Here is a 144,179-nt window from a genome sequence, read left to right on the forward strand (position 1 = left end):
TAGCGTACCGATTTGCCTTGTTCGAGATAAGTGTCTTGCCTAACTTTGTTGAAAATATTTTTTCCTAATAAAATAATATTGCTTGCCACATGCGGGGGTGATGCATATCTGAGGTGACGAGCGTATATGCATGTGCCAGGGCTAATTAAGCCTAGAGGTAGATTATATGATTCTTTGTTCCTTGTTGGAATATGTGACTTTCTTGCTTCATGTTTTACTTGATTTTATATTAATATCTATACAAATTTCAATGCTAGAAACCATGATTTAGCTCATTATAACTTGTAAAAATTTGATGGACCTTTTGTGAGACTATTGATGTGCTAAATCGGTCATTGCTATACTTAATCACAAATACATCGCTACGACCGTTATTCTTGAGATATTTGGATTCCATACTAGAGTTGAATATCGCTTTTGAGAGTTGTTGAGATACTTGAACAATAAGATTCTTGAGAATTATTGAATTGTTATTGGCTTGAAAGTTGTGATTGATGTTCATTTGGAATATTCGCTTAATCACTCTCCTTGATGTTATTTATGCTTCCTACCTTGCTTGTTATTGATATACATATGCTTGGTGAGGAAGAGTGTAAAACACGAAGGGTGATGCTGTACCATTGCAAATACATTATTATGTGAGAAAGAGTGTAAAATAGGAAGGGTGATGTCGTGCCATTTCATATACATTATCGAGTGAGGAGGAGAGTAAAGCACAAAGGGTGATGCCATGCCAATGCATTTATATTATCATGTGAGGATGAGAGTTAAAGCACGAAAAGTGATGCCGTGCCATTTTTTTAACATTATCATGTGTTCATGGAACGAAGGATGTTTCCGTGCAGGCGAGGACAAGAGACATGTATTATATTATGATATATTTTCCTTGTGTATACATATATGCCTTTATTTTGAGTTGTTACTATTGTACCTATATTTGCTATGTAACTTGTCATTGTTGTTCTGTCTTTGTCCTCTATCTGAATTGTTGTTGTATTATCCATCCCTCTTATCTGTTTAGCTTATAAATATCATGCTTTCCTTTTTGTTTTTATAGCTACATCTATGTCATTTTTCATTTGTTGCACTTTTGTATAAACCTTCTACCATGTTAATTATCCATGCCTTCTAATTATTTAGATTATAAAGATCATGTATTCCTTCATGTTTTCTATATCTACAGTTATGCCATTTCTCATTTGTTGCACTTTCGTATAAGCCTTCTAGCATGTTAGTTAGTGAAATTTATGTTCTCATAGCTTCCTACCTAGTCTGTTACCGTTGTCCATATACACTGCCTTGTTCGTGTTTGCTACCTGTGCACTTCCCATTTTGTCGTTACCGTTATTAGCACACCTAGTTGGTATTGTTAAACATATGCTTGGTGAGGAAGAGATAAATGCACGAATGGTGTTGTCGTGCCATTTGATTTGATATCTTGAGTACATTTCTCACACTATGAATGTTCTGGATTTTCTACCGTAGTTTAATGGTCATCACTTTAAGGAAAGGATTGGTTGTGATATTGAGAAATATTGGCCTCAATTTTTTCTAGTAATCATTTACTAATTCGCATATTTGTTCTTGTACTCCTCGTCACTACATCACCGAGGTTAGTCAAGAAACTTACTGGGTAGACGTGCAGATCTTGGAGCTGATGATGGGAGCTGACACTGAAGATGTACCTGCCTTCTAGATTTAGCTACCACTTGTCCCTGGATAGTTTTAGAGTTGAATGCTGTTTATGTACATTTCAAACAGAAGTTGTATTTATTTCATATCAATTTTTGCAAAAATCCATTCCTAGTAGCTCATGACTTATACTACCAGTCATTGGGATATTATTTGGATTTCACTTATATCATTTTTTGATCACTTTTATTTTATTGGAACATTGTCGACTGTTATTGGGCTTACGTAGAGGGTTGGGGTTAGGTACCATCCCGAATAGTTGAATTTTGGATCGTGACTAGTTGGTATCAGAGCACTAGGTTCATAGGTTCTACGAGTTATGAGCAAGTGTCTAGTAATGTCTTGCGAATCAGTATGATGATGTCCATACCTATCTTCGAGAGGCTACAAGGTATCTAGGAAACTTCCCTTCTTTCTTTCCTCATCGTGTGACTTTATTTTAGTTTGGCGCCTATATGTTTGATTTCTTCTTATTCACTCATATGCGATGTTGCGCACTCGGTATCAGCTATGCGCCGATGGTATATGATGATGCATATGGATTACGAAGGGCTATGGATACTTGATTATCATCACAATGTGATGTCTAGTCTTAGGAGCAGAAGCAATGATAGATCTTTCAATCGTTCATTTGTGGTACGAAGCAGATTCTTGTATCTGGTTGGTAAGCACAGACTTGGGATGGTGGCCTAGTTGTTGTGATTATTGTGGGTTCATGGTAAGGTGTTGATTTGAGTACAATCGGGGGTTCCGGGGGTTATCTCCTACGTGATGAGTTTGGATCGTGTGTTTTGTATGAGGTTTCCATTCGGTGAAATGCATATTATATCATTTCATAGCATTTGGGGAAGTTTTCTTGACTATTGCAAGGATGGGTATGCGCTTGATAGAGTCTTCGATGTGTTTTATGAGCAGTATTACATGAGTTTTTGAAGTATTTAGTTGATTAGCCGTGCGGGATCGGGGCAACTACGTGTAACGACCGACCGGTCATTTTGAGCATTTGCATTCTGTTCAGTTGTTTGAAGTCTTGAGTAGCTCCATACGACGTATTATGACTTTTATGAATCGTCGGTTATGATTTTTAGGTGATTCATGATTGATTTGGAAGAATAATCCTCAACTAGGAAGCTTTAAGTTGGAAGCGTTGATCAAGTTTGACTTTTGCATCTAACCTCGGATCGGAGTTTTGATGGTTCTGTTAGGTCCGGATGGTGTTTTGGACTTGGGCGTATGCCCAGATTTACATTTGGAAGTTTCTGGAAGGTTTCGGTACAATTTAGCAAAAGTTAACAATTTGAAGGCTTGTAATATTCATAAGTTTGATCGGGAGTTGACCTTGATGATATCTGGTTCGGATTATGGTTCAGGGAATTTTAATAGCTTCTTTATGTCATTTGGGACTTGTGTGCAAAATTATAGGTCATTCCGGGTTGATTTGATATAGTTCGGCACGAGGTTTGGAAGCTGAAAGTTCTTAATGTTTGATTTGAGGTGCGATTCATGGTTTTGATATTGTTATGTGCTATTTGATACCTCGAGTAGGTCCGTGTTATGTTTTGGGACTTGTTGGTATGTTCGGACGGGGTTCTGAAGGGCTCTAGCGTGTTTCAGATTGATATCAGACCATTTTCTTCATGATGTCATTGCTGGTTTCTGATGCCTCAGTTTCTCTTCGCGATCGCGAAGATGCAAAAGCGATCGCGTAAGGTAAAATCTGGAGCTGGGCACTTTCTTCATCGCATTCGCAGCATGAAGACCGCATTCACGAAGTTGTGGGAACTTGAGCATCGCGTTCGCGGATGAGGGATTGCGGTCACGTAGTGTTGAGACTGGGTAGCTGTGAGCTTGAGAATTCTTCAATGCTTTGATGTGGAATAGGTTGCGTTCGCAGAGCTTTGATGTCTATGGCCATCGCGTTCGCGTGGCCAATATTGCGAAGGCGTAGTGCATTTTGGTGTCAGTGGCTTTTGTTCTTCGCGATTGCGAAGGTAGTTTTGCGATCGCGATGGGTATTGCTTTCTAGTGATAAAAAGTACTCTATTTTCGAAGGTTTTAGATATTTTATCTTATTTTGAGCTATGAAGCTCGAATTTGGGCGATTTTTACCACATGAAATGGGGTAAGTATTTTCTACTCGGTTTTGATTATATTCCGTGATTCCATCTTCGATTTTGCTATTTGATTGATGACTTTAAAAGAGAAATTAGGGGGTTTTGTATAAATTTCCCTAATGTGAATATTTGAGTTTTGAACATCAATTCGGAGTTAGATCTGAGTGAAATTAGTATAGTTGGACTTTTAATTGGATAGGTTGTTAAATTTTGTAAATTTAGTCGGGTTTCGAGGTGCGGACCGGGTTTGACATTTTGGTTGACTTTGAGTAAATGCGTAAAGATTCGACCTTTATCATTTGAGATTATTTCCTTAGGCATTATTTGATATTTTTGAGTTGCTTTTGGCTACTTTCGAGCCGTTCATAGGTTGATACGCGCGGGATGGCATTTCTAGACTATTGCTTGGTTTGTTCGGTATTGGATTTGGCTTGTTCAAGGTAAGTATCACTTCTAAATTTGGATTTGAGGGTATTTATCCATGGGAAACTGTGTTATAAGAGATGTATTGGGATGACCCACATTCTAGGTGACAGGCACGGGTGCGTGCACCGAAGTATTCATGATACGAGTAGTTCTTTGGCTATTGTATGCCTTGTGTTTCTATCATGCTCATTTGGTATCATGTTTTCTCCATTTATGCGACTACATGGGATATTATTCATGCTAGAAATGATGCCTAGGCTACCTGTTCAATTGTTTGAGACATGATAGGGCTATTTTCTCCATGTCGAGCTATTTGCCTTAGTCGTACTCATACTGTATAGTCATGATAGTTACATTTGCGTGTTATATCTCTGTCTTTGTGCACTATGCTATCTCACATGTTATTGGTGTCCTCATACGTAACACAAGTTTGGACGGTATTTAAGGCATAATGCAATATTCCGTGTTATATAATTGTATTATGTTTCTGTGAGATGTTTGCATAGTGAGACTTGAGCGGATTGATGACTGATGTGGGACATAGGGTAGTATTTATATTGATGTTTGGATCTGGTTGCACACCACAACGGTTATATTGATATTGAGGTGACGCATATGCCAGGCCCCACATTGGGCTAAGTTGTACTGATTAGAGGTTTCGCATGCACTAGACTCCACTATTGGGCTAAGTGATTATGATGAGCGCTTGGGTAGGATCCGCCCCTCCGGAGTCTGACATGCCAGCAGTGGGTGCAGGCACAATATTTCATATACGTGGTTTGATGATGGACTGTTATGCCACGCACTCATACAATGCTAACTATGATTATTTTGATGGACCTACGGTTATGAAACGGGCTCTGAGCGAGGCACCTGAAGTGTGCCAGGATTGTGTGTACTTAATGAGTTCATTGTGAAACCGAGTTTTTGACATGTTTATTTGACATATAGGCATAGAGATGAACCTTCCTCATGCTAGATTGTGACGTGACATTTGATTACTTGACATGCATACTTGGCATGTAGTCATAGAGATGCACTATTCTTATGCTAGACGGTAATGTGTTTTTATGATTTGACATGTAGGCATGGAAATGTGGTTTCTCATGCTAGACAGTACATGATGATTGATGACTTGACATGTTTATTCACATGTAGGCATAGAGATGTACTTTTCTTCTGCTAATTGTTAACGAAAATTCTTATCCGATGTTGTGAATTGGGAATACAATTCTGTTGATAAACTCATTTTTAGTTGTTTCTCAGTGGTGAGATTTGGAATTTAATGTTTTACTTGAAAATCATGCCTACTTTCCCGTAACTGTGATCAAGCTGAGCATATATCTCCTAAGTCATATACCTTTACTGGCTTCACTACATTATTATGAACTGTTATTGGCTATTGATGTTGGTCACTGACCTTCTTTCGAGCTCATCACTACTTTCAACCTAAGGTTAGGTTTGTTGCTTATTGAGTACATGGGGTCGGTTTTACTCATTCTACACTTCTGCACCTTGCGTGCCGATATTTGGAGCTGATATTGCTGTGAATGACAGGAGCTGTCATTGAAGATGTACCGCATTCCAGATTCTTTCTACCACTAGTTCTTGGTAGTTCTAGATTTGAGATTCTATTCATGTACATTTCAAACAGATGTTGTATTATTTCTCATTTCAGTTTGTAAATCTAAATTTGACTTATACTACCAGTCCTTGGGGAATTGTATAAAGATTCAATTATTTCACTTTTTACTCTTATCACTATCATTAAATTATGTTTTATTATTATTTGGCTTACCTAGTGGTTTGGTTTAGGTGCCATCGCGATGGGTTGGATTTTGGGTCGTGACATTATGAGGATATGGTACTATGGATTACCGACGATATGTTCTATGACTTCGAACCAAGTGGGGGAGTCTTGTATCGATGATTGGATTGCAGGTTCATGTCTCATATCCATTTTGAGACTAAAGAACACTTATGTATTAGCTATGGCTTTAAAAGGATGACTCCGGGATGTTTCGATCTGGATACTCACTGTGGATGTGTCACGACCACAATTTTCCTCCGTAGGATGTCGTGATGGCACCATGTGTCATATCAATTTTAAGACTAGGTAAGCCTAACATTCATGCAGGAATAAGTGAAATAATAATTAAAGTCTCACAACTCAGCAACTATATAATTAAACTCTGCAACTCAGCATATACAACTCCCAAAACCCGGTGAATACAAGTCATAAGCTCTAAGTAGTAGTACTGAATAATACTATACATTAATGTCTATAAAACAACAACAACAACAACAACAATAACCCAGTATAATTTCACTAGTGGGATCTGGGGAGGGTAGTGTGTACGTAGACCTTACCCCTACCCTAGGGGTAGAGAGGCTGTTTCCGATAGACCCTCGGCTCCCCCTCCCTCCAAGAACTTCCCACCTTGCTCTTGGGGTGACTCGAACTCACAATCTCTTGGTTGGAAGTGGAGGGTTCTCACCACTAGAACAACCCACTCTTGTCTATAAAAGGATAGGGAAAATAGAATAGTCTAGGTAGAGGGGGACTCCGAGGCCTACGGACGCCGGCAGGTATATCTTGAAGTGTCTGCAGTTGAGCTCTCACTAATACCTGGGCTGGTAGGAGGTACCTGGATCTGCACAAAAAAATGTGCAGAAGCGTAGCATGAGTACACCACAACGGTACCCAGTAAGTGCCAAGTCTAACCTCGATAGAGTACTGACGAGGTCAGGTCAGGTCTCTACTAGAAATAAATAAAAGATTGAACAAATAATGGCAGTGTAGTAATAATAGCAATAAAATTGAAACAACAAATAACACATCAAGGTTAGCTACACAGAACTAAAGCAAATAATGCAACATAGTGAAAACAGGGAATGATATGCTAAGGAAACAAAAACAACCAAAGACAAGTGAAGCAAAAGAGAAATACCAATAAGAGTCACTACCGAGGTACTGCCTCGTAGCCTCTAATCACAAGAATAATTCAAAATCTTTCCTTATATCACACCGGGATCCTTTCATTTAGTTTTTAAAATCATTTTCCTGAAATAGCATCTCGCGTTTTAACCCACCTTATCACACCGCATTTATAGTAGTTCCCCTACTACCCACGCATATCAAGCCCACCTTATCTTACTACAGGTGTTTTAACCCCAAAACCTTATACCACCGTATGCGTATCAATTTCACAATGTATCACAAATCGCACCTCAAGTGATCAATAACACAACTTGCCAAACGAATTAACAATAACAATGTTTTCATAATAAAGAGCCTATGGCTCAACCATAATGTACACAAGAGTCTCAACAATAACAACCGAAAGTGAGTAACTCAACATAATAGTATTTCACAACTTAACACTTTGCCTCAATGTGAATCACAGTCTTTATACCTCAATACCAGTTTCATCAACAAGATATTCAAAGAATAACAACTCAAGTAAATAATTCAACGATCAAATAATGAATATGGGAAAAAGTAAATAAGAACTTTAACTAAACATGTAGTGCAATTAACAAGTAAGAGATAAGACACTTACCTCAAAACACGCTAACTCAATCCACTAGTAGGCCTTTTCCTCAATTATCCAATATGAACGACTCGAATCTAGCCAAAACAAATTCATACCATAAATATAAGCTATAGGAAATTATTTTGAATCATAAAGTTACGATCTTTGCAAAGAAATAAAAAGTCAACTCAACAAGTCAACCCAGGCCCGCATCTTGAAACCCGACCAAAATTAAAAAATCCAAATACCCATTCGACCACGAGTCCAACCATACCAAAATTACTCAAATCCGATCACAACTCAGCCTTCAAATTCTCAAATTAAAGCCTATGAAGTTTCTAATATTTTCCCCCAATTTCTCAACCCAAAACACTAATTAAATGATGAAAACAATGATATATTCATGTAATTTAACCAAATCCGAGTTAGAATCACTTACCCCAATCACTTCCTTGAAAATCCCTCCAAGAATCGCCTCAATCCGAGCTCCCAAAGTCAAATTATGAAAAATAACTCTAACCTCGTTTTTGATATTTTATATTCTGCCCAGACGTCCTCCTTCGCGAACGTGGAAAATGCCTCGCGTTCGCGAATCACGAAACTCAGCTTCCTATGAATTCTTTTATGCGAACGCAGAATCAACCTCGCGAATGCGATGCTTCGTAGAGCTTTGCCTACGTGAACATGTCCCCCTGACTGCTAACGTGAAGGCTTAGGGCCCGGTGTCCAAGCCTGCCTCTACCTTTTACGCAAACGCGAGCTCCCTATTGCGATCGCGGTGCAAATTGTCCCCGGACCTTCGTGAACATGTTTCTCTCTTCATGAACGTGAAGAACAAATCCTCACTTGCCCAGAATACTCTTCGCGAATGCGTACAAGGAAACCATCACCAGCAAATATCAGCAGTCTTCAAGTTCCGAAATACGCCGAATATGGTTCGAATCACACCCGAGGCCCCCGGGACCTCAACCAAACATACCAACAAGTCCTAAAATATCATACAAACTCTCTCAAAGCGTCAAATCACATCAAACAACACTAGAACCACGAATCACGCATCGATTAAAGCCTAATAAACTTCTGAATTTCAAAACTAATGCCGATTCATACCAAAACAGCTGCGATTGATTTCAATTTTTTCACACAAGTCATAAATGACATGATGGGCCTATTCTATCTTCCGAAATCGAAATCCGACCCCTATATCAATAAAGTCAACTCCTGGTCAAACTCTCCAACCTTCCAAACCTTCAATTTTCTAACTTTCGCTAATCCATGCCGAAATGACCTACGAACCTCCAAATCAATATTCAGACAGGATCCTAAGTCTAAAATCACCATACAGAGCTATTGGAACCGACAAAACTCCAATCCGGAGTTGTCTATATAAAAGTCAAACTACGGTCAACTCTATCAACTTAAGACTCCAACTTAGGGATTATGTATCCCATTTCACATGGAAACTCACCCGAAATCAAACCCAAACACCCCTGACAAGTCACATAACCATAATACAACATAGAGGAGGTAGTAAATAGGGGATCAGGGCTAAAATACTTAAAACGACCGGCTAGGTCGTTATAGGATGTCATGTGAAAGGAAAAGTAATTGCTTGGTTATTTCTTTGGTATTCATGTGCTGATAAAGCATGAGTTATTTGGTGTGTATTGGCCGTGTATGGGGGATTGAATCAAGGTGAATGGTTTTCAAAAAGGTCCTGATGGGCTCAAGATTCATATGTGGTATTTAAAGATTTTTAGCTTTGTATATGGCTAGGGTTTGGGATCGGTAGTGAATGGTGACCGGTTCTGCGGTATTTATACATCAATAATGATTCTACATGGTAGTATTAGATAAATGAAAGAAACTACTATGGATTTACAGAAGGTTCTTTTAGAGCGAGCATATCGGATTGAGTTACTTTTGGGTTGACAGTGTGCATGACTCAGTTGAGTTAGAGGAGATCAGTTTTGATGACTTGATTATGTGTTAACGAGTTCCGATGAATTCACCATGGTTATGGAAATGGCCTGAAGTTGATATTTTCTACAAGTATAAAAGGTAAATTGCGTGTGGTGATGTCCTTCTGGATTGAGTTATATGAAAGGTTCTCGGTTGATGAGGTGTTCAACTTGCTTGTGATTTAGAGTTGATTATGAGGTTTTCGTATTTTCGCAAATTAGCATGATGATTGCGGAGCTCCGTGTGGTGTTGGAAGTTGTAAGTACTAGGTTGGAGTTTAGTTTCGAAGGGAAGGTCATGAGTTTTAGATGTCATGGACGATTTAAGATGTTTAAGAGAATGCTGACACTATTTGGTATCGCTTTGGAAGGGTATGCATTTTAGAAGGTGCCTTGTGTTTTAACCTGCAGATGCTTGACTAATGTTATAGTGATCGCTTGGTTTTGATCTGTTGAGGTTCAGGTTTTGCTATGTGGCACAGAAGATGTAGGTGGGTATTTTCTGTAAGATGATGGTGTAAGAGTGATGTATCAGTAATTTGAGTAGTGAAGTTAGTATTAGATATGGCGATTTCAGTATTCATGAGATTTTGAGGCTAGATGTTCTCGTGGGCATATTGTTCCTTGATTGCGTACTGTAAATATATGTTAAAAAAATTAGATAACTAATAGTATGTGTTATGGGTAGGTTCATATGGGCTTTTAAGAGGTTATTTACCTATTTGGGGATGATCGTAATTGGTTTTGGGGCTATTTGTAAGCCTAATGAGAATGTGTATTCTATATCAGATCGGGTTTGCTTATGTGTTTCTCTCTTATGCTATGACGGGTTGTGAGGTTAAATTATTATTTGCACGTATGTTGGGATTTCGTTTAGGCCTTACGACGATATGGGCAAGATGGCCCTCGCGATGTTGATTTGCTTTTTGCGCCATAGTTGTGATTGCCTTTTCCGTATTGTATTATGCCTACTCACCTCCCCACAGTTATACTTAGGCACTCTATCGTGTTTGATATTGACGCACATATGCTTAGTGAGCACGAGCATTATGTCTCGATGGGTATCCCTACGTGGATTGAGATGTCTGGGATCGGATTACGCGCCACAATAGAGTTATATGGGATACCCTTCCTTGTGTTTATTTTGTGTATTTTGTTTTCCCTCTGTGGGATGAGATAACGAAATTATGCCTCTGTTGTTATATCAGTGGTACTTGTTGGATAGTCCTCGTACCTTGTTTTGTTTTTTCATTTTTGGATATATCTGAGTAATTTCTTGTTTGGTGTATAGACCGCGTTGTGTGAGGTTCCATGAGACTTTTGGTGTGACTTGTCAGTTGGGCTGTTTGTATAAGGTGAGACGATGTTTTTGAACTTGGGATTTGCACTGTCATATTGGGGTAAGGAATATTTGGAAGAATAATATTATATTTCTACTCAAAATTTATCAATGGCCTTGTCGAACGAGAGAACTTCATGACTTATTGATTGGGTGAGTGGTTATGAGTTTCTACATGTTTCTTTCATCATTGACAGAGTACAAAGTTTGGAACAAGGTTTTATTTGATATGAGATTTGTTACCGATACCCGGTTTGGTAATGAGCAATTATTGTGGCCAGAGATATTGCTATGGGCATATGAGCGATGTGCAACATTGTGTGGTTATATCTTATGAATATATTTATGATTTGTTGTATCTGGTTGAAATCACTACAGTGTGTGCATGCGAGAATCAGATCTTAGAAGGAGTCCTCGATGTTGAAATTTGGTTCTAAGGCTTATCGGTTAAGGTTAAAGGAAGAATCTTCAGTCGAGATTATGTCGATGGGATTTTATGGATTGAGGTGATGTGGGATCACCCATTAGTATGTGTATGGTGGGTTTATAAAGTAAATTGATGGCTTTGAAACAACTCTTGGCACGTTCGAGGACGAACAATATTTAAGTGGGGGGGGGGGAGGGGGGATATAATGACCTGATCAATTGTTTTGAGCTCTAGTTTTCTGTTCGGTGGTTTGAGACTTTGAGTAGCTTTATATGATGTATTATGACTTGCATATGGTCAGTTTTAGTTTTCCAGTGGTTCGGGATTGATTTGGAAGAATGAATTTCGGTTTGGAAGCTTTAAGTTAGAAGAGTTAACCAATGTTTGACTTTTGGGTAAATGGACTCGGAATCGAGTTTTTATGGTTCTGATAGGTTCGTATGATGAATTATGACTTGTGCGTATGTTCAGATTCAGTTTTGGAGGTTCGTAGAAGGATTCGACACTATTTGTCGAAAGTTGGCAATTTGAAAAACTTAAGAGTTCATAAGTTTGACCAAGAGTTGACTTTGATGTTATTGGACTTCAATTGGTGTTCCAAGACTTTGGATAGGTCTATATAGTTGAATTGAACTTGTGTGCAAAATCTCGAAGTAATCCGAAGTGATTAAGTGTGATTCAGACACTTTCTTGAAAGAACAAAAATTTAATAACTTAAGAGAAATTATATTCTGTTTGATCCTTGATGCTTTGTTGTGTTATTTTTAAGGCTTTATATAAGTTTGGATAATGTATTTGTATTTGTTTGTATGATTGGATCGGGTTCCGAGAGGCTCGGGTGTGTTTTGCATCATTGGTTGAGAAACCAGTTAAAGATTTGGAGTTTGACCATGGTCAATATCAGGTCAAGATGATTTCGTTTTGGTGTTTTGAGTGCGCGAACAGGTTCGTAGCTTGTTTTATTATTGAAATGTATATATGATTTGTGTCGAGGAGGTTCCGAATGTGTTTTGGGTGTTAAAATGAAGATTCTTTTGTTGCTGATTTTCTAGTGTAAACTAATTACGAAAATATCATTTTTGTCCCTTAAATTTTCAGACTTCCTTTAAAACTTCAAAATATCATATCTCTCTCATTTTAAGGTCAAATTGGGTGATTTAAGAGGCTATCTTGGATGTAATCTCGCAAGGATTATGTCGAATGTATCAAATATGAGTTTGGGGATCATCTAGGATCTAATTCGAGCTATAATAATTGTTGTGTTTATTTTTACTCGTTCTGAAATTTAGTTACTTTTTCTCACAAGGTTTTGGAGCTCGCATTTGGGCGATTTTGGAGGGCATTTTCACAATTTGGATTGGGTAAGTATTTTTACTCAGATTTGATTATATTACGTGATTCCATCTTCAGTTTAGACGTTTGATTTGATGAATCTAAAAGAGAATTTGTGGATTTTTGTCTAAACTTTCCTAAAGTGAATAATTGGGTTTTGAACATTGATTCGGAGTGGAATTTGAGTAAAATTAGTATAGTTAGACTCGTAATTAAATGGGTTGTCAAAATTTGTGAGTTTTATCCGGTTTCGAGGTGCGGCCTCGGGTTGACATTTTGGTTGACTTTGAGTATTTGATTAAAGAATTGAACCTTTATCGTTTGAGTTTGCTTCTTATGGCATTATTTGATGATTTGTAGTTGCTTTTGGCTCATTTTGAGCCGCTCGGAGGTCTATTTTTGCGGTATGGTTCTTTTAGCGTACTGATTTGGCTTGTTCGAGGTAAGTGTCTTATCTAACTTTGTTGGAGAAATTTTTCTTAATAAAATAATATTGTTTGCCACATGAGGGGATGAACCATATGTGAGGTGACGAGCATATATGAAAATACCAGGGCAAACTATGGTTAGGGGTAGATTATACGATTCTTTGTACCTTGTTGGAATATGTGACTTTTTGGCTTCATGTTTTACTTTACTTTTATATTAATACGAATACGAATTTCAATGCTAGAAACCATGATTTAGCTAATTATAACTTGATTAAAAATTTGACAGATTTTTTGTAAAACTATTAATGTGCTAAATTCGGTCATTGCTATACTTAATCACAAATACATCGCTACGAATGTTATTCTTGAGATATTTGGATTCTATACTTAACTTGAAGATCATTTTTGAGATTTGTTGAGATACTTGAACAATAAGGTTCTTGAGGTTTATTGAATTGTTATTGGCTTGAAAGCTGTGATTGATGTTCATTGGAATATTCGCTTAATCACTCTCCTTGATGTTATTTATGCTTCCTACCTTGTTTGTTATTCATACACATATGCTTGGTGAGGAAGAGTGTAAGGTAAGAAGGGTGATGCCATGCCATTGCAAATACATTATCATGTGAGAAAAGTATAAAGCACGAAGGGTGATGTCATGCCATTTCATATATATCATCGTATGCGAAGGAGAGTAAAGCATGACGGGTGATGATGTGCCATTGTATTTATATTATTATGTAAGGAAGAGAGTAAAAGTACGAAGGGTGATACCGTGCTATTGTTTTTATATTATCATGTGTTCATGGCACGAAGGGTGTTTCCATGCAGGCTAGAGACATGCATTATATTGTGATATCTTTTCCTTGTGTTAAATTTATGCCTTTATCTTGAGCTGTTGCTATTACACCTATGTTTTCTATGTGACTTGTCGTTGTTCTATAATTGTCCTCTATATAAATTGTTGTTGTATTACCCATGCCTTCTATCTGTTTAGCTTATAAATATCATGCTTTCCTTCTTGTTTATTATATATACATCTATGTCATTTCTCATTTTTGCACTTTTGTATAAACCTTCTACCATATTAGTTATCTATGCGTTATAATTGTTTAGATTATAAAGATCATGTTTGCTCTATCTATATCTATGCCATTTCTCATTAGTTGTACTTTCATATAAGCCTTATACCATGTTAGTTAGTGAAATTTATGTTCTCCTATATTAATTGCTATCATTACTTCTATGACTCCCACCTAGTCTGTTACCGTTGTCCATATACACTGCCTTGTTCGTTATTGCTACATCTGTACCTCCCACTTCTTCGTTACCGTTATTGACATTTCTTTAACCTGGTTAGTACTATTATATGTATACTTGGCGAGGAAGAGATAAATGCACGAAGGGTGTTTCCATGCTATTTTATTTCACATATTGAGTACATTTCTCACACTATGAAAGTTATGGAATTCTACCGTAGTTTGATGGTCATCGCTTTAAGGAAAGAACTAGTTATGATATTGAGAAATATTAACCGTAATTTCTTCTAGTAATCATTTACTGCGCATATTTATTCTTGTATTCCTCTCCGTTATGTTCTAGTATTGTTTCTACTGCAATTCTATTGTACATGTTAAATTAGTGAGTATCTTTTAACTAAAAAGCCTCGTCACTACTTCACCAAGGTTAGTCAAGATACTTACGGGGTACATGTGGTCGGTTGTACTCATACTATACATCTGCCCTTGCATGCAGGTTTTGGAGCTAATATGCGGTAGTGTCACGCCCAAAACTCAACATGTCATGATGACACCTATCATAGTACTAGGCAAGCCGACAACCACAAATAACTATGTATTTTTAAATTGAAAACGAGATGAAGCAGGTTTAACATTATCAACTCTCATAACTAGTCGATAAGAAATACTACGACTCACATACAACATTCCCAAAATTCGGGTGTCACTGAGTACATGAGCATCTAAATGACAATACAGTCTAACTACTAAGACAACTGTGTAGAAAGATAGAACAATAATAATTAACTGAAAATAAGGAGAGTCGAGGTCTGCGGATGTCAAGGCAGTTACCTCAATAGTCTCCAAATAGATGAAGCTCAAAATCTAGCAACCGTCATGCCCGAAGGTACCTGGTATCTGCACACGAAGTGCAGAGTATAGTATGAGTACAACCGATGCAATTTACTCAATAAGTAACATGACTAAACTTGGGTTGAAAGTAGTGACGAGCTTAGAAAGGTACAGTCCAAATCCAGATAACCACAACACAAATATGACAGGAAAATGACAATAATAATTAAGAGAAAGCCTTATAATAAGTTTGTAGGCAGTTTAGAAATGTCGACATGCTTTCAAGTATTTAACAGTTGAAGCTCAACGCAGATAAAATATGCCAAGTATGAATGATATGAGGAATGTTATGTCTCTATATCTACTTCTCAAATGTGCATGTCACATGTACTGCATCAAAATGATAACCTCACATACTTACACTCTTAGAGTACTCAATTTGTCTGCCTCCACTCTCACTCATCACACTCAATCACTTAGTACTGCACGGTACGTGCGCTCATTGCTGGTATGTCAGACTCCAGATTGGCGGATCTGGTGTCTGAGCTGGTCCTACCGGCTCAACCACATTTGGGATCTGCTCCTGCGCTGGAGCAACTTGTGGCTCCACGGGTGCTGCTCTAGCTGCTGTACGAGCTGCACCTTGGCCTCTACCGTAGCCCCGACCTCTCGTGGACCTATTTGGTGGTACTGGTGGCCGTCCGCCCAATCCGGTGGAACGTGTCCTCACCATCTGTGAGAGAATAAAATAACAAAAGTTTAGTTTTCAGAATCAACAAATCCGCACGACAAGAATACACGAAGGTGAAGTTTTCCTAATGATTTGGTAGCCTCGCGAAGATAAGTACAGACATCTCCGTACCGATCCGTAAGACTCTACTAAACTTGCTCATGACTCATGAGACCTATGTAACCTAGGCTCTAATACCAACTTATCACAACCCAAAACTTAACATGTCGTGATGGTGCCTATCATAGTACTACGGGAGCCGACAACCTCAAATAACTACACATTTTTAAATTGAAAACGAGATCAAACATGTTTAGCAGTAATAACTCTCATGAATAGTCGATAAAAAATACTATGACTCATATATAACGTTCAAAAAATCTGGATGTCACTGAGTATATGAGCATCTAAATGATGATACAATCTAACTACTAAAACAATTGTCTAGAAAGATAGAACAATTCTAATAAACTGAAAAGAAGGAGTGCGGAGGTCTGCGAATGCCAAGGCAACTACCTCAATAGTCTCCAAATAGATGAAGCTCCAAATCTAGCAACTGTCATGCCCGAAGGTACCTAGATCTGCACATAAAGTGCAGAGTATAGTATGAGTACAACCGACCCAATGTACTTAATAAATAACATGACTAACCTTGAGCTGAAAGCAATGACGAGCTCAAAAAGGTACAGTCCAAATTCAGATAACAACAACGCAGATATGATAGGAAAATGACAATAATAACTTAGAGAAAGCCTTATAATCAATTTGTAGACAGTTTAGAAATATAGACATGCTTTCAAGTGTTTAACAGTTGAAGATCAACATAGATAAAATATGCCAAGTATGACTTATATGAGGAATGTTACGTCTTTATAGCTACATGTCAAATGTGCATGTCACATGTAATGCATCACAATGATAATCTCATGTACTCACACTCTCAGAATATTCAATCTGACTATATCCACTCTCACTCATCACACTCAATCACTCTGCACTGCACGGTACCTGCTCTCACTGCTTGTATGTCAGATTTCAGAGGGGTGGATCCTGCCTAAGCGCTAATATAAAGCCAATATGGCTTGTTGCGGCATGCAGCCCGATCCTATTATAATAGATAAAGCCTATAAGGCCTGCTACGGCGTGCAACTTGATCCACAATAATAATATATATAAAGCCAAGAAGGCATGATATGTCGTGTAGCCAGATCCACAATCTCATTCACAACACGATTCTCGGTCCCCAACTCAGTCATCATATCTCCAGCCTCTCACGCTCACAAATCTCATGCCAATCAACCCAAACAATGATACATGATGCAATAATAAATAACAACAGAGACTGAGATATGATATGCAAATGATGGATGTGACTAAGTACATAATGGCAATTTTAACAAATAACTCAACAGTAGAAATAACCTTCATAGGTCTCAATAGAATAAACATATAGCCTAAACATGATTTCTAACATGGATTGCAACTCAATTACTCTAACATGTAGGGAGTTCATGAATAGCAACAAGGTTTGATAACTACACAGTACCACAGAAACAACCGAGTCACAATTACCACGGTACACGCCCGTCACCTAGCAAGTGTGTCACCTCAACACTAACCACATAACACATATTTCAGGGATTCATCACTCAAAACCAAGTTTAGACATTTTACTTACCTCAAATCACGTAAATCCCGACTCCAACAAGCCCTCTCCTCGCGAATTGGTCTCCAAACGACTCGAATCTAGCCACAAATAACTTAATACAATCAACACAAGCTATAGGAATCAATTACATATGATAAAGCTAGATTCTTTAACAAAAGTAAAAAATTTAACCCCAGGCCCATGTCTCGGAATCCGACAAAATTAACAAAATTCGAACACCCATTTAACAACGAGTCCAACCATACTAAAACTACTCAATTTCGATCTCAGCTCGACCTTCAAATCATCAAATTATAGTTTATGAAGTTTTTACAATGTTTCTCATTTTTTCCAACCCAAAACACTAATTAAATGGTAAGAACAATGATAGCTTTATGTATATCAACCAAATCCAAGTTAGAATCACTTACCCCAATCAATACCTTGAAAATCCCTTCAAGAATCGCTTCAAACCGAGCTCCCAAAGTCCAAATGTGAAATAATATTCTAACCCTCTGTTACATCCCGCACTTTAATAGGATGAATCGTAGTAATCCATATGAGCTTGAAGGGATTAAGACCATTCATGATATTATAAAGGATTTGTGACTATGTTATTGTAAGACCAAGTTTAACAACCTTGATACCGTTATATACATTAGATATGGTATTTTGAGTGGAACATTTTGCAAAAAAAGTTTGAAAAATATGATTTTATATAGTTATTAATATTACTACTTTCGAACATGCTTTAAATTATACACATAATATGAGAAAGTTTATGGAATTTTCTTTATTGTAAAGATAGAAATTATTTTTTCATAATAAAAGAAGGTTATCTTTTTACCATTTTAAGAATTAAGCGTGCGAAAATTTGTACTCTTTATATGAGATTAGGAAAACAAGAAGTTGAGAAAATATATATATTTTTACATGGATGTTTTAATATAATAATAGTGTATGCATTGATTTTATATGGTACTATGATTTATTAATATTTTAATATTTTAATAGTAGTACTTTAAGATGAGGACAAGACTATTTTCAAGGTTATAAGTATTTATGATATGTCAAACAAATGATAAGTAAGTGTTATAAAGGTTAGAAGATAAACCAATGGAAGAAATTGAGTATCGCCGAAGTTTGACAATTTGGGATAAAATACGGTCCAAGCTATAATACCCGATATTTATAAACTAGTGTCATACAAGGTATCACATGACCATAATAGTAAGGTGTATAAAGTAATTTAAAAGTGAGTAGTATTTTAAGTAATTTGAGATAATTCGTAATTATATGGATAATTGGATAATTATTAATTTTTAGTGGGAAATTAATATGTAATTGAAAATTGGTGGATAAATATTGGGGGGAAACACCACCCCCACGTGGCAGCAAGTGGAAAATGGATCAAGACCTACATGGTGACTCTTTGGTTAAGTAGATAGGTGGCACATTTGGAGGATTCTTGTGGCTAAGTCATACATAAGTGGGGCCCACACCCACTAATATAAAAGGCCTCTCTAATTCACAAAAATAGAGATGATTACAAACTACAAAGGATGGATGAAGCCACAAAATTCATACAAGACTACATAATACTATAGCAACGTGAGATTTGCGATTCTAAGGAAGTAAGGTACAATCTTCTCAAGAATATCATACGTATTATTTTCTACTTTGATCCACCGTTACGTGTTTTTCGCAAACATGTGTGTTAGAGGGATTGTCAAGAGAATCGGCCCAGGTATGTTAAGGCTAATTCTTTATTCTTTTGGTATGATCCAAGTAACGATACGTAAACGTAATGCTATTCCATAAGTGGTTCTACTCTTAGCATTTAAGGATGTCTATGTTATTCATTCCTGTAAAAGTTATATTCAAGTATGTCTAAGTACGTTCCTAAGTCTCTATTGAGGTATATGATAAAAATGTTAATGTTTATAATATAGTGATACATGCATCTTCATGCATTTACCACCGAGCTACGGCCGGTTGGGCAGTTACACATTTACCACCGAGCTACGGCCGGTCGGGCAGTCATGTATTTACCACCGAGCTACGACTGGATAGGCAGTTACACATTTACCACCGAGCTACGGCCGGTCGGGCAGTCATGCATTTACCACCGAGCTACGACCGGTTGGGCAATTACACATTTACCACCGAGCTACGGCCGGTCGGGCAGTCATGCATTTACCACCGCGCTACTGCCAGTCGGGCAGTTACCACTGATCTCTTGGGCAGTCATGCATCATATATGGATAATAGTCTCAAAGAGAAGCATTATATATATAATTATAGTATTTATGCATATACATAGATTCAGGTTGATTCTTATATTTCTTTAATTAATGTTGACTTATGGATATGTTTCAGTTCTGCCTTACATACTCAGTACATTATTCGTACTGACGTCGTTTTTTTGGGGACGCTACATTCATGCCTGTAGGTATAGATAATCAGTTTGACAAGCCCTCATAGTAAACAAGGTTAGCATTCAGCGAAGGATCGGTAAGACTCCACCTCATTCGGAGAGAAACCGAGTCTATAAGTCATCGTGTCAGAGTTTTGCTACAGACTTATGGATAGGCCGGTACCCTGTTCCATTTGATGTCAAATACTCTTAAAGGATTTGTAGACTGAGGTTCATTTTGTACAGTATGTCAGAGGCCTTGACAGCCCATATGTATTCATGTTTTAAGAATGATGGTTCATTGATGCAGTGTTTGTTCACTTATAGTTATACATTACGAGTTATGGCCATGTTGGCCCATGATAGGTACAGGAAAAAAAGTTACAGAGTGGTTCGCTCGGGCCAGTACGGTACCGGGTGCCAGCCACGCCTCCCCAGGTTTGGGGCATGGCACCCTCGTTTTGAAATTATATATTCTGCCCACTTGTTCGTCTTCACGATCGCGAAGGAAAAAAATGATTGCCCTCAAAATTACACTTTGCGAACGCCAACACACCATCATGAACACACTAACTTATTCCCCCAAAGATACGCGATCGCATAGAGAAACGTACCTGACCTGCCAGACCATCTCTCCCTTCATCACGAACGCGACACCTATCACGCGTTCGCGTAGCACTGACTCCCCAAGCATCGCGATCGTGGACCTATTCTCACGAAAGCGTAGAACAATTTCCCTAGTAACCCAAACAACCCTTTGCGATGGCGGACCTCCACTCGCGATAGCATATAATGAAACCAACAACAGACATAACATCAATCCATCTAGTCCAAAAATGAGCCGAACATGATCAGAATCACACCCGAGGCCCCCGGGACCCCATACAAACATACCAACATATCCTAAAACATCATATGAACTTAGTTCAAGCTTTAAATCACATCATATAACATCAAAAACACGAATCGCTCCCCAATTTAAGCCTATTGAAACTAAGGAATTTCCAACTTTTACAATTGATGCCGAAACCTATCAACCCAACTCCGATTGACCTCAAATTTTGCACACAAGTCATAAATGATACAACAGACCTATTCCAACTTTCGGAACCAAAATCTGAGCCTGGTAACCACAAAGTTAACTCTCGGTCAAACTTCTCAACTCTCCAAACTTCAACTTTTCCAACTTTCGCCAATTCAAGCCAAGATCACCTACGGACTTCCAAATCAATATCCAGACATACTCCTAAGTATAAAATCACCATACGGAGCTATCTGAACCATAAAAACTCCATTTCGGAGTCATTTACATATAAGCCAACATCTGATCAACTCTTTTAATTTAGGCTTCCAACCTTGGACTAAGTGTCCCAATTTATTTTGAAACATCCTCAAAACCAAACCAACCATCCCGGCAAGTCACATAATAACAAACAAACACAGAATAAGCAATAAATAGGGGAAAAAGGCTATAATACTCAAAATGATCGGCTGGGTCGTTAAATTCTCCCCCTCTTAAACAAACGTTCATCCTCGAACGGGTCTAGAATCATACCTGGAGTCTCAAATAGGTGTGGATATCTTCTCTGTATCTCCTACTCGGTCTCCTAAGTAGCCTCCTTGACTGGCTGACCTCTCCAATGCTCCTTCACTGAAGCTATATTCTTTAATCTTAACTTTCGAACTTGCCGATCCAAAATGGCCACCGACTACACATCATAAGTCAAATCACCATCTAACTGAACCGTGCTGAAGTCTAAAACATGAGACGGATCGCCAAAATATTTTCGGAGCATGAAAACATGAAACACTGGATGAACACTCGATAAACTAGGCGGCAATACAAACTTGTAAGCCACCTCTCCAATAATCTCAAGCACCTCAAAAGGGCCAATATACCGAGGGCTCAACTTGCCTTTCTTCCCGAATCTCATAACACCCTTCATGGCAAAACTCTGAGCAATACCTTCTCTCCCACCATGTAAGAAACATCACGAACCTTCCGATCAGTGTAACTCTTCTGTCTAGACTGTGCCGTACGAAGCCGATCCTGAATTAACTTAACCTTTTCCAAAGAATCCTGAACCAAGTTAGTACCCAATATCCTAGCCTCACCCGGCTCAAACTAACTGACTGGAGATCAACACCGCCTCCCATACAAGGCCTAATACGGAGCCATCTGAATACTCGATTGGTAGCTATTATTTTAGACGAACTCTGCAAGCTACAGAAAATGATCCCAAGAACCTCCGAAATCTATGACACAAGCACGTAGCATATCCTCTAATATCTGAATGGTGCGCTCGGACTGTCCGTCCATCTGATGGTAGAATATTGTACTCAACTCAACCCGTGTGCCTAACTATCGCTGCACTGCTCTCCAAAATTGCAAAATGTGAAATGCGTGCCCCGATCTGAAATGATGGACACCGGCACACAATGAAGGAGAACAATCTCGTAGATATAGATCTCAGTCAACCGCTCAGGAGAATATGTAGTTCCAACTGGAATGAAATTTGTGGACTTAATCAACCGGTCCACAATCTCCCAAATAGCATCAAACTTCTTCAAAGTCCATAGGAGCCTAATTACGAAGTCCATGGTGATACGTTCCCATATCCACTTCGTAATCTCAAGCCTCTGAAGTAAACCGCCTGGCCTCTAATGCTCGTACATCACCTGCTGACAATTCAAGCACCGAGCTACAAACTCTACTATGTATTTCTTCATCCTCCTCCACTAATAGTGCTACCTCAAGTCCTAATATATTTTTGCGGCACCCGGATGAAAGGAATACCGTGAACTGTGGGCCTCCTCAAGAATCAACTCATGTAGACCATCCACATTGGGAACACAAATACGAACCTACATCTGCAACACCCCATCATCCCCAATAGAAACTTACTTGGCATCACCATGTTGAACTATGTCCTTAAGGACAAGCAAATGAGGGTCATCATACTGACGCTCTCTGATGCGATCATATAAAGAGGAACGAGAAACCACACAAGCTAGAACTGGACTAGGCTCCAAACCATCTAACCTCATGAACTGATTGGCCAAGGCCTGAACATCTGATGCAAGGGGTCTCTCACTAACAAGAATAAATGCAAGGCTACCCATACTCACTGCCTTCCTACTCAAGGCATCGGCCACCATAATGCCTTCCCGGGATGATACAAAATGGTAATATCATAGTCCTTTAGCAACTCCAACCATCTCCGCTGCCTCAAATTTAGATCCTATTGCTTGAACAAGTGTTGAAGACTCTAATGATCCGTAAATACCTTACAAGACACACCATATAGATAATCCCTCCAAATCTTCATGGCATGGATGATGGCTACCAATTCCAAATCATGGATAGAGTAGTTCTTCTCATAAGGCTTCAACTGGTTTAAAGCATAAACAATCACTCTACCCTCCTGCATTAAGACATACCGAATGCCAATCCGAGAAGAATCACAATACACTATATAGGAACCCAATGCTGAAGGCAAAGACGCACCCTTATGGGTCAACCTGGTCAAAGGTGCTACAATGGACGAGAAACCCTCCACAAAGCGATGATAGCATCCGGTCAAGCCGAGAAAACTCCGAATCTCAGTAGCTGAAGACGGTCTGGTCCATCTCTGAACTGCCTCAATTTTCTTCAGATCCACCTTGATCCCATCACTAGACACCACGTGCCCCATGAACGCTATCGAACTGAGCCAAAACTCACACTTGAAGAATTTAGCATAAAGCTTCTCCTCCCTCAACCTCTGAAGTACGATCCTCATATGTTGTGCATGATCCTCTTGGCTTCGTGAGTACACTAAGATATCATCAATAAATACTATGACAAACAAATCAAGATATGGCTAGAACACACTGTTCATTAGATGCATGAATGTTGTTGGGGCATTGGTTAGCCTGAATAACATCACAAGAAATTCATAGTGATCATAGCGGGTCTTGAATGTCGTCTTCAGAATATTAGAGTCCCGAATCTTAAGCTGATAATACCGAGACCTCAAATCAATCTTAGTGAACACTCTAACTCCCTGAAGCTGGTCAAATAAATCATCAATGCGCGGCAAATAAAACTTGTTCTTAATAGTAACTTTGTTCAACTGCCTATAGTCAATGCACATCCGCATAGTACTATCCTTCCTCTTCACAAAAAGAACTGGTGCACCCTAAGGCGACACATTAGGCCTAATGAACCCCTTTTTAAGAAGCTCCTCAACCTTCTCTTTCAATTCCTTCAACTCTGCTGGTGCCATATGATACAGAGGAAAAGAAATAGGCAGAGTGCCCAACACCAAGTCAATGCAAAAATCAATATCCCTGTCGGGTGGCATGCCCGACAGGTCTGTAGAAAACATATCCGGAAAGTCTCGCTCTATCGGAACAGAATCAATAGTAGGAGTATCACCACTAACTTCCCTCAAAAAGGTAAAATATGACAAACACCCCTTCCCAACCATCCATTGGGCCTTTGGATATGAGATCACCCTACTGGGAACATAGTCTAGAGGACCTCTCCAATCGATCCTAGGTAACCCCGACATCCTAGGTAATACGGAACAACATGACATGGGGACAACCAATCCATACCCAAAATCACGTCAAAATCAACCATACTAAGCAATAATAGGTCAAATCTCGTCTCCAATCCCCCCAATGGTCACCACACACAACCGATACACACGGTCCACAATAATAGAATCGTCTGCCAGCGTAGATACATAAACAAGTGAAACTAAGGACTCGTGGGAGATATCCAAATAATGAGCAAAATATGATGATACATATGAATAAGTGGACATGGGAAGGGGTAGAGTGTCGCAAATGGGTTCAGCCGAACCCAATAGCTTTTATTTGAACCATTATTTGTTTTTTTATAAATCCATTAAATATACATAAATTCATACTTTAGAACCTAGTAACTTAAAATGATTAGAATCTCGAACCCATAAGTATGAAATCCTGGCTCTGCCTCTATAAGTGGAACCAGGGTCAAATAATATAGAAGCATCCATGTGGCATACTGAGACAATACATGTGATCATTGCATATGAAGTAACGACCTTTGGCCTGGCAAGGAAAGCACAACATCGAGCTTGACCGCCACCTGATCGGCCTCCCCCTCTAGGGTAACCTCTAGCTGCTTGAACCCCACCTCGAACTGGCTGGGCGGGTGATGAAGTAACTAGTGCAGAAGTCATAAGAGGCCCCTTCTTATGAACTAGACGTCCCATGAAATGGGGGCAATAATTCCTCACATGTCCAAACTCCCCACACTCGTAGCAACTACGATCAGTCATTGGTGGTGGAGACTGAATCGTACCCCGAGAACCCGAATAACTTCTAGAAGAACCTTGTACAGATGAACCCTGAACTGATGGAGCACGAGATGAACTCTGCGCTGGGAGGGCACTGAGAGATGACTGACCCGGACGATTACTATATGAACCATGGCTAGTTAATGCACCACAATGAACCAGACGAGTCATCTGAGTGGTTATTTAAGGACAACCCCTGCTATGGTGGGACTGCCCTCCAGAAGAAACACCGCTGAAACCACCCGAACCATGAGGCCTCTTAGATTCCCTTTCCTAACGCTCCTGACTACGGACCTGCTCTAGCCACCTAGCAATATTAACCACGTCGTCGAACCTAGCACCTGATGCAATCTCCCGAGTCATGACAAAATGCAGTCCATAGTTAAGGTCATCAATGAACCTCCTAATCCTCTCCCTCTCTCTCGGGACCAACCAGATCATGTGACGAGCCAACTCTGAAAATCTCATCTCATACTAGGTGACAGACATACCTTCCGGGTGTAGCTACTCAAACTACCTATGCAACTCCTCCTTGCGGGTCTGTGCAACAAACTTCTCCAAGAAGAGAACAGAGAACTCATACCACGTAAGTGGTGCAGCACCGGATGACCTGCTCAACTCATATGCCTCCCACCATCTGAAGGTTGCCCTCGATAGGTGAAAAGTAGTAAATAAGACTCCACTAGTCTCCAGAACACCTATCGTGTGAAGAATCCGCTGGCACCTGTCCAAGAAGTCCTGAGCATCTTCTGACTCAGCCCTACTAAATGATGGAGGTTGAACCTCCCAAACCTGTCTAGCCTCTTTTGCTCCTCGTCTCTTATAGGGGGACCCACCTGGGCCTGAGCAGCGGCAACCAAATAGGCTGCTAGTACTCCCCGTGTCTGAAGTCCCTGAACCACCCGATCTAGAGTACGGGCGACGGGAGTCTGAGCACCTCCCCCCTGCCTGAAACGTGGCTGGTGCGACCTAAACTAAAACCGCTTGAGCAAGGCTAGTGCATACGGTCAATATCTGGGCTAAAGCCTCCTGAACACCTGGAATCACAATGGGCACATCTGGTGCTTGAGCTGGTTCGAATGACTCAACCATATCTGGGATATGCTCCTGAGCTATAGCAAATGGTGGCTTCACGGGTGCTGCTCTAGTTGCTGTACGAGCTGTACCTTAGCCCCGACCTCTCGTGGCCCTAGCTGGTGGTACTGGTGGTCGTCCGCCCGATATGGTGGCACGTGTCCTCACCATCTGTGAGAGAATATAATAACAAAAGTTTAGTTTTTGGAATCAACAAATCTACACGACAAGAATACAAGAAGGTGAAGTTTTCCTAATGATTCAGTAGCCTCTTGAAGAAAAGTACAAACATCTCCGTACCGATCCGCAAGACTCTACTGAACTTGCTAATGACTCGCGAGACCTATGTAACCCAGGATCTGATACCAACTTGTCACAACCCAAAACATAACATGTCGTGATGACGCCTATCACAATACTACAGGAGCCGACAACCACAAATAACTACACATTTTTAAATTGAAAACGAGATGAAACAGGTTTAACAGTAACAAATCTCATAAATAGTCGATAAACAATACTGCATCTCACATACAACATTCTCAAAATCTGGATGTCACTGAGTACATGAGCATCTAAACGACAATATAGTCTAACTACTAAAACAACTGTCTAGAAATATAGAACAATCCTAATAAACGGAAAAGAAGGATAGTCGAGGTCTGCGGACGCCAAGGCAGCTACCTCAATAGTCTCCAAATAGATGAAGCTCCAAATCAAGCACCCTTCATGCCCAGAGGTACCTAGATCTACACACAAAGTGCATAGTCTAGTATGAGTACAATCGACCTAATGTACTCAATAGGTAACAGGACTAACCTTGAGATGAAAGAAGTGATGAGCTCAGAAAGGTACAGTCCAAATTCAGATAACAACAACGCAGATATGATAGGAATATGACAATAATAACTTAGAGAAAGCCTTATAATCAATTTGTAGACAGTTTAAAAATGTAGACATGCTTTCAAGTGTTTAACAGTTGAAGATCAACATAGATAAAAATATGCTAAGTATGACTTATATGATGAATGTTACGTCTCTATATCTACATGTCAGATGTGCATGTCACATGTAATGCATCACAATGATAATCTCATATACTCACACTCTCAGAATACTCAATCTGACTGTATCCACTCTCACTCATCACACTCAATCACTCAGCATTGCACGGTACGTGCACTCTCTGCTGGTATGTCAGAGTTCGGAGGGGCGGATCCTTCCCAAGCGCTAATATAAAGCCAATATAGCCTATTGCGGCGTGCAGCCTGATCCCATAATAATAGATATAGCCGATAGGGCCTGCTGCGGCGTGCAGCCCGATCCATAATAATAATAATATATATAAAGCCAAGAAGGCATATTGCGGCGTGCCACCCGATACACAATCTCACTCACAACACGGCTCTCGGGCCCCAACTCAGTCATCAATCTCTCCAGTCTCTCGGGATCACAAATCTCATGCCAATCATCCCAAACAATGATACATGATGAAATAATAAATAATAACAGAGACTGAGATATGATATGCAAATGATGGATGTGACTGAGTACATAATTGCAATTTAAACAAATAATTCAACAGTAGAAATAAACTCTGTAGATCTCAATAGAATAAGCGTATAACCTAAACATGATTTCTAACATGGATTGCAGCTCAATTTCTCTAACACGTAGGGAGTTCATGAATAGCAACAAGGTTTGATAACTACACAGTACCACATAAACAACCGAGTTACAATTACCATGGTGCATGCCCACACGTCCGTCACCTAGCATGTGCGTCACCTCAACACCAACCACATAAAATGTATTTCAGGGATTCATACCCTAAGAACCAAGTTTAGAAGTGTTACTTACCTCAAACCGCGCAAATCCCTACTCCAACAAGCCCTTGCCTCAAGAATCGAATCGGCTTCCGAATGACTCGAATCTAGCCACTAACAACTTAATACAATCAACACAAGCTATATGAATCAATTTCATATGATAAAGGTAGGTTCTTTAACAAAAGTCAAAAAGTTAATCCAAAAGGTCAACCTCGGGCCCACATCACAGAATCCGATAAAACTAACTAAATTCGGACACCCATTCAACAACGAGTCCAACCATACTAAAATTACTCAATTCCTATCTCAACTCGACCTTCAAATCCTCAAATTATAGTTTATGCAGTTTCTCTAATTTTCTCCAATTTTTCCAACCCAAAACACTAATTAAATGGTAAATATAATGATAGATTCATGTACATTAACCAAATTTGAGTTTGAATCACTTACCCCAATCAATACCTTAAAAATATCTTCAAGAATCGCCTTAATCCAAGCTCCCAACGTCCAAATGAGAAATAATACTCTAACCCTCATTTTGAAATTATATATTCTGCCCAGTTCTTCCTCTTCACGATCAGGGAAAGTCCTTTACGATCGCGACGAACAAAAATCACTGCCCTCCAAATTACACTTCGTGAATGCCAACATACCATTGCAAACACGCTGACTTATTCTCCCAAAGGTACGCGATCGCGGACACACTCATGTGATCGCATAGGGCAACGCGCCTGACCTCCCAGGCCTATTCTTCCTTCATCGCAAAGGTGGCACCTATCACGCGTTCGCGTAGCACTGACACCCCAAACTTCGCGATCGCGGACCTATTCTCGCGAACGCATAGAAAACTTTCCCCAGTCACCCAAACAACCCTTCGCGATCGCGGACCTCCACTCACGATTGCATATAAGGAAACCAACAAGAGATATAACAACAACCCAACAAGTCCAAAAATGAGCCGAACATAATCCGAATCACACCCGAGGCCCTCGGGACCCTATCCTAACATACTAACATATCCTAAAACATTATACGAACTTAGTTTTGATGCTGTTTTATGTGTTCTGAGGCTTCGAGTAGATCCGAATTATGTTTATGAACTTGTTGGTGTATTTGGACGGGGTCTCGAGTGGCTTGCGTGTGTTTTGGTCCACCCGGAGTTAAGTCCAAATTTCAAAAATTGCTGGTCAATGCTTCCATTTTCATGAACACGGAGGGTGTCACGCGTTCTTGATGAAGGATTTTGGGTAGGGGTGTTTTTGTTCTTTGCATTCGCGATCATGGGGTCACGTTCGTGAAGGTTTATGACCTGTTGCCTTTGCGTTCACGATGAGAGGTTTGCGTTTGCATAAATGGGGCTGGGTCTAGGGGTCAACGGGTTGTTGCTCTTTGCATTCGCGAAGGGCAGGTTCCATTCGCGAAGCTTTGGATGGGATAGCCTTCGCGATCACGAGGATCTGGGACTTGATAGATTTAGCCTTCGTGAGGGCCTTTTCGCGATCATGAAGAAGGACCACTGGGCAGAAACATGTTATAAAATTGGGACTTAGGCTCATTTTCTGTCATTTCACATTGGTTTGGCCGATTTTAGAGCTTCTTGGAGAGGGATTTTCACCTAGCAATTGAAGGTACGTGATTTCTACCTAATATGAGTTTAATACATAGATTATGGGTAGATTTTAACATGACAATTATGGAAATTATGGGATTTTGTTGAAAACCTAGGGTTTGGTAAAAATGAGATTAGACCACGAAATTGGTTATGGAATTGAGTAGAAATTATATATTTGATTTCATAAGGTCATGGGTAACATTATTCTACAAAAAGTTTTGGAATCCAGGCATATGGGCCCGGGGTGACTTTAGGAACTTTCCGATTTGGGTTGGGTAATTGCTCTAATGGATGAATTATGAACTTTTGAGCATATATTCATTAGTTGGTATGACTTTTGACTAGTTTCGGGTTGCTCGGCGTTATTTTGAGTCTATTAGTGTGGTTTGAGGACCAGGAAGAGGACTTGAAAATAAGGTAAGTCTCTTGCCTAACTTTGTAAGAGGGAATTATTCATGTAGGTGTTTAAATTACGGGTGCTACGTACGCACGAAATGACGAGAGTCCGTATGTAGCTAAAATTATGTTTATGTCCGGGTAGACTTAGGACTTTATCATGCAATATTGGTATTATTTGACCCCAAGTTGCTAATTGAAATTTGATTAGGGATTATGTTAGGCCGAGCTTTGGTACTTCGAGTTTTGGCTGAATATTCAATTGTTGATAGAAAATTATGCTTCTTTATGTGCCTATCTTGGTGTTGTATTTGTATGACCAATAGTTCGAAGAGTTTCTCTATTCTTGTGGATCAGACTGAACGCGTCGGCAATATATATTTTGATGCATCCATGGATCGGTCCGTACGACCTCAGTAGTGTGTGTAAACGATTATTATAGATCGGGCCCTATGACATCAGCATAACTCGTGCGTAATATCGTTTGTAGTCCGAATATACCTGATATTTCCTTCATGACTTGAGAATTGATATTTACTTGATGGTTCTTATTTATTGAAATAGCATGTGATATTTTGGGATTTTAAATTGATATTTTGTTAAAGAATCACGATATTTATTATTTCTTATCCCATTATTATTGTTGTATTTCACACCCATTTATAATTCTTGCACTTTACTTATTGATCACTAGTAAGTATTGATGTCGATCTCCTGTCACTACTTCTTTGAGGTTAGACTAGATACTTACTGGGTACACGTTGATTAGAGATGGAGCATTTGACTTTCTATGACTTTATTTTGACTCTTGGGCTTATCTTTTGACTCATATTATGTACTTCCTATGTGGTTGGATTTTATGATTATTGTGCTTAGTTGCTTTAACCTTATATTCGGGTTTGAGTTTTCCTGAGTAAGCCATGTGCATTGTGTGAGGTAAGATATTTAGTTGTACTCTATATCGTCCCTTGCTAGTCTAGAACTTGCCCCGTGTATGAGTTAAAGCGAAATAAGAAAGCTTTGTGAGTCAAAAAATGATATAGTCGTTTCTTTGATTAACCTCTAAGCTACTGGCCTACTAGTGATAAAATCATCCTTTGTTAGCCCATTTGAGCCGTAAACCTTTTATTTGGTACCTACGTTACAAGCGGAATCCCCTTTGTTCTTAATTAAATCTTGTTGAACCTTTACCTCTGAAAGCACTTAAGTCACTAGATGAGAAGGGAAAGAGATAAGTTAGCTTTTGTGTAACGACCCGACCGGTCGTTTTGTGTAATTGCTCCCCATTTTCCCTTTTGATACTTTAAACATGTGTGTTTATGATTTTATGACTTATGAGGTTGATTAGTTTTGTTCCGGGAAGATTTTGGGTTGATTTGGACCCTTTGATTCTTGACTTGGAAGCCTAAGTTATTTGTGTTGACCAATGGTTGACTTTTGTGAAAACGATCCGGGAATGATTTTTTTGATGGCTCCGATAGCTTCGTATTGTGATTTTGGACTTGGGCTTATGTCCAGAATCAAATTTAGAAGTAGGTTGATTTGTATTGTTTTGCGAAAATTTGGCAATTTCAAGTTGAATCATTTTACCGTAGATTGACTTTTAGCTCTCGAGTTCAGAATTTGATATTGCGACTTGGAATAGGCCCGTTAAGCTATTTAGAACTTGTCTGCAAAATTTGGTATCATTTGGAGTTGAATTGATTAGGACGCTTAGTTCTTGAAATATACTTTGAAATTCATATGTTTTAGTTCTTGAAATATACTTTGAAATTCATGTGTTTTAGTGTTCGATTCGTAGTGCAAGATGATATTTTTGTATTTTGCTCATGTGAGTGAGTTTGTATGATGTTTTTAGACTTGTGTTGATGTTTGGTTTAGATCCCCGAGGACTCAGATGAGTTTTGGACATGATTTGGAATGGTTTGAACTGAAAATGAAATTGTTGGTGTGCTGGTGCTCAGTTGTCGCAATTGCGAGCACCAGCCTCGCAACTGCGAAGGTGACAAGGGGTTTTCAAATGTCGCAAATGCGAGTTCCGTCAGCAAGCTTGAGTGATGGTTCGCAATTGCGATCATTTGGTCGCATTTGCGATAGTGGCCAGCTTCGTAATTGCGAAGCCTTTTTCGCAATTGCGACATTTCTTGAGGTTGTCAAGGTTTGAAAATGCGACACCTAATTCGCAATTGCGAGGGTTCGCAAATGCTAACCCTATGTCGCAAATGCGATATCTGCATCTGGTCATAAAGGTTGGAAAGTCAGGATTTCACCTCATTTCTCACGTTTAAGAACCTTAGACACGGTATGAGACGATTTGGAGAAGAGATTTTCACCTACAAATATTTGGTAAGTGATTATAATCGATTGCCAACTATATTTCATGATTATATCTTGGATTTAACATAAAAAATATGTGAATCAAAGTGAAAATTTGTGAAACTTTGTCATGTTTTTGAAAAATGAGAAATCGAGTTTTCAGAGTAGACTCGGATTTTGAAACTAATCACATATATGGACTCGTGGGGTTATGAGTAGTCGAAATCTATCCTTGGACCTGGGTTTTGACCGGGCGGGACTTGGGTTGTCTTTTGTTGAATTTTTTGGGAAATGTGTAAAGATCATAACTTTATCTATTGTAATTGTTTTTCCTTACATTGTTTGACGATATTAAGTCAATTTTGGTTAGATTTGAGCTACGAAGAGGTGAATTTTAAGGGGAAAGGCTATATCCGAGGGTTGAGTTGGCCTAGTTGAGGTAAGTATCTTGCCTAACTTTGTGTGGGGGAACTACCTCTTAGAAATTTGTTTGTTTGTGCTAATTATGTTATGTGAAAGCATTGTACGCAAGGTGATGAGTGGCTACACGGGTTATATTTGGTAATCAACTGGTTTAGTCTATTTAGACTCTTCTCATGCTTGTAATTGAATTGTCTTAACATGTCACATCTTCATTGTAATCCACCCTTTAATTTGCAAATCTACCTGTACATGCCTTATTGACATTATTAATACTTGTTCATTTCTTACTTGCTAATTTGCTCTTATATGCTTAGTTGAAGTTATTTCCTTCCTTGTATTTTGTTACATCTTTAAATTATTGAATTACTTGTAATTGAAGTTGTTATTTTGTGAAATATCTTATTGTTGAGTTATTGATATTGAAATTGAGAAAGCCATTATCACATTGAGACAAATTTGTTAATCGTTGAGATATCTTTCTTATTGAGTTATTCACTTTTATTTTGTTGTTGTTGAGATTCTTGTACACATTGTGGTTGAGCCATGGACTATTTGTTGTGAAAATATTTTTATTGATGATTCTTTTGTCAAGTTGTAGCATATGGGCACTTGTGGTGTGAGTTATGATTATGTTGTGATATTGATACGCATGCGGTGATTTAAGGCTTGGGATTGACACACATGCAGTGAGATAAGGTGGGATTGATACGCGTGTTGCTAGTAGGGGAACTACTTGAAGCCACGTGGTGTGATAAGGTGGGCTAAAATGCGGGTAGCTATTTCGGAAAAAAATGATTTTTAAAACTAATTGTAAGGCTCCCGCGGTGATATAAGAAAATATATTGATTGAAATTGAGAAATGTGAACACGAGGCGGTACCTTGGTTGTGATTCTTGTTTTATACGAGGCGGTACCTCAGTGGTGATTCTTGTCTTATACGAGGATGTACCTCGGTTGTGATTCTTGTTGTGCATCTCATGTTGGAAAAGATTTATTGGCGGAACACTTCTTGTTGTTTTAATTCTCCTCGTCATATCAGTGTTTTTGCCGTATCTGACTAATGAGGTTCTCTTTAATTGCTTCCTTTATGTTATCTCTATGCTTACAATTCTGTCATTAGCATATGTTATTAACTTGTTTTGTTTCACTTATTTCTCCACTTTCCATTACTTCTCGTTATTATATTCTGTTCTGTTTATTATGTCCTAGTAGGTGTCTTGACCTGGCCTTGTCACTATTCTACCAAGGTTAGGCTTGATACTTACTGGGTACCATTGTGGTGTACTCATACTACGCTTTTGCACATCGTTTTGTGCAGATCCAGGTACGTCTGCTCATGCTTGACATTAGTTTTTGGTTGTAGTTGTTATCTGGAGACTTCAAGGTATACCTGCTCGGCGTCTGCAGGACTCGGAGTCACCTTCCCTTATCTTTCATTTTGTTGTATTTCTTATTCAGACAATGTTGTAGTAGATATTCCAGAACATTCTGTAGAGCTTATGACTCAGTTCCATCGGTTTTGGGAAAGTTGTTGTTGAGATCTTATTTTGGGAGTTTATTTGAGTTATCAGTCTTGCTTTAGTATTTCTTTTGATTATTTATGTTAAGTTATTATTAAATGTTAGGCTTACCTAGTCTTAGAGACTAGGTTCCATCACGACATCCTACGGTGGGAAATTGGGATCGTGACAAGCTGATATCAGAGTTCTAGGTTCATAGGTGTTACGAGCCATAAGTAGGTTTAGTAGATTCTTGCAGATCGGTATAGAGACGTATGCACTTATCTTCAAGAGGCTACATAACTGTTAGGAAAACTCCACTTCTTTGACTCCTTATCGTGTGAATTAGTTGACTTTGAAAACTAAATCGTTGACTTTATATTCTCTCACAGATAGTGAGGACACGCACTATTGGATCAGATGATCAGACACCCACACCCCCTGCTAGAGCCGTGAGAGGCCAGGGCCGGGGTAGAGGCCAGGGCCAGGGCCGAGGAAGAGGCCGAGGTGGGGCACATAGTGCAACAAGAGTACCTGCCCGAGCAAGTGCTCTTACTGCGACAAAGGAGCCATCAGTAGCTCTAGTTGGGGGCAGGCACCCGAGCCGCCTGTTACCAACCCTGCACTTCAGGAGACCCTCACACAGTTCTTGAGCATATTTGGTACTCTAGCTCAGGAGGGGTTGATTCCACTTGCACCAGCCACATCTCAGATTGTGGGAGGAGCTCTGTTACATCTCGCGTTTTCGTATGTTAAAGTTTGGCCTTCAGTTAATCGACGTAGACTCGGGGATGAGATTATCTTGAGATTAACATATTTATGCTATTTATGCCAAGCGATAAGTAAGTGCCATGAAGGGTAAAGGATACACGAATTAAAGAAAATGAGTTTCGTTGAAGGTTGTCGATTTGGAGTAAAATATGGTCCGAGGTATAATACCCAATATTTATGGACTAGTACCATACAAGGTTCCATATGACCATAATAGTATGATGTATAAAGTATATTAAAAATGAGTAGTATTTTAAGTAATTTGAAATAATTCTTAATTATGCAAGTAATTGGTTAATTACCGGGTAACAGGACATTGCCTAATTAATTAATAAGTTGGATAAAGATTTAAAATTTTCACCCCCACCCCCACCCCCACGTGGCAGCAAGCCACATATTAGACAAATGACTCTTGGTCATTTATGATCAGGTGGCAACCTAATGCATTAATTTCAAGACACCTTTCATTCTAGGATATTAATTTCAACCTATTATATTCATTTCTAGGATTATGAATACAAAGACTTCATGTCAGAATGTTAGCAACACTTCATATTTGGAATACAACACTTCAATCAGATTCTAAACACCACATTAGCAACGTGATTCTTCAACCAATTCCTACACAAAAAAAAATTCCAACGAGTATTATTAGAACTTTAGCAACGTAAATTTTTGCGGTTCTTAAGGAGTACGGTGCAACATTTTCCAAGAATATCATACGAATTTTTCCCTAATTCAGGTATGTTAAGGCTATCCCTTCTTTCTTTTTGGCATGATCCAAATTATACAAAAAAAATGAGCAAACGCACAGTTTTCATAAGCGATTCTATTCATAAAAATACTAGGGATCTCTGTGTTCTTGATTCCCCATGTGACATATTATTATATTTTCTGTTCATGGGTCTCAGAATAATACACAGTTAATAAAGTTTATCCGAAAGAAATATTGAGATTATTAATATATTTTCATGCATTTCATTCATTTATACATATACATTGACCCATGACCAGATAGCGTTATATACGCGTATTTATATGTACATATATGTATATGGGATATGGAAAAAGGTTACGACGTTATATACGAACCACCACCTGATCAGTTGGTATATATTGATAATTTTGCCCACAGTGGCCAAGATGATATGATGGGATGCCCTCACAGGCTTAATGATATTATGTACACCTATACATATGCATGACACGACATTTATACGCACATGCATGACATTATAAATATTTCAGGATTTACAAAGTGATTTAGACTTACAGTCGGAATTCTTTATTCCATGTTTCATCTATGGTTGTTATGTACTGATTTTTATGCCTTACATACTCAGTACATTATTCGTACTGATGCCCTATTCCCGGGGCCTGCGTTTCATGCCCGCAGGTGCAGGTAGGCAAGTCGACGGTCCCCCTTCTTAGGATTCCCGATCAGCGAGAGTTGACGTACTCCACTTGATCCGTAGCTGCTTTTGATTTTTGTATGATATGCTTGTATACATAAATGGGTCTGACGTGCCCAGTACCGTCCTTTTACAGTTGTATTTTCTATTAGAGGTCTGTAGACAGTTATGTATAGTTGGATAGTATGTGGCCTTGTCGGCTTCCAGTTTTTGGTATATATAATTGTCTATAGCAGCCTTGGCGGATCGCCCCACTGTATTTCATATACTATCTATATATGTCTTTTGGGCAGGTTTCCCTCACATACACTATTCATGTTTATATCTTAGACATATTCTTAAGGGTGTTCGACAGGTAGGACTCAGGCATCCGTCGCGGCCCATCGGTTTGGGTCATGACAAAAGTGGTATCAGAGCAGTTCTGTCCTAGGGTTGTCTAGAGACCGTGTCTAGTAGAGTGTTGTTTATGGGTGCGTTGTGCACCACACTTATAAACGGGAGGCTACAGGACATATAGGATGTTATCCTCTTTTCTTATCTTAGATCGTGTGATATAAGAATTCATGTTCCTAACGATATGTTATATTTTTAGCGATGCCTCCAAAGACTACAACCACCCAGAAGGGATAGTCCATGGCTGGTGGGATTACTAGTCGAGCGCCACGAGTGACCAGGTCTCGGGGAGAGTCTCATAGTGAGATTCCATCTCAGACTTCACATACCCCGCCCATGTATGTTCATCCCCTCAGCCGGATGCACCAGGTCAAGAGATCAGAGATGCTATTGAGCTATTAACCCGATTAGTAACCGTGCAGGCTCGGCGTCAGGAAGTAGGTATTGGTCATGCAGATAGGTCCGTCAGCTCGAGGGTTCGTGATTTCATTAATTTGGACCCTCCGGTATTCACTGGGGCAGATCCAAATGAAGACCCTCAGGTATTTATTGATAGAATGCAGAGGACGTTGAGGGTAATGAAGGCCACTACAACTGAGTCAGTTGAGCTAGCTTCCTATAGACTCCAAGATGTTATAGTTAATTGGTACGAGTCTTGGGAATTGTCAAGAGGTGAGGATGCCCCTCTATCAGTATGGCAGGAGTTTACAGAAGCTTTTCTTCGTCATTATCTGCCACCAGAGCTTAGACGGGCCAGAGTTGATAGGTTCTTAACCCTTCGGCAAGGTAACATGAGTGTTTGAGAATACAGTCTTCAGTTTGATTCGTTGACTAGGTATGCTCCCACTATTGTCTCTAAGATGGAGGATCGGGTTCACCGGTTCGTGATGGGATTAGAGACGCACTTGCTTAACAATTGTATGTCGGTCTCACTTCATCCAGACATGGATATTTCTCGTATTCAAGCATACACTCAGGGTGTAGAGGAGCGTAAGCAGAAGTAGAGGGCCGATCGTGAGCATGATAGGGCCCAGAATAAGAGATTTGATCATTCCACATATTCAGGGCCTAATCATAATTTCAGGGCCTCAAGTTCTCAGTATAGGGGTGAGTTAAGTCAGATGTGCTCAGTGTGGTAAGCAGCATGCCGGGGAGTGCCGTATGGGGTTGGGTGTTTGTTATACTTGTGGTTATCCAGGCCACGTTATGAGGGATTGTCCGACGAGAGGTGATGCAAGCATAGCTCAGCCAGCGGGATTTGTAGCTTGTTCGTCATCATCAGTACGCCCCCCTAGGAAAGGTTCACAAGCACCAATAAGTCGTGGTAGAAGCAGAGGCGAAGCATCTAGCTCGAGCGGTCCTCAGAACCACATTTATGCGTTGGCAGGACGACAGGATCAGGCGTCATCGCCTGATGTTGTTACAGGTATATTATCAATCTTCTCATATGATGTATATACACTGATTGACCCAGGTTCTACCTTATCATATGCTACTCCGTTGGTTGCTAGTAAGTTTGGAATAAAACCTGAATTGGTTAAACCTTTTGAGGTGTCTACACTTGTTGGGGACTCAGTGGTAGCTAAGCGAGTATATAGGGGTTGTATAATAGTGGTTCATAGTCGATCTACCATAGCGGACCTAATCGAGTTAGATATGGTAGGATTTGATGTTATAATGGGTATGGATTGGTTGGCTTCCTGTCATGCCAACATTGATTGTAGATCAAAGATAGTGCGATTTAAATTTCTAGGGGAGCCCATTTTGGAGTGGAAAGGTAATACGGCGTCGCCGAGAGGTAGATTTATTTCCTATCTCAAGGCAAGGAAGATGATCAGAAAGGGCTGTATTTATCACTTAGTTCGGGTTCAGGATGTGGAAGTAGAGTCACCAATCATTCAGTCCATCCCTGTGGTTAATGAGTTTCCCGATGTTTTTCCTGATGAGCTTCCGGGTCTTCCACCAGAGCGAGAAATTGAGTTTGCTATTGACCTACTACCAGATACTCATCCAATATCTATTCCTCCCTATAGAATGGCCCCCGCAGAGCTGAAAGAGTTAAAGGAACAACTAAAGGACTTGCTTGAAAAAGGCTTTATCAGACCTAGTACATCACCGTGGGGAGAACCTGTGTTATTTGTGAGGAAGAAAGATGGTTCCTTACGGATGTGTATTGATTATAGACAGTTGAATAAGGTGACAATCAAGAATAAGTACCCGCTCCCAATGATTGATGATTTATTTGATCAGTTGCAAGGTGCCAAGTGCTTTTAAAAGATAGACTTAAGGTCCGGGTGCCATTAGGTAAGGGTTAAGAAGGAAGATATTCCGAAGACAACATTCAGGACCAGATACGGGCACTTTGAGTTTCGTGTTATGTCATTTGGTTTGACAAATGCCCCAGCAATATTCATGGATTTGATGAACCGTGTGTTCAGGCCCTTTTTAGGTCTGTTCGAAATTGTATTTATCGATGATATATTGGTGTATTCTCTTTCAGAGGCTGAGCATGCAGATCATTTGTGTACTGTGCTCAGAGTTCTACAAAAAGGGAAGTTGTATGCAAAATTCTCTAAATGTGAATTCTGCTTGAACTTTGTAGCTTTCCTTGGGCATATCATTTCGAGTGAAGGTATCCGGGTTTATACACAAAAGATTGAGGCAGTAAAAACTTGGCCTAGACCCACGATACCGACGGAGGTTCGTAGCTTTCTCGGTTTGGCAGGTTATTACAGGAGATTTTTAGAGGGATTTTCTTCCTTTTCAGCACCTTTGACAAAGTTGACTTAGAAGGGAGCAAAGTTTCAATGGACTGATGCTTGCAAACGGAGTTTCCAGGCATTGAAGTACATATTGACTTCTGCACCGGTTCTAAGGCTCCCAGAAGGGACTGATGGTTATGTTGTCTATTGTAATGCTTCAGGCATTGAATTGGGTTGCGTGCTGATGTAGCATGGTAAGGTTGTAGATTATACTTCTAGACAACTAAGAAAGCACGAGAAGAATTACCCGACCCACGATTTAGAGTTAGCCGCAGTAGTTGCACTAAAGATGTGGAGGCACTACTTGTATGGCATTCATGTTGATATCTGTACGGATCATAAGAGCCTCCAGTATATCTTCAAGCAAAAGAAATTGAATTTACGTCAAAGAAGATGGTTGGAGCTACTTAAAGACTATGACGTTGATATTTTATGCCATCCGGGGAAGGCGAACATAGTAACCGACGCCCTCATCCGTAGATCTATGGGTAGTCTATCATATTTACAGCCAGAAAAGAGGGGAATAGCCCATGAGATTCATCAGCTAGCTAGTCTTGGAGTTTGGTTACTGGACTCAAGTGATATTGGAATTACTATTCAGGATACGACAACAACCTCTTTAGTAACTGAAGTAAAGGAACGCCAGTACAAGGATCCTCTGTTAGTTCATTATAGGGATACCACCCCTCAGAAGGAGAAGACACCGTTTGAAATTACAGAAGATAGGGTTCTCAGATATCGAGGACGATTATGTGTCCCTAATATCGCAGGGCTGCGTCGGCAGGTTATGGGAGAAACTCACTATTCTCGTTATTCTATCCATCCAGGAGCAACAAAGATGTATCATGATATCAGGGAAGTATATTGGTGGGACGGAATGAAAAAGGATATAGCAGAGTGTTTTGCTCAGTGCCCTAACTGTCAGCAGGTCAAGATTGAGCATCAAAAACCTAGGTGGATTATTGCAGGCTATAGAGATTCCGACTTGGAAGTGGGAAGTAATCAATATGGATTTCATCGTAGGCTTACCTCGTACCCAGCGTAAGTTCGATTCGATATGGGTGATTGTTGATAGGCTTACAAAGTCAGCCCATTTTCTGCCTGTTAGGACTATATATTCCGCAGAGGATTATGCAAGGCTTTATATTAAGGAGATATTATGACTGCATGGTATCCCTGTATCTATTATCTCGGATAGAGGAGCTCAATTTACAGCCAACTTCTGGAGGTCCTTCCAAAAAGGATTGGGGACTCAGATAAGTCTTAGTACAACATTTCATCCCCAGACAGACGGACAAGCTGAGCGTACTATTCAGACATTTGAAGACATGTTACGGGCTTGTGTGATAGACTTCAAGGGTAGCCGGGATAATCAACTGCCGCTTATTGAGTTCGCATATAATAATAGCTACCATTCCAGTATTCAGATGGCTCCATACCAAGCTCTTTACGTATGGAAGTATAGGTCGCCTATAGGGTAGTTCGATGTTGGGGAAACTACGTTAGTAGGACCAGAATTGATACAACAGGCAATCGAGAAAATTAAGCTTATACAGGAAAGGCTATTAGTAGCTCAAAGCCGTCAGAAGTCTTATGCGGATAATCGATGGCGAGACTTGGAGTTTCAGATTAACGATTGGGTATTCCTAAAGGTATCACCGATGAATGGTGCTATGAGGTTCGGTAAGAAAGGAAAACTTAGCCCTCGGTACATTGGACCATATAGGATCATACACAAGGTAGGCCAAGTAGCATATGAGTTAGACTTACCGTCGGACTTGGAGTCTGTACATCCAGTCTTTTATGTGTCTATGCTCCGTAAATGTATCGGAGATCCTTCCAGAATCGTGTCAGTTGACGATGTTCAGGTCACCGAGCAGCTATCATATGAAGAAACTCCCATTGCTATATTAGACAGACAGTTTCAGAGATTGAGAACTAAAGATGTAGCTTCGATGAAAGTACTTTGGAGAAACAACAATGTGGAAGAAATGACTTGGGAGGCTGAGGAAGACATGAAGTCTAGATATCCCTACTTATTTCCTCCTCCAAAGAAGGGTCCGACTGAGACATCACAACCTTAAGGTACGTGTATGGATTCTTGTGTTAGTTATTTTCGTTGGTCGTGTAAGGTCTTTGTCGTTATAGATGATTGTAGTCCTATGTGACGTTAAATTATTGAGTTTCTACCGGAAGAGTTTATAGTAGTATTGTTACAAATGCGACTCAGCCAAAGTTATATAGACCCCGCGGAGTTAAACATTCGAGGACGAATGTTTCTAAGGGGAGAAGGATGTTACATCTCGCATTTTCGTATGTTAAAGTTTCACCTTCAGTTAATCGACGTAGACTCGGGATGATATTATATTGAGGTTAATATATTTATGCTATTTATAACAAGCGATAAGTAAGTGCCATGAAGGGTAAGGATATGCGAATTAAAGAAAATGAGTTTCGTTGAAGGTTGTCGATTTGGAGTAAAATGCGGTCCGAGCTATAATACCCGATATTTATGAATTAGTACCATACAAGGTACCATATGACCGTGATAGTATGATGTATAAAGTATATTAAAAATGAGTACTATTTTAAGTAAATTGAGATAATTCTTAATTATGAGGGTAATTGATTAATTACCGGGTAATAGGACATTACCTAATTAACTAATAAGTTGGATAAAGATTTAAAATTTCCACCCACACCCCCACCCCCACGTGGCAGCAAGCTACATATTAGACAAATGACTCTTGGTCATTTATTATTAGGTGGCAACCTAATGCATTAATTTCAAGACACCTTTCATTCTAGGAAATTAATTTCAACCTAATATATTCATTTCTATGATTTTGAATACAAAGACTTCATGTCAGAATGTTAGCAACACTTCATATTTGGAATACAACACTTCAATCAGATTCTAAACACCACATTAGCAACGTGATTCTTCAACCAATTCTTACACAAAAAAAAATCCAACGAGAATTATTAAAACTTTAGCAACGTAAACTTTTGCGGTTCTAAAGGAGTATGGTGCAGCCTTTTCCAAGAATATCATATGGATTTTTTCCTACTCCAGGTATGTTAAGGCTATCCCTTCTTTCTTTTTGGCATGATCCAAATTATACAGAAGAAACGAGCAAACGCACAGTTTTCATAAGCGACTCTATTCATAGAAATACTAGGGGTCTCTGTGTTCTTGATTCCCCATGTGACATATTATTATATCTTCTGTTCACGGGTATCAGAATAATACGCAGTTAATAAAGTTTATTCGAAAGGAATATTTAGATTATTAACATATTTTCATGCATTTCATTCATTTATACATATACATTGACCCAAGACCAGATGGCGTTATATACGCGTATTTATATGTACATATATGTATATGGGATATGGGAAAAGGTTACGGCGTTATATATGCACCACCACCTGATCAGTTGGTATATGTTGCTGATTTTGCCCATAATGGCCGAGATGATATGATGGGATGCCCTCAGAGGTTTAATGATATTATGTATACCTATACCTATACATGACACGACATTTATACGCACATGCATGACATTATAAATGTTTCAGGATTTACAAAGTGATTTAGACTTACAATCGGAATTCTTTATTCCATGTTTCATCTATGGTCGTTATGTACTGATTTTTATACCTTACATACTCAGTACATTATTCGTACTGATGCCCTATTCCCGGGGCCTGCGCTTCATGCCCTCAGGTGCAGGTAGGCAAGTCGACGGTCCCCCTTCTTAGGATTCCCTATCAGCGAGATTTGACGTGCTCCACTTGTTCCGAAGCTACTTTTGATTTTGGTATGATATGGTTGTATACATATATGGGTATGGCGTGCCCAGTACCGTCCTTTTACAGTTGTATTTTCTATTAGAGGTCTGTAGACTGTTATGTATTGTTGAATAATATGTGGCCTTGTCGGCTTCCAGTTTTGGGTATATATAATTGTCTATAGTAGCCTTGCCGGCTCGCCCCACTGTATTTCGTATGTCTATCTATATATGTCTTTTGGGCCGGTTTCCCTCACATACACTATTTATGTTTATATCTTAGACGTATGCTTAAGGGAATTCGCCAGGTAGGACTCGGGCATCCGTCGCGGCCCATCGGTTTAGGTCGTGACAAGCTCAGATTGTTGCAGCCGGTACTCTAGAGCAGTGGGCCCATATTGATCAGGTCCCACAGGTTATGCCAGCGCAACCTATTATTCCAATTCACGATGTGTCATCCTCCTGCTTATAGTGGCTTAGCTTCAGAGAATGCACAAGGTTTTCTAGAGAAGTGCCACCGTATTCTCCGCATCATGGATAGTGTGGAGACGAATGGAGTTGCTTTAACTATATTCCAGCTATCGGGAGTAGAGTATCAGTGGTGGCTACGAGGAGGGTATCCCAGTCGATGCAACTTCACTTACATGGAATCGAATTTTAGAGATGTTCTTGAGAGACTATGTTCCCTAGACCCTTCGGGATGCATGGCACACGGAGATTGAGTAGTTTTGCTAGGGTACTATGACAATGTCAGAGTATGTTGTATGATTCAGTGATTTGTCCAGACATGTACCTGCCTTGGTTTCCACAGTCAGAGAGCAAGTCTATCGATTCATCGAGGGGCTCAACTATGGTATTAGATTCAGCACGACTCGAGAGTTAGAGACAGATACTCTGTATCAGCAAATGGCAGAGATCACACGGAGATTGGAGGGTATGCGGGGCCGTGAGAGAGAGGACATGGAGGCCAAGAGGCCTCGAGAATCTGGTGGATATAGTGGTGCCCGCGCCACAGTTGCATCCCATCATGGTAGAGGCTATGTGAGCCGTCTAGTTCATTCAACACTTCCAGCTTCTAGTGGTGTTCCAATTATTCCCATGTCTCAAGTTGCACACTTTGCTCAACCACTTTCTAGTGCACCTTCTGCACGGGGTGACTTCAGCGGTTAGTCCAGCCGACCAGGCTCGAACCAGTCCTAGTAGTCATGCCCACCGAGAGCCTTCTTTTAGTGTGGTGATACCCGTCATATGGTAAGGGACTGACTCAAACTCATGAGGGGTGCATCTCCACAAAGTACTCAGGTTCCACGGATTCAGCCATGTCCACAGACTTCACGTGCTATAGTTGTTGCCCCAATTGCCGCTCCACAGGCACAACCAGCCAGGGTGGGGGTCAGGTAGGTAGAGGTCTCCCTAGAGGAGGAGGACCACCCAGATTCTATGTTTTTCTAGGCAGGACAGAGGTTGTTGCTTCAGACGCAGTCATCACAGGTATGGTTCCAGTTTGTCATAGAGACGCATCAGTCTTACTTGATCTGGGATCCACTTATTCATACGTGTCATCTTACTTTGCCCCGTATTTGGATACATCTCATGATTCTTTGAGTTCTCCTATTTATGTGTCCACGCTTGTGGGAGATTCTATTATTGTGGACCATGTGTATCAGTCGTGTTTAGTTGTTATTGGTGGTTTTGAGACCAGAGTTGATCTATTGTTACTTAGTATGGTAGACTTTGATGTTATCTTGGGCATGGACGGGTTGTCACCCTATCATGTGACTCTGGATTATCACACCAAGACAGTGACATTGGCTATACCAGGTTTACCACAGTTGGAGTGGAGGGGTACTTTGGATTATGTTCCTACTAGGGTTATGTCATTTATGAAGGCTCAGCGGATGGTTGAGAAGGGGTGTGATGCTTATCTAGCCTTCGTGAATGATGTCAATGCTGATACTCCTACCGTTGAGTCAGATCCAGTAGTGAGAGACTTCCCAGATGTATTTCCAGCAGATCATCCAGGCATGCTGCCCGATAGGGATATCAATTTTGGGTATTAACTTGTTTCCGGGCACCCAGTCCATTTCTATCCCACCATATCGTATGGCCCCACCGAAGTTGAAGGAGTTAAAGGAGCAGTTTCAAGAGTTTGTTGATAAGGGTTTCATTTGGCCTAGTGTGTCGCCTTGGGGTACTTCGGTTTTTTTGTGAAGAAGAAGGATGGTTCTATGCACATGTGTATTGATTATTGGCAGTTGAACAAGGTTACAGTGAAGAACATGTATCCAATGTCGTGCATTGATGACTTATTTGATCAGCTACAGGGTGCCAGAGTGTTCTCAAAAATTGATTTACGATTAGGGTATCATCAGTTAAAGATTAGGGATCCAGATATTCTGAAGACTGTCGTTAGGACTCGATATGGTCACTTCGAGTTCCTTGTGATGTCATTTGGGCTGACTAACGCCCAACAACATTTATGCATCTGATGAATAGTGTATTCCAGCCATATCTTGATTCATTCATCATTGTGTTTATTGACGACATCTTGGTATACTCCCGCAGTCAGAAGGATCATGAGCAACACTTGAGGATTATGCTCCAGACCCTGAGAGAGAAGAAGTTGTATGCAAAATTCTCAAAGTGTGAATTCTTGCTTGATGCGGTGGCATTTTTGGGTCATGTGATGTCGAGTAAGGGGATCAAGGTAGGTCCGAAAAAGATTGAGGCAGTTCAGAATTGGCCCAGACCGTCTTCAGCTAATGAGATTCGGAGTTTCCTCAGTTTGGCCGGGTATTACCGATGTTTCGTAGAAGTCTTCTCATCCATTATATTGGATGTTTCGGATCCCAGTTGAGTTTTTGCTTGCGTGGTTTCTTGGTCTTCTTTATATGATCGCATCAAAGAGCGTCAGTATGATGACCCCACTTGCTTGTCCTTAAGGAAACGGTACAATACGGTGATGCCAAGGAGGTTTATATTGGAGATGACAGAGTGTTGAGGACGTAAGGCTGATTATGTGTTTCCAATGTGGATGGGTTGCATGAGATGATCCTTAAGGAGGCCCACAATTTACGGTACTCCATTCATCCGGGTGTCGATAAGATGTATCGAGATTTGAGACAACATTATTGGTGGAGAAGAATGAATAAAGACATAGTGGAGTATGTAAATCAGTGCCTAAAATGTCAGCAAGTGAAGTATGAGCATCGGAGGTTAGGTGGTTTGCTTTAGAGACTTGAGATTCCCGAGTTGAAATGGGAGTGTGTTACCATAGACTTTGTTCTTGGGCTCCCACGCACTCAGAAAAACTTTGACGTTGTATGGGTGATTGTGGATAGGTTTACCAACTCAACTCATTTCATTCCGATGGTGACCACCTATTCTTCAAAGCAACTAGCTCAGATCAATATCCGCGAGATTGTCCGACTTCATGGCGTGCTGGTATCTATCATCTCTGGCCAAGGTACACAATTTACATTGTGTTTCTGGAGAGTTGTGCATCGTGAGTTAGGCACATAAGTTGAGTTGAGTACAACATTTCACCCCCAGACAGATAGACAATCCGAGCGCACCATTCAGATATTGGAGGATATGCTTCGTGCCTGTGTTATAGATTTTGGGAGCTCTTGAGATCAGTGCTTGCCGCTTGTAGAGTTTGCCTACAACAACATCTACCAATTGAGTATTCAGATGGCTCCTTATGAGGCCCTATATGGGAGGCGGTGTTGTTCTCTAGTTGGTTGGTTTGAGCTGGGAGAGGCTAGGTTGTTAGGCACGGATTTGGTTCGAGATGCCTTGGAGAAGGTCAAGTTGACTCAGGATCAACTTCGTACAGCTCAATCTAGAAAGAAGAGTTATGCTGATAGGAAGGTTTGTGATGTAGCATTTAGGGTCGGTGAGCGGGTTTTGCTCTGATTTACACCCATGAAGGGTATGATGAGATTCGGGAAGAAGAAAAAGTTGAGCCCTAGGTATATCGGACCTTTTGAGATCCTTGAGAGGATTTGTGAGGTGGCCTACAGGCTTGCGTTGCCACCTAGCTTATCTGTAGTTCATTCGGTGTTCCATCTTTTCATGATCCGGTAGTATTATGATGATCCTTCTCTTGTATTAGACTTTAGCTCAGTCTAATTGGATAATGATTTTGACTAATATTGAGGAGCCGGTGGCTATCTTGGACAGACAGGTCCGGAAGTTGAGAACAAAAAACATTATTTCAGTGAAGGTTCAATGGAGGGGTCATCCGGTCGAGGAGACGACATGGGAGATCGAGCATGACATGTGGAGTCATTATCCTCATCTATTCATCACTTCAAGTATGTGCTAATGCACGTTCGAGGACCAACGTTTGTTTTAAGAGGAGAATGTAACGATCCGACTGGTCATTTTGTGTAATTGCGCACTTTTTCCCCTTTTGATGATCTACACATGTGTGTTTATGATTTTGTGACTTACGACGTTGATTAGTTTCATTCCGGGAAGATTTAGGGTTGATTTGGACCCTTTGTTTTTTTGGCTTAGGAGCCTAAGTTGTTTATGTTGACCAATGGTTGAATTTTGTGAAACCGACCCCGGAAAGGTGTTTTGATGGCTCCGATAGCTTCGTATCATGATTTTGGACTTGGATGTATGCCCAAAATCGAATTCGGATGTCCGTAGGTGGAATTGTGTTTTGAAATTTGACAATTTCAAGTTGAAAAGTTTGATTGTAGACTTTTAGCTATTGAGTTTGGAATTTGATTTTGGGATTTGGAATAGGTCCATTATGATATTTAGAACTTGTCTGCAAAATTTGGTATCATTTGGAGTTGAATTGATTCGGATGCTTAGTTGCAATTCTAGAAGTTCATGCGTTTTAGTGTTCGATTCGTAGTTCTAGATGTTATTTTGTATTTTTATCGTGCGAGCAAGTTCGTATGATGTTTTTAGACTTGTGTAGTTGAAAGCCCGAGGGATCGGATGAGTTTTAGACATGATTCAGAATGGTTTAAACTGAAAACGAAATTGTTGGTGTGTTGGTGCTCAGTTGTCGCAATTGCGAGCACCAGCCTCGCAATTGCGAATGCGACTTTCTCTTCGCATTTGCAAAGTTAGATGGCCTGAGGGATGGTTTGCAATTGCTATCATTTGGTCACATTTGCGATAGTGGCCAGCTTCGCAATTGTGAAGCCTTTGTCGCAATTGCGACTTTTCTTGAGGATGTTAGGGTTCGCAAATGCGACCCCTGATTCGCAATTGCGAGGGTTCGCATTCCGAACCCTGTGTCACAAATGCGACATCTGCAGCTAGTCATAAGGGCTGGGAAGTCGGGATTTCACCTCATTTCTCACATTTTAGAACCCTAGACACGGTAAGACCAAATGCAAATCCGGGCATGCGCTCAAGTCCAAAATCACCATCCGGACCTACCAAAACCATCAAAACTATGATCCGAGGAGATTTGGAACGGGGATTTTCACCTACAAATATTGGGTAAGTGATTCTAATTGATTTCCAACTATATTTCATGATTATATCATGGATTTAACATAAAAATTATGTGAATCAAAGTGAAAATTTGTGAAACTTTGTCAAGTGTTTGAAAAATGAGAAATAGTGTTTTGATAGTCGATTTGGAATAGGATTTTGAACTAATCACATATATGGACTCGTGGGGTTATGGGTATTCAGAATCTACCCTTGGACCCGGGTTTTGACCGTGCGAACCCCGGGTTGACATTTATTGACTTTTTGGGAAAAGTGTAAAGATCATAACTTTATCTATTATAATTATTTTCCCTTGCATTGTTTGATGATATTAAGTCAATTTTTGTTAGATTTGAGCCGTGTGGAGGCGGATTTTAGGTGAAAGGCTATTTTCGAGGGTTGAGTTGGCCTAGTTGAGGTAAGTATCTTGTCTAACTTTGTGTGAGAGAACTACCCCTTAGGAATTGGTTTGTTTGTGCTAATTGTGTTATGTGAAAGCATTGTACGCAAGGTGGCGAGTGGGTACACGGGTTATATTTGGTAATTGACCGGTTTAGGCTATTTAGACTCTTTTCATGCTTGTAATTGAAGTTTCTTAACATGTTACATCTTCATTGTAATCCACCCTTTCATGTGCAAATCTATATTTACATGCGTTATTGACATTGTTAATACTTGTTCATCTCTTACTTGATTATTTGCTCTTATTTTCTTAGTTGAAGTTATTGTCTTCCTTGTGTTTTGTTACATCTTTAAATTATTGAATTACTTGTAATTGAAGATGTTATTTCGTGAAATATCTTATTGTTGAGTTATTGGTGTTGAAGTTGAAAAAGTCGTTATCACATTGAGGTTATGTTATTAATCGTTAAGATATCTTTCTTATTGAGCTATTCACTTTTATTTTATTATTGTTGAGATTCTTATACACATTGTGGTTGAGCCTTGGACTATTTGTTATGGAAATATTTTATTTTTGATTCTTTTGGAAATTTGTGGCATATAAAAACTTGTGGCGCGAGTTGTGATTATGTTGTGATATTGATAAGCATGAAATGGTATAAGGCTTGGGGTTGTTACGCATGCGGTGAGATAAGGTAGGCTTGATATGCGTGTTGCTAGTAGGGGAACTACTTGAATCCATGCAGGGTGGTATGGTGGGCTAAAACGCGGGTAGCTATTTCGGAAAAATAATTTTTAAAACTAAATGTAAGGCTTCTGCAGTGATGTAAGGAAAGATTGTGATTGAAATTGAGAAATGTGAACAGGAGGCGGTACCTCAGATGTGATACTTGTTTTCTACAAGGTGGTACCTTGGTGGTGATTCTTGTCTTATACGAGGCGGTACCTCGGTTGTGATTCTTGTTGTGCATCTCATGTAGGAAAAGAGTTATTGGCGAAACACTTCTTGTTGTTTTTGTTCTTCTCGTCTTATCAGTTTTTGTTTTTGCCGTATTGGGCTAATGAGTTTCTTTTTAATTGCTTCCTTTATGTTATCTCTATGCTTACAATTTTGTCATTAACATATGTTATTAACTTGTTTCATATCACATATTTCTCCGCTTTCTATTACTTCTCGTTAGTATGTCCTGTTCTATTTTTTATGTCCTAGTAGGTATCTTAACTTGGCCTCGTCACTACTCTACTGAGGTTAGGCTTAATACTTACTGGGTACCGTTGTGGTGTACTCATACTACGTTTTTGCACATCTCTTTTTGCAGAGCCAGGTGCGTCTGCTCGTGCTTGATGTTAGTTTTTGGTTGTAGCTGTTATCCGAAGACTTCAAAGTATACCTGCTCGGCATCCACAGGCCTTGGAGTCACCTTCCCTTATCTTTCATTCTACTGTATTTCTTATTCAGACAGTGTTGTAGTAGATATTCCAGATTATTCGGTAGAGATTATGACTCAATTCCACCGATTTTGCGAAAGTTGTTGTTGAGATCTTATTTTGGGAGTTTATTTGAGTTATCAGTCTTGCTTTAGTATTTCTGTTGATAATTTATGTTAAGTTATTATTAAGGCTTACCTAGTCTTAGAGTCTAGGTTCCATCACGGCATCCTAAGGTAGGAAATTGGGGTCATGACATTTTGAGTGGAACCATAAAAAGGCCAAAAGGTGTATGTATGTATTGCGAAGGTCATTAGCCAAAAATACCAACTTATGGAGGTTGTTGAAAAGATTTTGAGAAAAAAAGAAAATAAAAAATGACAAAAAATAGCCCTCCAATTCACTTTGATATGTGCTAGTGATTATGTAGATGTGCTTAAAGTCAATAGGCTATGTTATGTATGGTTTCGTAGCGATGTGTTGAGTGATCATGAAGAGAATGTTATTAAAGTTAAAGTGTATTTTATTAAAAGTGCTTAGAAGGGTTAGTCATTATTATCCATATCTATCGTACCCGTTCCTTAGCCTACATTACAACCCATGAAGACCTAATTGATCCAGGACTTTGCGAGCTTAAATTAGTAGAGACTTACATTACGGGAAAGCCTATGGTAGGAGCTTGGAGGCACATGAGTTTCTTTGCGAGAGTGAGTGAATTCTTTCATTATGTGAGTCCTTAAATTATACTTGAATTCATATTTGAGTGTGCACACTGGTTACTCTCTTTGCTTAGTTGGTGAGGGCACATGCTTTACAACAGATAGGGAAGGAACTCGTATCTTTAGTTGACACAAGAAGCGTGTCATAAAGAGGAATATATTGGAGTCATCTTTTCAGTCTAGGATATTAGGAAGAGTCACACAAATATTTTAAATAGTATTGACATCATTTTAAACCTTGAGGAAAAGTATAAATAGTACATATGTTGGAATATAAACGTTGATATAAACCATTGTCATTGATGTGATGCTTAAGTATGTTTTGAAATGTGTTTCTTGCCTATATGCTTAATTTTGAGTTGCTCAAGGACGAGCAAGAGTATAAGTGTGGGGTGGTGATAAAAGGTGAAAAGTGCATGTTTTTGACTATATTTTTATCTTATTTTGTCGTATGAGTTGCGGGAAGTTACATGGTTTTTAAAGTGAAATGTGCTCATTACGTGTTTCTTATGTGTAGGAACGAGTTTGGATGATAAATGATCAAAATATGACAATTTGACACAAAAAGAAAAATATGAAAGAACTGGGAGCTCATCCAATCTCGCGCATGGCACAAAAAACATACGCAAAAAGGAGACCATTGAGTGCACAAAACAGCGAAGTGAAGGCATGGATCACTTTGTGAAATGGAAAAATTTTAAAGGTTGAATCCGCGTCTATGGGCACGAGATGCGCGAGAGTAGATGCGGATTCCAGCTTTCCCATCCGAGTTTGGAATGATTAGTTCCTCCCCATACAAACCCTAATTGATACTAATACATCCTAAAACGAAACTTTGGAGGGGAAGAGACACTACTTTAGGGTTAGACAACACCTTTGGAGGCAAGAATACGCTACGAGTAAGGAGAAAGATTCAACTACGCGTTTTCCCTTTCTTCTTCCTATTTTCCATTGTTGGTTATGAATTTTAGTATTGTATTTCTACATACTATTAAGAGTAGCTAATTTATTATCTAGGGTCTTGATGGAACCTTTTGGGGGATAAATTCTTGTTATATTTTTATATAATTTAGCCTTTGAATTTCTTTACTTGTTCAACTACGTGCTTATTTTAGTTGATTGAATGGCCATCAATCGATTGTGTCTATTTATTGTGTATTATTTGGGAAAGGGTACATATTTAGGTGGTTGTTGAACAACTCCACTCCTAACATATGTGAAGAATCAATACGGCAGGTTTAAAGGGTGGTTTAGGAATAACCAAGCCTTGACGTGGTCATAGTGAGCGGTAAGATAGTGCTAGCTAGTGTTGTTTGGGAGAATATGTATAGTAAATTATTGTAGTTTCTCGGGAGTGAATTACGACACATGATTTGCCCACGATCAGTAGATAATACTTAGGTAAAATTATAGAAGACGTAGCGGGAAGGAATTCGACAATTGAAGAAATCATAACTATAGACCTCCTTAATATTGTCTCCAACCCTTAGTATCCCTAGTTGATAATTTTACTGCTTTCTAGTATTTGTTAGTTAATTAGTTAGAAATAAAAATCTCAATCTTTACAATTCAGAAAATTGTTGAAACTTGTATTCTTAGTGATAGCGAACAATTGTAGCTAACCCTTAATTCTCTGTGGGATTCGACTCCGGACTCTTAGACCGGATTATATTTGTAGCGACCGCTTATACTTTTTAGGACTAGAGTTGGGCATGATCATTATTTAACAAAACAGGCATTGGATTTCCTATTGATGTTTTGAAATATAGTTAGACCTCTCTATAATAGCATCCCTATATAACAGTCATTCACTATAAAAGCTAAGTTTTTTCTCATAATTGATGTTTTAAGTTATTATTTACCCGTAAAATGGTACAGTTGAATTTATACATGGTTTATAGACAAGTGAATCGATTTGATCCAAAATTAATAGATGAATTCGACAAAAATGTAAGAGTTAGCCTTGAAATTGAAATGAAATGGCAGATATCTTAATCTCGGGCACAGAGCTACCGGAGGCAATAAGAACAATATAAAAACATTATTGAGCTTTTGATAGGTCATAGTATATGCTTGTTAGAAATTTCGTCTCTTTACAATGATGATAGAGCCCACTATTTATAGTTACACTTAGGGAACAAGGTCCAAGGATCAAGCTCATCTTTAATGACAATTATGAGGGCCATTGAAGAATGTGTAACATCGGGTAGTGAATGCCATATTCTCTGTAACGGATCATGCACTTAATACTGTAGAATATTCTTCATTCAATGTTACCGGATGGCGGCATTTATTTTTTCTTTATGAGTATCATTCTCTCTGATGACAAGCGATATCGTTGCCTTAGGGTTTGAATATCTTCTTTCTTTGGCTCCACGTGTCACTTTCTCATGCGATCATTAAATATGAACATATTTTACCCCATACAGATAGTCCCCCTGCTTTCCGGTGACATAACTTTGTGTCACCAAGAAGTTGGTAGAGATACCTTTCTTGGCGGAAAGTTATCTGACACCTTCTGAAAAGTTTCTGAGGGTTGATTAGACGCACATCTCTCCGCATTTAATGCCTTTAACACGCATCATCCCACGATTCAGCATCACTTTTGCCGGTTATCAAGGTAATTATGGCCACGATTTTAGCAACCTATGCCTTTACTTATACATATCAAACTTCTTCATTTACACTTCATAATTATTCAAACTTTCTCCAACTCTCTTTACTCAACTCGTATTTTGTCTTCAAGCTTTTTTTAACCTTCTTCCTGAGAGAAACACTTTCCTACTTTTCTGATAAAAAATGACCTCTTCTTCCAGAAACCCTAGTTCCTCAAAGAACAAAGGTAAAGTTGATGATGATGCTCCTCCTACGGTGAGCACCATCATCCCAAAGAGTCTTGTCACGACTAAGGACGTCAAAGAGAAGTATCTTTCCGCTCACCCTCGCACATGGTCCGTTAGCGTGTACCCTTCTTCCATCCGTCCTTCCAGTATTCCTACTATGAAGGAAGACTGCCATTGCCAAGATCTAGACATTATCGCTCCTGATATGGCAGAGCGGCTAACCTTACCCAAGAAGGGTTTTATGTATTTTTATACGTACCTATTCACTTTAGGGTCGTTCTCTTTGAGTAGAAAGCTTGACTCTGTCATCGTGGAGTTCTGCATCCACTACCAGGTATGCCTGACACAAGTAAATCCTTATGTGTAGAGGACAGACGCTTATCGTCGGTGCTTGTTCCAAGAGATGGGAGTAAAGCTAACCCTAGCTCGGTTAATAAATCTTTACTCCCCCAAGATTGTCCGTGGGGGAATGATAAATTTCAGAATGCATGGCCACCATGCTCTTCTATACAGCATGGATGATGATAACGGTTGTAGGTGGATGGAACGGTTCGTTGCATTTTCCACCAGTGACATCATTCCGGCCATGGCTTCATCCTTTCCTGAATTATGGAACCGCACTCGTAAGTTTGCCATTTCTCTTTTCTTCCATTAAATATCATCCCATATCATTATTGATCCTTTTTCTTTCGCTCGTTTCAGCAACTCGGTGGGTACCACCTAGGGTTGAAGGTGTGGACAAGTGGGTATAGAAGTTTTGGGCGTTACTATGCCCGAGACCCGTATGTGGAAAGAACTGGCCCTTAAATACAGGTGGAAGACCAAAAATCATGGTAAATTGAACTTATCTTGTATTTACTTTTTGTATAACAAATTTGATTAACCTTTCTTTCATAATGAATTCAGGTCTACCCCAAAGCTCAGTTGTCGTCCCCGAGGAGGACGTTCTAGCTAATCCTACTAATGCGGCGAGGCTGCTGCAAGAGGCATTTACCCGAATAGGTTTCTCCGAGCCTGCTTTTGATGCAAGTACTTCTTCTCGGAGTATCCGGGCAGAGAACAAGTAACCAAAAAGAAGACGTTCCTCTGCGGTCGGGGACAAAATAAGAAGGCAAAGAATGCAACACCCGAGTCATCTCCCGAAGTTGGGGTGATGAGCACCGCACCCGAGCCGGCCATCAACACCATAGTGATCGATGATGAAGGAGAAGACAAGGAGGAGGGGGCTTCTCTATATAGAAGATGACAACCTTCCTTAGCTCAACAGAGTGCTCAATCTATTGAGTTAGTTACACCAACCGAAGACGATGCCTCGGCACTCTGGGGGAGTATGAGATGGTGGAAAATGCCAACTCCTATTTTTGAGTCCCAGTAGTTCGGTTGATGAGAAACAAAAAACCAGCACTGTGCTTTCCGCAGCCACTTCTCATCCTTCATCATCACCAGCTTTCTCTCCTTCTTCAGCAACTCTACGTTCGCCACCAGCAACTGCTACATCATTTTCTCCAGCCCGAGAAGCGAATGTCCCTCTTCTCTAGTCCCCAGTTCATAGGAACCTGGGTTAAATTATGATTCCCCTTCAGAAGATCCTCAAAGGAAGAGGAGCGTTAGTCTCTCGGTCTCTACTGGATGCAATCTGTTGTCCCAGCCGGTGGAACTTGCTAACTATTTGAAGCCCTTGGATTCATAGAAAGATTGGGAAAGAATATGAACTCTCTCGGGAGAGTTTGTTGAATAATGCCATGCATAACGCAACATCGGTATATTCATCGTTTCCTCCAAAGCAGAGGAAAATCATGCTCAATTGGAGGAGAGGCATATTAAGACCTTAGAACACAATAAAATTTACAGCTTCATTGTCCGTGATTTTGATGCCAGCCTCCGATTAATAAGATTCGCGCGAGAAAACCTTTCTGCTGGGGTTGGCCAACTTAATGAAGAACTTCAGCGCCGAGTGGCTTCCCTCATTATTGAAAAAACATATGCTTTAATATCGAAATCGCTAAGCCCCATAAGCTGGAGTTAGCTGCGAAAAGGGGTCTTCCAACCTGTCCTGATTCCATTGACCCTTCTGGTTCTAGTTCTAAGCTCTCAAGAATGGAGGAAGAACCAGAAGGTGATAATTCTGAAAGCCAAAATGATGAGGTCCAAAATATTGAGCCGGCGGCAGATCCTCCTTCTTCCCCTGGGGCCCAGATTCTTCTCTTCCTACAAGTTCCGGAGATGCAGTAGCTTAGTTTCCATTTTATTTTCTTTCTCATATCTCTGTACTTGTGATGCTCGGCACACTTATTGTGAATAGAAACACTTTTTCATTCAAGTGTCGTATAAGTTGCTTCTTTCTACGTAATTTTGTTTTGCGCAAGTTTTCTCTTTGCATCTTTTTCGTTTAAGTATTTGCGCAGGTTTTACTGTTTGCATCTTTTTTCGTTTAAGTGTTTGTGCAAGTTTTACTGTTTGCGTCTAATTGTGCAAGGCTTCAGGTCAATTTTCCCCCAAAAGCATTAGGATTTCAGGCATAAGTTCTTCCGAAATCAACCCTTTAACGTGAGAGTTTTCATAAGAGAGGGCCCTCTTATGTTTATGAAGAGGAAAACTCCTATTCATTATGGCACTAGCATTTGAAGTACTTGTTTAACTTTCAAATGATAAAATCAATCCATCGTTCAGACAAGAAACAATATAGAAGTAAAAGGATTTTGCTTTATTCCTTCCATTTTCAAAAGTACATAAGCATTCGTTGTGCTAAATAGAAATTTTCATTTCTTGTGGTTAACTTATACAACTTGTTTCTACGGGGTTGGATGCGTAGTCTCCCGTCCCGATGATACAACTATGTTTCCAAGTTAAAATTCCGTTAGAAGTGGCAGTTAGTGTTGTCGTATCCTCATATCCCCCCTATAGTGCTCGAATACGATGAATGTGAATTTGAACACTGGAAGTCTTACACCTTCGAGGATTCTACTAGTGAATTGCAAGATAATCTTCAGTTCGATAACAAACTTCACTTCCCCTTAGGAATTTATGCTATCGAGCCAAAGATAATCTAACAATCCCCCAGTGGCTAGCACTTGTGAACGGTCGGGCAATCTCTGTTCAACAACAAACTCAACTTCTCGGTAGGAACTTTTCTACCGAGCAAAAGACTATCCAAACGCCCCGTAGTGGTTCTTTACTTGTGTGCCTTGTCATTTAAAGGTCTTATTACCACTGTTGAAGCTTCCTTCATAGTATGTTTTCCGTTGCCGCCTCATTAAAAATCTTGGCAGAAAAACCCCACTGGGACAAAAACTGGACGAAGGGAAAAAGAGAGCAGTACATACTTTCAGTACAGGTGATGTTCATCAGCAATACTTTCTCTTGAGGTGTGCCACATTCTAGTTCTTGGCAACTTTTCTCCATCTTGATTCTCTAACTCGTATGACCCTTTCCTGATAACAACTGAAACCCGGTAGGGGCCTTCCCATGTTGGACCTAGCTTCCCCACATTGGGTTCCCCAGTGTTCCGAGTTACTTTCCTTAAAACCAAGTCTCCTACTTTGAAATAACGGAGGTTGGCTCTTCGATTTTAATATCTCTCTATTCTTTGTTTTTGGGCTGCCATCATTACATGTGTCAAGTCGCTACGCTCGTTGAGCAGCTCCAAATTGACTAAAATTACTTCATTGTTTGATTATTGATTTTGCCCAAGAATACATGAGGGTAGGTTCTCCTAGTTCCACCTGGATCAAGGCTTCTGCCCCGTACACAAGAGAAAAATGACTATCCCCTGTGCTTGATTTGGTCATTGTTCGGTATGACCATAGTACACCTGACAGCTCTTCGGGCCATTTTCCTTAAGCTGCTTCCAATCTCTTTTTGAGATTTTGTATAATCACCTTGTTCATTGATTCTGCTTAGTCGTTTGCGCTCGGATGATAGAGTGATGATGTGATCCTCTTGATTTTCATATCTTCGAGGAACTTTGTGACCTTTGTGCCTATAAATTATGGTCTATTGTCGCAGGCTATCTCTTTTGGTATCCCAAATCTGCAAATAATATTCTCCCATAAGAAATCTACCACTTCACGCTCACTGATTTTCTCATAAGGACCTGCTTCAACCCACTTGAAAAATAGTCAGTTAAAATCAAAAGAAATCTTACCCTACCGGGGGTCGGGGGAAGTAGTCCGACGATATCCATTCCCCACTACATGAACGGCCATGGTGATCTACCGATTGATGTACCAAGGGTGCATAACGTTGTCATGTCTCACCTTTTTGAACATAAGCTTTGGCGTCTTGTTCCATCCGGGGCCAATAGTATCATACCCTTATTAATTTTAGTAATAAAGAATCTGCTTCTAAGTGATTTCTGCAAATCCCTTGGTGCACTTCTCACATAACATAATTAGCTTTGGAGGCTCCCAAACATCAGGCCAACGGCCATTGGAAAGATCTTCTGTACAATTGACCCCCCTTGAAGCTGTATCGAGTTGCTTTAGTATGTAGTGATCGAGGTGGCTTAGGATCTTTAGGCAATTTCCCGTGTTCAAGGTAGTCAATAATTTTGTTTCTCTAGTCCCAGACCAAATTAGTCGTATGTACCTCGTAATAGCTATCTGCGACCAGTACCGAGTGCATAAGACGTACGACCGTATCAGAGTCTGATCCTTTCATTTCTGTAGACGAGCCAGGGTTAGCTAGTGCATCTGCTTATGCATTTTATTCCCTCGGGATATGTGTGATTGAACACTCCTAGAACCGAGCGAGCAGAGCCTGAACCTTCGTTATGTATTATTGCATGTGTTCCTCCTTGGCTTTAAAGATCCCGTAGATCTGATTTACCACCAATTAGGAGTCGCACTTGATTTCTATGACCTCGGAGTCTAGTCCTCGGGCCAATTCAAACACTGCAGTCAAAGCTTCATATTTTGCTTTATTGTTAGTTATAGGAACAGTTCTTATGGCCTGCCTTAGGGTTTCTCCCGAAGGCGTAGTTAATACTATGTCGAGCCCGAACCCCTTCACATTGAAATCTTCATCTGTGAACAAGGTCCAAACTCCTGACATCAATTCCGACATCATCACTGCTTCTCGGTAGCCAAAGTAAAAGTCTTGGATTGAAATCAGCCACAAAGTTGGCCAAAACCTGTGACTTAATTGCAGTCCTGCATTTGTATTCTATGTCAAATTCGCTCATTTCGACGATCCATTTGGCTAGCCTACCTGAGAGTTCAAGTTTATGAAGAATATTTCGCAGGGGAAAAGTGGTCACCATAGCTATCGGGTGACATTGGAAATAAGGTCTTAGCTTTCGAACGGCGATTACGAGGGCTAAAGCCGTTTCCAGATGTGAGTAGAGAGTTTCAGCTCTAGTTAAAATTTTACTAATGTAATAAATAGGATATTACATACTTCCGTTCTCACAGATTAAAACAACACTTACCGCAACCTCCGAGACCGCTAAGTAGATCAATAGTTGTTCGTGTTTCTCCGGTTTTGATAATAACGGAGGACTTGACAAATATCTTTTCAGATCCTTCAAATCATGCTGGCATTCCGGTGTCCACTCAAAGTTATTCTTCTTCTTGAGAAGTGCGAATAAATTATGGCACTTCTCCGTAGACCGGAAAATGAATCTACTCAGAGCGGCCAATCTCCCCGTTAGCCTTTGAACCTCTTTTACGGTTGATAGCTGGTCCGAGATGTCTTTAATGGATTTGATTTTATCGGGGTTAACCTCGATCCCCCTTTGTGACACTAGAAATCCTAGGAACGTACCGGATCTGACCCTGAACGCACACTTCTCGGGGTTAAGCTTCATGTTATGATTCCTTAGGATGTCAAAAGTTTCTTGGAAGTGTTTAAGATTATCACCTGCGTTAGAAGACTTAACAAGTATATCGTCTATGTAAACTTCCATGGTTTTCCCTATTTTCTAAAACATTTTGTTCATGAGCCGTTGATAAGTGGCTCCGGTGTTCTTTAGCTCGAAAGGCATCACACTGTAATAATATGTGCCAAAGTTCGTTATGAACGAATGTTTTTCCTGATCCTCCGGGTTCATCTTGATTTGGTTGTACCCGGAGTAGGCATCGATAAAACTCATTAACTCATACCCGTCCGTCGCATCAATCATTTGATCGATGTTTGGCAATGGGAACGAGTCTTTTGGGCATGCCTTATTTAAGTCCTCATAGTCTACGCACATGCAAAATTTATTATTCTTTTTTGAAACTACCACTACATTAGGTAGCCATTCATTATACTTTACCTCTCGGATTGAATCGATATCAAGGAAGCGAGTTACCTTTTCTTTGACAAATTTGTTTCTGACCTCGACAATAGGACATTTTTCCTGTCTTACCGGAGAGATGCTAGGATCCAAGCTTAGTTTGTGTACGTCCACTTTTGGCGGTATACCTATCATATCCGTATGCAACCATGCAAAAAAATCGACACTAAACTTAAGGAATTCAATAAATCCAGACCTGAGTTCGGGGTGCAGTCATGTCCCCAAGTGAAACTTTTCAAACAATGCGACTTTTTCAAGTTCTTCTGTTGTGGACTTTGTTGCGTCTGTTTCTTATTGTACCTGGAAATATCTTGGTACCTGATAGGATTTGCTGACTCCTCCCCCTGGTTGACTTCGCTCGACTTGGGAGCAGGTGTCGATTCCTATAATTGCTATGTCGCATGCTCCTTCCCTTTGCTACTGGAAACTCATATTGCATTCATCTCCCATGCTGCCCGTTGGTCATCTCTTATTTGTTTAACTCCCTTGGAAGTCGGGAACTTTAGCAACTGATGATATATTGATAGCACACCCTTCCATCTCGTGCAACCACGGTCTCCCCAGGATAATGTTGTAACCCATATCACCATTCACTACCTCAAAAATGGTGGTCTTCATCACCCCTTCGGTATTCTTGGGCAGCAGGATCTCTCCTCAGGTAGTCACACTTGCTAGGTTGAACCCGGCGAGGAGCTTTGTGGAAACAATGATGCTTCCAGTGAGCGTCGCTTGCTCCAGCACCCTTCATTGTATGATGTTGGACAAACTTCTTGGGTCTACCAAAAAATGTTTAATTTTAATATCTATGACATTTAAAAAAAATACCAACGCATCGTTGTGCGGTAGAAACAATCCATCTGCGTCCTCCTCCGTGAAAGTAATGTCGTCTTCAGACTCTTCCCAGAGTCTTTTGTTGTGGGTCATTGGCACCTTCGTCTTTTTTCCTGCCAAGAATGTAACCCCATTAATCTCGTTCCCCCTAAAAATAATGTTTATCGTCAGGCGTGGGGGATCTTCTTCTGCTTTTGAAGGTTCTGCATTATCACGATTGCGACCGTAATTGTTTTCAGCCTAGTCACCTAAAAATTCTGTGATATGGCCATTTTTCACCAATGTCTCAACCTCTTCGCGCAGATGTCGACAATCCTCAGTCTGATCAGCGTTTTTCCCTTGGTATTCGAACCACAAATTAGGATACCTTTGGCTGGGATCAGATCTCATTAGCTTGCGGAACCATGCTTCTTTGATGTTCCTCATAGACGACACCAACTCCACTACGCTGACATTGAAGTTATATTCAGAAAGATTGGGGTAACAAGAATCATGATAACCTGACGTTTCATTATTCTACAACGACCTGTTATTTCGGCCGTGATCGGTTCTCCTAGTGGTAGCAAACCTATCCGTTGACCGGAAACCTCTGCCACGTCCTTAGGCCCGTTCATAGGGTAGAAACCGACCTCTTGAACATCGTCGAATTGTGTCGAAATCATCTCTCTATTTCTCTTTATTCTTCTACCAATCCCGACCTTTGGCTGACGTCGAAAAACCAAGTTGATCATCCTCAATCCTTATCTTAGACTCGTATCGGTCGTGAATATCCACTCAAGTTGTTGCCTGGAGCTCGAACAAACTTTCTTTCAATTTCTGAGAAGCGTTGGAACTTCTTGGATTCAAACCTTTAGTAAATGTTTCAGCTGCCCATTCATCCGGTATGGCGGGTAGCACAATCCTTTCCTTCTGGAATCTGGTCACAAACTCCCGTAGCAACTCAGACTCTCCTTGTGCAATCCTGAATATGTAAGTCTTTCGGGCCTGTACCTTTTTGGCCCAGGCATGGGCCTTGATGAAAGAGTCTGCGAGCATCTCAAAGGAGTCTATGGAGTGCTCGGGCAAGAGCGAATACCATGTCAGGGCTCCCTTCGTAAGGGTCTCCCAGAATTTCTTCAATTAAACTGACTTGATCTCGTGGGGAGATAAATCATTCCCCTTCACCTCCGTAGTACAGGTGGTGATGTGTTCCTGAGGACCTGAAGTCCCATCATACTTTGGCACGTCTGGCATTTTGAACTGCTTTGGGATCAACTCTGGTGTCGCGCTCGATTTTAACGACAACTGGGTGTACTTCTTCGAATCCGGTCCTTCAAGTGCTGGTGGTGCTCCTGGAGATTTATCCATTAAGGTTTTTATTTCCCTCATAAACCATATGAGTTCGGTTTTGAGGGGATCAATTTCATTGTTGTTGCTGGGACCGCTACCATTCCCCCAGGTCCCATCAAAACCGACCTCGCCCATCGGGGTGTTGTAGTCGACCCTTTGCGTTGTTTGGTTTGGGGGAGCTCTTGGAGGAACTGGACCTCATCCATTTGCGTTGTTGGAAGCATCCGACAACACCTGCTTCAGCTTCGTCATGAACTGATCCTACCATGTGAGATGGCATATAATGGCCTCTAGTTGCTCCTTCAAGATCCTTACTGTTGCGATGACGTGTTCGTCTTCAGCATCATCAGGAGTCGGCTCTCGCACATGTCGTGGATATTGCATACCGTAAACCGGAATGGCCTCGATCCCCTTATTGTGGGTATCACTGATGGAATCTTCGTGCGGAGGCTGATTTCCCTAGGCCTCAACATTGTGTGTGTTGTTGATACCATTATTTTCCATTTTTAATAATTTTTGCTAAGAACAAAGAATCAAACAAGTTAGTAATAGATGCAAGGATCAATTCAATTACACGACTGTCTATGCCCCACGGTGGGCGCCAATCTGTTTACCCGTAAAAAGGTATAATTTAATTTATACGTGGTTTATAGACAAGTGAATCGATTTGATAAAAACTTAATAGATGAATTAGAAAAAATGTAAGATAGCCTTGAAATTGAAATGAAACGACAGATATCTTAATCCTGGGCGCAGAGCTACTGGAGGCAGTAAGAACAATATAAATAAGCAAGAAACTAAAATGTTATTGAGCTTTTGATAGAGTATAGTATATGCTTGTCAGAGAATTCGTCCCTTTACAATGATGATAGAGATCAATATTTATAGTTACGCCTAGAGAACAAGGTCCTAGGATCGAGCTTCTCTTTAATGACAATTATGAGGGCCATTGAAAAATATATAACGGTGGGCAGTGAATGCCATATTCTCTGTAATGGATCATGCAATTAATATTGTAGAATATTTTTCATTGAATTGTCACGACCCCAATTTTCCTCCGTAAGATGTCATGATGGCACCTAGTCTTTAAGACTAGGTAAGCCTAACACTTACTGAATTAATGACAAAATTCAATGGGCAACTATTAAATATGAAACAGAAATTTCTATACAAAGCCAACAAATCCCAAAACCAATAGTACAAGTTATAAGCTCTACTGAGTTTACTAGAAAATCTCTAGATACAACTGTTCCGGAATATAAACAAACTGTACATAATAACATCCGAAGATGACTCCGAGGCTTGCGAACGCGACGACAAGTATACCTTGAAATCTCCACAGCAATATCCGATCCACTATCTAACAATCAACAGACTCCAAAGTACCTAGATCTGCACAAAAATGTACAGAAGTGTAGTATGAGTACACCACGGTCGGTACCCAATAAGTATCAAGACTAACCTCAGTGGAGTAGTGACGAGGTACAAGTAAAAACACTCACTAGACAAAATAACTTGTGCGGTATAGAAGTATAAAACTAATAATGGAATACGGAAATCAGTAAATGGTCATAAGAATTAACATGTGATATAAACAGTAAAGCAACAATAACACCATGAAATATCCTAAAACCCAAATAAGGAACATAAAGGACAACCAATTAATCAAGTCCTTCTAACACAAGTTTCACAATGAATCACCATGTGATACCCTATCTCATAGTCACAAGTCATGGGTCTCAACCCACCATCAAGCACTCACGGCACCTCATGCCCACATCTCGAATTAAAATCGCACGGACAACTCACGTGCCAATATCTCAACCCGCCCGGCATGATCACATGCTCACACTCACAATCCGCTCGGTGTCACAGGCTCACAATCACCATCCGCCCGGCATGATCACATGCTCACAATCACATTCCACCCGACATGGTCACAGGCTCACAATCACAATCTTCCCCGCATGGTCACATGCTCAATATCAACATGGAAATAGATAATTCAAGAACATATGGGCATAATCAATAAATGTCAAGTTTTATACTCCTGAGCTAGTATAAGTGGCATGCTACGATGTATGCTTGTGCGAGTGTACTACTGCAGCCCAAGTCAACAAGTAATATCAAAGAAATCGAATAGCTCATCAAAACAACAAAGCAAGTCACGTAAGGTGTATGGCAAACACAAGGAAAAGCACACTAACACAAGAATATTACCAACACAACGTCTCCAAACCATCGCACATCATCCCTGACATTGTTACTCTTATCCCTCTTATAGCCACTGATATCACTCAGTGTAATAGCCACCATTATCACCCAGCCCTGAAAATAACATAATAGCCACCCTTATCTCTGCGATAGCAACCCATATAACTCTGTATAATAGCCACCCTTATCACTCCGTCCGGACAATAACACAATAGCCACCCTTATCTCTCTGTACATTCAACAACAGTGAAATGCCACCCTTATACTTCGCATAACAACATCGGTGAAATGACACCCTTATACTCCGCATAACACACCCAAAACCACACAACAATTTACAAATGGTAACATCACAACAACACGAAGTATCAACTTGTAACACAAGTGCCCATAGGCCACAACCTATCCAAGGATCCAACAAATATCAATATTTCCACAACAAATAGCCCGCAGCTCAAACACAATGTGTATAAAATCTCAATGACAATAAAAGGAATGGGAAAGTAACTCAACAAGGAACGACACCCCCTTTTTACACAATTTTAATTAAAATAGATTAATGACTTTAGATAATCTGAATTCCAATTAATTGCTTAAGCATAAACTCAATAGTGAAAGTAATTCCATGAAATGGAAAACTTCGGCTTCTAGGGTATGAATTAGGCTAACAATGAAAGAGATGGCACGAACTAGTACTACATCTAAATGCATGAGAATAACCCGACAACAAAAGGAATATCATGTACAACAATTTCAACTAAGAATAACTCCACACTAAAAGAAATCACATAATTATAAAAGTGATAACAACTTCATATAAAGCATATAAGAGCAACTCGACAAGTAAACAATGTGACATGTAACGAATAAAAAGTACAACATGTGATAACAATTCCACATGAATACATGAACGAAGCCTAAGAGTCTAGAACAGTCAATTTTCCACATATAAGTGTGAGTACATACTCGTCACCTCGCGTACACGGCTTCACATGACACAAATACCACAAACTACTCAAATCCTAAGGGGTAGTTCCCCCACACGAAGTTAGACAAGACACTTACCTCAAAAAAGCTAAACTGATACTCTAAAATGACCTTCTCGTGTGAAATAACCTCTAGACGGCTCAAATCTAGCCAAAATAACTTAATATGATAAATAAAAACCATAGAAAATAATTCCGGACAGTAAAGCTTCGTTCTTTAATAAAAACTAAAAAGTCAACCTCGGGCCCACACCTCGGAACCCGACAAAATTCACAAAATCCGAATGCCCATTCTGATATGAGTCCAACCATATCAAAATTATCCAATTCGGGCACCAAATCGTCCATCAAATCCTCATTTCATATTTTTGAAAATGTTTACAAAAATTCTCATTTTCTCTCATTCAATTCACTATTTTAGTGTTAAAAACAAAGATGAAATCATGAAATATAATCAAATCCGAATAAAGAACACTTACCCCAACGAAATACGTGAAGAACCCCTCCAAAATCGCCCAAAATCGAGGCATCTAACTCAAAAAGTGAATAAATCATCAAACCCTCGAACTATATGCTTTTGTCCAACCCTTTTCACATTTTCGGACAAAATACCGCACATGCGGCCTCGCATTTGTGAGGCATCACGTTACATCTGCGACATCAACTTAAAGAACCACGAACGCACCTGCGGAGAATTTTCCGCAGCTGCGACTCCGCAGAAATGCGAGACTCAGCACAGAAGCCGATACCCAGCTCGCGCCCCTTTCTCGCAGAAGCGATCCCTAACCCGCATAAGCGCCGCATCTGCGCTTATTCCTCCGCCGAAGAGGAACTCACCAAGATGCCTCTGGTTCACAGAAGCAAAAAATCCAACGCATAAGCGCGTCTGCTCCTGCGACCAAATATGCGCAGGTGCGAAGACCAGCACCATAACTGCCATCATGACCAAAAATGATTTGAAACTCGTCCGAAGCACACCCGGGGCCCCCGGGACCACGTCCAAACATACCAAAAAATTCCATTACATAACGCGGACCTGCTCGAGGCCTTAAATCATATCAAACAATATCAAAACTATGAATCGCGCCTCAAATCGTACTTAATGAACTTAAGAACTTTTAACTTCTACAACTCGCGCCAAAACATATCAAATCAACCTGGAATGACATCAAATTTTGCATGCAAGTTTCAAATGACACAACAGAGCTATACTAACTCTCGAAATCGAAATCTGAACCCGATATCAACAAAGTCAACTCCCGGTCAAATCTCTCAACCTTCTAAACCTTCAACTTTCCAAGTTTCGCCAAATTGTATCAACTTAACCTACGGACCTCCAAATCCAAATACAGACACACGCCTAAGTCCAAAATCACAATACGAAGCTATTGGAATCATCAAAATACCATTTTGGAGTAGTCTACACAAAAGTCAAACTCCGGCCAACTCTTACCGCTTAAGCTTCTAAAACAAGAATTATCCTTCCAAATCAATCCTGAATTATCTGGAAACCTAACCCGACCATACACACAAGTCATAATACATAATATGAAGCTGCTCGAGAACTTAAGCCACCGAATGAGACGCTAGTTCTCAAAATGACCAGTCGGGTCGTTACACCCTCCCCCTCTTAAACAAACATTTATCCTCGAACGTGCCAAGAACCGTTCTGAAATTAACAAATCACTGAATGTATTCATCATACGCATACTTACGGGTGATCCCACATCACCCAAATCCACATAGGCCCAACAACACCATCTCAACTGAAAATTATTCCTTCTACCAACACTAATAAGCCTTTGAACCAAAATTTTCACCTTCCGATCATTTCCCAAAGACCCGATTCCCACATCAACACACGGTATCAGCTTTAACCAGCTGAAAGGTATAACTACACGATGTAACAAATCACACATATGCCCATAACAACATCTTTGACCACCATAGCTGCCTATAATCAAACAAGAACTGGCAATTAACCTCACATCAGCTAGAACCATGTTCCAAACCTTCAATACACTGACAACGATGCAAGAAACATGAAGATCTCATGACCATTCACTCAAATCAATAAGTCACACCCAACGCCACATGGGCACATACCTCGCAAGCTAAAATCCAGTAGGCACGATGCTAATATGACTAAATATGCAAAGAGAAACACATGAGAAAATTATCAGACAAGCCCGACAGACACAACTCTCTATCAGTACCATACTACAAATCAATCCCACAAGGATGAATAAAAACATATGAACTACTCAGAAGGATATCATCCTAATACAACTCCACCGAACCCCGCAACCCGATCCAAACATATCAAACCGCATGAAAATGCGAGGATCACGTCCTTAGCTCTGAATCACTAGTAGAATACACGTCACGCCAACCGAAAACTTCAACTAACTCAATTCTGCAAAAAATAATCACAACACATAACGAACTCCCCATACCGGTAGAGCACTTAAATCATAAATTGTAACCAAACCATCCAAAAATCACATCGTAACCTACCGTAATGAGTAACAAAAATTGACTTCTAGTCTCATAGATCTCAATAGTGAACAAAACAAAGTGATAGACACGGGCTATCACTATAAAATCTCTCAACAGGGGTAAATACATATGGAGAGTATAAAATCACAAAACTCACCCATATGTGAAGCAAGATAGGAGGACTCAACCCGATAAGCAGAACCGAATCGAAATAAGAATGATGTTCCTCTACAAAGAATCGAAACCATATCTGTGACGACATCATCTGGTGCAGTGGCCTTAGCCCCACCATATAAAGCATATCAACGGGCCGAGCCTCCCTCTCTAGGGCGCCTTTTACCCGTCTGTCTTCCACCCCTAACTAGTTATGCAGGTAGAGTAGCATTTGAAATGGAGCCCGTAGCCTGAGCGTTCTGATGAATTCTGCCCCTCCTAAGTCTGGGACAATCTCTCATGATGTACCTAGTATCACCACACTCATAACAACCCCTCTGCGGGCGTGGTTGCTCGTACTGAGTCCGTGCCGGATAACTGGAATAACCGTTATAGGAACCCCGTGTCGGTGGTGCACTAAATAATGACTGGCCCACATGAGTACCCTTACTAAATGGAGCACCACGAGTAGTCTGAAGTGCGGACTGGACTGGCTGACTGCCCGAGCCTCCACCATGATGGGTCATAGCTGAATCCACTAAAACCTCCAGAACCTCGAGACCTCCTGGTCTCCTTAGCCTCCCTCCCCTCACCCCGAATACGCTCTAACATCCTGGCAATCTCCACCACCTAGTGAAATGGAGCATCAGTCAACAACTCCCAAGCCATGTAGAATCTAAGATTATAACTTAGCCCCTCAATGAATCTGCAGACTCGCTCTCTGATTGTAGGAACCAAAGTAGGTCCATGACAAAATAACTCACTGAACCTGATGGCATACTCTGACACTGTCATGGTGCCCTGACGCATCAGCTCAAACTCTGTACGCCACGTATCCCGGAGGGTCTGGGGAACAAACTCCCTCAAGAACATCTCTGAACACTGAGCCCAAGTAGGTGGTGCTGCATCGGCTAGTCTACCCTCCTCATAAATCTGCCACCACTGATACGCTATCCCCGATAGCTAGAATATAGTAAAAGCAACTCCGCTCACCTCCACAAAACCCATGGTGCGGAGGATACGGTGACACTTCTCTAGAAATCCACGTGCATCCTCGGTAGTTGTGCCACTAAAAGTAGGTGGACTATACCTCTTGAACCACTCAAGCCTCTTCTGCTCCTCCTCTGATGCCCCTGGCCTAACCTCAGGTTGAACCGAATTAACAAGATGTATCAGCACCACACCCGAAACCTGACCAATGCGATCCCACTACTCTAGAGTATGGGCGGTGGGAGTCTCAGCTCCTCCCCCAATTTGTGAAGTGGCTGGTGCAATGGAGATCAATCCCGCTTGAACTAATGTAACAAACATGCTCAGGAACTGCATTAAAATCTCTTGAAGTCCGGGGGTAACAACAGGAACCTCCGGTGCTTGTTCCCCATCCAGCTACTGGCGGTTCCTCGACTGCTTCTCTGGAAAGTGCTTTAGCTGTGGCGCGTGCCCCTCCTTGGCCTCTACCTCGGCCCTGACCACTCACGGGTCTAGTAGGGGGTGCGGGTATCTACTTAGCTGGTCCGATAGCGCGTGTCCACACCATCTGTGGGAAAATAGAGATACATCTGCACGACAAGAATGAAAGAAGTGGAGATTATTCCTAATAGTTTTGTAGCCTCTCGAAGATAAGTACAGACATCTCCGTACCGATCCGCAAAACTCTACTAAACTCGCTTATGACTCATAGCACCTATGAACCTAGAACTCTGATACCAACTTGTCACAACCCCAATTTTCTTCCGCAGGATGTCATGATGGCACCTAGTCTTTAAGACTAGGTAAGCCTAAAACTTGTTGAATTAATGACAAAATTCAACCAACAACTATTAAATATGAAACAAAAATTTCTATACAAAGCCAACAAATCCAAAAACCGGTAGTATAAGTCATAAGCTCTACTGAGTTCACTAAAAAATCTCTAAGTACAACTATTCCTAAATAGAAATAAACTATACATAATAACTTCCGAAGGTGACTCCGACGCCTGCAAACACGGCAGGTATACCTTGAAGTTTTTATAGAAATATTTGATCCGATATCTAACTATCAACGGACTCCGAAGTACTTGGATCTGCACAAAAATGTGCAGAAGTGTAGTATGAGTACACCACGATCAGTACCCAGTAAGTATCAAGACTAACCTCGGTGGAGTAGTGACGAGGTAAAAGTCAAGACACTCACTAGACAAAATAACATGTGCAGTATAGAAGTATAAAGCTAATAATGGAAAGCAGAAATCAGTAAATGGCAACAAGAACCAGCAAGTGATATAAATAGTAAAGCAATAAGAATATCGTGAAGTATCATAAAAAAACAAATAAGGAAGACAAAGGACAACCAATTAATCAAGTCGTTCTAACACAAGTTTCACAACGAATCACCCCGTGATACTCATCTCATAGTCACAAGTTACGGGTCTCAACCCACTATCATATACTCACGTCACCTCGTTCCCACATCTCGAATCACAACCGCACGGACAACTCACGTGTCAATATCTCAAGCCTCCCAGCATGATCATAGGCTCACACTCATAGAAAATAATTTCGAATAGTAAATCTTCGATCTTTAATAAAAGCTAAAAAGCCAACCCAAAAATTCAACCTTGGGCCCACACCTCGGAACCCAACAAAATTCACGAAATCCAAACATCCATTCTGATACGAGTCCAACCATACCAAAATTATCCAATTACGACATCAAATCGTCCTTCAAATCCTCATTTTATATTTTTGAAAGTTTTTATAAAAAATCTCATTTTCTCTCATTCAATTCACTAATTTAGTATTAAAAATAAAGATGAAATTACGAAATATAATCAAATCCGGGTAAAGAACATTTACCCTAATCAAACACGTGAAGAACCCCTCCAAAATCGCCCAAAACTGAGGCCTCTAACTCAAAAAGTGAATAAATCATCAAACTCTCGAAATATATGCTTATGTCCATCCCTTTTCATATTTGCGGAAAAAAAACCGCACCTGCGACCTCGTATTTGCGAGCCATCACGTCGCATCTGCGACATCAACTTAAAGAACCACGACCGAACCTGCGGCCTCGCATTTGCCGCATCTGCGACTCCGCAGAAGCGGATACCTAGCTCGCGCTCCTTTCTCACAGAAGCGATCCCTAACCCGCAGAAGCACTTGCGCATCCGCGCTTATTCCTCTGCATAAGCAGAACTCACCAAGATGCCTCAGGTTCGCAGAAGCAAAAATTCCAACGCATAAGAACCAGCACCAAAACTGCCATCATGACCAAAAATGATCTAAAACATGTTCGAAGCACACCCGAGGCCTCTGTGGCCCCCTCCAAACATACCAACAAGTTCCATAACATAACGCAGACCTTCTCAAGGCCTCAAATCATATTAAACAAACTCAAAACTATGAATCGCGCCTCAAATCAAACTTAATGAACTTTTTTTTTTTCTCAAAACTATGAATCGCGCCTCAAATCAAACTTAATGAACTTTCAACTTCTACAACTCGCGCCGAAACATATCAAATCAACTCGGATTAATGTCAAGTTTTGCATGCAAGTTCCAAATGACACAAGGGAGCTATACCAACTCCAGGAATCAAAATCCAAACCCAATATCAACAAAGTCAACTCCCGGTCAAACCTCTCAACCTTCCAAACTTCAACTTTCCATTTTTCGCCAAGTTACATCAACTTAACCTACGGACTTCCTAATCCAAATCCGGACACACGCCTAAGTTCAAAATTACCATACGTATTTATTAGAATCATCAAAATATCATTCAGTATTCGTCTACATAAAAGTCAAACTCTGGTAAACTCTTATCGCTTAATCTTCTAAAACAAGAATCATCCTTCCAAATCAATCCCGAATTATTCGGAAACCGAACCTGGCCACACACGCAAGTCATAATACATAACACGAAACTTTTTGAGACCTTAAGCCATCGAACGAGATACTTCTCAAAACAACTGATCGGGTCATTACATGAATGCTACTGGATGGCGGCATTGATTTTATCTTTATGAGTATCATTCTCTCCGATGACAAGCGAGATCATTGCCTTCAGGTTTGACTATTTTCTGTCTTTGGCTCCACATGTCATTTTCTCATGCGATCATTAAATATGAACATATTTTACCCCTTGCAGTTATATTTTACCTCTCTATAATCGCCTTTTACTTATAGCAGCAACAACCATATTTATAGCAGAACGTTCTTTGTAAAATTATTCATCTATAATAGCTATATAGATTCTTTAAGGTTACTAATAATAATTCTAAAAATATGCACACAATCTTTTTCATTGAACAAAGTTTCTATTTTTCATATAAGATTTCAAGATTTGCATATGATATCTTTTCTATTGGACAAATGCCAAAATATATTTAGATAGAAGATTTAACTGTTAAGCTCTTAGATTGTCTTCAAGGGAAAGCTATTGGATACCTTTTTGCTGAAAATTTGGACACAAATTTTCGCCAATTCAAGCATTATATCGCTAGTAAGATAATGAAATTTATGAAACAAGTTACAATTACAAAGTGCTTCCATTAATCTTGAAAGATTTTATTTTTTTAAGTAGCTTTAAAATGTGTACCTTAGAGTTTTAAAATGTGTGCCTTAGAATTTAAATCTTTATACGTTCAATTATGAATTTATTAATAAATTTAAAAATGTATTAGCTTTTTTCAATATTTACAAGTGAAATATGCTTATCTTTTGAGATTTTAAATTTGAATAATTTTTTTTATCTCTTATATGTAATATTGAAAAAGGAAAAATAGTTGATTTATGGATAAGTTTTATCTATAACGGCCAAAAAATATTTAAACCTCAATTGTTGTTATAGGTATATAATGACCATTCACTATAAAAGTCAAAAATATTATAACAAACGAGATTGTTATACTAGGATTGACTGTAGTTGTTAGGTTTGGATGGACAAAGTTTAGGTTTTAAAAGCATTAGCAACGTTTTTCTTTTTCTTGTTAATGAAGATATTTGAAAGCTATACTTAAGTTTTGGGCTGACATTGAGAATGTGTTATGAGTTAAAATTTAAAACCAGATTTTTCGATCTCAATCTAATACAAAGAAGAGAAATTTAATATAATTTTTTATCTTCTTAATTAGATTATATACCACTTTTATATTCCTTAAATATCTCATTTTAAAACGTGAAAATGGGGATTCTGATTATAATTATGAGAATATTAAATGCACAATTATCTAAGATTCTCCTAAGAGTACCTCCACTTAACATAGAATTACGGATTTCTTTTACTTCAAATTTAGCAAATTTTCTATCCCATTCAATATCTACTTCATACTTGAATCCAATTAACACGATGTGGTGCTGCTGCCACAATCCCTTCAGTTGGGATTTCAAGGTTTTTTTTAAGAACTTATCGATGGGGGTTTCATTCTTGTGAGTACTATCGAACCCAGTCCAAACTTATAAATTTAACAGGATCAAGTGGCGGGCGGTAATCCGCCATGCCTTCTCAATTAAATTAAAATAGAAATCACCGTTTGACCGGGAACTGGACTTGTTTCACAACTCACATCTGGCTTTTATATGCCTGGAAGGTTTCCACCAGTTAAAGATTTTTATTTTAACATATTTGAGAATTCTTAATCTAACTAATTTAGTACCCTTATATTTAAAGACTGGCGGTAATCCGCACAATCAGTAAGGATAAGAATTGAAATATACTTGAATTTTATATATAGTTTAATGACTGTATGGAAGGTTAAAAACATTTACTCAAGCAAGGGGTCTGTCATAATATAATACATACTTTTATTGAGCCCATGTGTCTAGCAGTTCTAACCGTGAAAGAAGATGCCCTTTTAACTCCTTTATCGGGCTGAGGTTCACGGCTGGCTAGACGGAGCCACTAAGGCAAAGCCAATAAGAGTAGTGTTATATCAGACTGTACCAACCATCTTGACACCAAGTCAAAACTCTATATATAAAACTCATTTATATTTTAATAGATGCCGTCGCTTTCATAGTGTATATAGGAGAGAAGTTAGATACTCAACATAGATATGAAGTCTCTTAGCCGGACATCGTCACGGCCAGAGAGGAGAGACTAGAAGAAAATCTAAACTAAGAAAGACAGAAGTATGTACCTTGTGGCCAAGAAGCAAGGCCCTGAAGATGAAGAACTGAAAACTTTTATTTATTTGTTCTTCTATTACAATCTACAAACTTCAAACTAACTCTTTACTTACACTTAGAGAGAGAGAGAGAGAGTTCTAGAGAGAGGGAGTCTTGACGTCTGCCTCTTAAGAATGAACGAATGACTTCTATAAATAGAAAAAGAAAAGGAATCTATGAACAGTAAAAGTGGGTCCCCGTGGGTCCCTGTAACAGTGTTTCTACTGTAGAAACAGTGTATTTACTGTTGATGAACAGTGTATCTACTGTTCGAGTGGGTCCGGCGGCTTCACTATGCTGTAGGTCCGGCGGCTTCACTGTTTGAGTGGGGTCCAGCTGTTTCACTGTGCTGGTTTCTTTTCCGCTTTTTTCAATTTGCGGATGAATTCTTCTGTATCATGTAAGTCTTCTTCAGATAATATCCTTTCTGCTTCAATGGGCTGAGAATCTTCAGCAATATCATCGTTGCTTGTTTCACTTTGTATTGACGTATCTGACTTTTCATATTGATTAATGGAAGACAGTAAATTTCTTTTAACCTCTTCCAAGTAACTGTTAATCATCTCTGTTTTATCTCCTTCTTGAAAGGAGATCCTTCTGGCAATATGCCTCACTGAACTGTCATCAATTACCTCTTTCTGAGGTTTACTGGAATATTCTTGGATCTTCATCTCGATTGAATCCAAGAGCTCTTGACCATATAAGGTCTTTGTTTTGGGATCCTTCTTCATTAACTTGTCCCAAAAATTATTGTAAAAAGTCCTATATAAGCAGGGGACTTGTTCTTCAGTGAATCCGACTTCTGGATTCCATTTGTGTATCCAAGGGATAGAAAATTCCAGAAAGAAATATATTTGGTTAATTTTTTCTGGGTAGCAGATATGATCTGCGTGGTATAAATCGTTAATAAAAGGAGAAATTTTTATCCATTCTTTGTATAACATGAGAAATGGATCTGGTAAAATCTTTATTGTTGGACCGTGGTATGACCACCAGTTTAGAAACCAATTAGGAACAGTTGTTGCAAATATCTTTGCACATACTTTTATAAACCAAGTATGTTTGTGTCTATCATTATTGTAGTATAATACTTTATCAAAAGCTTGGATATAATCCCAATAAGTAAAATTCATTTTATTTTTGTTAAGGCTTATCTGCCTTTCCTTCATTGTGGATATACCCCAGTCTTCAACAGATATAATCTGTTTAATTATAATCTTCGAGAAGTTATAAACGTTCTCGTCTGTGCTATACCCAGAAAAGTGCTGAAAATCTGCACTTCCAGTACTGGTCAGTATCATTTCATAGTAGGAACGGGTTTTGTATGACTCACCCGGATAATATAACCCATTTATCAAATACCTTTGGAATATCTTCCATGGTTCTTCTTTTCTCTGAATGTCAGAATTTTCTAAGAGAAATATCATTTCTCTTTTTGGCACTTTCTCGTATGACTTGATATCATCATTGTCATCTTTAGTAATGGAAGCAAAAGTATTACTTTGCTTAACAGAAGTATCTTTCTGTTTTTGAGCAGTCAAATATGCCTGCAAATGTGCGTATAACGGACTATCTTCTGGAATATCTTCCAGATGGACGGATGGTCCAATCGATGATTCTTCTCTGAGAGATATCCTCTCATTGACTAAACTCCTTCTTCCCATTTGTATAACTGGGGAGTTTGATGAGGATCCGTATGACGATCCCGAAGATGATATTTCTCTTAGAAAATTCTGACATTCAGAGAAAAGAAGAACCATGGAAGATATTCCAAAGGTATTTGATAAATGGGTTATATTATCCGGGTGAGTCATACAAAACCCGTTCCTACTATGAAACGATACTGACCAGTACTGGAAGTGCAGATTTTCAGCACTTTTCTGGGTATAGCACAGACGAGAACGTTTATAACTTCTCGAAGATTATAATTAAACAGATTATATCTGTTGAAGACTGGGGTATATCCACAATGAAGGAAAGGCAGATAAGCCTTAACAAAAATAAAATAAATTTTACTTATTGGGATTATATCCAAGCTTTTGATAAAGTATTATACTACAATAATGATAGACACAAACATACTTGGTTTATAAAAGTATGTGCAAAGATATTTGCAACAACTGTTCCTAATTGGTTTCTAAACTGGTGGTCATACCACGGTCCAACAATAAAGATTTTACCAGATCCATTTCTCATGTTATACAAAGAATGGATAAAAATTTCTCCTTTTATTAACGATTTATACCACGCAGATCATATCTGCTACCCAGAAAAAATTAACCAAATATATTTTTTTCTGGAATTTTCTATCCCTTGGATACACAAATGGAATCCAGAAGTCGGATTCACTGAAGAACAAGTCCCCTGCTTATATAGGACTTTTTACAACAATTTTTGGGACAAGTTAATGAAGAAGGATCCCAAAACAAAGACCTTATATGGTCAAGAGCTCTTGGATTCAATCGAGATGAAGATCCAAGAATATTCCAGTAAACCTCAGAAAGAGGTAATTGATGACAGTTCAGTGAGGCATATTGCCAGAAGGATCTCCTTTCAAGAAGGAGATAAAACAGAGATGATTAACAGTTACTTGGAAGAGGTTAAAAGAAATTTACTGTCTTCCATTAATCAATATGAAAAGTCAGATACGTCAATGCAAAGTGAAACAAGCAACGATGATATTGCTGAAGATTCTCAGCCCATTGAAGCAGAAAGGATATTATCTGAAGAAGACTTACATGATACAGAAGAATTCATCCGCAAATTGAAAAAAGCGGAAAAGAAACCAGCACAGTGAAACAGCTGGACCCCACTCAAACAGTGAAGCCGCCGGACCTACAGCATAGTGAAGCCGCCGGACCCACTCGAACAGTAGATACACTGTTCATCAACAGTAAATACACTGTTTCTACAGTAGAAACACTGTTACAGGGACCCACGGGGACCCACTTTTACTGTTCATAGATTCCTTTTCTTTTTCTATTTATAGAAGTCATTCGTTCATTCTTAAGAGGCAGACGTCAAGACTCCCTCTCTCTAGAACTCTCTCTCTCTCTCTAAGTGTAAGTAAAGAGTTAGTTTGAAGTTTGTAGATTGTAATAGAAGAACAAATAAATAAAAGTTTTCAGTTCTTCATCTTCAGGGCCTTGCTTCTTGGCCACAAGGTACATACTTCTGTCTTTCTTAGTTTAGATTTTCTTCTAGTCTCTCCTCTCTGGCCATGACGATGTCCGGCTAAGAGACTTCATATCTATGTTGAGTATCTAACTTCTCTCCTATATACACTATGAAAGCGACGGCATCTATTAAAATATAAATGAGTTTTATATATAGAGTTTTGACTTGGTGTCAAGATGGTTGGTACAGTCTGATATAACACTACTCTTATTGGCTTTGCCTTAGTGGCTCCGTCTAGCCAGCCGTGAACCTCAGCCCGATAAAGGAGTTAAAAGGGCATCTTCTTTCACGGTTAGAACTGCTAGACACATGGGCTCAATAAAAGTATGTATTATATTATGACAGACCCCTTGCTTGAGTAAAGGTTTTTAACCTTCCATACAGTCATTAAACTATATATAAAATTCAAGTATATTTCAATTCTTATCCTTACTGATTGTGCGGATTACCGCCAGTCTTTAAATATAAGGGTACTGAATTAGCTAGATTAAGAATTCTCAAATATGTTAAAATAGAAATCTTTAACTGGTGGAAACCTTCCAGGCATATAAAAGCCAGATGTGAGGTGTGAAACAAGTCCAGTTCCCGGTCAAACGGTGATTTCTGTTTTAATTTAATTGAGAAGGCATGGCGGATTACCGCCCTCTGTTTTAATTTAATTGAGAAGGCATGGCGGATTACCGCCCGCCACTTGATCCTGTTAAATGGTATCAGAGCCTAGGTACTTTCATGGTATATATAACATAGATATGAAGTCTCTTAGCCGGACATCGTCACGGCCAGAGAGGAGAGACTAGAAGAAAATCTAAACTAAGAAAGACAGAAGTATGTACCTTGTGGCCAAGAAGCAAGGCCCTGAAGATGAAGAACTGAAAACTTTTATTTATTTGTTCTTCTATTACAATCTACAAACTTCAAACTAACTCTTTTGGCGCCCAAATGTTATATATTGGTGCTAATATAAATGATATATATTATGTATACTACACGTATGTAAATAGATACTTCAAATGTAAAACATATATTGATGACATATACGTATATAATATAAATATACCCTATCATTTTAAGGAGAAGGAGATATTGGAGTTGAAATGCAGATACATATAATTATAGCTTGAAAAGGCAGCAAAGGAGAAGGAGATTGTTTAGGAAATATTTGACTTCATTTGATATTGATTTCCTTTATGTTACCCTAAATAAGGATACTCACTTATTTTTAGGTGTTTGTTTTAATTTCATATTTTTAGAATCAATTTCCTAATTAATAGGAAATCTACCGTATTTGAGGGTTAACTTTTATACATTTATTATGGTTTTGTTGTAGAATATGTTATTTAATTCCAACTTGTGCGCATTTACTTTAATTCACGTCCAATTATTTATACATATATGAACACCAAAATTTAGCTCAAGTTGTCTCAACACACATTAAATTAACAATATCATAGCAAAATATGAGGCAATTTACATTCAAAAGGTACTTTTATACAAAATATAATTTTCCAACGAAGGATTTGGATAAACCCCTTTTACCCCTAGCTTCAACCATGCATGAATTTACATAGGAAAGTAAAAGAGATATTGCATATTTAATTTGCCCATTTCTAACTCTTTGTGCTACATTTGCTTCTGCTATTTATAACGTTTAAACCTTTTTTCTTTTATTATGGGAAAAAAGATACAGTTACACTTGCGGATGAGTGCAAGACCTTCGGTAGCTGCACTCAGCTACAACAATACTTAATTAAAGGATCGTGAGCAATTCTAAAGGAATTAATTAACTGAAAGAAAATGAAATCTTATTAGTCATTGTATATTTTAGCCAGTGAAGCAATAATGAATGACGGGCTGAAAAAATTACACTTCTTATATATGGTCCATGATTTGGTGTTTTAAGTTATGAACTGCACTAATTAGATATCTTATTGTTTGATTAATACACATTTGCACATCAACTTATCATTAAAAACTAATATAGATTAGTGTAAATATTGTGTGACATTTTCTTTTGGTTCTTTTTTTCTTCTTTCTCCGCGCTTTTGCTTCTCATTATTTTTAATTTTTCTATTTTTCCTATCATTTTCTTTCTCTTCTTAAAATTTTTATAAAAGTGATTGGGAAATCTTTCACTTTATTTGTTTCAGGTATTAAAACCACATATATAATTTACTTAATTGAAAGTCAAGTGTGCTTTAATTTGTTAAGTAACACATGAGTCAAATTCGGCGAAGTAAAATAATGATTCATGGATTAAAAGTCGTTATTTTCCCAAGTCATGAATAGTATACAGTTATGCTAGTGCTTAGCACTACCAAGAATGAATGATTGACTACCCTTTCCCGAAGCATAAGGTTATTTTATGATTTGTGATTTTGAAAGGTTAGACTAATTGAAGTGATGAATTGATAAGTTTAATTATTTAATTAAAAAGTAGAGAAAAAGAACATTATATAGGTCCACCACCACGTGTGGAGAAGGACTAAGGACATATTTTTGTCAAAATAAACTTGTGTTTTATTTGACAAATATATATTTGGCTATAGATTTTGCCTATATTTTGGTCAAATTTCAAATCTCAAATTGGACCAAAATATCACTATTATATTTTTTTAAAATTATCCCAAACTTTTGTATTTTATAAAAGAGCCCACCATTTATTATTTTGTAACGATATTGCTTTGTCTTCTCGGTCATCTGATAGTGTATCATGTGATTCATTATATAAATGATAATTTTTATTTATGTTCAGGACTATGGTTTGCGATAATATAATAAATATTATTAATAATGATACTGTTGGGTATTTGTAATAGTTTTTAGAACTTGTGGGTATAAGTCATGTTTCATATTTTTCCAAACCAAACTTTACCCAAAACACATGTCCAAACACATTTTCATCTTCAAACCAAACTTCACCCGAATCAGATTTTTGGGAATCTATGGCCAAACGCTAGCTAAGCATAGAGGCATTTAAAGAAAAGCAAGGCGACTTATGGTTGAACAATAACATGCAAAAAGAATAAACTTGCAAATTTTCATACTTAATATTATTGACCTTAGTTTATTATATTTTCTTATAATGAGAAGAAAAAAAACATAAATAGTTATATAAACTATTTCATTTTATATTTCTAGCCATTATTCCCTTGTTAAGTTAAAGTTATCCTTTTTGTTTGGTAAGAATCATTTGGTATTAGATACTCACTAACCTAGCTTATTTAATTACGCGTTCCTAGGGTCCATTAAAGAATGAAAACTTTCTGCCAGGGATTTCTTCATTCTCATGCTGGAATCTGAGAATTAAAATTGTCTTTGTTTCTAGTTAGTCTTGAAAACTTTGACCTCTTTCCATCCAATATTAAAAATAAATCTATGGATATTATTACTTCTATTATTTCAAAGTTAATGGGGTATGACGTTTGTTCAACTAATTACTTCACATTTAACTTTTCAGACTATAATTTTAAAATCTTTTTACTATACTAGCTCCTTTGGTAATTTAATAATGATCACAATTAGAAAGAGTGATAAAGACGTCTGCCAAATGTACTAAATGGAGGACAGCCAAAGTATACGGAATTTGGGTTATGGAGAATTCTCCTTCATACCCAACTGGCACTGTACTGCTTCATTGTTTATATCCCTCACTATATTCTATATTCTCTTTACATCACCTAAAAGTACCCCCTCCCCCCCCCCCCAAAAAAAAAAAAAGAAAAAGAGAATTTATTATTAACTTCTTTTTAAAATTTTTTCTTGGGCTAATAATGATACTACTTTGTTCGGCATTTTCTCACCTAATGCTACCAACCACTTGAATTGGGTGAAAAAGTTCCTGTTTTTTTCCCCCTCTGTTTTCTGCCATTTGATTTTGGTTTTTTATTCAATATCGTATACTCGTATTGATACGTCAACTAATCTGAATTTGTATTGTATAAGATTTAGAAGAAACGTTCCTTACCAAAAAATTAATTATTTTTAAAACTTGAATATGAGATCTCTAATCGAGGGTGAAGAGATCCGGAGGATCTTATCCATTCCATTAACCCTGTCATTGTTTCCACCATTTTTCATTCACATGCACTTGTTGATTTGGGTGTCGCTTCATTCAGCATTACTTGACTTAACTCTAAATTTTATTTTTTTTAATTGACTCTTTTATAGATAAACTAAATTTATGTATGTAGATTGAAATTGAATTAATTTAAGCTAATAAATTTGCATATTACTTTTCGTTTTCAAAATACATATTTGTATACAATCCCCTAGCTTATGTAGCTTCTTTTAACTCGCTTTACTGTAATAATATATTTATAGTTTGTTTATTATCATCGCGCTTGTTAATTTGGGAACTTGATGTTGGATTCAAGGTGTAACAACCCGACTGGTCGTTTTGAGCAATTGCGTCTGGTTCGGCAATTTGAGGTCATGAATAGCTTCACAGAGTGTATTATGACTTGCGTGCATGGTCGGCCTTGGTTTTTGAGTTATCCGGAAGTGATTTTGAAAGAGGACTCCCATTTGAGAAGCTTGAAGTTGAAAGGGTTGACCAAGTTTGACTTTTGAGTATTTGACCTCGGATCGGAGTTTCGATGATTCCTGTAGGTCTGTATGGTAATTTTGGACTTGGGTGTATGCCTGGATGTGTATTTGGATATTTTTAGATGGTTTCGGCACCATTTGACAGAAGTTGGCAATTTAAAAGTTTGAAATTTTCCTAAGTTTGACCATGGTTTGACTTTGAGGCTATCGGGTTCGGATTTTGGTTTCAGGACTTGAAATATGTCTGTTTCTTCATATGAAACTTGCCTCCAAAATTCGCTGTCATTTGGAGTTGATTTGATATGGTTCGGACGCTTGGTTACAATTCTAGAAGTTCTTAAAATTCATTGTGATTTTCATGTGTTTTGGCATCCGATTCGTGCTTCTAGAGGTTATTTTGGTATTTCAATCACGCGAGCGAGTTCATGTTATATTTTTGGACTGGTGTTGGTGTTTGGTTTGGATCTTTGAGGGCTCGGGTGAGTTTCAGATTGGTTTTGGATTGATTTTGTTAAATTGTTGAGTGTTGGTACTGGTTCCATCGCATTTGCGATATTTTTGTCGCAAATTCGACTACCGCATTTGTGAGGTAGTACTCGCATTTGCGAACCTGGGCTGCTTGGGAAGGGACTCCCATTTGCAAAGAAATGATCGCTTTTGCGAAGCCTGTACAATTCGTATTTGCGATGAACGCCTGGTGTAACGTCCCGACCGGTCCTTTTGAGAGAATTAGCCCCGAACACCTATTTTTGCTCCCTCTATTTCATTTTTGTGATTTTCTAACTTGCCGGGAGGTTTGATTTTTGGTCTCGGAGTGAAATGGGACACATAATCCCTAAAATGGATGTTTAAGTCGTAGGAACTTGTAAAGCCTCATAAATTCTCATATTTGACTCGGGCTATTTATGTAATTAAGTTTAAGAAGGTAATAAAGTCAATCTCGGAGTTCGTGCGTACCCACTAGAGAATGGTTGGGATTAGATCATGGTAATGCATGTATAGTTCATATTGAGGTGGTTGGGAGTGTCAAAATATCAAAAGGAAGTAAAAACATTAGGCTTGAAAAGTTGGTTGAAATTGGCAAAAACAACGCATTTAGGCCCTAACGCGCACTCAGCGCACGAAAGGAAAACAGGGTTACAAGGAACAAACCAGCTCATTTAGTCTGTAACGCGTGCTCATCGCGTGCTAGGAAATGTTGCCTGAGTAGTGATAGCTCACGTTACGCGCGCGCCGCCCGCCCGCCGCGGTGTCCCCTGCAATATAAAAGTACACGAGCGGGTAAAGAGTGGCTAAGTCATTTCTTTGAGCTATGGCTTGCTCTATCAAGGGGAATCCGTCCTATACTTCTCTCCCATGAACCAAGGCAATATTTCTGGAGTATTTTGAGTTGATTTCTACTCCTAAACACTTATTTTAACAAGGATTAATTTTCAAGATCCATAGATTTCCATTCAAATCCCCAAATTGGTCAAGAATACTACAAGTTGGGATTCTCAAGAGTTTCACTATAAGAGGTATGTCTACCATCTCTAACTAATCTATGGTGATTAATTATGTATGAAATATGTGTTATGACTTATGGGATGGTGATTGGGAGCCAAAAGTGCCTAACTTCGGTTGTGTTGGTATTATAGAGATTGTAAAATGAATTAATTGATAAGATTTATGGGTTGAGAGTGAATTGTTGGGCATGCATGTGCTAATGGAAGTTGTGGATGGCCTTGAGACAATTGTAATATGAATCATTGGTGTGGAAGGTGGTTGTTCGGAGAAGAAATTCCATTGACGGAGGTTGTAGAAATATAAGTACATTAGATGTTTGATAAAAAGTCAAAATGACTTAAAGTATAGAAATCTTACTAATATTGGTGCAATTGTGTTTTATTATTGTAGATTGATGTTGTTTAGTTGGTGGACTATCATAGTATTATTAAGGGGCAAATTTCAGGTATGCTAGCTAAACTCTTCTCTTAAAAATCGGACTCCACGATATCCTTGTAAGTCCCGTGTTGCTCATTATAAAATTTATTATTTCGAATAAGCCTTGTGTCCAAAAGATATATGCTCAATATGTATTCCAAATATTCTTGTTATGTTATGTGCTATTTGAAAATATGCTCAAAGCATGGGTTGCATATCTGAATGTTATAACTTCAAGTCGTGATCCAAATGAAAGCTATTACACCAAATTATGTAAGAAATCTCAATGTGCCTAACATTCTTATTTGCTCACATGTGGACTTAAGGTCTTGAGTAGAAATGCTTTGTTGTTGATGATCCGTGATGATGTTTGAAAGTGAAAGAAGCGAGTATGAGATGTAGAAATGTGGCCATTGTGCTAAGAATGAGAATTACATTCATGGCTAGTACAATAGTGCCAATGAAATAAAAGAAGGTGTGAAAGATTATAATATGAGTTTTGACTCATTTATATAATAATGTCATTAATGTCCTATGATCACCCATGATTAGTACAAGTAAGTGATAGTATGAACATGAACTGTGGCCGCTAGCCAAAATGAGAATCATGAGGCATTGTATGTTCCAATGGTTTTAACTATAGTTGTATGCTTCTGAAATAATGAATGTAAATGAATGCGATGTTAAGTCACCGAGAATTATGAACTTAGCTAGTGACCTTAAGATGAAAAATAGGTATTTAATGAGGTGGAAAAGAGACGTCCGAAGTTAAATGATGATGAACCTTAAGAAAAGGAATTGGGTCCATGCACCATTGAAATCTACTTAGTGATTTTCTATGCATGTGTTAATGTAATAAGCTGTTTATCTCCATGATGAGCATGAACATGAACATGAAGTATTCCAACGACCTAAGAACTTACGACCTCAATGGTAATGTTAATCATGTCGCTTGAGTGTAAATAGGGTCGTGTGCATGATGGTATAATATGTGAATCCTATGGACGGTCTATGAAACGCATAGGTGTATAAAATCAATGAATCCCTATGGATGGTCTATGAAATGCATAGGTGTTTAATATGAATGAATCCCTATGGACGGTCTATGAAACTCATAGGTGTATAATATAAATGAATCCCTATGGACGGTCTATGAAACGCATAGGTGTGCAATATGAATGAAACCTTATGGACAATCTATGAAACACATAGGTGTATAATATAATATGTGAACTATATGGACAGTCTGGTGAGACGCATAGGCAACACGTACAATAGGTGCCACTTCCATTGCCCTTGTTTGTACATGTTTGTACTTTCACATCAATATTTTGTATTCCACGCATAGTTCATAGGGCATGCTTGATCCTAAAAGAAGTTTAGAATGATGTGAGTATAATAAGACTTGACATGTGATGCTATGGGTCATTTTGTAGTTTCTTGACGTAACTTATTTTCCTCTTATTTGAGTTACCGTATTTCCATATGTTATTCTATCTTCCTTACATACTATTACACATGTACTCACATACCTTTTGCCGTGGGCGCTACATCTTTTAATGGATGAAAGTAGTTTCATAGCAGGCGGTATCGATCAGTGATAGCAGTACATCCTCCTCTCAGCTGACTTGGTGAGCCCCACTTCATATCGGGGTCATATATATTTTGTTTCTCATGTATTGTGTTTTGAGGTATAGTCGGGGCCTTATTGCCGGCACTATCCTAGTACTCTCTTGTACCCGTTAGAGGCTCCGTAGACATGGCGTGGGTTATACGTTGGTATTGGGAAGGTAAAACTAAAGATGTTGTAATTGTATCACATGTTCCTTTTCTAAATTATGGATGTGTAATGTAATATTTTGGGGATTTATAAATGATGTATCTAATAGTAATGGATTGGTGTTGTATACATGATCTCCTCGTTGTCTAATTAATGAAATAGATTTACTCTTTATTCATGAGTTAGATCGTGTAGCAGGTATTGTACAGGCTTGCTCGGCCGAGTTATCTTGGCTGAGCGCCGGTCGTACTCCTTGAGGTCGGGGCGTGACAGAACTAACTGTAGTTTGAATTGTCAAAGATGACTCAGGAATATAGTTTTGACGGTTACAACATCTTTTTAGGGTGATTTTGGTCTTAGTAGCATGTCCGAATGTTGATTTGGAGGTCTGTAGGTCATTTCGGCGTTAATTGGCGAAGGTTGGAAAAATTGGATGATTTTTTGGAAAGTTTGACTAGGAGTGATCTTTTTGATATCAGGGCGGATTACAATTCCGTAAGTTGGAGTAGGTACATAATGTCAATTATGACTTGTGTGCAAAATTTGAGGTCAATCAGACTTGATTTGATAGGTATTGGCATCGATTGTAGAAGTTAGAAGTTCGTTAGGCTTGAATCGATGTGCAATTCACGTTTTGAGCATTGTTTGATGTGACTTGAGGGCTCGACTAAGTTTGTATAATGTTTTAGGACTGGTTGGTATATTGGTTTAGGTCCCGGGAGCCTCGGGTGGACTCTGGATGCTTAACGGATCAAATTTGGACTTGAAGCATTTGCTGGGATTCTACCTTCTGGTGCATTCGCACCTGCGGAATTTTTCTCGCCGGTTTAAGCTCACAGAAGCGGGGCTGAAGAAGGTGGCTAGTGGTCGCAGGTATGACGAGAAGGTCGCAGAAGCAGAAGAGAGCTTTAGGACGCCGGTCCGCAGAAGTGGACGAGTTTGCGCATATGCGCACACGGAGAAGCGGTTCGTCAGCGTCAGTGATTTTCCGCATATGCATTTGGCTGAACTCAAAAGCGGCACCAGAGAAGTAGCTAAATGAATCGCAGAAGCAGTTTAACTAGGCAGAAAAGGGGATTTTAGAGGGTTTGATCTCACTTTAATTTTTGAACTTAGAGAGCTCGGTTTGTGGAGATATTTTGAGAGATTTGCAAGGGAATCATTGGGGTAAGAAATTCTCACTCGGGTTTGCAAAGAGCAGTGTCCGCATTTGCGATAATTTCTGTCGCATTTGCGAAGGCGTCAGAACTGTTCAAGTTTCGCTTTTGCGGAGGATTCTTCGCTTTTGCGAGGGTCGTAATTGCGAACCCCGTATCGCAAATGCGACATCTGAAGCCTGCATATAGCTGAGTATTCCGATACTAAGCTTCATTTTACCATATTTTGAACCTAGCCTCGATGGGAGGCAATTTTGTGGAGGAATTTTCATACCAAACTATTGGGTAAGTAATGTAATTAATTTTCAATTATATTTCGTGATTATATATTAGATTTAACATCAAATTAATGAGAATCTAAGGGAAAATTTGGGGATTTTTGCCAAAGTTTTGAAAAATAAAGATTTGAGATTTGAGAGCCAAATTGGACTCGAATTTAGAAACAAAACATATATATGTACTTGTAGAGTTATGGGGAGTCAAGACCTACCCTTGGACCCGAGTTTTGACAGGGCGGGCCCGGGATTGACTTTTGTTGACTTTTTAAAAATTGTATAAAGATCATAACTTTATTAATTGAAATTATTTTTTCTTGCATTGTTTAATGTACATAAGTCGTTTTTGGCTAGATTGAGCATAGCGGAGGTGAATTTGTGAAGGAAAAGCTAATTTATGTATTGATTTGGCCGAATTGAGGTATGTGACTTGCCTAACTTTGTGTGGGAGAAAATTACCCCTTTAGGATTCGATTTGATTGTGCTAATTGTGTTACGTGAAAGCCGTGTACGTAAGGTGACGAGTGAGTGCATGAGATATATATGGTATTTGACCGATTTAGGTGATCTAGACTCTTTCCATGCCTTTAAATGAATTGTCATGACGTGTTATGTCTCTCATCATTAATCTAATCTTATATACTTTATTTGACGTTGTTAGTACTCATTGTACTCCTTACTTGATATTTTGCATTTATATGCTTTAGTTGAAGTTGTTGCCATCCTTATTCTCTTGTGAACCCTTAATTGTTGAGTTCATTTCATGACTTAGTGCTTATTTGCTACTTGTCTTAAATGTTTCACTTACACACCTTAGTTGCCACGTGCTTTACTTGTTCGGTTATTTTCGTAATATTTGTTGTATTCCTTTAATTATTTCATGGTTCCTTTTTGTTGTGTACTTATACCCTTTGATTGTAGAGATACTTACAAATAGAGTGATTGGATTGTTGTTGTTAATTTAAATTACTTATGGATCAGGTTGCACGCCGCAATAGGTGAAATAATAGAGGATTGACTCGAGTTTTGACCGAGCGGATCCAGGGTTGGCTTTTGTTGACTTTTTAGAAATTATTTAATGATCATAACTTTGTTAATTAAAATTATCTTCACTTGCATTTTTTGATGTACCTAAGTCGTTTTTGCCTAGATAGAGCCGAGCAGAGGTGAATTTGTAAAAGAAAAGCTAATTTGGGTATTGATTTGGCCGAATTGAGGTAAGTGTCTTGCCTAACTTTGTATGGGGGAAAACTACCCCTTAGAATTCGAGTTGATTGTGCTAATTGTGTTACGTGAAAGCCGTGTACGCAAGGTGACGAGTGGGTGCACGGGTTATATATGGTATTTGACCGGTTTAGGTGATCTAGACTCTTTCCATGTCTTTAAATAAATTTTCATGACGTGCTATATCTCTCATCATTAATCTAATCTTATATACTTTATTTGGCGTTGTTAGCACTCATTGTACTCCTTACTTGATATTCTGCATTTATATGCTTTAGTTGAAGTTGTTGCCTTCCTTATTGTTTTGTGACCCCTTAATTATTGAGTTCCTTCCATGACTCAGTGCCTATTTGCTACGTATCTTAACTGTTTCACTTACACACCTTAGTTGCCACGTACTTTACTTATCCTGTTATTTTCGTAATATTTGTTGTATTCCTTTAATTATTTCATGGTTCCTTTTTGTTGTGTACTTATACCCTTTGATTGTAGAGATCCTTGCAAATTGAGTGATTGGATTGTTGTTGTTAATTTAAATTACTTATGGATTGGGTTGCACGCCGCAATAGGTGAAATAATAGAGGATTGTGAAATGATAATACGGTGGGATCGGGTTGCACGCCTCAACAGGAGGAATAAGGGAGGATTTATATTGATACGATGGGATCGGGTTGCACGTCGCAACAAGTAAAATAAGGGAGGATTATGATATTGAATCTGATTATATGGTAGAATTAGGTTGCGCGGCGCAACATATATTTACTTATTATTATTGATATTTACATGGTGGAACAAGGGATGACCGTGTTTGTACGATGGGATCAGATAGTGTGCCATAACAATTTATGTGTTTTGTATTCATTGTCGGTTCATGTTTAATTGCTGTTTAGTAGAATCTGTTATCATATTGGCATCTGTTAGGCTTACCTAGTTTTAGAGACTAGGTACCATCACGACTCCTTCGGACGGATTTTTGTGTTGTGACATGTTGGTATCAGAGCTCTAGGTTCATAGGTTCTACGAGTCATAAGCAGGTTTAGTAGAGTCTAGTGGATCAGTACAGAGATATCTGTACTTATTTTCGAGAGGCTACAGAACTATTAGGAAATTCCACTTCTTTCATTCCTTTTCGTGCGACATTGATTAGGCTTGAAGCATATATCTTATATTCCTTTGCATCCACTCGTGTATGATATTGCGCACTCACTAACAGCTATGTGCCAACAATTCATGATACTGCGGATGAGCTATGAGGGAGCCATGGATGCTCAACCACTGTCTCAACTTGTCGTCCAGACTGAGGATGCAGATGTATTGAGAAATCATTCAGTTGTTCACGTGGGGGTGCAGCGGGTTCTGGCATCTGGTTGATAAGTATGAGCTTGGGAAGGTCTAATTGGTTGCCTAGTCGTCGTAATCGTGGTAGGGTGATGTGGAGTTTGGTCTAAGGATAGTTGGTGGTATTAGAGACTATGTGGTTCGTATGGGATTTCTACTCAGTGCATAATAGCATTCAAGGCACTAGAGGAAGCGAGTTCGACTATCACGAGGGATGCATGCACTTAGTAGATGATTTGAGGTATTTTATGATTGGTGTTGTACGAGCGGTGCAAGTTAGTATGGTGGTTCATCGGATGTTATGTCCTATGGCTTCTCTCCAAGTGGGGGGTCCACTATCGACAAGCAGATTGTAGGGTCAGGTGTTATATCAGTTTTGGCCCGGGGTGTATATATAGTATTGAAAGATTCCCCGAAATTTGTATATGATTAAGATCTGAGATTTGCATAGGATAGTACTGGGACTTGCGGTATTTCTGCGTCATTAATAATTCTACATTTCAGTATCAGAGAGGTTAGAGCAACAACTTTAGATTCATAGAAGGTCTCTTCAGCGTGGGCATGTCGGTTGCGGCATTATGGGGTGCTTTTGAGGAAATGCGGTAGTTTATGAGCTTTTGGCCTCTGTGGTTTGTGCTAGGGTCTTCTTCATTGATATTTGGTTTTGAGATCGTTGTATACCGACAGGGAGAAGTGTTACCCTGAAGGAAAGTCAAGGAGTATCCGAAGAAATGGGTTCGCTCGGTGGTCCTTTTTGGGTGGTAATTCTCTATCGGTGTTTGTGGCAGTACTCTTGGGTTGGACGGTTTGTGTGACTCAGTTGAGTAGGGGAGATTCGATCCTGATGGCTTAGTTACATGCGGGCGGGTCTCAGAGAGTTCTCGATTGTCTCGGCCATGGCGTGAGTCAGTTGTCTGCTACAACCATAAGAAATATGTTGTGCATTAGGGTTTTCTCCTGGATGGATATAAGAAGTTAATAAGATGATGGCATTACTTTATATCGCATGTGAAAATCGTGCATTTTAGGAAGGCACCTTGTGTTTTGGTTTGCGGATGCTTGGCTAGTAGTATGGTAATTACCGGGTTTTGAGGCTTCTGAGGTTCAGGTTTTGGTACGCGACACGGAAGATCTATATGGTTGTTTCCATAAGATGATGGAGCGTGAGTGATGTATCAACCAATTGAGTAGCGTAGTTGAGATCGGGTATGGAAATTATGGTATTCATGAGGTTTCGGGGCTGGTATCCTCATAGGCGGAGTATTTCTTGGGTACAGATTATGAAGAAATATTGATAATGGTATAACTGATGGCATAAATTATCGATAGGTTGCTATGGAATTTTGGAAGGATATTTACCTGTTCGGAAATGATCAGGATTGGTTTTGGGGCTATTTGAAAGCCCAAAGAGAATTTGTATTCTATATCGGATCAGGTTTGGTTACTCTTGTGAAATTGATATCCTGAGTTTAGTACCAGGCAGAATGGATGTTATCCGTGCCCATTCTATATTATGTGCTTCTCTCTTATGCTATGATGGGTTGTGAAGTTATATGATTATTTGCACGCATGACCATTCAAGCCTTATGGCGGTGTGGGCAATATGGCCCTCGTGATGTTGATTTGCTCATTGCACCTTAGTTGTGCTTGCTTTCCTCCATGTTGTATTATTTCTATTCATTTTCCAACAGTTATACTTGTGCGCTCTATTGTGCTTGATATCGACATTCATGTGATCAGTGAACCCGAGCACTTTGGTTGGATAGGTATCCCTATGTGGATTGATATATTTGGGATCGGGTTGCACGCTGTAGCGGATGTTTTATGGGATACCCTTTCCTTGTGTTTATTTGGTGTTTTTTTTTTCCTCTGCGGAATAAGTTAATGAAATTGTACTTTTGCTGTTAAATATGTTGTACTTGTTAGATAGTCCTCGTACCTTGGTTTCCTTATATTTTTGCTGCATATCTGAGTTATTGCTAGTTTGGTGTATGAATCGTGTTGTGTGAGACTCTGTGTGGTCTCGGGGTGAGTTGTCAGTTGGGCTGCTTGTATTGGCTGAGATGAGGTTTCTAGACCTAAGATTTGCACTATCGTGATGGGATGAGGAGTGTCAGGAAGGATGATGTTATTTCCGCTCAAAATTGGGCAATGGCCCTTGACGAACAATGGAGCTTCTTGCCTTGTTGATTTCATGGGTGGTTATGAGTTTCTGCATGTTTATTTATCATGGGCATCATTACGGAGGTCCGGAATAAGGTTTTATTCGATATGAAGTGAATTACCAGTACCTAAGTTGCTATTAGACAACTATGGTGGTCGAAAGTTATTGCTGTAGGCATTCGAGTTGTGTGGAATATCATGTGATAGTACCGTGGGCTGGGGTTGTGGCTCGATTCAGCTTGTTCAAACCCATACAACGTATTAATGCTAGATTCGGGTTCTATGATGAGTTTTAGATGTTGAGGATTGAGTTCTATCCTAAGGTTATGGACTGAGGATGAAGTGAGATCTTCAGTTAAGTTATGTTGTCAGGACTACAAGGATTGGGATGAGGTAAATTCACCCCCGAGTGTATGTATGGTGAGCTTATGTAGTGATTTGATAGTTTTAGAATGACTCCTAGCACGTTCGAAGACGAACGTATGTTTAAGCGGGGGAGGTGGTAACGACTCGACTGGTCGTTTTGAGCAATTGCATCCGGTTCAGTAGTTTGAGGTCATGAATAGCTTCACAGAGTGCATTATAACTTGCGTGCAAGGTCGGCCTTGGTTTTTGAGTTATACGGAATTGATTTTGAAGGACGATTCTCACTTGAGAAACTTGAAGTTGAAAGAGTTAACCAAGTTTGACTTTTGAGTATTTGACCTCGGATAGGAGTTTCGATGGTTTTGATAGGTCCGGATAGTGATTTTGGACTTGGGTATATGCTCGGATTTGTATTTGGATGTTTCTAGAAGGTTGCGGCACCATTTGGCGGAAGTTGACAATTTAAAGGTTTGAATTTTTCTAAGTTTGACCATGGTTTGACTTTGAGGCTATCGGGTTCGGATTTTGATTTCGAAACTTGGAGTAGGTCCGTTTCGTCATATGGAACTTGCCTGGAAAATTCGGTGTCATTTGGAGTTGATTTGATATGGTTCGGACGCTTGGTTGCGATTCTACAAGTTCTTGAAGTTCATTGTAATTTTCATGTGCTTTGGCGTTCGATTCGTGCTTCTAGAGGTTATTTTGGTGTTTCGATCACGCGAACGATTTTCTGTTATGTTTTTGGATGGGTGTGGATGTTTGGTTTGGAACTACAAGGGATCGGGTGGGTTTCAAATTCGTTTCGGATTGATTTTGTTAAATTGGTAAGTGTTGGTACTGGTTCAATCGCATTTTGTGATGTTATTGTCGCAAATGCGACTACCACATTTGTGAGGTAGTCCTCGCATTTGCGAACCTGGGCTACTGGGGAAGGGACTCGCATTTGCAAAGAAATGATCGCTTTTGCGAAGCATGTAGAGTTTGCATTTGCAAGTTCTGCATCACATTTGTGATGAAGGCCTGGGCTGGGTAGGGTCATTTTTGCGACAAACTGGTCGCTTTTGCGAAAAACTAGTCGCTTTTACGATGACCAGTGTCTGCATTTGCGAAATTTTCTGTCGCATTTGCAAAGGATTCAAAACTGTTCAAGTTTCGCTTTTGCGGAGGATTCTTCGCTTTTGCGAGGGTCGCAATTGCAAACCCCGTGTCGCAAATGCGACATCTACAGCTTGCATATAGCTGAGTATTCCGTGACTTTGCTTCATTTTACCATTTTTTAACCTAGCCTCGATGGGAGGCGATTTTGTGGAGGGATTTTCATATCAAACTATAGGGTAAGTAATTTTAATCAGTTTTTAATTATATTTCGTGATTATATATTAGATTTAACATTAAATTCATATGGATCTAAGAGAAATTTGGGAAGTTTTGCCAAAGTTTTGAAAAATAAAAATTTGAGATTTGAGAGTCGAATTGGAGTCGGATTTGAAAACAAAACACATAAATTGACTCGTAGGGTTATGGGTAGTCAAGACCTACCCTTTAACTCGAGTTTTGACCGAGCGGATCCGGGTTTGGCTTTTGTTGACTTTTTAGAAATTATTTAATGATCATAACTTTGTTAATTAAAATTATTTTCACTTGCATTGTTTGATGTACCTTAGTCGTTTTTGCCTAGATAGAGCCGAGCATAGGTGAATTTGTAAAAGAAAAGCTAATTTGGGTATTGATTTGGCCAAATTGAGGTAAGTATCTTGCCTAATTTTGTATGAAAAAAAAACTACCCCTTATAATTCGAGTTGATTGTGCTAATTGTGTTACGTGAAAGCCGTGTACGCAAGGTGACGAGTGGGTGCACGAGTTATATATAGTATTTGACCGGTTTAGGTGATCTAGGCTCTTTCCATGCCTTTAAATAAATTATCATGACGTGCTATGTCTCTCATCATTAATCTAATATTATATACTTTATTTGACATTGTTAGCACTCATTGTACTCCTTACTTGATATTTTGCATTTATATACTTTAGTTGAAGTTGTTGCCTTCCTTATTGTCTTGTGAACCCTTAATTGTTGAGTTCATTTCATGACTTCGTGGCTATTTGCTACTTGTCTTAACTATTTCACTTGCACTCCTTAGTTGCCACGTGCTTTACTTCTCCATTTATTTTCGTAATATTTGTTGCATTACTTTGATTATTTTCTGGTTACTTTTTGCTGTGTACTTATAACCTTTGATTGTAGAGATCCTTGTAAATTGAGTGATTGGATTGTTGTTGTTAATTTAAATTGCTTGTGGATCGGGTTGCACACTGCAACATGTAAAATAAGGGAGGATTGTAAAATGATAATACGGTGGGATCAGGTTGCACGCCGCAACAGGAGGAATAAGACAGAATTTATATTGATACGGTGGGAGGGGTTGCACGTCGCAACAGGTGAAATAAGGGAGGATTGATATGGTAAAATAAGGGAGGATTATGATATTGACTCTAATTATATGGTGGGATCGGGTTGCACGCCGCAATATATATTTACTTATTATTATTGATATTTACATGGTGGAATAAGGGAGGATGTGTTTGTACGGTGGGATCGGGTTGCGCGTAGCAACAATTTATGTGTTTTGTATTCATTGTTGTATTGTGTTGGCTTTAGTTCTTTCGTACGAGACTCTGATGATTGGTATTTCTGATTTTTACTTTTTTAGAGGATTGAGTTGTTTTCATTATTTTACTGTTTTTCCGTCATTTCCTGTTTTCCTTTCCTATTACTATTATTTTGGTGAATTGATTTTTAAGATGAATTTACTACGCCGAGTCATTATCTCATACCCTGTTGAATTGTTAGTAACATAACGGGTTTTAACAAAAAGAATTAATAACATGCTTACCTCATGTGACTCTTAAATTAAAACTCGTCGTTTCATTCGGTACCTTACTATTTTAATAGTCGTCATATTTCACTTTAATCGATTTCTCAACTTTATCTCCTTACCTTATATGATATTTTTACTTAACTTAAAAAGAAATTTCTATTATATTTTAATTTATTAAATTCTATATTCAAATCACTAGCATATCTGATGCCTTATTTTATTTGAAAATGTTATTCTCTTCACCCAAATGTATTTCAAAATAAACTCATTTTCTCATTGATTTCATGTTTGGTTTAGAAACTGTAATTTTACTTTATTATATATGAATTGATCCCTCGAATATTATTTATTAGCATTTGACACGGATTCTATGTACCCGGTAGTACATGAATTTTGCCGTGTAAAATTGATATGGAACATGTGGGTACAAGGTGCGATGTCTGTAACGTTTGGAAGTTGTGATTTATGATTTGTTATTACGAGAAGTGGGATTATTGAAATTCGTGTGTTAGGAATGATTTGTTTGGTTGAGTTGTCATCATTTTCCATACTTGAACACATTCATACTTCATTTGTACCCCGACTATGTCGTTGCTTAATTACTTGGTTATTTCTCGTAGCCATTCGTGTGCCCCTTATCTTCACTGTTGATTGTAATTTGAATTCTTTCTGGTAATGGCCTTATATTGATATTCCTTCCTTGTTAGTTGTATGTCATATCCTGCACAGGTTTACATGTCCGATAGATGTTTTTACCTGACCTCATCACTATTTTACCGAGGTTACGCTTGATACTTACTGGGTACTGCTGTGGTGTACTCATACTACGCTTTTGCATTTTTTTTGTGCAGATTCAGGTATTTATGATCGAGTTAGTTTGAGATTTATGTCTGCACGGCTCGAGACTTAAAGGTATACCTGCTTGACATTCGCAGGCTCCGAAGTCACCTTCTCTTGTCTTTTATTTTCAATGTTTCTTATTATTTCGGGACAATGATGTATTGTATTGTTATTTCTAGTGACTCTTATAAAAACATATAATGTGTGCTATCGATTTTGGGATACTGTATTTTGTTGAGATTATTGGCTTATACAGAAATTTTCGGTTCATGTTTAATAGTTGTTTAGTGGAATATGTTATCATTTTGGTATATGTTAGGCTTACCTAGTTCTAGAGATTAGGTATCATCACTACTTTTTCGGAGGAATTTTTGGGTCGTGACACAAGGGGTGCAATTTTTCATGTCTTTGCTTGGTGAAAATTGTTTGACATTCTCAATAATTCCAAAATAAATAAATAAATCAAGGCTAGTGTGAGTTAGAAAAAATTTAAGAACTAATTGTCTTTTTTACTTGAAATTGGTATTCTTTCTCTCTTTGGAGATCATTCACTATCTTTTATCAAATGTATATTTTTTTCCTCAACAAGAATATTTGATTTTTTCTCACTCATATAGCCAGATAGAATTAACAAATACTCCTACTTTTCAACTCCAATAACTGAAAAATAATTATTGCCATGTAGTTTCAAATTCAACAAGCAAAACTTCAGAAAATTATCATGATTTTACCAGTGAAGTTTAAAACTTCATGACAATAACTATTTTTTAATTATAAGTTTTGCATATAGAGATCTTGAGGTGGAGTCTTGCTTCTACATAGTCAAAGAGTGTAAATTTTCCACTCCAAATTCTTTTTCAGTTAGATTGTTGATAAGAACATGGAGATCAGTTTTATGGTCTATTATAAATTTTAGTAATTCTATTACAATTTTTATATGAGATCAATAAAAATAATATGAGAGATTGGACATATATAAATGATATTTATGAAATTATTTTATAATATTCAAATTGTAACCGATGATATAAGATATTTTCTCATTGAAACCATATGCTATTTATAAGAATATACTAGTATTTAGACACATGTGTTGCACGTGTATGCCATATCGATATTTGCATAATATATATTTATAGTTATAACTTATTTATATATAATCTAAAATTTAAATTTATAAGGATAGAAAATTAAAGAATAAGTTTAGAAAGTAAAACCCGATTTTATCTCCACTTTCTTCTTAATATAAATGTGAAAAAGAGAAATCAACCACTCGATTTGTCTTTCTCCATAGTGTTGCAAAAGTAAAATAATCAAAATGATTAGCTTTCTACGTTCTTTGTCTCCGTGCTCTTTTTATAACCAGCCAATTGCTATGAAGGTTAACATATCAAAAATATTTGTGAAGGTGTTTATTGATCTATCCTTAATATTTGCTTTCAGTTTGTTGTGAACATTTGCACTTTGAGTTCATGGGTAAAGCAGCAGAATACTTTCTTTCCCTATGAAAAATGGATTCTAATGGGAAAAGAAATAAATTTACTTGTTGGGATGGTACTGAACAAAATAAGACAATTGAAAAGAGACTATACTTATATGAAAAAAATAGGAATTTCTGACAAAAAGAAGAGAAAAATGTTAAAGTGATTTGACATTTTGATGTGTGCGATAGAAGATATGAAAAGTCTAAGACTATATATGTTATTAAGGGGGGAATTTCAAAGGACTATTTGCACATTTTGAATCTGCAATAACTACTGGTAGTCTAAACAGTCCTCCCCATTTATTAAGCAAAATCGGCAAACCTACAACGTGCAATAACTTTTGGTAGATGAAAAAAATCCCATTTACTCGATTCAATGTTGTTGAGATTAGTGTTTTAAAAGGCCATACGTTTTACTACGTGTGGGACGAGGCGTAAGCCCACGGATCTTTAATATTTTTATTTTATAATTTTCTTAAATAATAAAGTATGAAAATTTCATTAAGATTATATAAAATTCAATGAACAAAAAAGTTAGTGAAGGATTATCATTGACTAACATAAAATAATAAAAAAAATTGCATATTTGTATACGTAATATTTAAACATGCTAATATAAACATATAATCATTCACTACGTGCTGTTTTTATATTATTAAATTATACTCCTAAAAGTTGACTGCCAAATCATAATTCTTAGAGCTCATTTAGCTACTAACCTTTAAATAATAATAATAATAATAACCACGATGTAAGTCTGACAATGGAAGTATTGTAAAAATAACAAGGCAATGCAAACCAATATTGCAATATTATCTATATCAGACTGAAGTGACTCAACTCTTTTTATGTCATATATTTCTTTTTTTTGTGTAAAGATAATATTAGAACGAGATAGACCAGCCAATAAATTATAAAGAAAAATAAAAGATTTACTTTGGAAAATAAAATAGAAAGATTAAATCAATTAAGAAATTAAAAAGACGAAACAATAGAAAGAAAACAGAAAATAAAGAAAAAGGTAAAATCATATACGTGATTTCATGAGATAACAACATCTGGTCATATAGGGCAGTGCAATAGGGTCTTTACAGCTTTTTCAATGTGTCCCTTTTGTGAAATAGACAAAAATAAAAAACTCTCTTTACTTTCAAAGTCACAAAGGGCTTCATCTTCATCCCTAAATACCCATTCACTTATTAGAGATGACAACTCTTAGTATCAAGCAAATGAGGAGCTCTGAGATTTTCTAAAATAGGCAGTTTTTTTATGAAATCGCTGATAAGAATCTTTTTCTTAGTTTTATGCAAAAAAAGTGGAACAATCAGAACGTCAAAAATGCAATTTCTCTTCTATTTCTTGGTGTACTTGTATTTCATGTTTATGTAAATTCTTCTTATTGATTTTTAACTGATTTGCTCCAGATCTAGGCATGCGCCTCGCTGGTGGGACGCAAGGTGCGCCTTGGCGTACGCCCGAGTGGTTTGAGTGTGCGTTCTGTGGATATGCGCCACTCACTCTCGCCTCAGTGCGATTTACCATCGCCTTGCCCAAAGACGCGTCTCAAGGCGCGCCCCATCAGCGCCATTGAAAACACTGGTTGAGATTAACATTAACATAAGGCTCAATTGTTTTTTGGAAAGGCAAGAGGGCCACTCAATTTTTAATAGATAGTATTTGTGTAGTTTAAGTTTAAGTTTAAGACCTTCTCACTTTTGACCGTCAATAATATAATATTTGGCTGAAATTCGTTACTCTTATTACTTATTTAGTGCACCAACCTTAGGAAATTAATGACTCACTATTTTACGTTGATATAAATATGAAACTTAAAAGGTTTAAGTTTGAAAAATAAAAAAATTTAAGATATGGCATCATGATAAATTCTTAAAGGATTCCCCTACAAACTTAATACTTATTAAAAGGTAAATTTACTTTCTAGTATAATAATATTGTAGGAGTAGTATTTTACTTAAGGATAAAATGGTCATTCAACTTTTGAAGATTATTTAGGTAATTCAATTTCACCCTAAAGACCTTCACACTTATCATATAGTACAATGATTTGTGAAATTTTAGATTTGATGTCCACTATCTTGTTGGGTTCATTCCAAAGAATTGTTCTATGCTCATATAATATCACATGGACCAATCTCTATTTTTATTGGAAAACTCTAGCATTATATTTCATAGAATAAATAGACAACACAAGTTACAAGGTTCGACCAAGCCAAAAAAATTGACTTCCTCTAAAGTTGGGCATGAACTTTCTAAAAGGGCTAATTCACTTGACAAGTTCCATCTTTCGAACTAGTAGCGATGGTTGTTTCTACTGAAGTGTAAGCCCAGAAAAGTTTTGGCTAAGTAATAGATTATGTTCAAGCTTTAAGTCGAGCAGTGGGTTCTTGAAAAGTTTTGAAAGTTTATAATATCTAAATCTTATATTTGAAAGATAGAATGGATGTTTAGAAGAGGGAAGAGATGGTTCAGAACAATTTGACATTGTTTAAAGGGAAGAAAGATGACCATAGTCGCACATGCTCTAACCTCGAACAATCAGAACAGGGGTGGAGCCACCTTATGAGAAGCGCTATCACGTTCGGAAAATTTTATCAAATATGTGTATATAGTATAAGCAAAATCGAGTTATTTTGAATACAAATAAATAAACGGAAAAGGTCCAAATATGCCCTTGTACTATACGAAATTGAGCATATTTGCTCTTCGTTAATACTTTAGCTCAAATATGCCCTTACCGTCACATAGTTGGTCCATATATGCCCTTAGAGTTATACAGTTGGCTCATATATGCCCTTTTCGAAACGGAATCCACCCAAACTAATTAGCTCTTTCGTTAATTGTATTAAAGTGTATTACAAACACTATTTCCTTTTTATTAGCACTTTTTTCCTTTACCTTTCTCTTTTCTTTCTTCTTTTTTCTTTTCTTCCCTTTTTTTTCCTTTTTCTTTCTCTCTTATCCTATTTCCTCCATTACTGATGTCTTCTCCATTTTCGTTATCAATTTCACTTGACAAAACTCATGAATTTCAATTACTAAGAAAATTCTCCCATAAGAATATTTTTATAGATCATATGTTTGTCAATTTTAAAACTTTTACTGAACATATATTTAGTTCTAAAAATTTTAACAAAGTAAGATTAAAATAATATTAATGTAACAAAAAAAACGAAAAATTCAACAAAATCGAACAATCCAAACCGATATAATTGGTTTGGTTTGGTTTTTAAAAAAACCGAATTAACCCGTTCCATGTACACCCCTAATTTATATAGTTAATAAAAAAAATAAAAAATGCCCAGCTGAAAAAAGATGAAAAAAGACTAACAACTCAAATTTATAACACTACAACTTGAACTCTAGGCTTTTAATCATTAAATTATCTTTCTGAAAATAATTTAAATATTTTGGTCTTTTGAGTATTGTTAAAGGTTGAGATATTTTTATTATTTTAAAGTTTAAATCATAATTTCTTAGTAATTGGAATTCATGAGTTTTGTCAAGTGAATTTGGTGACGAAAATGGAGAAGACATCATTAATGGAGGAAACGGATAAGGGAGAAAGAAAAAGAAAAAAAAAAGAAGAAAAGAAAAAAGAAGAAAGAAAAGAGAAAGGTAAAGAAAAAAAGTACTAATAAAAAGAAAATAGTGTTTGTAATACGCTTTAATACAATTAACGAAAGAGCTAATTAGTTTGGGTGGATTCCGTTTCGAAAAGGGCATATATGAGCCAACTGTATAACTCTAAGGGCATATATGGACCAACTATGTGACGGTAAGGGCATATTTGAGCTAAAGTATTAATGAAGGACAAATGTACTCAATTTCGTATAGTACATGGGCATATTTGGACCTTTGCCCATAAATAAATGACATCACTTTGAAGCAAAAATGTTCAGTGATGTGTTGGTTTAGCACTATAATTTTCAACTAGAGGTCCACAAGTTATGTAGCTATAAAACAGCTTGAGGTAGAATTCATTTATTTGTCAAACTAACAATAAATATAATCAAATTATTTAATGTCACGACCCAATTCTTCCTATAGGCCGTGATAGTGTCCAACATCGTCTCTAGGAAAGCCAACGGTGAACTAGCCATATATTTATTCCTTTTAATAAGTTCAAAGTAGTTGATTTTGATTTATTAAGTAAATAAAAAAAAACTAGAAAATTTAATAAAGTAAAGCATAAACTAATAAAAGAGCAAGTATGATGAAATAAATACTCAAAAGTCATAAAGTGTCTACTAGCATGTTCTCAAGACCCGGTGTCACAAATATACGAGTAACTAGTAGAATATACAAAACATCTACGCTACTGTCTAAAAGTGAGATAGACAGAAAATAAATACAAAAGAGAGAGACTACGTGTAATGACCTAACCGGTCATTTTAACTTTTAGAATCCCGTTCCCTAAAATAAAACTTCCCGTAGGTACTTGTAATAATTTATGACTTGCGGGGATGGTTGGTTCGGGATTTGGAAGTGTTTGGGGTGAAACCGGAACACTTGGTTCCTTAAGTTGGCCTTAAAGTGCTAAATTTGACTTCGGTTAACTTTTTGAGAAAATGACCCCGGAATAGAATTTTGATGATTCCAACAGCTCTGTATGGTAATTTTGGACTTAGGAGCATATTCGGAATTTTATTTGGAAGTCCGTAGTTAAATTAGGCTTGAAATGGCTAAAAACAAGAATTTAAGTTTGGAAGTTTGACCGATGAGTTGATTTTTTGATACCGGAGTCGGAATCCAGTTTCAAAAATTTTTATAGCTCCGTTATGTAATTTATGACTTGTGTGTAAAATTTGAGGTCAATCGGAATTGATTTGATAAGTTCCGACATCGAATGTAGAAGTTGAAAACTCTTAGTTTCATTAAGCTTGAATTGGGGTATGATTCATGGTTTTAGCGTTGTTTGATGTGATTTAGAGGTTCGACTAAGTTCGTATGATGTTTTAGGACTTGTTGGTATATTTGGTTGAGGTCCCGAGGGCCTAGGGTGAGTTTCGGATGGTTAACGGATCAAAAGTTGGACTTAAAAAGTTGCTGCAATTTTCCCTTCTGCTGTATATTCTAGGTTGTGATCGAGCCCCAGATCGAACCCAGATATCGAGCCCACGATCGAGGCCTGAGTCGAAACCAGGGACGAAGCTCAGTATCGAAGCTACGATCAAAGGTCCAGCTCGAGGGCCATGATCGAAGGCAAGGCTCGAGGGCCAGGATCAAGACCCAAGATCGAACTTGATCGAGGCCATGACCATGTCCCAGGCTCGAGGCCATGACCATGTCCCAGGCTCGAGGCCATGACCAAGTCCCAGGCTCGAGGCTTGATCGAGGCCATGACCAGCTCCCAAGATCGAGCTCCCATGATCGAGCTCCCAAAAAAATCAAGCTCCCGAGATCGAGCTCCCCTGATCGAGCTCCTTGATCGAACTGGACAGAGCTGTAAGTTATAAAAACAGAGGACATTCGTCCCATTTGTCATTTTTGACGAACTTGAGCTTGAGCAAAGACGACTTTTGACAGGTTTTCAAGGGAAAAATATTGGGGTAAGTGATTCTAACTCGGATTTGGTCTACATATACAAGTATATCATTGTTTTCACCATAAATTAGTGTTTTGAGATTTAAATTTGGGAAATTTTTAGAAATCTCATAGAAACGAATTTTTGAGATTTCGGTATCGATTCGGAGTCGGATTTGAGTGAAACTGGTATAGTTGGACTCGTAATTGAATGGGTTGTCGGATTTCGTAACTTTTTTCGGATTCCGAGAAGTGGGCCCCACAGACAAATTTTTAATTAATTGCGAGATTTTTATTAAAAATATAGCATTTTCTTATAGAATTGATTCCTATAATTTTTAGTGATTGCATCGAATTATTTTGGCTAAATTCGAGCCAGACAGAGTTGGATAATCGTGGAAAAGGCCTTATAGTGGATTAAATTGGAGCAAGACGAGGTAAGTCTCTTGTCTAATCTTGTGAGGGGAAAATTTACCTCATAGGTGATTAAAATTAAATAATTATTACTAATTGTGGGGGCTACGTATGCACGAGGTGACGAGGGTCCGTGCGTAGCTACTATTAATGCTAAAGTCCGGGTAGTTTAGGACTCAAAGCATGCATTACTTGTGTAAATAGTATTCTTTGATTAATTAATATTAATTGATATATATGAATATATTGTGAATTGTTAGATAAAGATATTAAAGGATGGAAATCTCATAGGCTTGATTTTCTGTTTAAATCAATTAATTGTTAAAAGAAATTGTTCTCCTCCCGAATTAATCTTATAATAAATATACTCTCCTTCCGGAGGCACATAAGAAAATGTCCTCCTTACTTGTGGAGCGGGCCGAACGCCTCGGCAGGATAGATGCATCTATGGATCGCGCCGCACGTCCCTCGGCAGTGTACACGACACTCTGGATCGGGTCGTACGTCCTCGGCAGAAATCGTGCTTAATAATAATAATTACACGATACTTTAACAATTTATTTCAGCTTGTGAAGCTAATTAATAAATTAAAAAAATTTAAAATTTAATGAATTATTATTCTTGCTTGTTAAGGAATTAATTGTTACTCGTGTAAATGAGATTTAGTTGATAAATTGGAAATTATTTGAATTGAAGGAATTTAATTAATATATTGAGAATTGTTACATTTGAAGGAATTTGATTATTTCCGCTGATTAAATAAATTATTATAAATTCTGTAAATCATGCTGATTTAAATATCCTAATTTTATTTCAGTTATTATTATTGACCCATAGTGAGTGTCAAAGTCGGCCATCTCGTCTCTACCACTTCGAGATTAGGCTTGATACTTACTGGGTACACGTTGTTTACGTACTCATACTACACTTGCTGCACTTTTGTGCATGATCTGAGACAGGTACTAGTGAAGGACCTATCATCGCATACCCACGTCATTCCGAGGCATAGTGGTGAGCTGCCTTTCTGAGCCGTTCTGCAGCTACCAGTGTCTCTTCTTATATTTACATTCTGTCTATTTCATTTCAGACAGTATTTGGAGTTTTGTATAATCTACTAGATGCTCATTCACTTGTGACACCAGGTCTTGGCACACACACATTGGTAGAGCTTAGGTTTATATTTTCTTGGTTTTAAATTTTATCAATGTATGCTTAATTTATTAGTTGGCTTGCCTAGCTGTAAGTGTTGGGCGCCATCATGACCTATAATTGAAATTGGGTCGTGACACTACGGATGCTCCAGAATGGACTCAGAGAGCATCTCACCACTAAACCTCCGGATAACAGGGGTGCGCGCCTGAATGGACACCAGATGCACCTGCCTCAGATCGTGCACGATTAGTGCAGAAGTGTATCGTGAGTACATAAACAACATATACCCAGTAAGTATCCAGTCTAACCTCGAAGAAGTAGAGACGAGGGATCGACATCGACACTTATTATGGGCCAGCAAACAAAATACAGAAATCCTAAATAGGCATGGAATATGTGAATAATAATAATAACACAATAGAAAGTAGTGAATAAATGATTCTTTAACTGATAGTAAATTCCAGAGTCTCCATCTAACACTTACTAGTTCCAAAGCAATTTCGGTCATTAAATAGATTATAACTTCTCAAGCTATAAAATAATATCAAGTGTAATCGGGCTCTGAGTATTATCACGCATGATTTATGCCGAGGTCGTACGGCCCAATCCAAAATACGGTATGCACTGCCGAGGGTCGAACGGCACGAACCATAGATGCATCTATTATACTGCCGAGGCGAACGGTCCGCTCCCATGAGAGTATAGAAGTATACCTCGTTCGCGAAAGTACTTGCGACGCGAGAGGACATGGAGAGTTATTATGTATTTTCTCAATTCTTCCTAAAAATAAGAAATCTAAATATAAAATTTGCAACTTTAAAATCCCTAGGCTCAACTCTACTCCAAAAACAGTTAATATGCATAATAAACACAATGGTACAATTAAGACATGATGTGGATCTAAGACTACCCGGACATATCATGGAATATAGCTACGCACGGACTCTCGTCACCTAGTGTGTATCTAGCTCTCCACACAAGTAGTACACAACAAAATACACCTAAAGGGATGAGTTCCCTCTTACAGGGTTAGGCAAGAGACTTACCTCGATTCCAAGTCCTCAATCCGACTCTCCAACCTCACTAGAACTCCTCAAACGATGTCGAGGCTCCGAAACTAATCAAAAGTAGTATAAACTAGTAAATATATACTCGAAAGTTCATAATTTAGCTTTTATATTAGTTACCCAACCCAATTTGGAAGATTCATGAAATTCACCCCTGGGCCCACGTGCCCGGATTCCGAAAATATTTGAACATAAAAGTTGCCCATGACCTCCCGACTCAAATATATAATTTGTTCCAATTTTTACCACCAATTTTGTGATCAAATCCCAGATTTACCAAAAACCTAGGTTCTTCACAAAATCCCACTAGTTTCACAAATTTTCCATGTTTAATCTACCAAAAATCCGCGTATTTAAATTAAAAATGGGTGGAGTTTACTTACCTTGTATTGTAGATGCGATTCCCCCTCAAAAGTGCTCTCAAAATCGCCCAAGACCAAATGAAAGTGTGAGGTAAAAGGCCTAAATCTCGGATTAAAAGCCTTCATTGCCCAGCGATTTCCGCTTCTGCGGACCTAGGGTCGCACCTGCGACGCCGCACCTGTGGAAATTCCATCGCAGGTGCGGTTCTCACTAAGGTTGGGCAAGTCCACATCTGCGAAGAATCATGCGCACCTACGCATCCGCTTCTGCAGAAACTGCCCGCACCTGCACATTCGCGCTTGCGGATGGACATCCGCTCCTGCGACCCCAGGCCTTCCTGGCCTCGTCCGCATCTGCGAGCTCACAGATGCGGAAAAACCTCGCATCTCCGATCACTGCGCAGCCCACTCCAGGTCGCTTCTACAGTCACTCCTCTCGCACCTGCATGTACGCACCTGTGGCCAAACCCTCTGCAGGTGCAATGACACCAGCACAACAGCAGGTTCAGCACCTCAACCAAAGTCTGAAATGATCCGATTACCACCCGAGGCCCCTCGGGACCCCATCTAATTACACTAATGCATCCAATAACAATATACAGACTCGCCACGATCGAAACACCAAAATGGCATCTAAAATCACGAATCGGATACCAAAATGCATGAATTTTACATGAAACTCAAAAACTTCCAAAAACACTTTCGCACGTACGATTCCTTACAAATCAACTCGGAATGACGTCAAATTTTTGTGTTCAAGTCATAAATCACCATACATAACTATTTCTAGGCTCGGAATTCCAAACGGACCTCGATAACACCAAAGTCTACTCCAAACCAAATTTAAAGAACTAGAAAAACTTTCAATGAACCAACTTCCCACATTGAGCGCTGAAACACTTCCTGGTTACCCGAAACCCGAGCCGAACACACGCCTAGATCCGAAATCGTTATACAAACCTATTGGAACCTTCAAATTTTGGTTCTGAGGTCGTTTACTCAAAATATTGAATCAAGTCAAACTTGGACACCTTATGCGACTATTAAGAAACTAAGTGATCTGATTTCAACCCGAACCCTTTCAAACCCGAACTAACCATCCCTGCAAGTCATAAAACAGTAAAAGCATGTACTGAGAGTCTTATTTAAGGGAACATAGATCTAGAAAGCAAAACGACCGGTCGGTTCGTTACATTATCCACCTCTTAAACAAACATTCATCCTCGAACGGGTCTAGAATCGTACCTGGAGTGCCGAATAAGTGTGTATATATGCTCCGCATGTCCTCCTCGGTCTCCCAAGTCGCCTCCTTAATTTGTTGACCCCTCCACTGAACCTTTACCGTAGAAATCTTCTTGAACCTCAACTAGTGAACCTGCCTGTCAACAATGGCAACTGGTTCCTCTTCATAACTCAAGCTCTCATCTAGTTGAACTGTGTTGTAATCTAACACATATGACCTATCGTCATGATACCTCTGGAGACACATGGAAAATCGGATGAACTCCCGATAGACTGGGAGGCAAAGCAAGCTCATAAGCAACCTCCCCAACTCGTCTCAACACCTCAAATGGACCTACAAAACCTCGGGCTCAACTTTCCCTTCTTCCTGAACCTCATGATCCCCTTCATCGGCGAGACTTTCAAGAGAAACTTCTCGCCTACCATAAATGATAAATCACGAGCCTTCTGATCTGCGTAACTCTTTTGTCTGGACTGTGCTATGCGAAGTCGCTCCTGAATCAACTTCACCTTCTCCAAGGCATCCTTCACCAAATCAGTACCATATAACCTATCCTCGCCGGGCTCGAACCATGCGATGGGCGAACGACATTGCCGACCATACAAAGCCTCAAATGGAGACATCTCAATGCTGGACTGATAACTCTTGTTATAAGCAAACTCAGCCAAAGGCAAGAATCGATCCCACTGCCATCCGAAGTCAATCACATATGCTCTGAGCATATCCTCCAAGATCTGAACCGTCCGTTTTGACTGCCTGTCGGTCTGCAGATAAAAGGTTGTGCTGAGATCTACTCGGGTCCGCAACTCACTCTTTACTGCCCTCCCAAAATGCGAAGTAAACTGAGCTCTATTTGATATGATGGAAACACGCACACCATGTAACCGAACAATCTCTTGAATGTAAATCTGGGCCAATCTCTCTGAAGAATACGTGGTCACAACCAGAATGAAGTGTGCCGACTTGGTCAATCTATCGACAATGACCCAAACTGCATCAAACTTCCTCAAGGTCCATGGCAACCCATCTACAAAGTCCATAGTGATGAGCTCCTATTTCCACTCAGGTATAACCATCTGCTGGAGTAGGCCACCTGGCCTCTAATGGTCATACTTAACCTGTTGGCAATTCAGGCACCTCGCTACATACACAACTATGTCCTTCTTCATCCGCCGCCACCAATAATGCTGCCTCAGGTCGCGATACATCTTCGTAGCACCTGGATGAATAGAATATCGAGAACTATGGGCCTCTTCTAGAATCTTCTCCCTCAATCCATCAACATTAGGGACACATATACGACCCTGGAGTCGCATAACGCCATCCTCGCCGATAGCAACCTCCTTGGCACCTCCCTATAGAACCAACAAGTGTGGATCATTGAACTGACGAGCCTTGATCTACTCGAATAATGAAGACTGAACGACGACGCATGGAAGAACTTGGATGGGCTCTGAAATATCCAACTTCACAAGTCTGTTAGCCAAGGACTGAATGTACGAAGCTAATGGCCTCTCCTCTGCTGAAATGAATGCCAAACTACCCATACTCACCACCTTTTTGCTCAAGGTATCCGCAACCACATTCGCCTTGCTCGAATGATAAAGGATGGTAATATCACAATCTTTTAGTAACTCAAGCCACATGCGCTACCTCAAATTGAGATCCCTATACTTCAACAAATGCTGCAAGCTACAATGATCGGTGTAAATCTCACAGGACACCCCATAAACATAATGCCTCCAGATCTTGAGAGCATGAACTATTGCAACCAACTCCACATTGTGTACCAAGTAATCGTTTCGTGGGGCTTCAGATAACGTGAAGCATATGCAATAATTCGCCCCTCCTGCATCAATACACAACCAAGACAATGCGTGAAGCATCGTAATACATAGTATACATCCCTGAACCAGAAGGCAACACTAACACTAGTGCTAAAGTCAATGCGGTCTTGAGCTTCTAAAAGCTCGCCTCGCAATCATCGGACCATCAGAACATAGCACCCTTCTAGTCAATCTAGTCAAAGGTGTTGCAATATATGAGAAGCCCTCCACAAACCGACGATAATAACCTGCTAACCCCAAGAAGCTCCTGATCTCGGTCGCTGTGGTAGGACGATGCCAACTCTGAACTGCCTCGATCTTCATGGGATCTACCTTAATACCCTCGCCTAATACAACATGCCCCAAGAATGCCACAAAATCCAACAAGAACTCACACATGGAGAACTTAGCATATAACTTATGTTCCTGCAAGGTCTGAAGCACCACTCTCAAATGTTGCTCGTGCTCCTCTATGCTTCGCGAGTAGATCAATGTGTCATCAATGAATACAATGACAAACGAGTCAATATATGGCCTGAACACCCGGTTCATCAAATCCATAAATGCTGCTGGGGAATTAGTCAAGCCAAAGGACATCACTAGAAACTCATAATGGCCATATCAAGTCCGGAAAGTCGTCTTCGAAACATCCAAATCACGAATCTTCAGCTAATGATACCCCGATCTCAAGTCGATCTTAGAGAACACCCTGGCACCTTGTAACTGGTCAAACAAATCATCAATACGTGACAACGGGTACTTGTTCTTAATGGTAACTTTGTTCAACTAGCAGTAATCGATGCACATCCGCATAGTCCCATCTTTCTTCTTCACGAACAACACTAGTGAACCCCAAGGCGACACACTTGGTCTGATAAACCCCTTTGCTAGCAACTCCTCAAGTTGTTCTTTCAACTCCTTTAACTCTTTCTTAGCCATGCGGTACAGTGGAATAGAGATAGGCTTGGTACCTGGAGCCAAATCAATACAGAAATCGATATCACGATCTGGTGGCATTCTTGGAAGATCAGAAGGAAACACATCGGAGAACTCCCAGACCACGGGCACTAAATCAATCGTCGGAGTCTCTATACTAGTGTCCCGAACATAAGCTAGATAAGCAAAAAACAAATCTTCTCGACCATGTGTCGAGCCTTCAGAAAAGAGATAACCCGACTAGATGCACTAACAGACGAACCCTTCCACTCCAATCTAGGAAACTCTGGCATCGCCAAGGTAACAGTCTTCGCATGGAAATCAAGGACAACATGATATAGAGACAACCAGTCCATGCCCAAGATGACCTCAAAGCCTATCCTATCAAGCAACAAAAGATTCACTCTAGTCTCATAACTACAGAAAGTCACGATACAGGACTGATAGATCCGATCCACAACAACATAATCACCCACTGGCGTGGACACATATACAAGAGGACAGACGGACTTGCTAGGAACACCCATAAAATGAGCAAATGGAGATGAAACATATGAATATGTAGACCCTAGATCAAATAGTACCGAAGCATCTCTACCGTAGATAGAAATAATACATGTGATCATAGCATCTGAGGCTACTGCATCTGGTCTGGATGAAAAGGCATAGAACCTAGCTGGAGCGCCACCTGACTGGCCTCCACCTCTAGGACGGCCCCTACCCACTTTCCCTCCACCTCTGGGAAACAAGGCGGCCGGACGGCTGGTGCGGCAGCTGGTGCTGTAATCATAGGCTGATGACCCTGTTGTACTGCCTTGCCCCGAAGTCTGGGGTAGAATCTCTTCATGTGGCCAGGATCCCCGCAGTTGAAACAACCCCTCGGAATGGTAGATTGCTGACCTGAAGTCTGACCCTAATAGCCTGAATACCCATTGGAGGAACTCTGAATAGCTGGCGGGTGGTAGGATCTCTCTGGAATAGAGCTGAAATAGGGGCGCACTGGAGCACCCTGAGGAGGCGGCAGTGCTAGATATGTGGTCATGCTAGACTGACCCCTCACAAGCTGACCTCTGCCCCCAGACGGAGCACCATTGAACCCTCTAGAATACCGAAACCATTTGTCCCTCTTTGTCTGCTCTCGGCTCCGCTGACGAACACCTTCGATCCTCCGAGCTATCTCCGCAACTAGCTCATAAGAAGTCCCCATCTCAACTTCTCGGGCCATAGTGGCCTGCATATAAGAGTGCAAACCCGCAACAAACCTCTGCACTCTCTCTGCATTGGTGGGGAGTATCATAAGTGCATGGTGGGACAACTCAGAGAATCTCGCCTCATAGTCGGTCACCGACATCTGACCCTACTGAAGCTGCTCGAACTGAAATCGTAGCTCTTCCCTCTAAGAGGGTGGAATATATCTATCCAGAAAGAGGCGTGTGAACTGGTCCCAAGTCAAGGGAGAAGAACCTTCTGGTCTGTCGAGAAGATAAGACTGGCACTATCTATGGTCCCTGGTCTCTAGCTGAAAGGTGGTAAAGTCCACCCCGTGGGACTCCAATATCCTCATGATGCGCAGTCTGTCCCTGTACCGATCAATAAAGTTCTAGGGGTCCTCATGTCGCTCACCTCCAAAGACAGAAGGATGTAGCCTGGTCCATCTATTCAATAGCTTCTGTGGCTCGCCGGCCGCAGCTGGTCTGGGCTCAGGTATAGCTGTTGCATCTGGCTGAGCTCCGCCCACGGGTAGTGCGCTTGGGGTTTGATACACGGCAGCTGCATGCCCTGGAGCCTGAGCGGTAGGGGTCTGTGCTCCCCCTCCCGCCAGAGATATGGTTGGGTCTGCTGGAAATAAACCAGCCTGAGTCATAGAATCCATGAAACGCAACATACGGCCCATGACCTCCTGGAATCCTGGCGTGGACATGAAATCCACTAGGTTCGGCTCCGCTGCAGGCACCTCGCCCTGCTCCTCAATAATAGGACCCTCCACTGGATCCACTGGTGGCACTACTGGAGAAACTCTAGGGAGACCTCGTCCTCTACCACGAGCTGGAGCCCTCCCTCAACTTCTACCTCGGCCTCTAGCAACAGGGGGAGCAGCTTCTCCACGGCCGGGTACATCTGCCGCGCGTGTTCTCACCATCTGTGAGAGAATAAGAGAAAGATACTTAGCACAACATAAACTGCACGATAGGAGATGAAAGAAGAGTAGTTTCCTAATACGCTATAGCCTCTCGAAGATAAGTACGGACGTCTCCGCACCGATCCACAAGATTCTATGAGGTCTGCTCATGACTTGTGAGACCTACGTGAACCTAGTGCTTTGATACCATGTTGTCACAACCCAATTCCTCCTATAGGCGGTGATGGCGCCCAATGTCGTCGCTAGGCAAGCCAACGGTGAACTAGCCTTATACTTATTCCTTTTAATAAGTTCAAAGTAGTTGATTTTGATTTATAAAGTAAACACAAAAAGTGAAAAATTTAAGAAAGTAAAGCGTAAACTAATAAAAGATCAAGTATGATAAAATAAATAATCAAAAGTCATAAGTGTCTACTACCATGTTCCCAAGACCCGGTTTCATAAGTGTATGAGCAACTAGTAGAATATACAAAATACCTAAGCTAAGGTCTGAAAGTGAGATAGATAGAAAATAAATACAAAAGAGAGAGACTACGGGTGCTGCAGAACGGACTTAGAGAGCAGCTCACCAATTAGCCTCCGAATAACGAGGGTGCGCGCCTAAATGGACACCAGATGCACCTGCCTCAGATCGTGCAAAATTTAAGAAAAATTTAAGAAAGTAAACACAAAAAGTGAAAAATTTAAGAAAGTAAAGCGTAAACTAATAAAAGATCAAGTATGATAAAATAAATAATCAAAAGTCATAAGTGTCTACTACCATGTTCCCAAGACCCGGTTTCATAAGTGTATGAGCAACTAGTAGAATATACAAAATACCTAAGCTAAGGTCTGAAAGTGAGATAGATAGAAAATAAATACAAAAGAGAGAGACTACGGGTGCTGCAGAACGGACTTAGAGAGCAGCTCACCAATTAGCCTCCGAATAACGAGGGTGCGCGCCTAAATGGACACCAGATGCACCTGCCTCAGATCGTGCACGATTAGTGCAGAAGTGTAGCGTGAGGACATAAAAAATATGTACCCAGTAAGTATCCAGTCTAACCTCGAAGAAGTAGTGACGAGGGGTCGATATCGACACTTACTATGGGCCAGCAAATAAAATACAAAAATTCTAAAAATGCATGGAATATGTGAATAATAATAATAATAACACAATAGCAAGTAGTGAATAAATGATTCTTTAACTAATAGTAAATTCCAGAGTCAACTAACACTTACTAGTTCCAAAGCAATTTCGATCATTAAATAGATTATAACTTCTTAAGTCGTAAAATAATATCAAGTGTAATCGGGCTCCGAGTATTATCACGCACGATTTATGCCGAGGTCGTCCAGCCCGATCCAAAATATTGTGTGCATTGCCGAGGGTCGAACGTCACGAACCATATATACATCTATTATACTGTCGAGGCGAACAGCCCGCTCCCATGAGAGAAGAAAAGTATACCTCCCTCGCGGAAGAACTTGCGACGCGAGGGGACATGAATTTCTCAGAATTATTATACATTTCCTCAATTCTTCCCAAAAATAAGATATATAAATATAAAATTTGCAACTTTAAAACCCCTAGCCTCAACTCTACTTAAAACAATTAATATGCATAATAAACACAATGGTATGTGGATCTTAGACTACCTGGACATATCATGGAATATAGCTACGCACGAACTCTCGTCACCTAGTGTGTACGTAGCTCCCCACACAAGTAGTGCACAACAAGATACACCTAAGGGGATGAGTTCCCTCTTACAAGGTTAGGCAAGAGACTTACCTCGATTCCAAGTCCTCAATCAGACTCTCCAACCTCACTAGAACTCCTCAAACGATGCTGAGGCTCCGAAACTAATCAGAAGTCGTATAAACTAGTAAATATATACTCGAAAGTTCATAATTTAGCTTTTATATTAGTTACCCAACCCAATTTGGAAGGTTCATGAAATTCACCTCCGGGCCCACGTCTCGGATTAAAAGCCCTCACTACCCAGCGATTTCCTCTTCTACGGACCTAGGGTCGCACCTGCGACGCCGCACCTGCAGAAAATTCATCGTAGGTGCGGTTCTCACTAAGGTTGAGCAAGTCTGGATCTACGGAGAATCATGCGCACCTACGCATCCGCTTCTACGGAAACTGCCCGCACCTACGCATTCGCGCATGTGGATGGACCTCCGCTCCTACGACCCCAGGCATTCCTGGCCTCGTCCGTATCTGCGACCACTGTCCTCGCATCTGCGATCACTGCTCAGCCCACTCCAGGCCGCTTCTGCGGTCACTCCTCTCGCACCTGCATGTCCGCACCTGCGGCCAAACCCCATGCATGTTCGATGTCACCAGCACAACAGCAAGTTCAACAGCTCAACCAAAGTCCGTAATGATCTGATTCGCACCCGAGGCCCCCTCGGGACCCCATCTAATTACACCAACGTATTTTACAATAATATACGGACTCGCTCGCGTGATCAGAACACCAAATTGGCATCTAGAATCATGAATCAGATACCAAAACGCATTAATTTAACATGAAACTCAAAAATTTTCAAAAATACTTCCGCGCGTACGATTTCTTACAAATCAACTCGGAATGACGCCAAATTTTACGTGCAAGTCATAAATCACTACACAGAATTATTTCTAGGCTCGGAATCCGAAACAGACCTCGAAAACACCAAAGTCTACTCCAAACCAAATTTAAAGTACTAGAAAAACCTTCAATGAACCAACTTCCCACATTGAGCGTCGGAACGCTCCCGGGTTACCCGAAACCCGAGCCGAACACACGCCCAGGTCCGAAATTGTCATACGAACCTATTGAAACCTTCAAAATTCGGTTCTGAGGTCATTTACTCAAAATGTCGACTCAAGTCAAACTTGGCCATCTTATGCCACTATTAAGGAACTAAGTGTTGCGATTTCAACCCGAACCCTTCCAAACCCGAACTAACCATCCTCGCAAGTCATAAAACAGTAAAAGCACGTACATGGAGTCTTATTTAAGGGAACGGAAATCTAGAAAGCAAAACGATCGGTCAGGTCGTTACATTTAAACTAAGACACATTTAGTGCATTATTTTTAATGAGGTTATTATGAATATATTTTAAAAATAAAAACTCTTTATTGAGAGTTGTAGTATTATTTTAAATTGTGTGTGTTTTAATATGATGTTATTATAGTAATTTATTTATTTGTTCAGCTTTTTTTACTTATAAAAAAAGTAATACCGCTTATAAAATATTTTGTGTACGCAACTGATCACAACTCTCAATGTACAACGAGTTTAGCCATGAAACAAGATACCAAATTAAAGCATTTAAAATTTACTTTTCAATGCTTCAAACCATTTGTTATTTGGAAATTCCTACCTAAGCATTTTACTGAAGATTGACTTATTAGAGAATCCGCGCGCGCGAGTAAAGCAAAACATGCGCCAAAAACCAGAAAAGTGAGATGTTATGCGATTAACAAGTCCAAGAGAATGAAAGTGATGTATGTAAATCCTAGTTTCCTCCATTAAATCATAGGTAACTGTTGAATTTGTGAGTTATAGAGACTTCGTTTATATGTTATGAGTACCAGTAAATATTTAAATGCTACGAATTTTGTATAGCAGTCCATTATTAAGAATGTATTTCAGAAAGTAATCAGGTGTATATGCTTATTCTGTAAATTCAAATTGTCGAAAAAGTAATTAAAATTTTTATGTGTTTTAATAACTTGATAAGTATGCTATTGCATATATTGCTCAAACTCAGCTCAGAATTTGTAATTATGGCCAATATTTTGACTAATGGAGTCCATCTCATATAAGCATAAGCATCTTTGCAAAGTGTAAACTTTGTTGGCAATATTCTTTGGGACCCAAAAATATTGCATTATGTGGTGGACATCATTTGCATAAGTTATATCTCTTCTTTTACACCTAAGAGGCCAAAACTTTTTAGCCTATAAAAGGGAAAGCAATTAGTTCATTTTAGACACACCAACAAGACTTGAGTCTTCATTTCTTGTTTCTTCCTTTCCTCCTTTTTATTAAGAGTGTTTTGTATGAGAGTTTAGTGTTGGGAAGCACTTGTGTGAATCCTTTCTTTTGAGTGATCTTGTGAGGCTATTCTCTTAGGGTAATTGGGATTAATTAGAGTGTTTACTCTAATTTTGTACTCTCTTTATGCTCTTATTGGTATGGTAAAATTGCTCCTCTCTACTTGTGGACGTAGGTCACTTTGACCGAACCACGTTAAATTTGTATCTTCTTTGTATGCTTTAATTGCCGTTGTTATCAACTTCCATTGTCTTTGTTATTGTCATTATACTATTGTTTGGCTAAATTTCGCACTACCCGGGTTCCCGATCCTAATAAATTGGTATCAGAGCCGGATCAAACCGGGTTTGTTTCAGTAGTCAATATGACTCTAACAAAGACCTATGTTGAGAAATTTGACCGAAGTGCAAACTTCGGAATATGGCAATTAAAAATGAAAGTTATCCTAATTCAGGATGGCTTAGACTTGGCGTTACAATGAAAGGAGAAGAAGCCGGATAAAATGACGGATGAGGAGTTTGCCGTCATAGACAAAAGGGCAAAAGCAGGTATCATTTTAAATCTCTCAAATAAGGTTTTACGTGAAGTTTCTATAGAAACCACAGCCAAAGGCATGTGGGAAAAATTGAAAACCTTATATATGAAGAGGACGGTGGAAAATAGACTTTACCTGAAACAGAAGCTTTATACAATTCGTATGGTTGAAGGTACCTCTATTCTCTCTCATCTTGACACCTTTGATTCCATTCTTATGGATTTGAGTAATATAGATGTTGAAATTAAAGATGAGGATCAAGCCGTGTTACTGCTTTGTTCTCTACCCCATCTTTTAAGCATATAAGAGATACTATGCTTTATGCAAAGGATAATATCTCTTATAAGGATATTAAATCTATCTTAAAATCAAAAAAACAGATAGTTAGTGATATTACTGGGGAAGCTAGTGGAACTCAAGCGGAAGTTGGCTTGTTTGTTAGGAGCAAATCCGACTCCATATCCAGATACAATAATTTAGAGTGTCGCTATTGTCATAAGAAAGGTCACATAATCTCTGAATGCTATAAACTAAAAAATAAAGAAAAGTATAAAGAAAGAAAAAATGAGCACAAAAATACTGACACCACTGAAACTAGTGTAGCAACTGATGAGATTGAGGGAACTATATTTTTAGCAACTAAAACTAGTTTCAGATCAAAAAATGAGTGAATTTTAGATTTCGGTTGTTCATATCATATGTGTCCTAGCAGGGACTTATTTTCTACATATGATTCAGTTGCAGGTGGAGTTGTCCAATTGGGTAACAATGTTACTTGTAACGTTGTTGGCAAAGGTACAATTCGGATCAAAATGCACGATGGTGTGGTGAGAATTCTCACCGATGTTAGACATGTTCCTGACTTAAAGAAAAATCTCATCTCTTTGGGCACTCTAGAATCTCTTGGGTGCAAGTACACAGGTGAAGGTGGAGTTCTGAAAGTTTCTCATGGTGCTCTTGTGATCATGAAAGCACATAGATCTGGTTCGTTGTATACTTTATTGGGATCCACTGTTATAGGCCCTACTACAGTTTCGGTATCAGACAACTTGTCTGATTTTGATGGCCTTAAATTTTGACATATGCCCATTGGGGCTTTTGCGTAGAAGGTGGAGCAAATTTACTATATCAGCCAAAATGAGGGCAAGGTAGAGATTTGTAATTATGGCCAATATTTTGGCTAATGGAGTCCATCTCATATAAGCATAAGCATATTTGTAAAGTGTAGACTTTGTTGGCAATATTCTTTGGGACCCAAAAATATTACATTATATGGTGGACATTATTTGCACAAGTTGTATCTCTTCTTTTACACCTAAGAGGCCAAGACTTTTTAGCCTATAAAAGGGAAGGCAATTAGTTCATTTTAGACACACCAACAAGACTTGAGTCTTCATTTCTTGTTTCTTCCTTTTCTCCTTTTTATTAAGAGTGTTTTGTATGAGAGTTTAGTGTTGGGAAACACTTGTGTGAATCCTTTCTTTTGAGTGATCTTGTGAGGTTATTCTCTTAGGGTAATTGGGATTAATTAGAGTGTTTACTCTAATTTTGTACTCTCTTTATGCTCTTATTGGTATAGTAAAATTGCTCCTCTCCGCTTGTGGACGTAGGTCACTTTGACCGAACCACGTTAAATTTGTATCTTCTTTGTATGCTTTAATTGCCGTTGTTATCAACTTCCATTGTCTTTGTTATTGTCATTATACCATTGTTTGGCTAAATTTCGCACTACCCGAATTTTCGATCCTAACAGAATTAGATAATGTGATCACATACGAAATTGGAGAAGTAAGCAACCTTCCCCGTGGGCATGAGTGTTATGGACGTCAGGACTAGCTACCCCACACTTACAAGTGTTAACGTATTCATTCAGCTCGAGGGAAGTGGCCAACCTCCCAAGTATGAGTGTTGCTAGGAAAAGCTTATGACGGTTATCTCACACTTGCAAGTTCTATTGTTCGTCGGGAGATAGGCCGGCACTCTCCCCATATATGTGTGTTGTTAGTCTTCACGTATGAAGGGCCATACTATGATAAACTCTTTTAAAATTTTAAATAGTTATTTCCTTAAGAATAGTTTCTCAGTTTTCAGATTTCAGTATGAAATATGACTGCTTATATTATTTCCCTGCATGTCATTATAATTATTTAGCCAGGATAATTCTGTTCCTCTACTTAGGTGATTGTCAACAAGATTTACTGGGTACATTATTAGTGGTACTTAGCCCGTTTGATCTACTAGGTCATGTGACAGGTGTTGAGGATGTAAATGACGAAGCATGTGGCTGGAAACAAATTTTATAGATCTAATTGGTGAGCTCTATTGGCTTTTCCTTGTGCTAGTTGTTTCCTTCAGTTTATGCTATATTTTTAGAAAGTTGGTGTTTACGCGTAAAACGGTACAGTTAAATTTATAATGTGGTTTATAGACTCGTGAATTAATTTGACCAGAAATATGAAATAGATAAGAATAAAATTAAGATTATGAAATAACTTAAAGGAAATACGAGCCTGACTATGAATTTAGCTTCTCCGATAGCAATAACAAGAACTATATTAAGAATAAGGCAAAAGAACAATATGATAGAATAAGATCTGATCTTCTTTTATGTACAAAATCTTTCCTATTTATAATTTTATTCCGGGAGACAAAATCTCCAAATCAAGCTATTCTCGAACGAGAATAAGACCCCTATTGATGGTTGTATAATGGCTGGTCTTTGATATAGATATTCCTTGTAACGACTGCTTATTGGATGTTGTCTTTTTCAACCGATAACTTTCTTTGAAGTCTTTGTCATCAGTTTCTATGCCTTCGGAACTCACCCAATACCGGTAACATGCTTGTATCTGACGAGCGCAAAACACAACACAAAATTAATGCTCGCTAATAAAAAATAGTATAGTAAAATATTATCTCCACACGGATTGAATTTAAATAATGTTCGAGTAATTTCTGACTTATTTGTTATTCAAGTTGATTAATTCTTGATTTGGAGTGATTACTACAATAATAAACTACTAAATTAAGATTACTAATAATTAGACCTGATTACAGAGAATGAGAGTTGAACTAAAACTAGTTGTAAACAATATGAGAAATGATGGTATCGACAAGATAGGTGTAGGATAGCTATTCAGGATCTAACTCTATTTACATTCACTTCTAATGTTCTAATGATTCTCACGAATTCACAGTATAATTAGCTTAAACGTAAGGTCAAGATTCCTCTCTCGATTAAATCTGAACTCTGCAAAATAAACTAATATGAAATACTGTGAAGATATGCAAGTACACGTTAATTGACTAGTCTTTAGGAAAACGTCTCTCGAATATTCTCTTAACTTGGTTTAATCAATAATTCAAGAAGCTCTCTCGATTAATTAGAAGAATCATTAAATTAAACCAAACTAAATAATGCAGAATTAATCACCAAAATATTCCTATTTCGATTAAATAAACTAGTGAACAAATTCGCAATCAATTCAAAGCACCATAAACGAATATTCATGCAACTAAACTAGAGTTAAATCTACAAACAACATTCAAAATGCCATATCCGTCGAAACCCTGAGAAAGAACTACTCCATAGATATGGAGAAAATCATCAAAAATAAGTTTAAAAACATAGAAAACATCAAAGATAATTTTACAATACAAACTCTTATTTTTGCACCGATTATTGGCAAGAGAACTGATGAAATCTTGTGTCTTCAAACCGTTGGTAGCTCTCTAAAACTCTCCCATATCGAATCCCCCTTCAAAAACGTATTTACCGTGTAGGAATAGTCTTGAAACGAAATAACCTTAATGGCCGAAATAGGATCGCACAGACCTAAAAATTTCACCGCACGACGTGCCAATGGACAAAATCAGAGAGCTGTTTTCGTTTCTGCGTAACAAAGTATACTTTTGAGAATATCAGAACTTTTCAATTGTGGCTTCTTATATATGTTTGAATTGCCACATTGTTAGCACGTTGGCAGACACAGTGTTGCCAACTTTTCATGCCATTAGTTCCTCCGCTTCTACTTCTCTTTTTTATTTCTTTCACTATTCAAATCCGAACTCGGTCCCAACTAAACGCTCGAACTTTTACTCACACTATAAAGTTCTCTTTTTATTCAATTTAGCTCTAAAAATTCGTCATAGACCGGAATATCAACCTACACAATAAAAATTACATAATGGGTATAAATTATTCATATTTTAGCTCAAATACAATTAAAGTATAGCAAATAATAAGTGCAAAGTAGCCAAAAACTCGTATCTCTAGCTTACCATCTACACCCCACACTTAAACCATTGCTCGTCCCGAGCAATACAAACTACACTTTTGTAAGACCCCGTAAAATTTTGCCAAGAACTCGAGGTTTTGTGGTGCTCGTCGCGGTACGAATATTTGGACTTTCAGTGCATTGAGGAGTTGGTGGGAAACGTTTTGCAGAAGAAGGCACTTATGCGGTTAGCTTTGCGAACGCAGATCTATTTTGCTGGTCGCAGATGTGCCGAAGAGTGAAACATGACAAGCTCAATTTTGGAGACTATTTCGCGGTTCGGTATGCCACCGCATAACCATTTTGCAGGCCGCGCTTCCATCGCAGAGCCAGCATGAGAAACTTTCGGAGAGAGATTCGGCGGTACATTATGCGACCGCATAACTGATCTACGTACCACATATCTGTTGCAGACTGGGCCAGGCCAGCCCAGTTTTAGAGGACCATTTCGCGATCCACTTTACAGACCGCAAGTTGAATTTGTTAGGTTTTCCTACCCGACCCTATTTTAATAAATAGATTTAAGGGGTCGTTTTTTAAGGGAAATTTTGATATTTTAAGAGAGAGGAGGAACTAGAGAGAGAAGGAGGAGCTCCAACATCTTCCACTTCAATTTATTGCTCAAGTCATGGAGAATTTACAAGGAAAGTGTCACGACCCAAAATTTACACCGTCGTGATGGTACCTAACCCAACCCGCTAGGTAAGCCAATTAACAAAATAACATAATATAATAACACTGACGTGAATCAAATATGAGGTAACTGAATTTATATACAACTCCCCAGGGATTGGTAGTACAAATCATGAGCTTCTAAGATATAGAGTTTACAAAGCTGGTTTAAAATAAAATACATTATCTGTTTGAAATGCACGTGAACAAATCTGAAATACTAAAACTACCAAGATCAAGAGGCAGTTATGACTGGAATGCATGTACACCTTCAGATTCAGCTCCCGCCGTACGCAGCAACATCAGCATCCAACATCTGCACGCAAGGTGTAGAAGTGTAGTTTGAGTACAATTGACCCCATGTACTCAATAAGTAACAAACCTAACCTTAGGTTGAAAGTAGTGACTAGCTGAGACAAAGGTTAGGGTCCAACTCCAATAACCAATAACGATTCATAACAATATAATAAAGATGGTACAAGAAATAGCTCAGCTCGTTCACAGTTACGGAAAATAGGCATGCTTTTCATGTATAACAGTAAATCTCAAATCTTTTACCGAAAACACCAAAAATATGTGTAAGTTTAAAAATTGTGATTTTTCCAAAAAAACAAAACTTTCAACAACAGTTAAGAAGTCTTATTATCAGATGGCATGATGAAATTACATCTCTATGCCTACATGTCAATGTGCATGTGAATGTCATAAATGTCACAAAACCGTGTAACATGAGGGAACGCATCTCTATGCATGTATGCCAAGTATACATGTCAATAAAATGTGCCACAGTGATGAACTCATGTACCCACACTCTCAGGCGTGCAGCCTGATCCCATCATGAATCAATAGAGCATGCGCTGACCGGTTGTGGCATGCAACCCGATCCACATATAGCCATAAGGCTTGTTGTGGCGTGCAACTCGCTCCTCATATAACCATAAGGCTTGTTGCGGCTTGCAACCCGATCCACATATATCCATAAGGCTTGTTGCCGCGTGCAACCCGAATCTCACTCACAGCACGGCTCTTAGGCCCCGACTCAGTTATCAATCACTCTAGTTGCTCGGGCTCACCGCACTCATGATAAGCAGATATATATATATATATATATAATACATGTTGCGGCGTGCAGCCCGATCCCATCAATATCACTCACAATCCCTCCCTTAGGCCCCCACTCAGTCATCAATCTCTCCAATATCTCGGGCTCACAAATCTCATGCCAATTAGCCCAAATAATGACAACAATATGATGTGACAACAAATGATAATAGAGACTAAGATATGATATGCAAATGAATGAATATGATTGAGTATATAACTGCAATTTAAGCAAATATCTCAATAACAGAAATTACCTCAGTGGGCCCCAACAAAATAAGCATATAGCCTAAACATGGTTTTTAACATGAATCACAGCTCAATTACACTATCACGTAGAAATTTTCATGGATAAAGACAAGATTAAGTAAGCTACATAATTCCATGGAATTGACTAAATCACAGTTACTACGGTGCATGCCCACATGCGCGTCATCTCAACATCAATCACATAACACGTAATTCGGGGTTTCATACCCTTAGCACCAAGTTTAGAAGTGTTACTTACCTCGAACAAGCCAAGTCCAATACCGAGCAAGCCATACGATGCTCCAAAAAAAAATTCAATACCGACCTCCGAACGGCTCAAAACTAGCCAAAAGCAACTCAATAAAATCAAATAATGCCAAAGGAAACAAACCCAATCGATAAAGGTCGAATCTTTAATCAAAAGCCCAAAATTAACCCAAAAGTCCAACCCGGGATCGCACCTTAGAACTCGATGAAACTTATAAAATCAAATAACCCATTCAATTACGAGTCCATTCATACTAGTTTCACTCAAATCCGACTTGGAATCGACATTCAAATCTCAAAAATTTATTTTGTGAAACTATAGACAATTCCTCTGATTTCTCTTTATAAATCAATAATCCAATGCCGAAAACGATGATTAATTCATGAAATATAATCATAAGTGAGTCAAGAATACTTACCCCAAGTCGTGTGAAAATATTCCTCTTCAAAGTCGCCCAAACTGAGCTCCAAAATTCGAAAATGTGTATAAAATGACCAAAACCTCAAGTATAGATTCTGCCCAGGTCCGCTCGCACCTGCGATCCCACTAGCCGCTTCTGCGGCGTCGCGTTTGCGACTGGAACCTCGCATCTACGGAAAAATTCCGCTTCTGCGATGTCATGGGTGCAGAACAAATCCTGCTTATGCAGCCTTCATGCCCAGCTACCCTATCCACTTCTGCGGAGTCGCTTCTGCGACCAAGCTTCCATAGAAGAGGTTGCACCAGCAACCCAAAAATTCCAGCAGCTTCAACAAGGCTTCAATCAATCGGAACCCCGTCCGAAACTCACCCAAGCCACTCGGGACCTCGTCCGAATATACCAATAAGTCCCGTAACATAACACAGACTTACTCGAGATCTCAAATTACATCAAACACTGTCGAAATGATGAATCACACCTCAATTCAAACTTGAATGAACTTTGAAAACTTCCAAAACTCGCGCCGAAACATATCAAATCAACACGGAATAAACTCAATTTTTTCACACAAGTCCCAAATGACATAACGAAGCTATTCAAATTCACGGAACCACAATTAGAGTCTGATATCCACATAGTCAACTCCCGATCAAACTTATGAACTTTCCAAACCTTCAAATTTTCAACCTTCGCCAATTAGTGCTGAAACCTTCTAGAAATATCCAAATGCAAATCAATCCATACGCCTGAGTCCAAAATCACCATTCGGACCTAAAGGAAAAATAAAACCTCCAATCCGAGGTCAAACACTAAAAAGTCAAACTTAGTCAACTCTTCCAACTTAAAGCTTAAATCATGAAATTCATTCTTCCAAATTGGTTTCGATTAACCTGAATACCAAAATCGACGATTCACATAAGTAATAATACATCATACGGAGCTACTCATGCCCTCAAACTATCGAGTGAAGTGTAAATGCTCAAAATGACCGGTCGGGTCATTACAGAAAGCTTGCAAAATTGTCTACTAAAGAGGTAAGGTTCTATCCCTAGCTTTCAATTTCGGAATTGGGCTGATTAAAGGTAATGGGGGATGTGGTTCATGAGAATAAGAGTTGGTTAATTATGAATGCATATGTCAATGAAGGTGGTAGGAAGGTTGTACAATATATATGGTAACCTATTGATGTGGGGATTGGTTGTGGGGTGAAGGATCATTATCATAGGACCCTACATTTGAATTTACACCCCTAGTGCTTGATGAAATGCCTAAGTGAGCTGAAACCATGAACGACTTCCTAATTATGGTTTAATTTTATTGTATCTATAATAGATTGAAGTTGCTAGAAGTTTTCGAACGTTGTACTAATCTAAGAAAAGCTCAAGCGAGATATGTTGGCTAAACTCTTCTTATAGAATCGGATCCCATGAGTTCCTTATGAATTTTAAGTGCGGTTTGACCAAGCTCTCATCCTTATCGTGCTAAATTATCATCAAATGCTTGACTTATTGAATGTCTAGATTACTCTAATTATGTCTCAATTGCTCTATATACATATCATGCTCTTCCTTGGGAAAAAGTACGAATATGATCGAATCATCAAACGATTATAAATTCAATCCACAGTTTTGTTAAAATCATCATGCTTTTATTTGTAAATGTTTCTAATGTCTTAAGCCCTTATGTATTCATGAAGCTAAAGTTGTGGTATATGGATGTCTCATAAGAGTCTTTAAATGAATTATAGTCCATGTCAAATGCAAGAATGAAAGTGTGAATTATGAAATACGACCATCGAGCCAAGAATGATAATTTACAACATTGTTCAAGAGTTCCAATAAAATGAAATCGAGTATGAAAGGCAATGAAACGAATGTGATTCTTTTATATTTATTTTTGGGAGGATCGTTTAGTCACCGAGGAAGGGTGGGTTGAAATAACTTAAACCAGAAAATACACGTGCCGGTATATGAGTAATTGAGGGATAAATTTCCGTATTAGATGTGTTGAGATTATTCCCCTTAATTGGGATGAAACTATAGCTAGCAAAGGACCATGTCGAATCACACGGCATTGTGGTGGGACGACTTAGCCGATCGGGCAGTGATTGGATGCCATACGCGCACATGGTGCTGGTGTTGCATTTCTATGTCGATACCTATACCTTGGGGTGAGACGGCTTAGCCGATCGGACGGAGATCGGACTCCATGCCATATGCATGGTGTTATATCGGTAATAAAGATCTCCCAACTTAAAATATGGATATTCACTTAAATATTTGTCTTGCTCTTAACTTGGCACTTTTAATATTATTTGAGGCTCTTGTTGATTTCATGCCTCTCTGCTTTTATGTTGGTTCTCTATTCTATGAGAGGGTATTTAGCTTTACATACTAGTATTATTACATATGTACTAACGTCCCTTTGCCGAGGGAAGCGGTTCCACAGTAGGCGACATCGATCATTGATAGTGGTACTCCCTCTCCTCAGTTGACTTAGAGAGCCCAATTTTCTATCGGGGTCTTGTGTCTTTTGCTCCATGTATATATTGTAATTTTGAGGTATAGCCGGGGCCTTGTCACCGACACTATCATACTACTCTTCCGTTTCACTTAGAGACTCTGTAGACGTAGTGTGGGTTGTATTTTGTTTTGGAAAAGTTAAACTAGAAATATTGTACTTGTAACACATGTTCCCAATTTTAAAAAATGAATGTGTAATATATTTTGGGAATTGTAAATGGAGTTTCTAAAAGAAATGAGATTGGTGTTGTACATGTTACCCTTTCGTTGTCTAACTCGTAATATTTATTTTCGTATTATTCATAGGTAAGGCCGGGTAGAAATCATCAAGTAGGTTTGCTTGACTGAGATATCTCGGTTGAGCACCAGTCACGTTCCCCAAGGTCGGGGCGTGACAACTTCAAATATGAATGACCTTTTCATGTACCTCTCCTAACTCATCATGCCAAGAATATTTAAAACATACAAAACACCATTCCATAACATCCTAACCTCAAGGCTCGACTCAAAAGCACCAATTATTTTTCAAACCCGCTCACTTACTCTAACACCAAAGCTAAAGACATTACCTTTCATTCGCAAGTCATGTGCCCTGACAATAATAGAGAGTAGTTCCACACACAATAAATTCAAGAAAAATTAGGAACTCAAGATAGAAATAATTCACTAACTCTCAAGACTAAAATTCATGTGCCACAGAAAATGTGCCATAGGCTTGCCCGTAGTGTAATACTCTACTAATTTGAGATCATTTAGTCAAGGATCAAGTAGGACTTTATTTGATTGTAATGTAGGTTGCGGGACGGGTAGGATACAATTTGAATAATAATGACTACACATCCATGAGCACTTTAATACATTTACAATTTTACAATTCAACCCTACACTTGTGTTGAACCATACTCCAACCTTCACAAAATAATAGCATCAACCCTCAATTTCTTTAAGCACAAACAAGATAAGAGCTACCACTAGAAAGGAATCAATTTTTTTCTTTCTAATACTGTCACGACCCGAAATTTCCACCTTCGGACCGTGATGGCGCCTAACATTTAACTTGCTAGACAAGCCAACGTTAGAATAATATTATCCATTTTTAAAAACAATTTTAAATTTATTAATAAGAAGGAAATAAATGCGGAAGCAAAGTTTGAAATATAATGAAATAATCCATCAAACAACGGTGTCTAAATACCATCCCATAATTGGTGTCACAAGTGCACAAGCTTCTAGAATAAATACAAATAAAGGTCTGAATAAAATAAAGCTATCTGGAAATAAACACATAGCCAAAGTAAAATAGACGGGGACTTCAGAACTGCGGACGCCATGCAGTTATACCTCAAGTCTCCTCTGAATGACTGAAATCTGAGCAAAACTATGGTACGCCGTTGGGACCAACTGCAAAATCTGCACAAGAAGTGCAGAGTGTAGTATCAGTACAACCGACCCCATGTACTGGTAAGTGCTGAGCCTAACCTCGACGAAGTAGTGACGAGGTTAAGGAGGGTCACTTACATTACCTGTACGCAATATTAGAAATAACAACAATAATAGAAATAAATCAAGTAACTCATTTATAATAATCGAAGCCAACTCAGCAGTGATAACCAATTATCATTTTCATCAATTCAGTTGCAGCGTGCAACCCACTCTCACAATATATTCACATTCAATTCTGTTGCAGCGTGCAATCCGCTCTCACAATATATTCATTTTAATCAAGTCTGTTGCGGCGTGCAACCCGATCCCCCAATATATATATATATGTATGTCAACTTTTAAATAAGTCTAATATTGACTTTTAATAAGTCTGTTACGGCGTGCAACCCGATCCTCCAATATTGAATTTTAATAAGTCTGTTGCGGCGTGCAACCCGATCCTCCAATATGGACTTTTTAATAAGTCTATTGCGGCGTGCAACCCGATCCTCCAATATTGACTTTTAATAAGTCTGTTGCGGCGTGTAAACCGATCCTCCAATATTAACTTTTAAATAAGTCTATTGCGGCGTGTAATCGAATTATAATTTATTTATGAACCAAACAATGACAAATAACAATTTATATGAAAATCATAGAGAAAATAGGTAGTTTAATATTTAATATGCTAAATGTCAAATAACAATTAAGGCACATAATTCAAATAGCATGTAATAATTAATGCAGGAATTCAAGAATTTATATTTGCAAAGAATAAGTGAGAAATAATTATTATAATAATTAATTTATGATTAAAAATAATTTATGATTTTTCAAGTAAGCAGGCAAACAATTAATTTGACGACGTATAGACACTCGTCACCTCGCCTGTACGTCGTTTACATGCAATTCACATAACAAACAATTTAAGGGTTCTATTTTCTCAAGTCAAGGTTAACCCCGACACTTGCCTCGCTTTGAAAATTTCAATCACTTATTCAACCACAGCTTTTCCTTTTAAATTTGCCTCCGAAAGTTTTAAATCTATTCACAAACAATTCGATATATTCAATACGAATCATAGAAATTAATTCCATATGAATTTATAATTTTTTTAGATAAAAATACGAAATTTATTAAAATATTCGGCAGTGAGACCCACGTCTCAAATTCCGGAAAAACTCGCGAAATTCGAACACTCGTTCCGATACGAGTTCAACCGTACAAAATTTGTCCAATTCCGATATCAAATGGATCTTCAAATCTTAATTTTTCGTTTTTGGAAAGTTTTATAAAAATTCCAATTTCTTCCATCTAAATCCGAAATAAATGATGAATATAGACATGGATTTGTGAAATATAATCACTTTATGATAAAGAACACTTACTCAGTTCAAAGTCGTGAAAATCCCCCTTGAAATCGCCCAAATCCGAGTCTTAAAACTCAAAAATGAGTAAAAATGGATAAGACCCGATTTTATGTATTCTGCCTAGCATTTTCGCATATGCGGGCTATATTTTTGCACCTGCGGTCTCGCATTTGCGAGACAAAGCTTGCATTTGTGAAGTGGGGCTGCCAGCGAGGTTCCGCATCTGCGGACAAAAATATCACACCTGCAACGTCCGCTTCTGCGCAAAAGGGCCGCATCTACGATGGAATTCTCGCTTCTGCGAGCTCGCACCTATGGTCAAAATTCCGTAGGTGCGATTACACTAGAACTCAAAATTTCAGATTTTGCTTAAGTTCAATTCTTGTTCCAATTTCAATCCGTTTCACTCTCGGGGTACTCGGGACCCCGCTCGAATATACCAACAAGTCCGGTAACATAATACGGACTAACTCGGGGTCTAAAATCACGTCAAACAACGCTGAAATTATAATTCACACCCCGATTTGAACTTTGAGTTTTAAACTTTTAATTTGCAAATCTCATGCCAAAACATATTAAATGAATCCGGAATGACATCAAATTTGGCACACAAGTCATAAATGACATAACAGAGCAGTTCAAATTTTCAGAATCGGATTCCGGCTCCGATATCAAAAAGTCAACCCCGTAGTCAAACTTGGAATATTTAGCCTTTAAATTGCTAGTTCCGTTAAATGGTCATAACTTGAGTTAGGGACCTCCAAATTAAATTTCGGGCATACACCCAAGTCCCAAATCATGATACGGAGCTACCGGAACTGTCAAAATACTGATCCGGGTCTGTTTACTAAAAATGTTGACTAAAGCCAACTCACTTGAATTTTAAAGCTCTATTTCACATTTTAATTCATTTTTCACATGAAAACTTTCCGAAAAATTTTCGGAGTGCGCACGCAAGTCGAGAAATGATAAATGGTGCTTTTCGAGATCTTAGAACACAGAATTACTTATTAAATTTAAAGATGACATTTTGGATCATCACAAATACATACACAAACTCTTTTTTTTTCTTTTCAAAGTTATGATTTTTTTTTCTTCAAGCAACTTCATTTTTTTCCCCTCCCAATTCCTTACAAGTGGCTCTCAAAAATTTTCAATCAGTGCACCTTTCTCCATTTTTCTAAGTTCCACTCAAAATCCAATCATACCTTCACTTAGTTTTAACAAGCTCATAACGATTTCAAGTGCTCAAGAGAGGTAAAAACTTCAAACAGATAGTCAATTCAAACAAAGGGATCAGGCTTGTAGTATGGTTGCCAAAGAAATAGGATTACAGGCTCAAAGGGTCTAACTAGGATATATATACAGTTAGGTGGACAAGGGAATATATCTAGCTCAATAAAGAATGCCTCTATCACTTCCTAGACTGAACAAGACTGATATTTCGCTTTACAAATATGCGGGACAAGTTCTAGACATCAACTGACATGCATAGAGTATCAACAAAAACCTCACACACATCTTGCCACATAACTCTCTCAAGACCGAATCTATCCTGACTCTCTAGTTAAATCAGTTATGCAAAATCAAGATCAAACAATTTAAGACACTTATACATGAGTCAAGAGATGATCGTAGGCGTCACAACTAAGGCACTCACTACTCTCAAGGCATGACAAAGTCAAGAAAAGTTATCTCCACTTAGCATTACGACACAAGATTCTTTAGTCCTATTAAAAGAAAAACTAACTACACCTGGTTCAAGTAAAAACCCTTGAAAAAGAACCGTGGCACAAAGAAAAACCAAGAGGGAGTTGTTACACTAAATAAGAAAAAAAATAAGAAAAAATAAAGACATAATTTTGGATTTTCAAATTTTTTTTTGATTTATTTTTGTATTTTTTTTCTCATTCGACTTCAAAAATCCCTCAAGAAGACAGTCGAGGAAATTCATCGTTAGGAAGATTAAAAATTTTCTAAATAATGACGAAAAACACGCGCGCACACAAAACAAATACACACATTTTTACATCCCTCTCCCCACTCTTTAAATTGTGGCATGTCCCCATGATATACAAGTAAAAAAGAAAACTCCCCTGAATTTGTTTCTTTTCCGTGAACTTATGAACTCTATCCCTAATTCTGAATTCATTCCTCGGTTTTTCTCCTTGGGATTCTTTTGGAGCTCATTAGACTAATTTCAACTGAGGATATTTGTAAGACCTGCTCTTTTCTTTCTTTTTTGGCCTCATCTTGAGCGGTAAATTGTTCTTGTTGGAAAATCCTCAACTTATTCCTGTATATTTCCAAAAATATTCCGAAAAATAAGATCCACATGATCAAGATTAGCAGAAGAAAATAAAGAAGAAAGATCATGTGAATATTCCTGCGGTATGTCCAAGACCATTTGTTTCTCATTCTTTTCTACTAAAGGATGTAAATGTAGAAAGGTGAATGGTAGTTTGAACTTTTCTTTCATTGCTTCACACTCATCTAAAACCTTATTTTCAATCATTTCACTTGAATCAGAGCCCTCTTGCAGATTGAAAAGCTCTCTCTGTAGATGCTTATCCTCTTGGGTAGGCTCATTTTCATGGGGTATCTCCTTCATATACTCGCTATCACAACGCAATGTCATTAGAAAACCACAAATGAGAACTGCAAAGCAAAAGGCGAGTGTCCCTACCACCTCCGCAAGGTCAAATAAATCAAAAAAAATGATAAAGTTTGAAGAATATTTGAAGACAGTGGAAGAAGAAGCCAATGAGCTACAAATTGAAGAGTACACAAGGTTGAAGAAAGAGGGACAAGAATCAATTTTTTACCTTGTTTTATTTTATCTTTTTTAAGTATCATCATTTGTAATATCATCACAGAGTATGCTATAAACTCTGTGATGATCATAGAGGACTTAGTTCTTTCCAGTTCGTATTTAAAAAAAAGAAGGCATAATTATTATTTGACTCACTTGCGTTGTTAGGTTCTCAATAGCTTTATCATTTTGTGTAAATCTCTTTTCAACACTATTCATGAACTTATACATAAGCTCTTCTAAACTAACATTCTCCTCTTGAGGTCTTTGTCTAACTTCGCTTTCATTCCAGTTGTATTCAGAGTATTTGTTCCATCCATAGTTAAAATTACAGCCATATGAAACCTCATACATGTAAAGACTAGAAACAGAGTGAGATTTTTCAAAAAATGAATTATGAGAAGAATAATTACCTGCTTGACAGTAAACCCATAGATAATTTCCATTATACTTAAAACAAATAGCATGTTTGTGACAATGTTCAGCTGCTAATTCAACAATTATTTTCTTAGGCTGGTTGTGCTCAATATTTCCAGCAATTAGAGTTCAATATAAAGAATATTTTTTTTAAGTTTTCTCCTTGACACTTGTCAGGTACTACAAAAGAAATCTCGAAGACAAGTTAACTAGTAAATAAATAAATAAATAAAAGAGAAAGGAAAAAGAAAAAAAAAGCAAAAGTTAATTCCTAATTAGCACCAAAAACTATTTTAAACACTATTGATTGCTAATCCCCGGCAACGGCATAAAAAATTGACGAGCGCAAAAATACCACACAAAATTTATGCTCGCTAATCAAAGATAGTATAGTAAAATATTATCTCCACATGGATTGGATTTAAATAATGTTCGAGTAATTTCTGACTTATTTGCTATTCAGGATGATCAACATTTGATTTGGAGTGATTACTACTAAAATTAACTACTAAATTAAGATTACTAATAAATAGACCTGATCACAGAGAATGAGAGTTGAACTAAAACTGGTTGTAAAAAATATGAGAAATGAGGGTATCAACAAGATAGGTATAGGATAACTCTTCAGGATCTAACTCTATTTAAATTCACTTCTAGTGTTCTAATGATTTTCACGAATTCACTCGATAGTTAGCTTAAATGTAAGGCCAAGATCCCTCTCTTGATTAAATCTGAACTCTGCAAAATAAACTAATATGAAGCACTGTGAAGATATGCAAGAACACGTTAATGGACTAGTCTTTAGGAAAATGTCTCTCGAATATTCTCCTAACTTGGTTTAATCAACAATTCAAGAAGCTCTCTCGATTACTTAGAAGAATCACTAAATTAAACCAAACTAAATAATACAGAATTAATCACCAAAATATTCCTCTTTTGATTAAATAAACTGGTGAACAAATTCGCAATCAATTCAAAGTACCATAAATGAATTCATGCAATTAAACTAGAGTTAAATCTACAAACAACACACACAACACCATATCCGTCGAAACTCTAAGGAAGAACTACTCCATAGATATGGAGAAAAAGTCATCACAAATAAGTTTAAGAACATAGAAAACATCAAAGACATCTTTACAATACAAACTCTCATTTTCCCACCGATTGTTGGTAAGAGAATTGATGAATTCTTCTGTCTTCAAACCGTGGTATCTCTCTAAAATTCTCCCGGGTCGAATCCCCAAACGTGTTTACCGTACATTTATACCGTGTAGGAATAGTCTTAAGCGGAAATAACTTGAATGGACTGAAATATGATCGCACAGATAAGGATGGCAAGCGGTGTGGTGCGGGTTCTACATAAAACCGCAAAATTTCAACCTACCCCACCCCGCCCCGCATAGCACTTTCACCCGCATCCACCCGCACCATAATCACACCCGCATCCACCCGCCCCTCCCCGCTTCAGGTTTTATTTTTATTTTTATTATTTTGTTAGTTTTGTTTCTTTTTTAATTTTTTTGGCTAAAATTCTCCATGTCAGTTAAGAATTTAAGTTTGGGTGCAACTGTTTGTTTAGTTTCTCCAATATATTGCATAGGATTAAAAGTAGACAAAATCTAAAATAATAAGAATATCTAGAAATTAAATTCTTTAGTAAGTAAACATGAAACTGTTTTGCATGCATAAAGACTTGTGCGGCTTCCGTACTCCATTATAGATTAGTACACCATGTAATAAGACACTGTTAATCCTTGTAAATTATTTGTTATGAATTACTTATTAAAAAAATACGAATTAGGCTAATAAATTTAGGATTGTTTATTATGATATGAAGAAAACCTTTCTAATGCATACAAACATACTTTGACATGAACAATGAAGCTTAATATCTCAAAAGTAGACCGAAGACATCACTGAAATGTTGTAATTTTATAAAAGATTTAAGCTCTAACCCGCACCTGCACCCGCATAAGATTTAATTTTTTTTATTTCAATCTGCCCTGCCCCGCCCCGTCCCGCCCTCACATATGTTAAATCCCGCCCCGCCATGCATATATTTAAACCCGCCTCGCCTCGCACCTGCCCCGCCTCATTGCCATTCCTACGCACAGACCTAAAGATTGCATTGGCACGCCGCCGGCACGACGTGCCAATGGACAAAATCAGAGAGCTGTTTTCGTTTCTGCCTAACAAAGTATACTTTTGAGAATATCAGAACTTCTCAATTGTGGCTTGTTATATATGTTTGAAATGCCACATTGTTAGCACGTTGGCAGACACAAAGTGTTGCTAACTTTTCATGTCATTAGTTCCTCCGCTTCTACTTCTCTTTTTATTTCTTTCACTATTCAAATACGTACTCGGTACTCGGCCCTCGAACTCGATCCTAGCTTAACTCTCAAACTTTTACTCAGACTTTAAAATTTTTTTTTTATTCAATTTAGCACTAAAAACTAGTCTTAACCCGGAATATCAACTTACACAATAAAAAATACATAATGAGTTTAAATTGTCCATATTTTAGCTCAAATATAATTAAAGTGTAGCAAATAATAGGTTCAAAGTAGCCTAACACTCCTATCTCTAGCCTACCATCAGTATCCGGTGCCAACTATTTTCTAACTCACATCTTACCTGTCTTCAGTTCCACGTATCACCCTGTCATTACTATCGCTAACTAATTTTACCCCGTACGGATAGTCCCCCTACTTTCCGGTGACGCAACTTAGTGTCATCGGGAAGTAGATAAGACCTCTTTTCTTGGCAGAAAAGTTTCTGAACGGTTTCTGACACTTAAAAGGACGCACGTCTTCTCACATTTAATGACCCGAACACGTGTTATCCAGTGATTCGGCAAATATTTTCGCTAGTTTTCGAGGTAATCATTACCACAAATTTTATCATTTATAAACTTTTCCACTACTCATCACTTTTACCCTTCACTTTTATAAATCCTTCTTCTTCTCTGAATTGTTTTTAGAATCCTACTACAAAATTCACCTTTCTCAGTACAATCTCACTACTCAAATTTCTTATCAACATGTCTTCTAACACCACGGTCATCGGAAACTCTAATCTTCTCTTCGGTGGAGGCCCTAAGAAAAACAAAACGAAGGAGATCAATGTTGAATCCGAGCCTCCTACAATTAATACCATCATTCCTCTTTAACTCGACTCCCAATTAGATCATCAAGTCCAAAAGGAACCTATTAATCCCAAGAAGTGACAGACACTGCCTGTTCTGAGATACCCTTCTTCCATACGTCTTGCTAGCATTCCCGTCGTGAAGAAAGATTGCGATTGGAAAGACATTGAAATCATCGCCCCTAATAAGGTGGAAAGGGTCACCTTCTCCAAACCAGGGTTCATTTCACTCTAGGATTTTTTCAAAGAAATTGACCCAGTTTAGAATTCTACCATATCAAATATACTTGACTCAAGTAGGTCCATCAATTTAGTGTATGGTGGCATGCTTCCAATTATTATGCTCCGAAACCGATAAATCCCTAACTCTCGCGCACATGATCAACCTCTACTCTCCAAAGATCTTCCGTGGGGGTGTGTTAAAGCTCAGTAAATGCGGTCACCATGCCCTCCGTACCTGCGTTGATGACGATAATGATTGTGGATGGATGGTACGGATCGTTATCATTGCTACCAGGGACATCCTCTTGACAACAACACCTGTTATTCCTGAATCTTGGAACCTTTTTTGTAAGTATTCACATATCTTTTCCTTTCCATGTTTAAAAAGATTTTCCTCCTTTGTTAACTTTGCATTTTCCTTATTCCATCTACTCATCCGGGAACCACTGCAAGTTAAGAACCTGGCCCAGTGGGTACAAAATATTGTAGACATTTTAACACCGTACTCTCGAAGTTGGAAAGAAATGGCCCCCAGACTTGGGTGGAAAGCGTAATTAAAATTTCTTCATTCCTTCTTTCAATATTTCAATATGACTTTTCTCAATTTACTGACTCTTTTCCACAATACATAGGTCTTTCGAAAGGATATTCCATCCCCTCCCCTCCCCGAGGTTCTCCACGACCCAGAGGAAGCCCAACGAACATTGCAAAATGTCCTCGACCGGAAGAGAGCTCGGGAAGCCACTCTTGTTTCCGGTGAAGACTCCTCCTCCCAGGTCTCCAGCCCAAAGACAAAAAATAAAAGAAAAAACGTACCACCTCGACTGGGACCCGGAGAAGAATTTGAAAGAACCACCAACCGGAACAGTCACAATGGCCTTTGATGATGAAGGAATCGATGATGAAGCGACTCCCTTCAAATAATAAAAAGATCTTCATCAACTCAACCAGATGCTCAGTCGGGTGAGCTTCAAACTCCTCAACAGGAAGAAGTTCAAGGACTCTTCACGGAAATGGCAGAAAAATGTTGCATCTTGTTTTTGAATGCCCATTATCTCTTCTGGTCAAAAGAGTTCTACCTCTAACGTTCCTATGCTACCAACTTCTGATCTAGCTACAACCGCATCTCCTTCTACCCCCGCTGCTACCTCTCCACCGAACCCATCCGAACAGATACAAGATATTCTTCCCCACGATCATATGACTGTTGAAATTTGGGGAACACTTACCCATCACCGACTAAAAACCCTAATGGAGCTTTCAAAGATGAGTGCCACGTACTTTCCAAGATGGTGGAGCTTTCAAACTATTTGAATCCACTGGCCACGAAAAAAGAATGGAGAAAGATGGACTCTCTTTCTGTTGAGTATTTGTTAAACAACAACATGCACTGTTCGGTACAGGTATCAATCTAGCCTTCTTTTATCCTCTTTTTATTTATTATACTTTGCCTCAATAACCTTAAATTTAACCTTTCTAAGCCAACCTTATTTCTTTTGAGGCTCTGCAAAGGTTGTTTTGGATAAACAGGAACTTACTATGGAAAGAAATCAATTTTTGGCCGAGCGGAACCAGCTTGTTGAGTGCTTACTTTTTTCGGAAGCAAAAGTTGCCCAAATAGGCGAGCTTGAGGCTTGGTTGCAGTAATACGAGCAAGATAGAATATCCTATAGACAAAAAGCCCCCCAATTACATGAAGACCTTAAGGAGGTAAAGGCCAAGTGGGCTGATCTGCACTATTTAGTAACTGCGGCAGCCGAGCGTGAGTCTGATTCTATGGAGCAAATCAACAACTTGGAATCAAACTTACGCTTGAAAATCGAAGAAGATAATGTGGACAAGGATAAAAGACCAAAAATGGAAGAAAGGCTCAAAAAGGTCATGGAGCAGAACCAACTTCATGCGAAAATCAATGTTAAACTTGATTCCAGGATCAACGTTGTGAAAGCTAAAAATGATAAGCTCCAAACAAAAATTGAGAATCTCCGAGCTAAACTCCAAGACTAGGAAGATTTTATCCTCCTCGGGAAAACCTATGCCATTTATCACTTGAAGAGGAATACTTTGGAGGAGGCCAAAGAAGTCATTGCAAACATTGATGATTGCATTGCCAAAGCTCATGAATTGGAGACAACTGATCTCGAGAACCTCTCTGCTTGACCCACTGCTTCTGACTCTTCGAATAATAACTCCGACTATTTGGGAACCGAAGAGGAATCCGAAGAAGAAAAAAATACGGATGAAGGCATCGAACCGGAAGCGGAACAACCTTCTCCTGAAAAGAAAAACGAAGATTCTTCTCTTCCTTCGGGCTCTGGTAGCAAAAATAACTGATGTATATTTTTTTTCCTTTGTAACTATGCCAAAACTTCTTTATTGAATTTGGCATTTTAAGTAATGAAAGATATTTTTTGTTTAAATATTCTGTAAGAAAAATTCTCTTATATTTAATTGATAAAGATCGAAAATTTTTTTTATATCTGATAACTTTTGATCCCGGGTATTCATATTTCCGGAATTCACCCTTTAACTATGGAGGTTTCATAAGAGAGGGCCCTTATGTTTATGGTTCTCTTGAAAAAGACGTCTTTTGTTCATTCCGGCACAAGCATTTGAAGTTTTAAATAACTTTCAAGCGAAAAAATAAATTAACTTATCATTCATAAAATAAATACAAAAGGACCTTGATTTATTCCTTCTATCTTTAAAAGTAAATTTACATAAACATTCATTTTCTTATAAAACTTATTTTTATGTGGTTGATCATGCAGTCTCTGGTTCTAATAAGACATAGATTCCGGTTCTAGCAGTCCCCGGTCTTCGTAACACTTTTAGTGCCTTAGTATGTAATGGTCCCCCCTCCCCACTGTTCGTATGCTAAGTATGAGAATTCAAACACTGGAGATTATGACATCGCCGATGACTCTTTCTTCATAGTATGCTTTTCATTGATGCCTCATTAAAAACCTTGCCAGAAAAACCCAATTGGGACAAAAACTGGACGAACAAAAAAAGCGTGCAACATATACTTTCAGTATCAGCAAGGATCTTCAGCAGTAATACCTTTTGACGTGTGTCATGTTCTAGTTGCTTGGCAATTTAACTCCATCTTGATTTTTCAATTGATATGAACCTTTACCGGTTATAGGTGAATTCCGGTAAGGTCCTTCCCACGTTGGTCCTAGCTTCCCGGCATTAACCTCCCAGTACTTTGAGTTACCTTTCTTAAAACCAAGTCCCCCACTTTGAAATATCAAAGATTTTCTCCGTTGTTGTAATACCTTTCCATTCTTTGCTTTTGTGCCACCATTCTCACATACGCCAGATTCCGATGTTTTCAAGCAAATCCAGTTTAAACAGCAATACTTTATTATTTGCCTCCTGTTTGCTTGAGAATACCTTAGGGTCAGTTCCCCAATCTCTACCAGGATCAAAGCTTCCACACCGTAGACAAGTAAAAATGGTGTTTCACTCGTGCTCGATTTTACCATTGTTCGATATGCACATAACATACCCGGTAGCTCATCTGGCCATTTGCCTTTTTTATCTTCTAACTTATTTTTAAGGTTTTGAATTATTATCTTGTTCGTTGACTCCGCTTGTCCGTTAGTGCTTGGATGGTACGGAGAAGATGTAATTCATTTGATCTTCAACCCTTCCAAATCTTTTGTAACTTTAGAACCGATAAATTGCGGCCCATTATCACAAGCGATTTCTTTTGGTATTCCAAACCGACATATGATGTGATCGCATATGAAATCCATCATTTCTTGTTCTCCTATCTTTTTGTAGGAACCTGCTTCATCCTATTTAGTGAAATAGTCGGTTAAAACCAAGAGAAATCTTACTTGCCCGGGTCCTTGTGGTAAGGGACCAACTATGTGCATTCCCTATTTCATAAATGGCCATAGTGAGATCACTGAATGCAAAAGTTTCTCCGGTTGATGCACTAACTGTGCATGACGCTGGCATTTATTACATATTTGTAAAAATATCTTTGTGTCTTGATCCATCTGGGTCCAATAGTAGTCAGGCCTTATTAGTTTGAAAACGAACGAGTCTGCACCCGAGTGGTTCCATCATACTCCTTTATGAACTTCCCTCATCACGTAATCAGCCTCCGATGTCTCTAAACACCGAGCCTGTCACGACCCAAAATCTCGCCTTAGGCTTCGTGATGGCACCTAGTCTCTAAGACTAGGTAAGACGATTACTTACAACAGTTAAACCGAATAACGTGATATTGTTAATGCAAAGTTTAATATAAATACTGAAACAAACGTAATACAAACCTACACGGCATTAATCACAACAATCCTCCCAAGACTATATAGTACAGAGTCATGAACTCTAGCTGAATATATAGAAATATCGCAAAATAAAATGCAATACTGTTCGGATAGCGAATTAACAGTACAATTCAAAGGAAAAGGACTCCAAGGGACTGCGGTGATCGAGCAGCTCTACCTTGAATCCTCATGATCAAAGAAGCTAAAAAAGCCAGGGTCCACAGCCTCTGACACCTGGATCTACACAAAAATGTGCAGAAGTATAGTATGAGTACACCACAGTCGGTAACCAGTAAGTATCAAGACTAACCTCGGTAGAGTAGTGACGAAATACAAGTCAAGACATCTAATAGACATAATAACTTGTGCAGAATATCAGTATAAAGCTAATAATGGAAGCAAGAAACAGTAAATGGCAAGAAGGAATAAACATATGGTAAAACAGTAAGGTAGTCAAGACATGGTTAAAGTACTAGTGAAACCAATTAAGGAAAAGCAAATTACAACCGAATAATCAAGCCGTTCTACCACAAGTTTCACAACATAATTACTCCGAGATACCTCATCTCATAATCCCAAGTCACGAGTCCCAAATCATAAATCATATCCTCGTGGCACCTCGTGCCCACTTAATCACAACCGCACGGACACCTCACGTGATAATATCTCAATCCTCCCGGCATGGTCACAAGCTCACTATCACAACCCGCTCGGTGTGGTCACAGGTTCCATATCACAATCCACCCAGCGTGGTTACAGGCTCTATATCACAACCAGTTCGGAGTGGTCACAGGATCAATATCACAGTGAAAGCAGATATACAAGAATATATGTGCATGATCAATGAATGCCAAGTTTCATACTCTTGAACTGGTGAAAATTACATGCTACGGTGTATGTATGTGCGAGTGTACTATCACAATCCAAGTCAACAAGTGATATCAAGACATCGAGTAGCTCATTAGAAACAAGACAACAAGTCACGTAAGGTGCATGACACACACAAGGAAAATCACACCATCACATGAATATCATCAACATCATGCCCCCAGGCCATCACATATCATCCCTTACATAGTCACCCTTATCTCTCCATATTGACAATATCATAATAGCCACCCTTATCGCTCTGCCCAGATATTTAACACAATATCCACTTGTATCACTCCGCCCAGACAATAGCACAATTGCCACCCGTATCACTCCATCCTGATAACATATCAATAGCCACTTGTATCACTCCGCACAATCAACAATAGTGAGATGCCACTCTTATGCTCCGCATAGCAATAATCAATCCACACAACAAATCCACATGTGTTAACATCACAACAACATGATAAATCAACTCGTACCACAAGTGCCCATAGGCCACAATCTTTCCAAAACAACAATACCAATATCACCACAATACATAGCCCACGGCTCAACCATGATGTGTACAAGAATCTCAATAGCAATAAAATGAAACGGGAATATAACTCAACGGATGAAAGATACTCCATTAAAAAACAACTTCAACTAAAACAAGTTAATGGTCCTCAATAATTCCAACTTCAATTAATTGCTTAAGAATGAACTCAATAATGAAGGTATTTCCATAAAATGACAACTTCAAATTCTAGTGTATAACATAAGCTAATAATGAAAGAGATGTCATGAATTAGTAACTACGTCTAAATACATGAGAATAACTCGACAACGAAGGGATATCATGTAATAGCAACTTCAAATAAGAATAATTAGACAATAAAAGAGGTAACAACTTCAGATAAACATATAAGAGTAAACTTGACACTAAATGATAGAACATGTGCTAACAACTTCAAATAAATCATGTATGAGTAAACTTAACATGGAGGATATAACATGATATGACAACTTTAATTAATGCATGAAAAAAGCCTAGGAGTCTAACCAGTCAAATACCATACATAAACCTATATACACACTCGTCACCTCGCATACACGCCTTCCATATAATTCAAATAATACAATCAGTCCAAATCCTAAGGGGTAGTTCCCCCACACAAGGTTAGGCAAGAAACTTACCTCAAAGAAGCAAAATCAATACTCTAAAAAGCCATTCCCATGTGAAACAACCTCCGAACGGCTCGAATCTAGCCAAAATAACAATATCATAAATAAAAGCTATAGGAAATAACTCTAGATAATAAAGTTTCGATTTTTAATGAAAACCCAAAAGTCAACCCTAGACCCGTATCTCGGAACCCAAAAAAAAACTAACAAAATTCGAATACCCATTCTGATACGAGTCCAACCATACCAAAATCTTCTAATTCCGACCTCAAATCGGTCTTCAAATCATCATGTTATGTTTTAGAAAGGTTTTTACTAAAACCCTCAATTTTTCCAATTCAAATCATCAATTAAATGATAAAAATAAGAACGGAATCATAAAATATAACCAAATCCGGGTCAAAAAATACTTACCCCAATCTAAATCGTGAAACTTCCCTCCAAATCACCCAAAACCGAGCTCTCTAACTCAAAATATGATAAAATAACTAAACCCTCGATATACATAAATCTGCTCAGGGATTTTTGCATTTGCGGAAAAAACAGCGCATCTGCGCTCTAGATTTTGCGAGCAAAATTCCTGCATCTGCGGCTCAATTTACCAGACCAGAAACCGCACATGCGGAAGGACTATCACATATGTGCCCCCGCGGAAGCGCGAACATGTCCGCAAAAGCGAACGACCTCCTAGAGCCCTAATCCCGCATCTGCGATCTTCTTTCCACAGATGCGTACTGCACCTACTGTCATCACCAGCAGAAGCGGAACACCTAAACATTCCAAATATCGTAGAAGTGACACAAATCTCACACATGCGCTCCCACTTGCGCAAATGCGAAACATCATAACTAGGCCTGCCCAAAAACGTGGAAATGATCTAAGACTCATCCGAAACACACCCGAGGCTCCCAGGACCCCGTCCAAATACACCAACCAATCCAAAAACATAATTCGGACCTACCTGAGGCCTCAAATCACATCAAACAACATCAAAACTATGAATCACATCTCAATTCAAGCCTAATGAACTTTCAACTTCTACAACTCGCGTCGAATTATATCAAATCAACTCGTAATGAGCTCAAATTTTTCATGTAAGTCCCAAATGACACAACAGAGCTATACCAACACCCAGAACAACAATTTGATCTCGATATCAACAAAGTCAACTCCCGGTTAAATCTCTCAACCTTCCAAACCTTTAACATTTCAGCTTTCGCCAAAAAGCATCAAATCAACCTACAGACCTCCAAATCCAAATCCGGACCTACGCCTAAGTCCAAAATTACCATACAAATCTATTAGAATTATCAAAACACCATTCCAGAGTCGTATACATAAAAGTCAAACTCCAGTAAACTCTTACCACTTAAGCTTCTCAAACAAGATTCATTCTTTCAAATAAATCCCGAATCGCTCAAAAATCAAAACCGACCATACACACAAGTCATAATAAATAATATAAAGATTCTCAAGACCTTAAACTACCAAA

Source organism: Nicotiana tabacum, chromosome 9 (assembly GCF_000715075.1).
Source record: "Nicotiana tabacum cultivar K326 chromosome 9, ASM71507v2, whole genome shotgun sequence".
NCBI lineage: Eukaryota > Viridiplantae > Streptophyta > Magnoliopsida > Solanales > Solanaceae > Nicotiana > Nicotiana tabacum.